The sequence below is a fragment of the Chlorocebus sabaeus genome, chromosome 25 (genome assembly GCF_047675955.1).
Source record: "Chlorocebus sabaeus isolate Y175 chromosome 25, mChlSab1.0.hap1, whole genome shotgun sequence".
NCBI classification, from domain to species: Eukaryota; Metazoa; Chordata; class Mammalia; order Primates; family Cercopithecidae; genus Chlorocebus; species Chlorocebus sabaeus.
The window spans coordinates 62,506,073-62,650,251 of record NC_132928.1 but is presented as its reverse complement, the minus strand read 5'-3'; the positions used below and the strand labels follow the sequence as shown (position 1 = coordinate 62,650,251).

At 42.5% G+C, this 144,179-nt stretch overlaps 3 protein-coding genes, 1 non-coding gene and 1 pseudogene across 4 annotated transcripts in view; 4 read left to right on the top strand and 1 right to left on the bottom strand.

The window, feature by feature from the left end:
• MAEL (maelstrom spermatogenic transposon silencer) overlaps positions 1 to 22,790 on the top strand; it is a 33,945-nt gene extending 11,155 nt beyond the window's left edge. The window contains exons 6-12 of the mRNA XM_007989667.3: positions 4,731 to 4,855; positions 5,606 to 5,660; positions 5,785 to 5,926; positions 16,773 to 16,835; positions 18,389 to 18,521; positions 21,649 to 21,724; positions 22,244 to 22,790. Coding sequence (XP_007987858.1) covers positions 4,731 to 4,855; positions 5,606 to 5,660; positions 5,785 to 5,926; positions 16,773 to 16,835; positions 18,389 to 18,521; positions 21,649 to 21,724; positions 22,244 to 22,431 — 782 coding nt within the window. The 3' untranslated portion in view covers positions 22,432 to 22,790. The remainder of the gene's footprint in view (positions 1 to 4,730; positions 4,856 to 5,605; positions 5,661 to 5,784; positions 5,927 to 16,772; positions 16,836 to 18,388; positions 18,522 to 21,648; positions 21,725 to 22,243) is intronic.
• Positions 6,483 to 6,601, top strand: LOC119619865 (5S ribosomal RNA; annotated as a pseudogene).
• A 16,141-nt stretch (positions 22,791 to 38,931) lies between the features above and the next one.
• On the top strand, positions 38,932 to 39,032 carry LOC119619881 (small nucleolar RNA U13). Its single transcript, XR_005236322.1, has one exon. It is a non-coding gene; the product is annotated as a small nucleolar RNA U13 (small nucleolar RNA).
• Positions 39,033 to 50,286: 11,254 nt separating this feature from the next.
• On the bottom strand, positions 50,287 to 89,753 carry GPA33 (glycoprotein A33). The gene is made up of 7 exons (XM_007989666.3): positions 89,562 to 89,753; positions 73,387 to 73,541; positions 68,944 to 69,160; positions 63,613 to 63,768; positions 53,160 to 53,279; positions 52,419 to 52,551; positions 50,287 to 51,919 (listed from the first exon to the last, which is right to left on the bottom strand). The coding sequence occupies exons 1-7, from the start codon at positions 89,650 to 89,652 to the stop codon at positions 51,787 to 51,789; spliced, it is 1,005 nt and encodes a 334-aa protein (XP_007987857.3). The 5' UTR covers positions 89,653 to 89,753; the 3' UTR covers positions 50,287 to 51,786.
• A 4,846-nt stretch (positions 89,754 to 94,599) lies between these two features.
• On the top strand, positions 94,600 to 133,919 carry STYXL2 (serine/threonine/tyrosine interacting like 2). The gene is made up of 6 exons (XM_007989665.3): positions 94,600 to 95,037; positions 95,676 to 95,801; positions 118,138 to 118,232; positions 121,818 to 122,049; positions 123,748 to 123,965; positions 130,457 to 133,919. Exons 2-6 carry the CDS (start codon positions 95,692 to 95,694, stop codon positions 133,294 to 133,296), a joined length of 3,495 nt encoding a protein of 1,164 aa, XP_007987856.3. The 5' UTR covers positions 94,600 to 95,037; positions 95,676 to 95,691; the 3' UTR covers positions 133,297 to 133,919.
• Positions 133,920 to 144,179: the final 10,260 nt, after the last annotated feature.

The following is a 144,179-nucleotide window of genomic DNA, read 5'->3' as shown; positions in this document are numbered from 1 at the left end:
TTAAGTTGAAGTCAGTGCTCATTTACCATTCTGAAAATCTAGGGCTCTTAGGAAATTATGCTAAATTGACTCTGCTTGTGCTATTATAAACAGAACAACAAAACCTAGAAGACAGCATATCTGCTTATAGCATAGTTTACTGAATATTTTAAGACCACTGTTGAGATCTGCTGCTCAGAAAAAAAAGATTCCTTTCAAAATTTTACTGCTCATTGACATTAGACCTAGTCATCCAAGAGCTCTGGTGGAGATGTAAAAAGAGATTAATGTTTTCATGCCTGCTACCACAGCATTCATTCTGTAGCCCATGGATGAAGGAGTAATTTCAACTTTCAAGTCTTACTGTTTAAGAAATATGTTTCATAAGGCTATAGCTGCCATAAATGGCGATTCTTCTGATGGATCTAAGCAAAGTAAATTGAAAACCTTCTGAAAAGGATTCACCATTCTAGATGCCATTAAGAATATACATAATTCACTGGAGGAGGTCAAAATATCAACACTAAAGGCTGTTTGCAAGAAGTAGATTCCAGCCCTCATGAATGACTTTGAGCGGTTCAAGACTTCAGTGGAGGAAGTAATAGAAGAGAACTAGAATTAGAAATGGAACCTGAAAATGTGACTGAATTGCTGCAATCTCACAATAAAACTTGAATGGGTAAGGAGTTGCTTCTGATGTACGAGAAAAGAAACTAGTTGCCTGAGATGGAACCTACTAGTGAAGATGCTGTGAACACTGGTGAAATGACAAAGTACTAAGAATATTTCATAAACTTGGTAAAGTAGCAGCAGGGTTTGAAAGGATTTACTTAAATTTCAAAAGAAGTTCTGTGAGTAAAATGTTATCACATGCTACAAATTCTTCATGAAAGGAAGAGTCAATGTGGCAAACTTCATTGTTTTATTTTAAGAAATTGCCACAGCAGCTGCAGCTTTCAGCAACCATGACCCTGATAGTCAGCAGCCAGTAACATCAAGGCAGGATCTTCCACCAGCATGGGAATGTAAACTAGTACAACCACTATGGGAAAAAATATGTGAAAATTCCTTAACTAACTAAAAGTAGAACTACCATTTGAAAATTCTAACAGTCTCACTACTGGATGTCTACCCAGAGGAAAAGAAGTCATATGAAAAGGATAACTTGCACACACATGTTTATAACAGCACAATTTGCAATTGCAAAAATGTGGAACCAGCCCAAATACCCATCAATCAACAAGTGGATAAAGAAACTGTAGTATATATGTGTGTGTATATATGATGGAATAGTACTCAGCCATAAAAAGGAATGAGTTGATGGCATTCGCAGCAACCTGGATGGGATTGGAGACTATTCTAAGTGAAGCGACTCAGGAATGGAAAACCAAACATATGTTCTCACTCATAAATGGGAGCTAAGCTATAAGGATGCAAAGGCATAAGAATGATACAAGGGACTTTGGGGACTTCGGGGCAGAAGGGTGGGAAGGGGGTGAGGGATAAAAGACTACAAATTGAGTTCAGTGTATAGTATTCGGGTGATGGGTCCACCAAAATCTCACAAATCGCCACTAAAGAACTTACTCATATAACCAAATACCACCTATTCCCCAAAAACCTATGGAAGTAAAAACATTTTTTAAAAAAGATCTTTAACCAGCAAAAAGACTGTAAGTCACTGAAGACTCAGATGATCGTATTTTTAGCAATAAAATATTTTCATATTAAGATATGTTCATTTTTAAAACAATGCTACTGCACACTTAACAGTATAGTCATAACTTTAGAGTGCAGTAAACAATAATTTATATGCACTGGGAAACCAAAATATTAGCATGACACTTTATTTCAGTACTCACTTTATTATGGCAGTCTGGAACTGAACCTACAGCATCTCCAAGATATGCTTATATTCCCTATTTGGCTAGGGAGATAGCAGTTGCACATTTTAGTGAATGCTTTTTCTGCATGTCATATGATTTTTGTCTTTTGTTCATGTGGCCATTTATTTATTTTTTGGGACAGTCTCACTCCATCATCCAACCTAGAGTACAGTGGCATGGTCTCAGCTCACTATAGCCTCTGCCTCCCAGGCTCAAGTGATTCTTGTGCCTCAGCCTCTTGAGTAGCTGGAATTATAGGTGCACATCACCATGCCCAGTTAATTTTTGTAATTTTATTAGAGACAAGGTTTTGCCATGTTGGCCAGGCCAGTCTCAAACTCCTGATCTCAAGTGGTCCACCCACCTTAGCCTCCCAAAGTGCTGAGATTATAGGCGTGAGCCACTGCGCCAGCCTCGTGTGGTAATTTATTAGTGTTAAACCAATCTTGTCTTCCAGGAACAAACCCAGCGTGGTCACTATTTATCTTACATATAATATACTGAGTTTGGTTTGTTACTATTTTGTTTTAGGACTTTTCCATTTATGTTAAAGACTGAGATTAACTTTATCTAATTTTATTATCAAGGTTATTTTGCCATTATAAAATGGGCTTGGGAATAGATTTTAAGATTTTGGATTTGATGCTTTTTTATGGCTCTACAGAGATTACTAATATTGCCTTTAATTTCTGTAAACATAATGAGCCTAGTTATTTTAAAGGGTTATGTTAGATAATCCTCTTATAGGGATCTTCTTTTTGGAGTTGATTTTATAGTCTGTTGGTTATGGTGATGTTCAATCAAGCTAACAGAATCTCTTCATATGTCTAGTTATTTTCAAGTGCTAAACAGTGTATATGAAATCTCGTTATTTCTCTCCAAAGAAAATTTATGATTGTGTCTGTCAGAAAGCTGGAGTCAATAGCATCTCAGATTACCTTAATCCATTTTCAGGGATTGAAGGTTTTAAATTGGGTTTCAGACATCACAAAAGTCAATTTGTAGTTGGCCTTTACTAGAAAAGGGGGAAGGATGAACAGGTAATCACCAAAGGATTATTAGTAAAATTTACAGTTGACTTCACAGCATAAAAATGGAAGCCAGAAGACAATGGACTATTTTTTAATTTTAATTATAATTTTTTAAGTAAGTAATATTGCAATAAAATATTTAGTTCTTACCAGCTCTGAGTTCATTGGAAACTCTGTTCTGTTTCTCAGCCTTTAAATGTCCTCTTCCAGAATTGGTAACTGGCCCTGGGAAGAAACAAACCCAACTGCCAGATTCAACTCTCCAAGATTTCTTCCTTTCCAAGATTTTGGGCCCATGATTCATGATTCCTCACCACATTTTTGTCTCTGCAGGTCTTCGAAGAAGGTGTTTTATTTGTTCAGCTTTTCCCTAATCTATCATTAGAAGTTGAACAACTCCTGCATTTCTTTGGGGGAGAGTAAGGGGAAATGGAGTTCTTGCTCATTCACTCAGGCTGGAGTGCAGTGCTATGAACATAACTCACTGCAGCCTCAAACTCCTAGCTCAATTGATCCAGTCTCAGCTTCCCGAGTAGCTGGGGCTGCAGGTGCATACCACCACACCTGGCTTCCTGAATCTATCTATCTCTCTCTCTCTCTGTGTATATATATATTTAACAGTTTTGTGCTAAAATTTGTAATTTGGTCTCCTCAGACATAATTAAATAAAATCTGTCCATTCAAAATCTGGAGTACCTGTGGGTGTCTTTCTGTCAACTATATATTCATTCTCATTCGTGTTTTATTGTGTACCTGATTGTTCATGGAGTATTTGGTGGAAGTAATGATTTCAGAGTAATTTGAGACTTACAATAATGTTAACTTCCTCTGGAAAGGGTTTGTGTTTGCTTTTTTAAGACACCTGCGGGCCTAGAAGGCCAGGCCCAGAAGCTGTTAAAAGCACTCTATTCAGTCATTCAGCTTCCTCTTCCGGAACTGGCAACTGATCCAGAGGAAAAACTTCCCTAAAGCTAATCTCACTTCTCTGAGTTTATGTATTCTCTAATCTTATTTTTTTTTTTTTTTTTTTTTTGAGACAAAGTCTGACTCTGTCGCCCAGGCTAGAGTGCAGTGGCGCGATCTCGGCTCACTGCAACCTCCACCTCCCGGGTTCACACCATTCTCCTGCCTCAGCCTCTCGAGTAGCTGGGACTACAGGTGCCCGCCACCACGCCTAGCTAATTTTTTGTATTTTTAGTAGAAATGGGGTTTCACCATGTTCGCCAGGATGGTCTCGATCTCCTGACCTTGTGATCTGCCCGCTTCAGCCTCCCAAAGTGCTGGGATTACAGGCGTGAGCCACCGCGCCCGGCATATTCTCTAATCTTAACCCATTAATTCCTTAATGCTCTGTGTGATCTTAATATCCTCACACTTTTTTATTTTCTGTGGGAAAGTTGGTCTAAATTACTTGGTCTTTTTTTTCCTGTGAAGTGGACGTCATCGTATAACTTTTTTATAAAGCAATCATTACTATTAGGTTTTCCAGCCTTATTAGTAAAAAATTTATGAAAGGCAGCATGGGAGTAGTAAAACACTGCAGGCCTGGTTACTGAACAAACCTGGGTTTAAGTCATGACTCAATTGTTTACCAGTTATTAACTTACTAATTTTTCAGTTGTTTCTCATACATGCACACACACACACACATATCACATCATAGAATGGCTGTAAGACTGTGGGTTAAAATATGTAAAATCCTTACCAAAATGGCCTTGTACAGGTACTTAACTTTGTGTTACCCACTATCCTCTTATTGTACCCCTACTTCCATACCTACGCCATAATATTTGTCTTGCTCAAAATTTGAACTTCTCCTTTTTATTTCCCTCAGGTGATTCTAGTCACAAGATTCCTATTTCAAATTTTGAACATGGGCATAACCAAGCAACTGTGTTACAAAACCTTTATAGATTTATTCATCCCAACCCAGGGAACTGGCCACCTATCTACTGCAAGGTAATTTCAGGTTAAGAAGTACTTTTAAGATATCAATTTATAATACCAAAAGATCCGTAAAACAAAGAATTTTTGCCTGTATATTTTTGTCTGTGTGTCTTAAACACATTCATTTTGAATTGTTTTGAATGTAATTAGGTGTAGTGCCTATTTTTAAAATGTCTCCAATTTTGGAGGGATTTTGAAGACTACAAAAGCTAAACATATTTCTATTTTGGTAGAGTTCATGTTCTCTGAGTTCTTCTTTCTGAAATATCTGCAATATCTTTTTACCCTTAAGAATGGATACTCCATTCTGTACACCTATCTTACCAAACAAGATTACCTTTTCTTCAAAACTGTCTTTGTAGCAATCCCTTCTTTCTTTGTAATGTTTAAAGAGATGATATTCTTCGAGGCTTGGAGTTGAAAAGTGGGCTTTAACCTTGCTACTTAGTATAACCATGAGGTGATTATCTGATCTTTTTCTGAACATTGGTTTCTTCATTTGCATACTCTAGGTCTCACTTGCTTCTCATAAAGTATCTTAACATTTCTGTATAAATATGACTAATAATAGCTGTAGTCTTTTCTAATATATGTCAATTTTTTATAGTTTTCATTTTGTTGGCACAAACTCTTCAGTCTTTCTCCTGTGCCCCCACCTCCCAACCCCCACATTTTGAAAGTACAGCATTATAAGTCATTCAAAGTAGGAGAAGATACAAGTAGCGTTTTGTTTTGTTTTGTTTTGTTTTTTGCTTTCTCTAGTCTGATGATAGAACAAGAGTCAACTGGTGTTTGAAGCATATGGCAAAGGCATCGGGTAAGTAAAACTCTGGGTTGCTGCAGAAGTGCGTTATAATTAATATCTGTGTTTGTTTCTACTTTGATATCTTCCGAGTATCTAAATTTACTAATTGTATGTGTTTTTCTATTTACTATGGAAGAAATCAGGCAAGATCTACAACTTCTCACTGTAGAGGACCTTGTAGTGGGGATCTACCAACAAAAATTTCTCAAGGAGCCCTCTAAGACTTGGATTCGAAGCCTCCTAGATGTGGCCATGTGGGATTATTCTAGCAACACAAGGTATTGCTAGCATTTTTGTTTGAGTCATTTTGACTTCTTTTCTAAACTGGGAAAATATGGTAGGACTTTTTTACCTTTTTATGCAATATTTTCCCATGAAAGCTTGGAATCATTGTATTTCCTTGAATATAAGATTTCATTGATAGTAAGATACATTGTTACTTGTGTATCACTAAAAACAAACCTGCCAAATGAACTGTTCTTTCTTATCACTTAGAATTTCTATACTGATGAAAGAATGTCCTTAGATTTATTTAGAGAGATTTTTATTACATAGAACTCTTGTACTTACATGTAAAAGAATATATAAGTGAAATCAATTGGCAAAAGTATTTTTTATTTTGAGATAATTTTACACTTACAGAAAAGTTGCAAAACTATTACAAAGTTTACTATTCTGTTTCCTTAATTGCTAACATTTTAATACATTTTCTTTATAATTTTGTTTCTAAATATACATACACTTTTTCAAAATAACTTCAGGGCAAGTTGCTGTCATTATGCCTCTTTATACCGAAATACTTCAATATGTGTTTCCTAAGAATAAGAATGTTTAGTCTACAGCCATAGCACCCTGAACACGCCTGATCTTGTCTGATCTCACAAGCTAAGCAGGGATTGGCCTGGTTAGTAGTTAGATGAGAGACTGCCTGGGAATACCGGGTGCTGTAGGCTTTTACTGTGTGTGTGTGCGCGCACGCATGTGTATATAGAACATTTATATTACCATAGTGTAATGATCAAAATCACGATATTGAATATAGGATGCAATACTATTATCTAATCTGAAGACCATATTAATATTGTATTAGTTGTTCCATTATGTCTTTTATAGCCAAACAAATTCTAGAGTCCAGTCCAAGACCACATGTTGCACTTAGTTATTTATCTCTTTAATCTGGGAAGTTATTTATCTCTTTAATCTGGGACAGTTCCTCAGTCTTACTTTGACTTTCATGATCTGGATATTTTTGAGTACAGGCCAGTTATTTTATAGAATGTTTCTCACTTTTAGTTGATCGGTATTTCCTCATGGTTAAATTGAGATTATGCATTTTTGGCAGGAATACCACAGAAGGGATTATGTGACTGCTCAGTGTGTCATATCTGGAGGCATGTGATGTCAGTTTATCCCATTACTGATGATGATAACTTTGATCACTTGTTTAAGATAGTACCTGTCAATATTTCTCTCTTGGAAAGTTACTGTTTTTTTACTATATAATTTTTTTTTTTTTTTTTGAGACAGAGTCTTGCTCTGTCAACCCAGCCTGGAGTGCAGTAGCGTAATCTCAGCTCACTGCACCCTCCACCTCCCAGGTTCAAGCAATTCTCATGCCTCAGCCTCTCCAGTAGCTGGGATTACAGGCACCCACCACCACGCCCAGCTAATTTTTGTATTTTTAGTAGAGAAGCGGTTTCACCATGTTGGCCAGGCTAGTCTTGAACTCCTGACCTCATGTGATCCACCCGCCTCAGCCTCCCAGAGTGCTGGGATTACATGCATGAGCCACCGCTCCTGGCTTTTTACCATATAATTAATAAATATTTTGTGGGGAAATACTTAAATTGGGTAGATATTCTCTTCCTCAAACTTTCATATACAAATTTTAGTATCAAGTGCTGACTTTTGCCTGAGTCAGTTATTACTATCATTGTGAAAGGTGATTTTTCTTATTTGATTGTTCCTTCTACATTTATTGGTTGGCATTCCACTGTAAAACAAAAAAAAGTTTCTCCTTTTTACCCATTTTTTTTTTTTTTCATGTATATGAGCATGGACTCATGGATTCTTATTCAATACATTTTAATCTATTATTGTAATTTATTTTTACGATCAAATTGTTCCATATATGGCCAGCGGGAGTACCTTCAAGCAGGGGTTTGTGTGTCCTTTTGACATTGCTTCATTGCTTTCTATCTAACAGTGCTTCTTTGCTTTCTATTTGGCACAATGTGTTACAGGCTTATCTTGTACTTTCTCTGTTCCAGCCCTGGATTAGCCATTTCTCCCAAGAATCTCTGGTTTCTTTTAGTGGAGCATAATAGTTAGGAGATAGAATCTGGGTGGTAGGTGTGCTCATTTCTTACTAAAGTGTCATTGATTCTATATCCCCTTAGTAGAGAGCTAGGAAATATATGTTTGTGTGTGTGTGTACACACTCTCCATACATATCTGTTTGTAGCTAGGTCTGTCAGTCTTTTTATCCATCTCTGTCTTGCCATGAGTTCACACTTAACCTGTTATTTCAATCCAATACCATAGAGTTCTCTAGCTTTTTTACTTTTTAAAAAATTTCCTTTCTCTAAGAATGAGAACCCTGGCTGTCAGTATTTTTTAGAATTATATGGTACCATTATTTTTTTAAAAAGACATACAACTGTTTAGAGTTTGTTTATCATTGTTTATAGTCTGAAAGTATATAGTCAAAATACTTTGTTCAGAAGTTATTTAGGTTCTTTTTTCCCCTTTCAGTACAAATGACTCTTTTGGAATATATTAATAGTTAAGTTCATTTGCTTGTTTGTATTCCATGTTCATATTCCATTTTTGCTAATTTAGCTTTTGAATGTCTGATGCATTTCCATTTTGTAAACAAAAATAATATTCAAGAGAACTTTATTCTAGTTTCATTAAAAAAAAAAGCTTGTGAGGATTGCATTGAATTTATAAATTAACTTGGGCATAACTGAAATATTTATAGTATTGAGTTGTTTCCAAAGATTGGGACATCTTTCCATAGTTCAAATCTACTTTTGTGTCTTTCAAATATGTTTTAAAATTTTTCTCACACAGATTGTGCATCTCTGGGACTGGCGCATTTTTGTAGGAGCAGTTCCTTGATAACTTTTTCTGCTTTTCTATGGAAATTGGTTTTATTAGGCTTTCTAATTTTAATGAGGTAAATTTTGGTAATCTGTGTGTTTCTAGAAAATGGTACATGTTATATAGCTTTTCCAAGTTATTTGTGTAAAGATCTGCAAGGAAGTGTGGTCTCTTAAAATTTTTTTAAATTTCATCTGTTTCAGTGGTTATCTTGTCATTGTATATTTGTGCACTCTCATTTTTTTGTAAGCAAGTCTGTTGTCTACAATAGGATTTTAATTTATTAGACCTGTTTTTCTATTCTCTTCCTAATTAATTTTTGCTGTTATTCTCTTTGTATGTTGTTGTTTTTCTAGTTTTGGGGGCTGGAAATGTAATTTATTTATCTTTTGCCTGATTTTTTAATGTGTTTAGTAGAGTGAAGTTTCTCTTAATCATTGTTTTCAATGAATTACATAGATTATTGCATGCCATATATTCATTGCCATTTTAAATAAATTATGTCATTTTAACTCTCAACTACCATCTTTTTAAAACAAGGCTTTTACATGTCCAAGTGAAAAGGACTTTCTGCATTTTGTTTCTTTTAGTAAATTCCAGTGCTTTTACATTGTGATCAGAAAGCGTTTATAATATTTTTACTTTATGGAAGTTACTGGTATTAGGGTTTTTTTTGCTGACTTAATATTATAATCAATTTTTGTGACTGTTCTCTTGGCATATGAGAATATGCTTTCTTTTCAGGATATAGCATTTGAGATCCACACACATACATCATCTACATTGATTGTATTGTTTAGATTTTCTTTAGTTGTATTTTATATTTTCATTAGTTATATTTTATCCAGTTGATGTATCTTGTGTTGAGAGTAATCTCCTGTTATTACTGTGTTTCTGTCTGTGTTTCATTGCATTTCCTGTAGTTGTAAGCTGCCTGCTGTGATATTTGATGCCTTAAAAGTTAAAGTTTGCTGAACCTTGATACAGTAAATTGATCAGGGGCTCATGGAAGAGTATTCCCTGTGTTCTTGAACGTTTAAAACTTTTTCTAATGGTTTACACCCTATTTCCTTGAATTTCTAGAAAATGCAACTTCATTTTATGGCTTTGTGTGTTCCTTTTGTGAAATTTGGTCAATTAATTCTCTTGGCCTTAGTTATTTTGGCCTTAGTTATGTGATCTTTTTGACTGGAGTTAGTTGATCGTTTTGCCTGGAGACGACCTTAGTCTTTTTTCATTTTTAAAGTCTAATACTGTTGCTAGGATATTTCTCTGAGTTTATATGCAGGTCCATTTTCTGAGACATTTGGTGAGCCCCTTCAATATGCAGAATCAGGTTCTATTTCTGGAGATTTTTTTTTAGATCATAGTTTAATATTAGTTTTGTTCCACTGCTTAATGTTTCTTCTTAAAAGGAGTCCAATATATATGTATGTTTGATCTTCTTTGCCTTTCAGTCACTTTTTCTGACACTTTTTACTTTGTTTATTCTCATGATAGTTTCTGCTTTCTTCAGTTTCTCTTATTAACTTTACAAATGAATCTGTTCAACCTTGGGCAGTTGGTAATTTAGTTCTTTTCTGTAATGTTTTTGTCTTTTTTTCCCCTCTATTTCCTGAGTTAATTTCTTCTTTTTTGTTTATTTCTGTTTCTAGTTTTGAAGTTTCTCATTCAAGGTGTGTTTTTATATTCTCATATTCTTTTTCAGGATATTTAATTTAACATGGAATGGTAATTGATATGGTTTGACTCTTATGTCCCCACCCAAATCTCATATGGTTTGGCTCTGTGTCCCCACCCAAATTTCACCTCAAATCGTAATCCCTGTAACCCTCACGTTTCAAGGGTGGGACCAGGTTGAGGTATCTGGATCATGGGGGCAGTTCCCGCATGCTGTCCTCATGAGATCTGATGGATTTAATAAGCATCTGGCATTTCCCCTGTTTGCATTCATTTCATCCTGCTACCTTGTGAAGAAGGTGGCTGCTTCTCCTTTGCCTTTCCCATGATTGTAAATTTCCTGAGGCCTCCCCACCAATGCAAAACTGTGAGTCACTTAAACCTCTTTCCTTTATAAATTACCCGGTCTCAAATATTACTTCATAGCAGTGTGAGAACAGACTAACACAGTAATGTTACGTTTTTCCCTTCCTTCATATTTTTTTGGGGGGTGGAGGTATGAGAAATTATCAGCTAAAGTGTTTTGAGTCTCCTTTTCTGTTTTCTTTTATTTTTCTTTTCTTTTTTTTTTTTTTTTTAAGAGAGTCTCACTCTGTCACCCCGGCAGGAATGCAGTGACACAATCATAGCTCACTGCAGCCTGGTACTCCTAGAGTCAAGCAATCCTCATGCCTCAGTCTCCTGAGTAGCTGGTACTACAGGCATGTGCTACCATACCTACCTAGTTATTTTTCATTTGTCATGGAGACAGAGTCTTGCTGTGTTGCCCAGGCCGGTGTCGAACTTCTGGCCTCAAGCGATCTTCCTGCCTCAGCCTTCCAAATTGCTGGAATTACAGGTGCAAGCCATCATGCCTGGCTATCTTCTTCTTCTTATAGCTTGTTTTGTTCCTATAATAGCTTTCTGTAGATGAAGATACATTGCTCCTTTGCATTTCTTGGACAAGGCTGATAATTTATGGGGAGGTTTGATTGAGAGTCTTTGTTCCAGGAACCTTCCTCTCTGTCAATGTGACAAAGTACAGGTTCTTTAATGAATGTTTTCAGGGTGGTGGGAGTGTGGTTGTAGGTTCTTAGAATTTTATTTCCTGCATGATCTTAAATTTCCCCGTTTGCTTTTTTTTTCTCCACCTAATTTCTAAAGGGCCCTTCCCCCTTCCTCTCTCACTTAGCGCGGCACTTGCCTATAGTCAGTGCTCTGATCTACTAGGACTGTTTGAATATTTACATAAAGAATGGGCTTCCTCATTGTAAAAATGATTTTAATTTAATCTTAGGCTCTCCATTTTCTTTCTTCCCCACAGTTTTTTCTGGACTCTACTCCATATAAAGATTGGGGTAGGAGACTGAGAAATTGCTCCATTGGAAATTACAGTTTTCATTTTTCTATTTATAGACAACTGAGTTTTGTAGCATTCTTCTAGTTATGCTGCAGGTGGAGATTTTGTTTTCCCCATGTTTGTTGTTGTTCTTGTTAATCTGTAAAGCTTATGAATGATGTGTTAAGATATTTGGATTTATGTACCATTACCTCAGTTACAGGCTGAAGTATTTCAGAAATTTCACATTGAGTCATTCATTTTCCATGTTTTTATACATTATTGTCCTCTGTGCCATTAAAAGTGTTGGCGATACAGCATTTCTTAAAAAAGAACTCCACTGTTGTCTCTGGACTTTTGTTCTAAGCATACCCTTTCTGCAAGTTTTGATGCCAGTTCTTTCTTGATCTTTTCAGAAGGGGTCAAAAGAAAGTTTTCAGGGACAAACTAATATGTCCTCAAATAATCTTTAAATGGTTTATTGACTAAAATGTTGAAGGATTGCAAATGTCTGGTTACCATCAAGATTAATAATTAAATTTGTACATGGTTAGGCAATGGCAACTATTTCTAGACTGTCAAATGTACATTGTGCAATACCTTCAATTGTAAAATGCATTCTAATTTGGGTTAAAATGTGAAGAAAATGTGTATTATAATTGAAGAAATACAGTATTGAGTTCAGCAGAGTAGCTATACTCTGCAACAAGATTAGAGTAGCTCTAGTTTAAAACATTTGAGGTCCATGCTGTGGGATTTTGTTAAAGGTAAAACTCTTACACAGTACTGTAGGCACTTTACTAAACTTCTTTGGACAGGATAGATCTACTTTTTATTGAGCTTCACAACATAATAAGATTCAAATGTATGATATTTTACAAGGGAGTTTGGATTGTAGTGTACAATAGAAACTGTTAAGAGTCTGTTAATATAAGCAAATGAAACCTATTCCAACCACTGCTCTTTAACGCTTACTAAAAGACCTTAAAGTTGGTAATAAATTTGTGGTAAATGTTTTGTCTAGTTCTAACAGAAATGGGTAGGTTTTGTATTGGTGAAACTGAGTGCAATTAGACAAATTGAATTTTAGAATCTTAAGCAGTCTGTTAATAACATGCATTTTAGAGGCTAGAATATTTATAACTTTTATAGATCCCCTATTCTCCTGATGCTTCTTGTCATAATTATTCTTGGACTAATTCACTGTCTATGACTTGCTGACTAAAACATGGTAGCCTTTATTTCATCAACAAATATTTATTGAGCACCTCCTCTGTGCCAGGAGATGATCCTAAAGTGAGCAAAATTAATGTGGTCCCTGCCATCAAGAAGCTAACAGTTAAGTAGGAAAGAAACATACAGTACATAATAAAGAAAATTGTGATTTTAGCTTGTGGTAAGTGCTAAGAAGAAAATCAACAGGACACTCTAACAGAGAAGAATGTATAGGAAAGTAGACCACTTTATAGAATGGTCAAGAAGACTCTGAGGTTGTGACATTAGAACTGAGAACCGAAGTGGGAAAAGGATGCAGCCATGGAAAAAATGGTAAGAAGAGCACCCTGGACAGAGATGGAAAAACCTTGAGGTAAAGGCTTGGTGTTTACTAGAAATTGTTAGACAGTCAGTGTGACTGTGGAGTAATGAGTAAAGAGGAGAATGCACACAAGATGAGGTTGAAGCAATCGGCGGGCGGGGAGGGGGTCATAAACCATTAGAAAAATTTTAAACACGCAAGAACACAGGGAGAGATGGAGAGGAATAGGTCGATTTAGAATAGGTTAAAGTCAGTAGACTTTGCTGATGGACTGGACCCAGAAAGAGAAAACGGAAAAAAATAATGAAAGATGACACCCAGGTTTCTAGTGTGTACTACTGTATAGATGGGGAGGAGTGGAGCAAGGTTACAATGTTCTGAGGTCCTGGTGAGGCATCACATCCAGAGATAGCAGGCAAGCAACTGTCATCCTGCTAGAGCTCAGTGAAGCAGTTTGGGTAGTGTCAGCATTCTTTTCACTATGTGCTGGGCACTGAAGATACAGTACAGGAAGACAAGTCTTCTGCTTTGATGGACCTCACAGCATGTACATGAGATCACCTCAGCAAACAGCAGAAAGAGAACTCGGCACAAGCCCTGATGAGCTCTGACAAGTTAAAATGTGGGCAGAGGCTTTTCGAAGTCTCAGTACCTCTCAGCCTGTAAGTGTTGCTATGTTACACAAATCATAGCCATCATCAGTGTTGATGAGGGTTGAAGAGATGAGAAAAACTGGGATTTTGGATTCTGGATGTAATAATTTCATAAATCCATGTGAAGTATTTGGTCTTCTTTACCACTCTATAAAGTACTCTGCCTTTCTACACAATCTTATATATCCTATTAGGGCTATTAGTTTGCTTTTGTTCCCGGGATTATCTCATTCTTCTGGATTGTGAGTTGTGGTCTCCCTGTTTTGTTCTTTTTCATGTTGCAGGCTTTTCTTGAATGCCTGATTATCCTTGATTGTGTTCATATTTAGATATGAGGCTACAAAGCTGAGTGTTCCATACTGTTCAGTGGGGATTGTTAACTGATGAGGCTTTCCTGTAAGGAAAGCAGACAAGAGAGATGTTTAGTTGGAGGCAAAATCCTAAATGCTAGAATATGAAAGGCTTTGCTTTAGGGTACCAGCAGCCATTCTTGCTGCCTGGTTTTCCAAGAACAGTTTACTTTTTTGCATGGGGGGTCAGGGAAGTAGACTATTCTTTTTACAGAAGTTCAGCCTCGTAGCTTCCCTTTCTGTTCTGTGAGTAGAGACATGCTCACAAGTCCAGAGCCTCTTCAGAGTTCTGATAGGCAGACCTTCTTCTGCTGTTAGCCTCTTGAGCACTGAAGACTGTGACTTCTTTCCAGCTTCATCAGTTACCATTTATTTTGTTTATTTGCCTAAGATTTGTTAAAATATTTTCTATGGAGGCCTCTTCCTGCCTTTTTCTTTTATTGTGGACAGCTACCATTTTTATCCTTTGACTGTCATCTTCACAGGGTCTTGGGACCAAGAAGAGATAAATTTGTGCATGTGTTTAATTCACCGTCTTGAACCAGAAACCCCAGCAACAGTAGTATTAAGAAATGCAGTTTTATACTTTATCACTTTAAAATAGTTTTTCTTAGTCCAATTTAATGAGCTTTTGATACTTAGCAGGATTGGAACTGCTCTTGTACATAAGGCACTTGTATGGGAAAATTTCTGTGGGAAAGAGTGACACAGTCATCCTTGGCCTCAGAATCTCCTGTCCAATAAGACTCTAGTGTGAAGATATTAGCCATGTATGGTAAATTCTGGTAGAATTTCAAGAGTTTCAAAAAGTTACGAAAAATCATATGCAGAAGAAGTCACTTAAGTGTTGTAAGAGTTTAAAAACTATTAAATACTATATGGAATAAATGTTTTATTTGTTTCTTTTGTGAAGATAGAATTTCTTAGAGCAGAGATTTGGGTTGAAAGGGGGACCTTTCCAATAAAAAATGGCCTGAATGGTGACTCAGAGAAATGAAAGCCTGCTGGGTGCAGTGGCTCACGCCTATAATCCCAGCACTATGAGAGGCCAAGGTAGGTGGATCACCTGAGGTCAGCAGTTCGAGACCAGCCTGGCTAACATGGTGAAACCTTGTCTCTACTAAAAATACAAAAATTAGCCAGGCATGGTGGCACATGCTTATAATCCCAGATGCTCAGGAGGCTGAGGCATGAGAATCACTTGAACCTGGGAGGTGGAGGTTGCAGTGAGCACAGATTGTGCCTCATATCTAAATATGAACACAATCAAGGATAATCAGGCATTCAAGAAAAGCCTGCAACATGAAAAAGAACAAAATGGGGAGACCACAACTCACAATCCAGAAGAATGAGATAATCCTGGGAACAAAAGCAAACTAATAGCTCTAACAGGATACAGAAGATTGTGTAGAAAGGCAGAGTATTTTATAGAGTACTGTGCCCAGCCAGTTTAGGGTTTTTTTGTTTTCTTAATTTTTATCTTTTGCCGGTACATAGTATGTGTATATATGTACATAGTTTGTGTATTGTTTTAACCTAAGGCTTCATGTTACAGTTTTGTGAACTACCACATTTATTGGATCACTTTTCTTTGGAAAAACAGTGGGAAAATCTTAATTTTATGTTTAAGTAGTCTTCCATTCATCCATGCATGAAATAACTTTCATCCAGTGCAAATAATGGACTTTTTATACTTTTACTGTTTAAAATGTTCATAATTTTAAATGAAGACTTTTGTTAAGTTTAGGCAAGCTTTGTATTGTACAAGTAGAGCTGCTCTGAGTCTTAATAGACTGTGTACTCATTGGAAAGATACAGAAGTTTATAGCAGCTCTTGTCATGAAAGTGTGCTATTTTAGTGTTTGTAACCTTGTATTGATTTACACAAATTATTTCCATCATTTCCTCACCAGCGTCACCTCCTGAGATCTCCATTGAAACACCACCTTCTCAGTGTTAACCTTTCATTGACACTTTATCTGAAATGTTGCTCCTCCCGAATAGTTTATATCACCTTTTTATTTTTTCTCCTTAGAACTTTCCCAGTTTTCTAATTTACTATGTATTATGCTTGCATATCTTTCTTGATCTGTCTTTCCCACTGGAAAGTAAGTTTTGTGTGGACAGTAGTTTCTGTTTTTTCAATACTGTGTTTCTAGTGCCTACCACAAGGCCTAGCAAATAGTGTACATTGAATAAATGTTTGTTGAATGAGTGCATGTCACTGTTGTGCCAGAAGCGCTCATTTTATTTCAAGGTAAAATTTGACTGTGTGGTTATGTGTAGGTTATGTAGTATCACGAATTTGTATCAGAGAAGGTAGCATTAAAATCTGTTTTTTAAAAATCTTTGTGTTAAATTTGAAGTTTTAATCTTTAAGTAACCTCATTTTTAAAAAGATTTCAGATAGAAATCTGGCATATAAAAACCTTTAAGCAGTGCTACTTCAGTTAGAATATTAAAGTCCTTTTTTTTGTACAGGTGCAAGTGGCATGAGGAAAATGATATTCTCTTCTGTGCTTTAGCTGTTTGCAAGAAGATTGCGTAAGTTGGGGAAAGGAGTTTCTTCATAATACTGTATTCTGATTAAATTATTCTGTGTTGTTTTGCTTGCTATTGCTTTGGCAGTCAGGGTAACTCTGTTTCCACAATGTTCTTTTAAAATAAAGGGGGTCAAATCAAAACTCCAGTGAGATATTATCTCACCCTGGTTTAAAATGGCTTATATCCAAAAGACAGGCAATAATAAATCCTGGTGAGGATGTGGAGAAAAGGGAACACTCATACACTGTTGGTGGGATGTAAGTTAATACAACCACTATGGGGAATAGTTTGGAGGTTCTCCAGAAAACTAAAAATAAAGCTACCATATGATCCAGCACTTCTTCTGCTGGGTATATCCCCCAAAGAAAGGAAACACATTGAAGAAATATCTACACTCCCATGTTTGTTGCAGCATTGTTTACAGTAGCCAAGATTTGGAAGCAACCTAAGTATCCATCAGCAGATGAATGGATAAAGCAAATGTGGTAAATGTGGTATATATACACAATAGAGTACTATTCAGCCATAAAAAAGAATGAAATTCAGTCATTTGCAATAGCATAGATGGAACTAGATGTCATTATGTTAAGTGAAATAAGCCAGGCACAGGAAAATAATCATCGCATGTGCTCACTTATTTGTGGAATCTAAACATCAAAACAATTGAACTCATGGAAATAGAGAGTAGAAGGAATGATTACCAGAAGCTAGGAAGGGTACTACAGGGGTGAGGGGGAAGTGAAGATTGTTAATTGGTACAAAAAAATAGTTTGAATGAATGAATAAGGCCTAGTATTTGATAGCACAACAGAGTGACTGTAGTCAATAATAATTTAATTGTACATTTGAAAATAACTAAAAGAGAGTCATTGGCTTGTTTATAATACAAAGGATAAATACTTGAAGGGATGGATATGCCATCTTCCATGATGTGATTACTACACATTGCATGCTTGTATCAAAACATGTGGTCCATAAATATATGCACCTACTATGTACTCACAAAAAATAAAAATAAAGGTGGTTTTGTACATCATATTACATTTATTTTCTGTTCATGTCACCTCTCCTAGCAATATGGGTGAACCTTCAGAACCACTTCCTTATTGGGGTACTCTAACACATAGGTCTTTTGTTCTCGTTTTGTAGTGAAAGTACCTGGAGCCCCAGATAATCTGGGTGCTCTGGTAGCCCAGTGGGTGATATTAGTTCAGAGGATAGATTAGTGTTTATGGTTGTTGTCTTATTTCTGCCACTTCCCTCTCCTTGCCTTAAACATTTGGGAATCGTAGTAATCTTTACCTTCATTGCCATGCCCTTAAAATGAACCTAAAATTTTATCTGGTAATCAAAAGATTGCTTACCAGTAATAACCTGTTTTATTATTTGTATTGCTGTTTATTTATATGTCTTCTCTGAATCGCCAAATTTATTTTTTTCCCAGTTTATAACAGTATCTCAGATGCTTTCTTTTTGTTAGAGATTTTAAAATACAAATACTTTTAGGTGAATTAAATGAGATTCTGATAGTGAGATTTTTATTTCTTTTAAAGGTACTGCATCAGTAATTCTCTGGCCACTCTCTTTGGAATCCAGCTCACAGAGGCTCATGTACCACTACAAGATTATGAGGCCAGCAATAGTGTGACGCCCAAAATGGTTGTATTGGATGCAGGGCGTTACCAGGTAAGAACCTGACTTTAAGAGCTGCTGGTCTCTTTAGCTGTTCTACTCAATGTGATTCTGGCCAACAGCTGTAAAAGATCAAGCCTTTGTTTGGTTCTTTCCCTCCCCTTAAACATTATTTTGAAGTCCTTCATGGAATGTCAAACAGTTCCTAATCCAGTTGCATCTAGTAAAATTCTTTTTTTTGTGGTGTATTTCCTACCAATTTAACAAAGTTTTAAGAAAGTTAAAACCAGTATTTAGTCGTTATATAAAACATTTCCAAAGATGTATTCCAAAAATTAAATATCTGAATGTAAGTAATATAAATATTCTGAACATCTACTTCAAAAATGTTTAAGACCTGATTTAGGATTTGATTAAAAGCTATCTAACTTTTCTACCACCTTCCTTCCCTCTCTGCTGTTTACTTATTAGTAGGCCTCTAAACCACTAAATACATAGCAGTTAAGAGTATGGGCTATAGGGTCAGAATTCCTGAATTTTATTTTAGGTTCTGCTACATACAAGCTTTGTGACTTTATGCACAATACTTGAACTTTCTGTACTAATTTTTTATTTATTGAACAAGAACAATAATGGGGGCTAGTATTTGTTAGGATTAAATGCAGCAATATATGACAGTGCCAAGGCCTCCCTGCCTTAAGCTTAATAGATATGAAATAAATATTATTATTTTACAATAAACATTTAGTGAAAAGGAAACTCAAAGGCAGGAACTACTGATAAAAACAACTAGAGTCATCCTAGTTAATTATGCTGAACAAAAGAAGCAGTCTCCAAAATTACGTACTTTAGAATATACTGTATGATTCCATTCATACGACATTTTTTTGAAGACAAAACTATAACAAGAACAAATTAGTGGTTCCCAGTTGATAGGGGTGGGAACAGGGTGTCTGTCTGTAAAGGGATTGAGCATGAGAGAGGTTTTTGAGGTGATAGAATGGCTCTGCATCCTGATTGTGGTGTTTACACAAGTCTGTACATAATGTTAAACTTCATAGATGTGTACACCAAAAAAAAGTTTTACTGTGTGATAATTTAAAAATAAAAATGAAGGACTTCAGATCTCTCCGTATGTACTCTGGGCAAGACCCTTCTCTACCCTCCCTTTAAACCTTTTACCCAGTGGTTCTCAACTCCATTTCATGTCCTCCGTGGGACACCTAACAATGCTTGGGGGCATTTTTGGTTGTCACATCTGGGGAGGGGTTGCCCCTGGCATTTAGTGGATAAAGGCCAGGAATGCTGTTAGCACTCTATCTATACAGGACAGCCTTCCACAACAAAGCATTTTCCAGCCTAAAATGTCATTAGTGCCCAGGTTGAGAAACCCTACCTTAGTTTCATCACCGCCATCTGTGTTCACATCATCAGAATTAATCTCAATAATGTGACTTTTCATTGTTTACATCAGTTACTATAGGAAGCCTAGGAGTCTTAAGATTCTTTCTCATCTCCCAGACTCATCTTATTTGGCTGGTCCTATTTCCCAGCCCTCCCCAACTCCTAAGAAACCTTTCTGTCAGTTTTCTCAGCCTTAGTTATCAGCAGAATTTCAGATATCTTCAGTCTCTTTGGGGGAAAGTCTATTTTACCTTCTTGGTTGTAACTAAAACTTGACCCTCCTCTAAAGACACTGCTTCTCTATTAGCCTTTTCAAATGGTGATATCTTTTTCTTCTTCATGTGTCATGGGCCTATATTTGAAGTAGTTGTCCTTGATTGTGGCTTCCAGACTTCTTTATACGGTCTCCCCAAAATTCCTAGGCATTGAAATTCCTGCCATCCCAGATGTAGTACCTTTTTGGAGTCAGTAGACTCCAAATGGCCCCTGTTTGGAGTCAGTAGACTCCTGAGTTGGTTCCCCTCATTCTTAGAGCAACACCGATCCAGAAAACTGGTTTTTCCATCAGAATTATTTATTTCAATTTCCCTACACATAGTCCTTCCAGCTGCCTAACCTCTCAGTTCGATTTCCTCTCCTTCAATAATCCTTCTACCAAACAATCATATCCTGGACCCCAGTGGTACCTCCTTCATAATCTCAATTTCAAACATCCCCCTCTCAGACTACCACCATCTTCTAGTACCTCAGTGCCAACAGTTATTTAGTCTCTACTGGGATATACAATTCATTTATGCCTCCACTGTTTTGCACTCCCTTACAGGGCCACTTCATTGCACAACTCCAGGGCACCATTCACGCTAGTAATGCTGTAGCCTCATGTCTCCTCCTTTGCCACCTTTGTCTCTACCCTTTACCTTCTTCCTTCCCAACTCAGATTCCTTGGCCTATCTTTTCCACTGCCTTGCATGCACTGTCAACTCCATTGGCCCTCTTTTTTTCATCATACTTGACAGATACTAACCCTGATTACATCTAACTCTTCACCTACTCTCCTCGTATGCCTGTGAAGCTAAATGCACCTGGAAAGGAACTACCATGCTGACCGATCTTACTATTCATCACCACCAACTTCAAGGGGCCTTTAATGTTGCCTGACAGATACCCATTTCTCTAGTCTGACTGATTTCCTACTCTCCTAGACAGTTATTTCTCACCACCTTTTTCCTTTAGATTTCATCATTTCTTCCCTTACCTTTGCTCTAGCTGATGCCTTTGCCTCCTACTTCTCTGAGAAAATAGAAACAATTGGGAGAGATTTTCTACATATTCCTATGACTCATCTACCTGCATCTACCATATCCTCTGCTTTACTCCTATTTTAATGAATGAATTTTCTGTGTTCCTATCTAAAACCAATCTGGCTATGTGTATGTTAGATTTCCTTCCCTTACCGTAAACTCAAGGACATGGCTTCAGTAATTTTCCCCTCCTGTATCATCAGTGATTCACTCTGTTCTAATTCATTATCAGCAAACGTGCTATAATCTCACTTTAAAAAAAAAAAAAAGCAAAACCTTTTTTACCCTGAAATTCCTAATCTCCCTCCAAAGTCTATCCTATTTTCTCCCCCTCTTTGCAGCAAAAATTGATCAGACACTGGAAAAGTATTTGAGTGTTAGTTTGCATTTTTAGAGAGTAATTTGAAATTGAAGACAGACCATCCAATAATTGATAAGAAATATTTTTCCCCCTGGTATTTTCCTGCTACTTACAGAAGCTGAGGGTCGGGAGTTCAGGATTCTCTCATTTCAACTCTGCTAATCAGGAACAAAGATCAAACACACCCATTGGTAAGCACCTTATATTTTACAAAAATGTACCTAAAGGATGTTAGAGCCTATTACTAAGATCCCAGGGTGTGGTATTTAAACAGTGATAACTAAATTAGCTTTACGATATAAGGCACTTGTTGAATTGAGGGTTTTATTTGGCATTAGCACCTTAAACAGTTTAGCTATGTACATTTTTGGGTCACTTGGATACATTGTAACTTCTCAGAATTTGTTAGGGCATTTAAAAGAAAACTTGTTTTTCTTGTAGTGGCAATAGCTTTATAGTTTTGATTTTAATGATATCTTTTGTGGGGTGAGACACTTTAAAAGCTCGTGACATGAAATTTCAAGTGGTACCTAAAGAATTTCATTTAAAAGTTTCCTGGGCTAAAAACAAAAACATTTTTCTATTGTTGACCCATTGAATTATGGCTTAGTGAAAGGCCTACAGTAGGATGAATCAGTTAATCAAGTCATCTCTTTGTAATAAAATTATAAAATTGCTATATTTCTTTTCTCATATTTTCAATATCCCAGGTGACTACCCATCTAGGGCGAAAATTTCTGGCCAAAACAGCAGTGTTCGGGGAAGAGGGATTACCCGCTTACTAGAGAGCATCTCCAATTCCTCCAGCAATATCCACAAATTCTCCAACTGTGACACTTCACTTTCATCTTACATGTCCCAAAAAGATGGATACAAATCTTTCTCTTCCTTATCTTAATGATGGTACTCTTTTCAATTTCTGAAAACAATAACAGGCCCAAGTTCCTTCTTACTACAGTCATATTAAACAGATCACATCAATGATAAATGTCACTACTATAAAAACTACTTAATTTGTAAGGAAATTGTTTCATAGCTTTAAAAAAATTGTGGTTGGAGAGCATCTTGGCATTTGTACTTTTTTTCTTGAGGGATTGTTCTGCTTCCTGGCTGTATGATGGGTATATCATTAAAGTTTTGAGTCCTATACGAACAAAACTGACATTTTTAGAGTTGTACTTTTGGGAATGTTATAGATTGATAATTATTTCCCCTGATAATAAAGGTATTGAATGTCTGTTATGAAAGGTTCTAAAATAGTGTTAATCTGTTTCTTCGTGTCATGAAATGGGACTCTTGCACTACAGACCTGCAAATAACTAAGAAAATTCTTTAACAAACACAGAGTTTTGCTACCTTAAAAAGTTTTTGAAATATACTTACTTTGGCAAAAGGAGTCACTTGAAAGATGAGAAGGCAAAATTAGAAAGGTTATGTAATATACCCTAAATCACATCACATGGCTAGATATTGAATGAATTTCTCATCCGTTGGATTGCAAAGCAAGCAGGTATTATATCGAGTCAGGTGTTCACTCTGTGACTGATTTAAACTGGCTTATATTCTCAACCTGGGGTAATATATAACCTAGGATGAGTAAAATAGGTGTGGTAACCCCTTTTGCTTGAAACCACAAGCCAAGACCACACATGACGTTGTCAGAGGCAACAATTTGATTTGAGTCTGTCTGACCCCAAACTCTGGTCCCTCTGATTACAGAGAATGACTGTCCTGGGCCTCTGGTTTTGTAACCCATATTTTCCTTTACTAACTGTTGAATACCTGCCTTATGGATGTTTTATATGTGTCATCTTAATTAAACCCTTATTACCACTCTGAAGGAGGCAATACATTTTAGAGACCAAAAAATGCTCAGGTCACATAGCTCCTAACTGAAGGAACTGTTGTTATTCCAAGTCAGTCTGACTCCAAAGACGGTGTTCCTTTTTTTTTTTAATTGGCCGACCTTTTGTATAGATCATGTTCCTAATACACTATATTGTCCTCCATCTCGCATTCATCTGTTTCTGATACCAGATTTGGAAAAAGAACAATTCATAGACTAAATTTATGTATTATACTTTCTAGTAGTATATTTTTCTTTAAAAACTTCATATCCAAGCTTTAAAACCATTGTGTCTTTCTTAAAAATCAACTTAGACCAGGGGTGGTGGCTCATACCTTTAATCCCACCAGTTTGGGAGGCTGAGGCAGCAGGATCACTTGAGGACAGGAGTTTGAGACCAGCTGAGGCATAATAGCACAACCACAGCTATACAACAAGTTAAAAAGTTAGCCAGGCATGGTGGTGCATGCCTGTAGTCCTAGCTACTAGGGAGGCTGAGGTAGGAGGATCACTTTAGCCCAGGAGTTTAAGGCTGCATTGAGCTGTGATCATGCCACTGCACTCCAGCCTGGGTAACAGGGCAAGACCCTGCCTCTAAAAAACTAATAATAATAACTTTGAAAAACTCAGCTTATTAATAATTGGGTGGAGAAGATGAGGAAGGCTTAAAATATTCAGACTTATGACTTCAGATGCCTAAGTCTTGTTCTCTGTCACCTGAATTCAGTCCTCTGAATTGTTTAAGTTAATTTTTTAATTTAAACAATAGTATTGGTTATACTTTTGAGGTATATGTCAAATAAATGAAAACAATTCAATAGGCCCCAGGGATTTATTTTAAGAGAATAGCTGGTCTTTCTCTTCAAAGAAATTCAAAATCCCCAAACTACATTTTTAGTAAAATTCAAACCCTGTCTCCTCTTTAAAAAAAAAAAAAATCTTTGGCATTGAATTTGAAGTATTAATTACCCTTCAGGAAGACTAGGTGAGTGATTGGTATGCTCATGGATATCCTGGTTGACAGTGATTTCTGCCCTCTCTAACTCCAGTAGTATTTCGTTTGTATTATCTTACAACATTTAACTGTTTTTAATTACAGCTATTTTGGTTCATGATATTATCTCTTTTTCTCAATTGCAAACTTTGTGGTGCCCATATTTCTATATGAGAGGGTGTTCACTACATGTTAGAATCAATAGTTGCCAATTTGAGTAATGGCAAAAGGATGTCAGAATTTCAAAGCCACTTCATAAGGTAAAGTACTACATGGGAAAGGGAACCAACTTTATTGTAGACTCCATTCCCTTTATTTTCCTCAAAATTAAGTGGTTAGTTTCATTTGTTCAGTGAAAATGTTTTGAGAGTCTGTTAAATGCTGAGTTAAAAATACTAAGATGAATAAAGATGTGGCTCCTGATCTCAAGGGACTCACAGTTTAATGGGGGAAGTAAACAATTACAGTGCGTTAATAAAAGTGGTCTTAAGTATGAGGAGAGATGTATGTAAATCATTGGAACAGAATTGAATCTATTCCAGAAATAAACTCGTATATCTGTGCCAAGACCATTCAATGGAGGGAAGAATAGTCTTTAAAACAAATAGTTCTAGGGCAACTGGATATCCACATGCAAAATAATGAACTTAGATAGGCTATGGTTTGAATGATGATGTCCCTTCAAAATTCATGTTGAAACTTAATCCCCAGTGCTACAGTTTTAAGAGATGTAGTCTTTTGGAGGTCTTTGAGCAGAGCCTTCATGAATGGGATCAGCACCCTTGTAAAAAGGCTCGAGGTTGAAGGAAGCACACTCTTGTTCTCCTGTCCCTTCCACCATGTGGGGACACAGTGTTCCCTACAGAGGATGCAGCAACAAGGTGCCATCTTGGAAGCAGAGAGCAGCCCTCACCAGATATCAATTCTGCCACCACCTTCATCTTGAATTTTCCAGTCTCTAGAACCAAGGGAAATAAATTTCAGTTCTTTATAAATTATTCAGTCTGAGGTATTTTGTTATAGCAGTACAAATGGACTAAGACAGGACCCTACCTAACACAAAAATTAGTTCAAAATGGATTAAAGACCTAATGTAAGAGCTAAAATTATACAACTGTTAGAGGAAGAAAATACAAGTGTAAATCTTCATGACCTTAGATGAGGCAACAGTCTCTTAATAGGACACCAACAGAACAAACAAGAAAAAAAAATTTGGAATATATAGAAACTAAGACCTAAAAAGCAGCCTTGTGCATTAAAAGACACTATCAAGAAAGTGAAAAAGACAACACACAGAATGGGAAAAAGTATTTACAAATCATTTATCTGATAAAGGTCTAGTTTACAGAGTAATAAAGAACTCTTAACAATAAAAAAAGACAACCCAGTTTCTAAATGGGCAAAAGATTTGAATAAATATTTCCAGTATCTGTTCCAAAGAAGAAATACAAATGGCCCATAAGCATACAAAAAGATGTGCAATATCATTAGTCATTAGCATATGCGTATCAAAACAAAAGAAACTGCTTCACACTCACTAGGATGACTATCATCAAGAAAAGGAAAATAAGTGTTGGTAAGGATGTAAAGAAATTGGAACCCTCATACACTGCTGGTGGGAATGTAAATGGTACAGCTGCTATGGAAAACAATTTAGCAATTCCTAAAAAAGTTCAATACAGAGTGACCATATGATCCAGCAATTCCATTTCTGTGCATGTTTCTACAGAAACTTGCACATAAATGTTCATAGCAGCATTACTTGTAATAGCCTCAAAATGGATACAACCCAAATAGCCACAAACTGATAAATAAGTAAACAAGAAGTGGTATATCTACACAATGGAATATTATTCAGCCATGCAAAAGAATGAAATGTCATTTGCAGCAACATGAATGGAACTGGAGGCCATTAAATGAAATAAGCCAAGCACAGACAAATGCTGCATGTTCTCACTCATGTGGAAGCTAAAAAAGCAGATCTGATGAAGATAGTAGATTGGTGGTTACCATAGGCCAGGAAGGGGAAGGGCGTGGGGGACATGAAGGAGCAAAAGGAATAGAAATGTATTATTACCACTGAACTGTACACTTAAAAATGGTAAAGATGGTAAATTGTATATGTCTATTTTACCTCAGTAAAAAATATAGATGGGTAGGAAGATGAATAAAGTATCAAGATGACTAGATCAATGGATTGGAGGTAGGACTGAAGGATAGATAGAGATGTTGTGGTACCAGGGGGAGTGAGCTAGAAAGACAGGAGGTGGTAGAGAGTGCAATGCATGAAATTAAGATTATAGAAGGTCACAGTTACTGATAATGAGATAATCTGGGTATTGTTTTATGAATGAGTTCCTGAGGGAGGTAGAGAACAAGATCATTGGAGGAGAGGCATTTAAGGAACTGAGAAGTCAGCAGTGAAACTGAATAGAGAATCCAGAAATAAACCCAAATACTTACATCCAACTGATCTTTGACAAAGCAAACAAAAACGTAAAGTGGGAAAAGGAGACCCTATTCAACAAATGGTGCTGGGATAATTGGCAAACCACATGTTGGGGAATGAAACTGGATCCTCATCTCTCACATTTTACAAAAATCAACTCAAAATGGATCAAGGACTTAAATCTAAGACCTGAAACTCTAAAAATTCTAGAAGAGTACATTGGAAAAACCCTTCTAGATACTGGCTTAGGCAAGGATTTCATGACCAAGAACTCAAAAGCAAATGCAATAAAAACAAAGATAAATAGCTGGGACTTAAACTAAAGAGCTTTCGCATGGCAAAAGGAACAGTCAGCAGAGTAAACACAGAGTGGGAGAAAATCTTCACAATCTATACATATGACAAAGGACTAATTTCCAGAATCTACAACAAACTCAAATTAGCAAGAAAAAAAAAATCCCATCAAAAAGTGGTCTAAGGACATGAATAGACAATTCTCAAAAGAAGATATACAAATGGCCAACAAATGTATGAAAAAATGCTCAGCATCACTAATGATCAGGGAAATACAAATCAAAACCATAATGGCCATAATCAAAAAATAAAAATAGATGTTGGTGTGGATGCAGTGAACAGGGAACACTTTTACACTGCTGGTGGGAATGTAAACTAGTACAACCACTATGGAAAACAGTGTGTAGGAGAAAACAGGATTTAATTCCTACAGATTAAAATCAAGCAATAAGCTCATTAAACAAAGCCTTAAAAAAGGTGACACACTGTGAGAGTAGATAATCATCAAATAACAGTTACCCACTCAAGACCTGCAGATACTGAAATTGTCAGACGTAGAAAATAAAAGAGCTATGCATGAAATGTTTACATAAAAGACTCATTCACAAAGAAGAGCAAACAGGTGTATTTGAAGAACAAGAAACAAAAGGAATTTCCAGAATTAAAACAAATTAGAATTTGAAGTGAAAAAACCCACGATGGCAAGTTAATCACAGCTGAAAAGAAAATTACTGTGATGGAAGATAGTTCTGAAGAAATGTAGAAAAAAGAGACAATGGAATGGAAAATAAGAAAGAGATGTTAAGAGATATGAAGAAAAAAGATGAGGTTTAAGAATAGAGAGATGGATGAGACACTATATTTAAAGAGATAATGGCTGAAAATTGTAAGAAATAATGAAAAACACGAATCCTCAAGATAAATATTAAAACCTATCCCAAAGATATTGAAGGGAAAATCCATTAACACCAGAGTAGACTTCGAAAGCAGCCACAGAACAACATTGCCTACAAACGGACAATGACAGAAAACTCTAGCAGCAGTAAAGTCAGTCAGGAGATGTGAAATAATATCTCCAAAATGTTGAGAGAAAATAATTATCAAACTAGAATTGGGTACCCAGTAAACTATCTTTGAAAAAAGAGGATCAAATAAATACATTTATAGATTTAAAAATCTGTTGCCACCAATTGAACTAATAATAAAGGACTTCTGAAATTATCCTAGAAGGACAGTGCATGATGAGATAGCAAGGATATAAAACAGCAAACATGCAAATCTAGACAAATACAAATATTGTTTTATAAAAATTGTAATTATTAGTATATTTTTTAACTTGTGAGGTTATAAAGGATGGGACTAAAATACTTGCTCTATAATAACATGTAAGTCTGAAGGAGAGTTAAATGAAATGAAGGTATTCTAAGTTATTAGAATGGTTTATTAAGAGATTAATATATTATTTTACGCTCGATATTATTTAGTCAAATAGGTGTGGCAAAATTTCAGAGGTAGCCATTAAGAGAATATAAATAAAGTAAATAATTCCAAAGCAATAGACAACATTTGGAATAAGGAAAAATGCAATCAACAACAATAAAATTAACTCATACCTCTGGAGGCAAGGGAAAAAGAAAAACATGGGGTTGGGGAACAAGGAAAATAGTATAAAGTAAAATGGTAAAATCTAATGCAACATATCAATGCTAGCAATAAATATAAATGGACTAAACTCACCAGTTAAAAGTTTGCCATTCTGAGTTTTTAAAACTCCAGTAATATGCTGCTTATAGGATTTACACCTGAAGCAAATTGCTACGGAAAGATGAAAAAAGGATAGGCTGGGCGCAGTGGCTCATGCCTGTAATCCCAACACTTTGGGAGTCCGAGGCTGGAGGATCACGAGGTCAGGAGTTTGAGACCAGCCTGGCCAACATAGTGAAACTCGTCTCTACTAAAAATACAAAAAAATGAGCCAGGCGTAGCAGTGGGTGCCTATAATCCCAGCTACTTAGGAGGCTGAGACAAGGAGAATCACTTGAACCGGGGAGGCAGAGGTTGCAGTGAGCCGAGATAGCGCCACTGCACTCCATCCTGGGCGACAGTGCAAGAGTCAGTCTTAAAAAAAAAAAAAAAAGAAAAGAAAAAAGAAAAAGAATAAAAAATATATATACTGAACCTAAAGTAAAAGTTTAAAAATAGATAGAGAAATACCAATCCTGTCATAATTATATTAATACCAAATAAGAGTGTTTAGTATAAGAATCATTGCATTAACCAGGAAAAATAAAATACTCAACATTTTTATATTTCCTGGTTAATTCAATGATCTTTTCCTTTTATACACCTATTATAATAATTTCAACAAATGCAAAATGAAAACTAATAGAATATAAGGAAAAACAGACAAATCCATCATCATGCCAAAAGATTTAAACACAAGTCTATTATTGATAAGTCAAGCATACCAAAACCCAGTAAATATATGGAATATTTGAAATTTTAAACTAACAAATTTGATCTAATGGACAATTTGTCAATCACATTCATTTCAAACAGACATGGAACTTTTTCAAAAACTGATAATGGACCAAACCTTAAATTAAATCTCAATACATTTCAAGAAATTGACATACAGTCATGTTCTTTCTCCACTATTCATCTATCAATATAAATTTTTTATTTAAAACCTGTACATCTGAAAGAAATAATGGATGCTAAAACCTTCTTGTGACTAAATGATAGTAAAAATTCTTCATAACAACTGCATAATAATCAAACACTACATATTAGAATATAGAAATATTGAGAAGACACTTATATTACAAGTAAAGAAGGGCTGAAAAGTCAACAATTAAATACCAACTTAAGAAGTTAGAATAAGCCCATTAAATATAGAAGGAGAGTGATAATAAAAAGAAAACATCAATGAAATAGAAAAGACATAATAGGTTCAACAAAGCCCAAGTTGACTTTTTGAAAAATATTAAAATAGATAAAACTCTGATGAGATAAACCAAGCAAAAAGAGGGAAGGCACAAACAACATTATGTTCCAAAAGGAGACATTAAGTTCAGACCAGCAGGGGTTAAGGACATAAAATAATAATATGAACTTTCCATACCAATAAATTTGGGAACTTGGATGAATCGGAAACAAATTCCCAGAAAAATACAATTCACTGGAAGTGTCTCAGGAAGAAAGAAATCCTATATTATATTTCCTGAAACAGAGAAATTGAAACAACAGTTTAAAGTATTCTAAATAATAAAATGCCAAAGCCACACAGTTTAACAGCTGAATTCTAAACTTTCAAGGAATATAGTCTTTCCATATATTAAAAAAGTCATGTCCAAGTTGAGTTTCTTCAGGAGAGCAAGATGATTTAGCATCCAAAAATCTATAAATGTTATTTACCATATTAATAGATTCAAGAAAGAAAAGTGATGCTCACCTGTAGTCCCAGCTACTCAGGAGGATTGCTTGAGTCCAGGAGTCTGAGTCCAGTCTGGGCAACATAGTAAGACCCTGTCTCTTTAATTAATAATAAAGAGAAATTTTATGAGAGACTTTTTGGTGACTTGGGCAGTACAATATTGAAATATAGAGTTTTCCTTCTCTCAAGTTAGGGTATCTTAATCTTTAAGACAGTTTGTACTAGTTGATTTGGAAAGAGCTAGAGTTAAAGAGTTGCCTGAGACTTTTCCCGTTTTAGAAAATAAAGGTGGAAGAGTTCTGTGTGCTTTCCCAGTAAATCAGATGTCTTTATCAGCTGCTGAGCTGAAACTCGGTGTCCTTACTTAGCTTTAAAAATAAAAAGGAAAAGAAAAAAAGAAAGAAACTTTCAATCCAGTCCTAGTTGGATGCCACCTTGGGGTTTTATTCACCCACCACATCACAGTTTGAGGAACTGGAAAAGTTCATTTCACTCTTTGAGATGACAGACAAGGATGGCAATTTAAATACATTTGGCTTTCCAGGAGCTAAGAATCAAATCTGCCAGCAGAGTCCAAAGAGCATCCACCATTTGCACTAGACTTTACTAAAAATAACATGCATTTTCTGTCTCCCGCTGGCACACAATGGTGTTAAGCACAGCTACTTTAACATTAGAACAGGTCACAAAAGAGGGTGATGAGTGTTTAAAAAGCTTTTAACTAGCAATATTAAACCCTTGACTTTTGCCAGATGCTAGCAGCACGCTTATGGAACTTTACAAATTTTCTGGCACCTGTTTTTTAACCAAAAAACTTGTTGGAGGCTAAAGCACTGCTGAACATGACCTGAACTTGGAGACTGGGGCATTCATTCCAGTTCCACTGAAGTATATTTAAACAGAATACAAACTCACACTTGTACCTAAATTTCCACCAGCCCTGACTTTCTAGCCAAGCCTGGAATACAATCTCATCTCTGCCTCTCTTAGGACACTAAACACTTTCCATTTTCTAATAAGAAGTGTATGCATATTTTGTCTCCCCAACTTGAAAAAAAAAGACATCCTTTTAAATTAATATCACTATTACTATTTGTAATTAGCATTGCATGTATGTAGCTCAAATTCAAAAGTTGCCAGGGATACACAGTAACCCCTAGGGATGACACCATTGTCCCCATGTACTTAATTCCTTTCCCCAGGAAATCAATATGGCCAGTTGTTGAGCATTTTTCCAAAGTATTATACACCTACAGAACTATAACAATCAAGCATACGGTCATATATTCTTTATTCTCTCTTTGAAAAAAATGGAAATGGTTATGTGAGATGTTGGGGGATATCTCTCCTTCTACCCATCTTAGGTTCATGGCCGAGACCCTGTAACAAAAACAGATTAGCAAGAGAAAAGCATACACATTTATAAGTTCTATATGACATAGGAGCCTTGATAAGGAAATAAAGACTCGAATAAACAATTAAACCTGAGTGTTTTTATCGTAGATTTGATAAAGAATGGATAGTCATGGAGAAATATGATAGGATGAATTGGTATGGTCTAATGGTAATGCACTGAGAGAAACTTAGTGAGGCCTGCCTGTTCATATGCTTTTTGGCATCTCTTGATCCTCAGAGATAAGAATGTTCCTTTCCTTTTCCTCCAGATACAGGAAGGGCACCTCTCACATGAGGGTCTTATGACTTACTTCAGGGGAAGGTGAGGTTGACAAGTTATGTCACCACTCTTCCTCGTTGTTGCTGTCATCTACTCCACCAGATCACTCCCACTCCTTCTTTGATTATTTTAGCTCTGAGCTCTGTCACACTCTCCAATACTACTTCTGCCTTAGTTCTTGGAGAGTTCAGTCTTCATGAGATGATCATCTCACGGATCAGATGTCTTGGTTCTTTGACATCCTCTCCACAGGAATTTGCCCTTCACCCTGCTTCTACTGTCCACTTTCTTAGACATATACCAATAACACAACTCCATACTTTCCATTTCAACATTATACTCTCTGCTCACCACCTCCATTGTTTAGCTCATACATTCTGTCACCCCAAGTTAAACAATTCTCCTATTTTTGAACTTGTAGGTTTAATAGGACCTACAACCCATTAATTTCATCATATTTTTTCCTGTGTCATACAATGCTTTTGTTCACACTTTGATCCTTACCATGTTCGAAGTCCACAATCAAGTGTTATGATCACTCCCTGGTATACATTCCCACTTCCCTTACTAAACAATTGTGTGGCACAATCTGAAGCCTTGCTAAACACAACTCTCTGCCTACTTCACACCAACACCTACACATCTGAATAATGCTGAAGAAAAGCACACTGCCATGCTACCTGGTCTCACTGTGAATTCATGACCACCACCCTCAAGGAGACCCTTAACACTACTGCATTTGCCTCATCCACTATCTCTCCAGTCATGCTTTTCTTTTCCTATTCCACTCACTTGCTAACTCTTCTTTTTTAGATGACTCTTTCATACCTTCTCTTCTTTCCTTAAAATGCCAACATCTCCTTCCCATCCTCACTTTTAGCTTCACACTTCACTGAGGAAGAATTATTCAGAAGAGAACTTCTATAAGCTCTGACCACCACATGCTGTGCCCCCTACTCCACCCCCAACCCTGCCTGTTAGAATGAATAACTTGTTGGTGCTCCTCTTAAGGCCAATAACTCTCCCCTTCTCTAAATCTTATCCTAGACTCAGAGTGTTGAACCAGCAGTTCTCCCCTTTGGCATCACTAATGGTTCCCTCCCAATTGGATCATTCCCATCACTGTGCAATTAGATCTCTCATTAAAAATAAAAATAACCCTTGAGCCCCTCTCTGTCTACTGCTTCATTATTGGCTCCCTTTTAGAGCAAAGCTTCTCAAAAGAATTATCTTTTCTTCCTGTCCTCAATTTCTCTCCTCCCATTGTCTCTTGAACTCAATCAGGCATTTGTCCATGTCACTCAACTGTAATTACTCTTATCAAAGCCACCAGTGACTTCCACATTGCTAAATCAAATGTCCAAGTCTCAGTCCTCAACTTAATTGACCTATAAGCAATATTTTGTAGACAGAGTTGAAACAGTTTCTTCATGTGGCTTCTAGCACCACACATCCTCTTGGTTCGCTCTTGCCTTATTGGTTGCTCCTCAGTCTTAGCTGCTCTTTCATTATCTCCCTTCCTCAAAATTTTATAGTTTCCCAGAGCTCAGCTTCCAGATATCCGAATTTCAGACTTCTTGCTGCCAGAACTGTGAAAGAATAAATTTCTACTGTTTTAAGCCACACATTGATGGCAATTTATTTGGTGACTCCAGGAAATTAATGCATACTTCAATAAAATTGCTTAAAAACAAACAAACCTGTACTGGTTCTTCATCTTAAGTCATGTCAAAGTTCAGAGTCAAAGTCCTTTCTGTAGCCACTAAGACCCTGCACTATCTCCCTGACCTTGCTTCCCACACTCACCTCTGCTCCCTCTGCTGCAGCCACACTGTCCTCCTGGCTCTTCCTTAAATACTCCAAGCACACTTCTGCCTCAAAGCCTTTGCCCTAGGTGGTCCATCTGTCCAGAATGCTCTTCCTGTAGATATCTGCATACCTCTCTCCTCACCTTCCTCAGGTGTTGACCCAAATGTCACCTTCTCAATGAGGTCTTGACCCCTTCTTCAAAATAGCAGTTATCCATATTCTGTAGCCCCCTGGCCTGATTTATTATTCACCATTGTAGTTATAAGCATTGGACATACTTTGTTTTACTCATTCATTTTATTTAGGATTACCTTTTCCCACCATGGGGAAAAGAAATTTTTCTTTCTCTTTGTTCACTGCTTTTTTTTTTAATTTGGACAAATTTATGGCATACATGTGAAATTTTATTACATATATATAATGTGTAGTGATCAAGTCAAGGTATTTAGGGTGTCCATCACCTGAGTATAATACATTTTGATTAACTATAGTCTCCCTACTCTGCTATCAAACATTAAATTTATTATTTCCATATAACTGTACACTTGTGTGCTTTAGCCCACTTCTCTTCAACCTTCCCCTACCCCCAACTCACCCTTTCTGTTATCTTTCTCTTCTCTGTCTCCACATAATCAAATATTTTAGCTCCCACATTTAAGTGAGAATATGTGATATTTGTCTTTTTGTATCTGGTTTATTTCACTTAAGGTAATGACTTCCAGTTCCATCAGTGTTGCTGTACATGACACGCTTTCATTCTTTTTGAAGGCCAAATAGTACTCCATCATGTATGTATACCACATTTTCTTTATCCATTCATCTGTTGATGAACACTTAGGTTGATACCATATCTTTGCTATTGTAAATAGTGCTGCAATAAACATGTGAGTGCAGGTATCTCTTTGATATACTGATTTATTTTCCTTTGGGTAGGTACCCAGTAGTGGGATTGCTAGGTTAATCTATTTTTAGTTTTCTGAGAAATCTCCATGCTGTTTTCCATAGTGGCCATACTAATTTACATTCCCACCAACAATGTATAAGAGTTCCCTTTTATCCACATACTCAGCAGCATCCATTATTTTTTGTCATTTTAATAGCAGCCATTATAAAAAGGGGTTTGGGGTATGATGACATCTCATTGTGGTTTTGATTTGCATTTCTCTGATAGTGCTGTTGAACATTTTTTCATATACCTGTTGAGCATTTGTATGCCTTATTCTGAGAAATATCTATTCACATTCTTTGCTCGCTTTTTAATGGAGTTGTTTTTTCTGTTGAGTTGTTTGAGTTCCTTGTATGTTCTGGATATTAGTACCCTGTCAGATGAATTGTTTGCAAATATTTTCTTCCATTCAACCCCCTTCACTCTGTTTATTATTTATTTTGCTAGGCAGAAAGTTTTCAGTTTAATTAGGTCCCATTTGTCTATTTTTGGTTTTGTTGCCTGTGCTTTTGAGGTCTTAGTCATAAATTCCTTACCTAGACCAATGTCCTAGAGTTTACTCTAGGTTTTCTTCTAGTATTTTTATAGTTTCAGGTCTTATGTTTAAGTCTTTAATCCATTTTGAATTGATTTTTGTATATGGTGAGAGCTAGGAGTCCAGTTTCATTCTTCTGCATGTAGCAAATTTTACCAGCACCATTTATTGAAGAGAGTATCCTTTCTCCAGTGTAAGTTCTTGTTGGTTTTGTAAAAGGTCAGTTGGCTGTAAATATGTGGCTTTATTTCTCAGTTCTCCATTCTGTTCCATTTTTCTATGTGTCTATTTTTATACCAATACCATGCTGTTTTGGTTACTATAGTTGTTCACTGCTATTTTTACATTGCCTGGAACAGAGTAGATAATGAATAAATATGTGTGGAAGGAAAGAAAGAAGGAAGGAAGGGAGGGAGGGAGGGAAGAAGGAAGGAAGGAAGGAAGGGAGGGAGGGAGGGAGGGAGGGAGGGAGGGAGGGAAGAAGGAAGGAAGGAAGGAAGGAAGGAAGGAAGGAAGGAAGGAAGGAAGGAAGGAAGGAAGGAAGGAAGGAAGGAAGGAAGGAAGGGAGGGAAGAAGGAAGGAAGGAAGGAAGGAAGGAAGGGAGATTACCTATTACTCTTTTTTTCAATCAAAATGCTGGGGCCATCTTGTTATTTGATACAGGGCTTTTGTTTTTATTGTTGTTTTTGTTAGTTTAACTTTTTATTATAGAAAATTTCAAACATAAAAAAGTAGAGAAAACATATAAAGAATCTAGTGTACTTCTCACCCTGATTAAACAGCTATCAATACAAGTATGGCAATTTTTTTTTCACCTATACCCCCACCCATTCCCTATACCTCCCACCAGATTATTTTGAAGCAAATTTCAAACATATTACTTTAATTTATAAGGATTTCAATCTGTGCCTCTGAAAGATAAGGACTAAAAAGAGCAAAAACAAACCCAAAAAAATCAGGCAATCTCAGTACACACCTAAAATCAATTTATAATAATGCCTGAATATTATTCAGTAGTCAGTCTTCACGTTTTCTCACTTGTCTTAGAAATGATTTTGGTTTTGCTTTTTGTTTTACACTTTGATAGTTTGGTTTGAGATGCAAATAAGTATCATATATTCTAATTTATTGATATGTCTTTTTTATTCTGTAGGTTCCCCCTTTATTTTCTGCAAACTTAAACATTTTTGTGATAAAACAAACTCTGTAGTTTTCCATAGTTATACTGTAGTTTCCCGTAGTCTGGATTTTGCTGGCTGCATGGCTGCCCTAATAGATCATTTAACATGTTTTCCTCTGGCCTGTATCATTTATGAACTGGCAATTACATTTACATACTTGGTCACATTTTTCCCCCACCTCAGGCCTTCACAGGTGGTGTTTGTACTTCTAATAGGAGGGACAGTCTCTGTTGTTTTCTTTTTTGGGGGTGATGATCATTGCCCAAATCCACTACTTCAGTAGATTTTGAAACGTAACGATACTATAATTCTATCCCATTCTTTTTCTTTTTCTTTTCAGTGGAAATGCTTTTGCAAAGAGAAGCCCCTCTACCTCCACACCATATCAAATATCTGGTTTTTCTAATCATTTAAGAAAGAGAGGACAAATATTTTATTTACCCATTTTTAAATTAATAATGTGGGTTACTCCTAGCATCTCCAAAGGGGACCAATGAGTTGTTGTGGTTATTTTAGTATCATTATAAAAATGGATATGTGGTTTTTAAAGTTTTTACTGTAATAATTATCTTTATTATCATTGCTCAAGTTATCCTGTCTTTTGGCCAGTGGAAACTTATTTAGATTGACGTCTGAGTCCTAGTGACACAATTCTAATAATCTTTGATAACTTCCTTATTCTCTGATACTTTTCCTTTTTAATAGCCATTCTAACTGGGGTACAATGATAACTCATTGTGGTTTTGATCTATACTTCTCTGATTGTTAGTAATGTTGGACATTTTCTTCATGTACCTGTTGGCTATTTGTATGTTTTCTTTTGAGAAATGTCTGTTCACATCCTTTGCTCACAAATAACTTAATGAAGTTATTTGTTTTTTTCCTGTTGAGTTGTTTGAGTTGAATATATTGTAGGCTCACCTTGTACATTTCCTTCCTTAGACCTGGATTCAGCCATTTCTCCAAAAAGACCTATTTTTGTTTGTCAGCAATGGTATTTACCACAATCTGTGTACTAGTGGTGTCTTGCTATCAGTTTGCAGCAAAGGATTAACTCAGCAAGCATGGGTTGCCCAAACCCTGTACATTCCAAAGAAAGTTTGGCCCTTGACTAACTCCTGGGAGATAACTTCGAAGGCCTTGGGATATCTTTCCTGATAAGAATGTCTGTTTCTACAGGACCTTGGGCCATACCGGGCAGTCTATGCTATTAATGTGATTTTTGATAGATGCCTTGGGCCATGCAGTATCTGTTGACCTTTGGAAATTCATGCCCACATTACTAACTCCAGATTTAAAAAAAAAAAAAAAGTCTTCTGTAGTTAGCACTACCTTGTATGTGCTGCTACACATCATTGCTGGGAAAAATTAAGGCTGTCCAACTCCACTGGGATGGGAAAAATTGAAGCTTGTATCTTGTCTTTCTTGCAATCTACCCTATGTGCCTTTTTCCATTGCTGATTTTAATCTGTATCTTTTCATTGTAATGGACTGTAACCATGAGTACAACAGATTTGCTGAGTTCCGCCAGTTTTTCTAGAGAATCGCTGAACCTGAGTTTGGTCTTGGGGATCCCTGACTACAGTCGGAAACTCTGTCTGGATTTCTTCAGTAGGCAGAACTAGAAAATATGTTTTTAAGATCAAACATGTCATGATTTCATACAGATATTCCAAATGAAATACAGGTCTACAGGTTCTGACTTAAACTCACCAATCTGTATCTCCTTTCAACCACACCAAAAATGTATAGTTCTCAATGAAACCAAACAATCACTTTTCTTTAACCTACAACACGGCAGTCTCAAAATAGCAATACCAACTCTACCACCACCAATATGACTACTGAGAACAGTTCAAGGTTTTGTTTTCGTGTCTGTTGTTGTTTTTGTCCTTAGGCTTGATCTCAATGGGAATACATGGCCAAATTGCTGTTTTAAAGTCATTTGAAGGCTGGGCATTGTGGCTCATTCCTGTAATCCAAGTACTTCGGGAGGCCAAGGCAGGAAGATCATTTGAGACCAGGAGTTCGAGACCAGCCTGGGCAATATAGTGAGACATTGTGTCTACAAAAAGTTAAAAATTTAGTTGAGCGTGGTGGCACATACCTGTGGTTTAAGCTATTTGGAAGGCCGAGGTAGAAGGATTGCTTGAGCCCAGAAGGGGGAGTCTGCAGTGAGCCAAGATCAGAGATGTAGTCTCAAAAAAAAAAAAAAAAAAAAAATCATTTGAGGTTGCTTTTGTAGCTTAAGTGTGATGATTGAGTTCGCATGTGCATGTGCGAGATGTGCCCCCTTGAACCTTGTTACAACATGGCCACATTACCCATCTGACATGAAAAAATATAAAATAAAGTCATTTGAGTTCATTTCTCTTTGTTTCATAATGTTGTTTACTGGCTACACAAATATAATCACTTATTTTATTTTTGCTTTGGGGGATTATGTTTTTATTTAATTTTGTTTTATAATTTTAAAAATTTATGTTTCTAAAGACAAATATTTGGAATATTCAAAGATAAAATATATTCCTCCCTCTCCTCTTCTATACAGCTATTTAAAAATATTTTTTATTCCCTTATTGGTTTTTATAATGTAAGCAAATGCATACCTACAGAGATAGGTAGATAGGTTCTACTCTTTCTTTCATATGTAAATGGTAGCTTACTACACATATTTTTCTTCACTTTGCTTTTTTCATTTAACAATATACCCTAGAGATCACTTACTGTATAGAGATAATCCCCATTTTACACTGCAGTGTATCATTTTGTGCCTGAAGCATTGTTTATTTAACTATTGTGCTATCGATTCTGATTGTCGCCAGTCTTTTGTTATTACAAATAATGCTGTAACAGTACCTTATACATACACAGTGTCATATTTTTGCTATTGTGGCTTTGGGATAGTGTTCTAAAATCTAGATTTTTAAAAGATAAATTTCAGTATGATTGCTGAGTCAAATGGTAGATGCACATATAATTTTGCTAAATTTCCTCCTATTCCCCTCCATCGTGATGATGCCATTTTTTATTCCTACCAGCAATGTAGAAGAGTGTTTGTTTCACCCTAGCCTCACCAATAAAGTATGTGGTCCAAATGTTGGATTTTTGCCAATCGTACTGGTGGGAAATGGTATCTTTGTGTAGCTTCAATTTACACGTATAAGTGAATGATGTTGAGCATCTTTTCCCAGGGTTAAGTGTAATTCTCACTTCTTTTCCTGTGCATTGTCTGTTCATATCTCTGATGAGGCTTTTCCTCATGTTTCAAGTTATTATATTTTTGTTAACGAACACAGCCTTAAATTCTAGCAAGATCTGAATTGCCAAAGAGACCTCAGGTCCTATGGAAACTCAGTTGGAGGGTGGGTATGGGGACCATGGAGTATCACAGACACGTAGTTAGCACATGGATAAAAACACAAAGATTTTCAAATATTAATTATAGTTTTGAAATTTAAAAAATATTGGATTTCTTGGATGTTTAAGTTTATTTTATTAATTCATTAATTCAAGTAATATTTGTTGAACACACACTATGTCCAAGCACTGTTTTAGGCACTGGAGATACAAGAGTGAACATATTTTCCTTCCTCAGAAAGTAATGGAAAAAGAAATGACATTATTCTCCTGATTCAGGCTGAAAGATCATCTCTAAAAGAATAGACTATTCTTTCATATGATTTTCCCCATATTCCCATTTGCCATATTCATAAATTGCAGGTCAACCCCACTGATAAGTCAAAAGCAGAGGTAAAAATGCTAGTTTCTTCCATACAGATGACTGTTGGTGCTAGAAGAGGATCTTGAACCGCTTCCTGACTCATTCTCTTATCAATAAGAGGGAAAAAACTCCAGAGACCTTGCCACTGTTCAAAGTCACACAAAGCCAGAGCACCTGGTTTTCAGGTCTTCCTCGATTACTTCCATAGCATCAAACTGATAGAGAAGTTAAGGGAGCAGAAATAACATAAATGCAACCCTGCCCTTTGGTCCTGTCTGGTCTGGAGAACAACCCTTATTAATGGGACCTTGGGCGATATTTGATAGTGGCATTGTTTCTCTGCTCTGCTTAACTGTTCCCCTGCCAAGCTACAGAGCTCTCCCCTGTCATGGAGTGGGTTCAAAGGAACTGCAGGATGTTTTGTTTCATAAAAAAAGACAATGAAAGCCAGTTAGAGAAAAATCGGAACAAGAAGATGAAAGTAACATGCTGGGAGAGGAGGAAGGCTGCCCTGAGCTGATAAACCATATAGATTGTTCCTGAAGGGAGAGACTAAGGCTTATGGTATGAAGAATTGTACTTAAGCAACTAACATTTTTATTTAAGGGTTCTCAGTCTCTTTCTGGGGGGAAAAAAAACCTGTAAGACAGTTCAGAACTAAAATAGTTAGACCTAAGTTTGGGCTCTATCTTTGTCACTAACCAGCTGCGTGATCTCCCGAGCCTTGGTTTCCTCATCTGTAAACTGAGATGAATAATGCCTGGCTGATAATGTGGCTGTGAAGATTAAAATGGGTCATAACTTTGAATATGCTTTATAAAATTCAATTCTTCTTTCATTTCCTCAGCTGATTGTTCATGTTCCTCTAATACACTGTCCCCACCCTGGACAACCTCTAGCTGGTATACGCACACCACAAGATACTGAGACACGGAGACTGACTAGTTGTGAGGCTGATGTGTCTAGAAAGCTGCTCACTAAGTATTCCCGCAGAGTGTCTGAAGCCTCTTCCTGGATGCCTGGTGAGACGAGACACTTTGAATCCACCTTGCAAAGCTCCTGCTCCAAGACATCTGCAGCCTGTGCTCTGTCGAGCGATATGAAATAATTGCCCATTGGCACAATAAGCCCATCTCCTCTCCGGGCAGCACAAAAGAAAGCTCAAAAGCATCTCCGGTTTTGATTGCCAAGTGGGGGAGGCAGTGAAAGTAGACTAAATTATGCGTCCAGGTGCCTCTCTACAGAAATCCACTTCCGCCTCGCTGCTGCTCTGAAGGCGCGCAGTGGGTGTTGACGTCACCTTCGGCCACAGGAGCTTGAAGAGGCTGGGCCCTGGCTCCCTGGGGGGTCTGCTGGTGGATCAGGGCGTGCTCTCAGACTGAAAGTGCTGGAAGGCTCGCTTACTTTCGCCATAGACCACACTGACAGGGGTCTGCCAAGGCTGCTGGGAATGTGGGAAGTGAACTTTAGGTGGAGACAGAAAAGCTTCTCTCTCCGTGGGTAGCCTTTTTTTTTTTTTTTTTTTTTTTTTAGTTCAGGAGAGGAAAAAAAAAAAAACATAGAAGCCTGCCAAACCAAATAAACTATGCTCAATTAAGTCTTTCAACTGTGCAGTTCCTCTTGTTGATTTTATGAGGAAAAGGGCAGAATAGAAACATGATGGGCTTGTTTAAAATACTTTAAAAGGGAAGAACCTATATTCTCCTGCTTCCCAGCCCGTCCTCTCTCGGGCTCTCTTCCAGCCTCGCTGCAGGCCTTTCACTGTCATCTCCTCCATCTGTTATAAAGCTGTCCTCAGAACCCGTCCTCGGCTGCTTTCTCACCGCACACCCTCACCCAGGGCATGTCCTCCATGTCATGCCCCTCATCCAGGCCTGTGACTCCCAAGGAGCTGAATCAGCCAAAACTCTCCCCTCCCCAACCCCCAGCTCCAGGCGCTTATACCTCACTCCCCACAGCTGTTTTTATTATTCGTATTCACTGCTACTCAATCCCGTCTTGTTTTCAAGAGGACTTAAGGTGGATTCCACAAATACATAAAAGATGAGAACTAAATAAAGGCAAAGTCACTGTGAAGATAAAATGAGGGCAAAAAAGGAGAGATGAAATCATGGACAAAGTTAGTTCACCAACTCCATTTGGAAAAAATTCTAAACAGTTCCTTGACATATATAAGTTTGACTCTGAACTTCCTAGCAATCATTGCAATAAGCAAAGCACAAGTTGTATATAATTCATGGTGTCCTTAACACAATGTGTCTATAGCAGACTTGCTTATGAGTAGCAAAAACTTAAGACCTAATGGGAATAGAAAAAAAAAAAAAAAAAGAGGCCGGGTGCGGTGCGGTGGCTCATGCCTGTAATCCCAGCACTTTGGGAGGCCAAGGCAGTCAGATCACCTGAGATCAGGAGTTCGAGACCAAGCTGGCCAACATGGCGAAACCTCGTCTCTACTGAAAATACAAAAATTAGCTGGGCATGGTGGCAGATGCCTGTAATCCCAGCTACTTGGGAGGCTGAGGCAGGAGAATCACTTGAACCCAGGAGGCGGAGGCTTCAGTGAGCCAAGATCATGAAAAAAAAAAACAAAATAAAAAAAAAACTGAGCAGCAAAGATCTTCCTAGTAAGCAGACCTGAGACAAAATTGCCTGGTGGATTTTCATCAACAAGTAATTTACAATGTAGTGAGCAGTGTCGACAATACTCTAACAATAAATACAAAAATTAGAGACCTAATATTGCTTCTAACAATTTCCTACAATGATGCCCAGTGGAATAACGCTAAAGTAGTTATGTAAAAGAATTTCAGAGGGACTCAAGGTGATTCCAACCGAAGATGCAGATCCGATGGCTTGGCTTGAGACAAGGACAAAGTAAAGAATATTCTATACTTTGTACAGCTCTCCGTAAGTATTATTTCTTTTATTGGAAGTTTTGAAATGTATCAATCAGCAGTAAGTCCAAACTTATAATCTCTTGAAATTTCTGAGGTGCAAATATTCTTTGGATTTAAGTGCAAATATTCTTAAATTTAAGCCAGCCAAGAAGGGTGGAGTGGGGTTAGAGTGACATCCTTTTATGAAGGTTGAAATGCTTAATTTAGACACTTGCCCATGCAGAGGCCACTTCCCTGGTTTTGCATAAAGCTGGCTTGAAGGGCTACCAATGGGCAGAAAACAAGGCTTGCTCCAAACCAGGAATATATAAGCAGATGAGGCTACGTCTCTATGCCTCAGAACAATGCTGCAACAGAAAGGAGAATGGTGAGGAGGAAGACTCATAGAAGAGATGCTAAAGGGATAAGATCTTCAAAACTGGCCACTAGTTGACTTGAAAAGAAAGTGGAGTCTAGGAGGACTCTCAGGTTGGGAAAAACTTTCATTCAGGGGCTCTTTTATTTTCATTGTATTGCTCTGAGCAAATCATTCCCTGTCTAGTTACTGCTGGTAAAGAGAAGAGGGGCTGCTGCAGCCCAGCTCTACAGGAATCAGCTGCAAGCTTCAAAGAGGTGCCTCGCCAGAGAAGATAACAAGAGAGGGACTCCCTCCAGCCCACACTTGAGGCCAAGTGACTGCAATCAGGAGCTAAGGCTTCTGAAGAGGGACAGTGCCTGAAACTGAGGTATAAACAGGCTCCCAGGGTCAGGGTCTCCCTGACGTGGGGAAGCCTGGAGGCTGTCCACCCTGAGGGCCTGGGCAAGTGCTTGTGGTCCCTATGCTTCATCCCCTTCATCACCTGCTTGTAGTTCAGCTATAATGGACAGGTCCACACATGATGCCTCTGCACCTACTCAAGTGCACGCTACACTCTCCTTTATTCCCTCAGGAGATTTCTACCAACCTATGGGAAGGGCAGCTGGAAAGTGTGGGGGAGGTGACAGCCCCAGAAACATCCCTTAGCCAGTAGATACCTATGGGATGGAAGCGGTAGATAAATGCCCCAGCTGCTCCTCCCTTCAGTGCTACAATCCTGAGGCACATTCTTCAGTTTCTCAGAGGGCCCCTAGGAGAATGAGCTCTAGTTGCCCAGGAAGCAGAAGTGACGGAACAAGGAAAGTGGGATAGAAAATAAATCAACAAAATCTGTGTTATGGAGTGGGCTATTGCTATGGGATCATCTCCTGAGTAAGACAGGCATCGTGATCTGAGGCTCTGCTTTCACAGAAACCTAAACTAAGCCAGCCTCTCTCCCAGAATTAGTGAGCTAGAAGATTGGGTCAGGGAACACTCCCCAAAAGGCATTAGGAAGGAATACAGTAATGGAAAATACAAAAGAAGAGGTAAGAGATCTGGCTGCTAGAAGTAGATATGTCACTATTCAAATAATAAAAAGGAGGAGTTCCAGGAGTGGACAAGAAAATTTTTGTAATATTTCAAGTTAGTTTGTCTCTCTTGAATTTTATTGAGTAGGTATCAATTGCCTTCTCACAATTTCTTATCTTCAATTTCTCCTGCCTTAAAGCTAAGGAAGTAGAGGGGAGACGAGTTCAATGGGTCAGGCATGTTGCCCTTGAGTCACTGCCCTTGGCATCTGGTGATCAAAGCCACTTAGACCTCAGTTTGAGTTGGTCACCTCTCTGCTCTACAGCTAAGACACAATGGCTGTTGGCCTTCATATACCTCAACTCATTGGCTTATCTTCCCAGACATTTGAACAGCAGCTTCTAATCATCATGGGCAATGACTTTCCAAGAGAGTAAGGTTGAAGATCTGGATGGGCACTCTCCTCATAAAGGGAAGAGGAGCAACTGTGGAGCTGTGTTGTTCCTGGCAAGGCAGAGGGGACAATCTTGGCTGTCTAGGATCAGAAGGACCTTTAGGCCCTGCCATACCAATCAGGGTCAGAAACGCCAAAATGAGTCTGGAAATTACAGCATTCACTTTGGTGGCTCCTTAGACTAGCCCAACATCACTTTCCTCTCTCCTACTTTCTCTTTGTGCCAGTACATGATTGTTCCTCTGCCACTCTGGGTGAATCTCCCATCCCATAAAAATGACAATGACTTTAGGAGTAATGCTGAGACCTAAGTGGAGGATTTTCCCATCATTTTTCTTTTTGTCTTTATTTTTTGTTGGGCAAGACAGGGAGGGCAGGTTTTGCTGAGAGAGATCAGAGACCTGCTTTCACTGACTTTCTATACGAGCTACAGCAGCTACCTTTCAGCCAGACAGATCTTCTCCAGCCTCTCAGTGGAACCTATATCAAGTCCCGTTTTCCTGAGAGAAAAACTAAATCATAACTAATAATTTGTTAAAGTGTATACTCTCTACATATATATGTCAGAGATACTTTTAAATGTATTATTACTAATCCAATATAAAATTTAATTGGAATGTTTTAAAATATTTTATTAACTCAAAACAGGGAGGGAAAGGGGAATTGTAACTGCAAAAACTCAAAACAAAACATGGAACAACAAACAGCAAAATGGTAGACTTTTAAAAACCATATCAATAATTAAGAATAAATGACCTAAATCCTTCCATTTAAAAGGCAGAGATTGTCAGAATGGATTTTTAAAACAAAGATCCACTTTAAATATCATAACAGAGATAGGTTGAATATAAAATAATGAAAAAAATCCCATAAAGACAATAGGCATAAAAACGTTGTCACATTAATTTACCAGAGATCAATAGGATTATTTTTCTATTGACAAAAGCCAATTCAGTAGGAAGACATGGCTATTTTAAATGTGTATGCCTAATAACAGAACTTCAAAATAGATTAATCAGAACTGATAGAAATTTAAAAACCAATATCATTTATAATAGTATCAAAAATATAAAACTTTTAAATTTAACAAAATACTTGCAAAACTTTTACAGCGGAAGCTAAAACATACGTCTGAGAGAAATGAAAGAGACCTAATTAATAGAAAAGATATGTCATTTTCATAAATTTGAATACTCAATATTAAGATGTCAATTTTCCCCAACTTGATCTATTGATTGAATGCAATCCCAATCAAAATCGTATGCATATATTTTATAAATGTAAAAGCTGATTCTTAAATTTATGTGGAAAAGCAAAGGATCTAGGCTCGCCAAAACAATCTTAAATAATCAAGAGGACTCTACAATGAAAAATGAAAAATGCACTCATCAAGACAGTGCAGTATTGGCAAAAAGATAGACAAGTGGATCAATGGATAGTTTTTTAATTGTGGTGAGTAGGTCTCTGTAGAAATGAGTGCCCACATTAAGGCTGACTGACTGTGATACTTGGTGCTAACAGATTTAGCGCCAAGATTTAACATCACTTGTATTTTCACAAGGGTTGTTAATGTTTTGAAAGTGATCTGGTTACAAAGGCCCATTGGTTTTCAAAGTTCCATTGGTTTTATGTGGTCTTCCTCTAATCCTAACTTTCCTGTATGTCCTATTAGTTTTAGCATGTGAATTTGAAGAATGCAAGTTTTTCAGAAATGCATATATATTGTTATACCTGAGATGCCTGTATTATAAGTAACAACTGCCATATACAAATTTTACAAATTTAAAACAAAAAAACCTTAACTCTGTCTCCACTCCCACATGTCCCCCATTCCATCATCCTGTTCATACACGGGATCAAGAGAAAATGTTTTCAAGTAGAAAGAGCAAGGTCTTCAGAATCAGACAGAATTGAGTCTGATCTTCACTCCATTACCTACTAGTAATACTGCCTCCAATGAGTTTCTGCTTCTGAGCCTCAGTTTCCTCATCTGTAAAATGGAGAGGGTATGTGGAACTTAGGAAGAGGCAACTGTGACAGAAGCCAATAGCCAGTTTTTTTCTTCCTGAGCACATATAATAAGGTCACAAGTTTGCATTTCCTTGCCTTCCCTGCACAATGTGGGGCCTTGTGACTAGTGCTGGCCAATGGCATGTGTGCACAATCAGGGTGGTCACTTCTGGATCAAGTCTGAGGAAGCATTTGCACCTTTGCTCTGCTCTCCTTCCTCTCTGCTGGCTGGTTGCAGACAATTTCCAGGCCCTTGAGGATAGAAGACCCACTAATGTAAACAGTTGGAGATAAACAGAAGACTGGGCCCCTGAGTCTGTCTCAAAAGCTGTTACCTGTGTGAGAAAGAAACTTCTATTGTATTTGAGCCATTATAGCTTTTTAGTCCACTTTTATAGCAGTTTAGCTCATCTTAATTGAAACAAAAAATTTACTCAACAACATGGAAATCAGGGAATTTAAGATTGTCTCTTAGAGATAAATTTTAAAATCCTAGATCCGAGCAGAAATATTCAGTATCCCCTCAAGAGGAAAGACCGGTTCCCAGACCTAACAGAGTTATTTGGAGCTGGAGGAAAGTTTGAGCAAATATAAAGGTAGCATATGCATGAGAAAAAAGGTTGTAGGAAGGGATGACACGGTGAGCTGAGGAAGTGCAGACAAAGGACCATCACAGACAGAAACCAGGCGGGGTCTTCCTGGAAACCTACCTGAGGAGAGGCAGTCTCGGTGAGCAAACTCAATAGCCAAGCGTCCCCAGAGAGGCCCTCCCCATTGGACCAGACTTACCAATAGGATCACTTCTGCCAATGCCCCAGGCCTCAAGCCAGAATATCCAGGGATGGGGCCAACACCAGAGAATCTTTCAGAATTTCCACAGGGGATATGACACCTACTTACACAGACTGCCATCAAGGATGAGAGCTCCTTGATGGTAGCTGACTTCTCTTGTTCTGATTCTATGCCCAGTAAGCAACTGAGGGCATAGCGCCCACGGAGTGAGATGGCCTGGGTCAGGTGGACAGAAAGGCCGGTCTACTTGACAGCTATAAATAGCAAATTGACATTCTGTGTTGATCCAAATTGCTTAAATTCACTGTGTCTCAGCTTCCTCATCTGTAAAATGGGAATAATAATAGCACTTATCTCATAGTGTGAAGATTATGAGATGTTCTATGGAAAAGGCCTAGAACAGTGTCTGGCCCAGAGCAAGTGCTGCTGCTATGAGCATGGTACATCAGGCACTGTGAGCTTGGTTAATGTGGCTCTGCATTTGAGAGCTGAGGTCCTATCACTGTGTCATAAAAGCAGCTTCAGAACAAGACTTTTTGGGAGGGAGAGCATTAGGACAAATATCTAATGCATGTGGGGCTTAAAACCTAGATAACGGGTTGAGAGGTGCACCGTGGCACATGTAGACCTATGTAACAAACCTGCACGTCCTGCACATGTATCCCAGAACTTAAATAAATAAATAAATAAATAAATAAATAAATAACAAGACCCTGAAGAGTGGCTACTTTACCAAGCTGTATATTAGTTCGTGGGTTCCTCTCTGGGCAGCCAGAGTCCCTCCTTAGGTGATAACATGAACACCTAATGCCCAAGTATTTGAAATTGCGAGTGGGGATTATACGAAAAAAACCGTCTCAAGTGCCCAATAAGGGTTTAGTACACAGTCTTCCTTCAATTAATGGGTAGCCTTTGTCTGTCTTCTAAAACACCACAAAGTCTTTGAACCAGCAGCTGGAAACCATAATTTGGGAAGAGATGCCTGACATTCTAAGGAGACGGTGTTGCTGGAGTAATTTTGATTGTATAAGAACCTACCACAGTCTAATTCCCAGAGTCTGTGGACTGAAATAAATTCAGCAGGAAACTGTAGTCTTACTGAGTGATAATGTGATTTGACATTCCAGTAACAGAAACCTGCATCGGAGGACAGAAGAAATGTCAGCACCAGCCCTTTTCCACCTGTAAAACTCCTCATTTTTCTTCAAGATGCAGCCCAAATGCAACCGCCTCTCTGAAGCTTTCCTGAACTCCCTTAGGCTGAGTTACTCAGGCCCTCCTCTGTGTTCCTGTAGCCCCTTCTCTCGCTCAAATCATTATGTTTCTATGTCTGTGACCTCTGTTAGATTTTAGCTCCTCCTGAATAATAGTGTCTTAGTGACTTTTATATACTCTGCAACCAGCACACTGCTTGGCATGAAGTAGATGCTCACAAAATATTTGTCGTTGAATTAATGCAGTGGGTCTCGATTTCCCTCCTTTTCTTCCCTAAGCCTGGAGCTAAGGCAGGTGAACCTTCAGAGTCCTTTGAGGGGCAGAGAGAAGTCAAGTCAAACCTGGGGGAAGATGGCCGCCTCCACTTCTGTGGCTCCCTCAAGAACATGCTTGTGGAACCTTGCACTGTGAGGATTGGAAGTCACCTCAGAGTATCTAGAGAGCTAGGAGATATCCTTGGGCAAGATACTGTGATACCAAATGTTATTCATTTAACAAACCTTTGTCAAGGGTCAACACATGCCAGGCCATAAGGCAGCTACAGTTCCTGTCCTCACAAATCTTACAGGGCGAGGCAGAGACAGAACTGTATACAGGTGTAATAGGCACACAGTACTGCGTGACAAGTGCTGAGACAGGAGGGAGCACAGGCAAGGACACCAAGGAACAGACCTTGAATGTCTCTCAGGAGAGTCAATGTCAAAGCCAAGAGCCGACAGTGGAGCCAAATTACTTTGGAGGAGGAAGCGTCACAGTTCTCTGTGACAGAACAAGAGGACTACCCCGCCCCTTTCTCAGAAGGGGCATCATAGGGAGCAGCACTGGCTAGAGCATCTCCTCCATCTTCCATCAAGCATGTGGACTGACGCCCAGGCCTCCTGGGGTCCTAACACTGCAGGCTGCTGGAATATACACCTCCACTAGCAGGCAGGAATCTGTCCTATTCCCAGCAGCCACTAGAGGCACTGCCTGACCCTACTGCGGCCACGAGCAGAGGGACCCCAGGATTCTCAACTCCGTTACCTTGTCTCGCCTCCCCTAGGAAGCAGAAGAGTGCTATGGTGAGTAGAGATGACCCATGAGACCCAAGCTTTATCTTACTGCAAACAAAATCTACATTAAAAAAGAAATAAGAATTTCCACCCACATTTTATTATTACTGAAAGCATTTGGAATGAAGCAAAGGATTTAACAATATATATAAAAATATACATTTTTTTTAAAAAATCGCAAGTAGACAATAGATTTATGGAATTATTTTTCTGATCATCCAGAAAAGACAGCGATAGTAAACTGCAGCTGGGCAAGACCAGCCACTGGACCATGAGACCTAAGCAGCCCTAACGCTGCCTGAGCTCTCAAGAGTAGAAGAAATGCTCGACAAACAGAGGGAGGCTGTGGGAGGGCATCAGGACAGCCCCACCAGAAAACCAGAGCCCGAATGGGCTAGGCAGGGCCAGGGCTGAGGTATCAGGACGCAGGAACAACCAGGAACCCATGTGGTTTGAGGGGACATGTCAATTATTCTGGCTTGGAGAGGAATTACCAAGACACAAGAACTCAGACCATCTGCAAGCAAGCTCCCTTGTGTGTGTTCACTTTAAATCAATTCATATTTAACTCACTGAATGAATATGTGGGTTTGGGTGGGAGTCATCCTTGTGTCTAAAATCATCTCAGGGAGACCAAAGAAGGGAAGGCCCAACCGATCAAAGCAGTTTCCCCAATTAAGCTTAAGTGCCCACTAGGATGGGCGCCGGCTGCTGGGGCTTCAGGGAAAGCAAAAGCCATGAGGCCCAGGCCCTGCCTCAAGGAACTGGCACTCTAATGCAGCGAGAGGCACTCGCTCAGAGGATGTGTCTTGTGGCCCATGATTGGATGTGGGACAAAGTAACAGGATTGTTTCCACATATGTGGACAATTAGGATAGGGTTAGAGAAATCCTTGTGATCTGAGATGGGCCTGGAGGGACAGGTAGGATATTGACAGGCAGAGATGGAAAGTGTGTGGGCAAAATCTCCCCAGGGCCTGTGCAGCAGGAGTGGGAGGTGGCCTTCCCAGGAGGGTTTGGAACATACTGACAGCTACGGGAAGTGAGGCAGGAAAGGGAGTGGGAGCTGGAGGCCAGGCCAACACAGGGCCCCAAGCATACTCACTTATTCTTTCATTCATTCAACAAAAATGTGTGGAGTGCACACCCTCTGCCCGGTGCCCCTCCAGGTGCTGGGCACACAGGTGAACAGGGCAGCCCCCACCACCCGAGGCTGGCATTGCCTTCCTGGAGAGTTCTGAGCGGGAGCGTCCCATGCTCAGTGCTGTGCTTCCAGGAGCTCCTGCCAACTACAAGGGAAGTGGAGGCTGCAGCCTGGTCTCGAATGAGGGCCAGGCCCTGCACCAGGTGTCACAGCCGGGAGGGGTTACTTCACAGGACAGCGAGGTCAGCAGGGTCAGTCACAGGGACCCCCTACCAGGCCAGCCATGTTCTCCACAGCTGACACTGGGGAAGAAATGTCCCCATCAATGTCTGGGATGGAGGGACAGTAGAACAGGGCTTAGAGAGGAGAAGGGAGGCCCGGAAGCAGGAGAATGAACCCCTAACCCTTCCTCCGCCGCCCTCTGCTGCCGGCTCGTCACTGGCCGAGGTCATCTGGGGATTCACGCCCCGTGCTCCTCTGCTCTTCTTGCCTGTCGTCATCCTCCTCCTCCTCCTCTCTGGAAAGTTCTCTCAGCTGCTCTGGCGGCTCCTCATAGGCTGCCCGATTCCTGCAGGGCAGCAGGGGACAGAGGGGAAGGATTTGCTCTCAGGTGGACCCGCAAGGGAGCTGATCCTCATGAGCAGCCTCCAGACCTCTTCCCCACGCACCAGCTGCAGAGGACACTGGGCTGAAAGGCTGGGCTGAGAGTAAAGGTGCCACACACTTGTTCCATGCATGAGCTGAGGGGGTTACAGGAACAGGCTGGCTCTACCAGCCCAGGAGGAACTGGCCCCGTGACAGGGGCTCCAGGCCACACTTGGCTCTAGTCATGCCGCAGGAAGCCCTGCCCTGAGCTCCCAGACTGGAAAACCACAGGCCTGGGAGGCAGGTCCTGGGGCTGCAATGCACATTTTATGGGTTGGGCAGGTCATTGTTTTGTCAGCACAAAATGGGGGTGATATACTGCACAAAATGGGGGCTGCAAGTAGAAGAGGCTGTGAGGAATTGGGATGCATATTTCCAGTCTCCCCAGACCCTTCCAACAGGCTACCAGCCCAGACACTCACGGCCTTGCATCCTCCTTGTCTTCGGTGTTGTCCTTCCCCTGGCAGCAGCAGCAGTAGATGATGATGCCAATGATAATGAGGGCTGCAACCACGCCCACCGCGATGCCCACATACAGGGCCACGTTCATGGAGGCTGCAAGAGGACAGAGCAGCTGCACTAGCTAAGCTTCTAAGCTAGCTCCGGGCCTCCTCCCAGCCAGGGGAGCAGCAGCTGCCGGCTTCTGGTAACACTCCATGAAAGGCATGGTCTTGGAGGAATGTGACCAGCTATGGCCCAGGAATACTTTTCAGGATGGAGGTGCAGACAGAGACATATAGACCACTTCACATCTTAACACTCTCCGGGCTACCCTGGCTCTGCAAAAGTCCTCAGGTGTCAGCCCAGCCAGCTCGTTAAGCTAGACGTGGTGTCTCACCCCAGAAGGACGTGGTCCAGACTCTGCGGCAGCTGCCCTGGGTACTTCCTCCATGCCCACTGAGTGACTTCTAGGCAGGTGGGACTGACGAAGCCTCTCAGTTCTAGAAGTCAGTCCTAGGTTCCACTTCCAAACACCAGTGGAACTGGACTGGCGTCAGAGTGAGAGGTGCCTGGCACAGAGTCCATCCTGCCTAGGTCACCACAGCTACCCTGCAGGTGCGTGGCCCTAGAGAGGCTCCCCTATTCCCCCTCACAGTGGTCTCTGGACCACCACCAGTTATCCTGTGGCCTTTGTCAGCCCTCCCTCCCCAAACTGCTCTTACGAGATCTGACGGCCACTGTGATGTTGCAGAATTGGATCCCCGCCTCATTGCTGGAGGTACAGATGTAGTAACCTGATGTGTCTGTGGAGATATTCTTCAGGGGGACAGGCTGGCCTGAGGCTGCAGGGGAAGAAGAGTCAGGGTGAAGAGAGACACCACAGTGGAGTGGAGATAGCCAGGAACGAGAGGTCTGGAGTCTTAGGGAGGCACAAACTCTGCCACTGAGCTTCTCCAGGCCAGACCCCCCTCTCCACCTCCAGGGCTGCAGGATGATTAAACCAGGCAGGGCCCACAATGTGAAGTGCTTAGAATTCACTCAGGCACCCTGGGTTTGACACCTGGCTCTGCCACTTATTAATTTGTCTTTAGCAAGTAACTCAGCTTCATTCAACCTCCATTTCCTCAACTAAAATCAGAAACAATAGTACCTGCCTCACAGGGTACTTGCGAGCATAAAATGAGGTACTAATAATAAATATAAGCCCACAACAGAATACCGAATATGTAGTAAGTGCTCAGGAAACATAATACACATTAGGTATTGCATGAAAATGCTTTCTAATCAGAAGATATTATTACTTTTATGATCTTCAGAAACCAAATCTCTTAGTTTAGACTCATATGAAAGAAGCCTTTGGAAATCAAAAGCTCTGATCTCTGGATTTCTGCCATAAGAGAAGTGTGTGGGGTGTGTGTGTATGTTATGTAGTGTGTGTTGTGTGTCAGTGTGTGTGTGGTGTGTCAGTGGTGTGCAGTGTGTGTGTGCTTTGCTCTATGAGAGTAGTGTATGTACGGTATGTGGTGTGTGTGAAATATGTGTAGTGTGTGTGTACACTCTGTGTGTGGTAGGAGTATGTGTGTGTTGTGTGTATGTGGCATAAGGAGTGTGTGAGATGGGGGTGTGATGTGTGGTGTGTATAGTGTGTGTGATGGGAGTGTGATGTGTGGTGTGTGTGTATAGTGTGTGTGATGGGAGTGTGATGTGTGGTGTGTGTGTATAGTGTGTGTGATGGAAGTGTGATGTGTGGTGTGTGTGTATAGTGTGTGTGATGGGAGTGTGATGTGTGGTGTGTATAGTGTGTGTGATGGAAGTGTGATGTGTGGCGTGTATAGTGTGTGTAATGGGAGTGTGATGTGTGGTGTGTGTATAGTGTGTGTGATGGGAGTGTGATGTGTGGTGTGTATAGTGTGTGTGATGGGGGTGTGATGTGTGGTGTGTGTGGTGTGTGATGGGAGTGTGATGTGTGGTGTGTATAGCGTGTGTGATGGGAGTGTGATGTGTGGTGTGTGTATAGTGTGTGTGATGGGAGTGTGATGTGTGGTGTGTATAGTGTGTGTGATGGGAGTGTGATGTGTGGTGTGTGTATAGTGTGTGTGATGGGAGTGTGATGTGTGGTGTGTGTATAGTGTGTGTGATGGGAGTGTGATGTGTGGTGTGTGTATAGTGTGTGTGATGGGAGTGTGATGTGTGGTGTGTGTGTATAGTGTGTGATGGAAGTGTGATGTGTGGTGTGTGTATAGTGTGTGTGATGGGAGTGTGATGTGTGGTGTGTGTATAGTGTGTGTGATGGGAGTGTGATGTGTGGTGTGTGTATAGTGTGTGTGATGGGAGTGTGATGTGTGGTGTGTGTGTATAGTGTGTGTGATGGGAGTGTGATGTGTGGTGTGTGTATAGTGTGTGTGATGGGAGTGTGATGTGTGGTGTGTATAGTGTGTGTGATGGGAGTGTGATGTGTGGTGTGTGTGTATAGTGTGTGTGATGGGAGTGTGATGTGTGGCGTGTATAGTGTGTGTGATGGGAGTGTGATGTGTGGTGTGTGTATAGTGTGTGTGATGGGGGTGTGATGTGTGGTGTGTGTGGTGTGTGATGGGAGTGTGATGTGTGGTGTGTATAGCGTGTGTGATGGGAGTGTGATGTGTGGTGTGTGTATAGTGTGTGTGATGGGAGTGTGATGTGTGGTGTGTATAGTGTGTGTGATGGGAGTGTGATGTGTGGTGTGTGTATAGTGTGTGTGATGGGAGTGTGATGTGTGGTGTGTGTATAGTGTGTGTGATGGGAGTGTGATGTGTGGTGTGTGTATAGTGTGTGTGATGGGAGTGTGATGTGTGGTGTGTGTATAGTGTGTGTGATGGGAGTGTGATGTGTGGTGTGTGTATAGTGTGTGCGATGGGAGTGTGATGTGTGGTGTGTGTGTATAGTGTGTGTGATGGAAGTGTGATGTGTGGTGTGTGTGTATAGTGTGTGTGATGGGAGTGTGATGTGTGGTGTGTGTATAGTGTGTGTGATGGGAGTGTGATGTGTGGTGTGTGTGTATAGTGTGTGTGATGGAAGTGTGATGTGTGGTGTGTGTATAGTGTGTGTGATGGGAGTGTGATGTGTGGTGTGTATAGTGTGTGTGATGGGAGTGTGATGTGTGGTGTGTGTGATGGGAGTGTGATGTGTGGCGTGTATAGTGTGTGTGATGGGAGTGTGATGTGTGGTGTGTATAGTGTGTGTGGTGGGAGTGTGATGTGTGGTGTGTGTATGTGGCATAAGGAGTGTGTGTGGTATGAGATGTGCATGTGGTGAGTAGGTGATGTATGGTGTGCTGTGCACTATGAGAGTGGTGTGTGTGTGTAGTGTGTGGTGTATGTATAAGGAGTGTGTGCTGTGTGTGTGTAGTGTGTGTCGTGTGTGTTTCTGGGGTGTGTGTGGTAGAGGGGTGGTGAATGTTGTGTGTGGTATGTGAATATGTGTAGAGCGTGGGAGGTATATGTGTGGTGTGGGGACACTGAGTGTGTGTGGTGTGTGTAGTGTGTAGTGTGTCGCGTGTGTGATGTGTGTGGTGTGTGTAGTGTGTGTGGTACGGTGAGTGTGTGATGTGTCTGGTGTGTGATGTGTCTGGTGTGTGGTGTGTGTGTGGTATGTGTAGTGTGTAGTATGTGGTGTGTGTGATGTGTGTGGTGTGCGTATGGTGTGTGTGTGTGGTGTATGGTGTTCTGGGGTGTCTGGGTAGTATATGTGTGTGGTATGGGGGGCAGTGTGTGTGTTGTGTATAGTGTATGGTATGTGAGGGGTGTGTGTATGGTGTGTGTAGCATGTGTGATGCATGTGGTGTGTGTGATGAGTGTGTGATATGTATGGTGTATGTGTGGTGTGTGTGGTGAGTGTGATGTGTGTGGTGCGTGTAGTGTGTATGGTGCATATGGTATGTGTTGTGTGTGGTGTGTGGCATGTGTAGTGTGTGTGGTGTATGTGATGTGGTGTGTATGTGGCAGCATGTGTAATGTGTGTGGTGAGTGTGTGATGTGTGTGGTGTGTGATGTGTGTGTGGTTTGTGATGTGTGTGTGGTGTGTAATGTGTTGGTGTGGTGTGTGTGGTGTGTTTAGTGTGTGTGGTGTGTAATGTGTGTGGTGTGTGATGTGTGTAGTGTGTGGTGGCGTGTGTAGTGTGTGTGGTGTGTGGTGTGTTTAGTGTGTGTGGTGTGTATAGTGTGTGTGGTGTGTGATGTGTGTGTGTGTGGTGTGTGTAGTGTGTGTGGTGTGTGATGTGTGTTTGTGGTGTGTGATGTGTGTGGTGTGTGGTGTGTGATGTGTGTGTGGTGTGTATAGTGTGTGTGGTGTGTGACGTGTGTGGCGTGTGGTGTGTGTAGTGTGTGGTGTGTGATGTGTGTGTGGTGTGTGTAGTGTGTGTGGTGTGTGATGTGTTGGTGTGGTGTGTGTGTGGTATGTTTAGTGTGTGTGGTGTGTGATGTGTTGGTGTGTGTGTGGTGTGTTTAGTGTGTGTGGTGTGTAATGTGTGTGGTGTGTGTGTGGCGTGTATAGTGTGTGTGGTGTGTGATGTGTGTAGTGTGTGGTGGCGTGTATAGTGTGTGTGGTGTGTGATGTGTGTGGTGTGTGGTGTGTGTGTGGTGTGTGATGTGTGTAGTGTGTGTGTGGTGTGTGTAGTGTGGTGTGTGATGTGTGTGGTGTGTGGTGTGTGTAGTGTGTGTAGTGTGTGATGTGTGATGTGTGTGGTGTGTGTAGTGTGTGTGGTGTGTGATGTGTTGGTGTGGTGTGTGTGGTGTGTTTAGTGTGTGTGGTGTGTAATGTGTGTGGTGTGTGTGGCATGTATAGTATGTGTGGTGTGTGATGTGTGTAGTGTGTGGTGGCGTGTGTAGTGTGTGTGGTGTGTGGTGAGTGTGTGATGTGTGGTATGTGGTGTGTGTGATGTGTGTGGTGTGTGTGGTGAGTGTGTGATGTGTGGTGTGTGCTGCATGTGTGGTATGGGGGGTGCTGAATGTGTGTGCTGTTGGGGTGGGACAAAGGCAGACTGTCTAGACTTTTCCTCTGCATCTGCTGCCACTTGAGCAAGCCGTTTAACTTCTTTGAGCTCCAGGCTTCTGGAAAGTGGGAGTGAAAACACCTGATCTCCGGAATCCAACAGAATGGACCAGAATGTCTCATGGAAGACCTTTCCCTCAATCTATCATCCTATGAATTTCTTCATCTTGAGAGCAAGAGCTTTGTGCTTGGGCATATGTATATGTCCTGCCATCCAAGATGCTTTGTTGTAACTGCTATTTTGTGAGGAGTTGGAGACCTGCATCCTCTGATTTTGCTACAGAGCCAGGCTTGCCTGGTCCCTACTGCCACCAGCTGGTTACACGCCATTCCTAGGAGACGCTCTAAATTGTAAATACGATCCTGTCACTGCTCTGTTCAGACATTTCAGGGGCTGTCCGTAATCCTCAGTAACAAGTCCAAGCTTCAGGTCACAGATCTGGCCCTGCCAATCATAACAACTTTGTCTCTTGCCACTTGGTGCTAGGGGCGAAACCAGGGGAGCAGCCTTCTCTCCTCCCCATCGTCACTTTCTTGCAAGATTGCATCTCAAGATTTTCCTTCTCCAGATGTGCTGCTCAGTACACATCCTCAAATGTGATGTCTTCTATCCTTCCAGCAACCCTCAATATTTCAATCTCTAATTCATGGAGTTAACTGGAGGCTTAAAGAAGTTAAGTGAACTGCTCAAGGTCACAAAATTAAGAAATGATAAAACAGGAACAAAAATCCTGTTTCAGGTCTAGAACTCCCTGGAGCCATTGATAATTTTCTTTTAAAATTTTGTGGCCTGGCACAGTGGCTCACGCCTGTAATCCCAGCACTTTGGGAGGCCGAGGTGGGCAGATCACTTGAGGTCAGGAGTTCGGGACCAGCCTGGCCAACAGAGTGAAACCCCGTCTCTACTAAAAATATAAAAATTAGCCAGGCATGGTGGTGCGCGCCTCTAGTCCCAGCTACTTGGGAGGCTGAGGCAAAAGAATCGCTTGAAGCTGGGAGGTGGAGGTTACAGCGAGCTGAGATCACACCACTGCACTCCAGCCTGGGCAACAAAGCAAGATTCCATCTCAAAAAAATAAAAAATAAAATAAAATAAAATTTTGTATTATAAAAGCAATGTATGCTCCTTATAATAATTTATAAATGATATAAAACTATTATTTCAATTCAGTTCAATACAGAACATCTTTAGCTGCTGATCACAGCTATAAACGAGATGAAGAGGGTCCCTGTCCTCTTGGTGTTTCCAGGTTCCCAAAGAAGACAGACATGAAACGATGGTGGTTACAGTTCAAGATGGAGGTACCATCTGAGCTTATGGCAAGGGGTTTTAATCTCATCCAAAGGGCCAAGGAAAGCCTCTTTAAAGAAGAGAGAACACATAAAAATCATTCATAATTCCATCACCTAGAAATAACACTTTGATTTGGTGCTATTTTCTTTCAGTCTTTTCTCTTGTACTTTCTTCAAATTCTTCCCCTGAACCCCAGGACACACTCTCTGGATCTCATTCTTCATAAAACGTGCCCCCTTCTATCCTAGAATTCCACGCCTCAGTATGTTTTCTGGAACATTGTTTACATGTGATATTAATATGCGGCATGAGGGGTCCCTAAAAAAGCAATAGGAATCACTGAGTTAGGGCTAAGTAAGCTTTCTAAGGGCAGCACTTTCAGAGTTCCTACAATGCTGTTGAGCACTGGGAACCTCTGACAGTGGGGTGTGGTATTCATGCTCTCCATTTTCTTAATAAATTGGATTTGTTATTTTTAAGAGGCATCTTGAAGGAATACACTTTAGGAAATGCTCTATGGTCCTGGGCATGCTTAGGAGGTCTAGAGCTCGTAACAGATTCCCACCACTTTAGAGGGTGAAGCTCAGACTCTGGGTTTAGTGTAGGCAGCACATTGCACAGTCAGGACCTTTTTAGTCGTCAGACTCCAGGTTTGAGCTCTAGGCCTTGTTGAGGGTGGGGAACATGGGGTTTCCTAGTCCACTGAGTCAGCGCTATCCTCCCCCAGTTCCCTGATGCAAACGGTGTGCATTAGAAGCTGCTGGGATGAACCAGTGCAGGTCTTGTGTCACTGGACCTTCTTTGATTCTGAGTTGGGGCTCCCAAGCCCCTTTTCCTTCGGAACGGGACTAGTAGTTTCCGAAATCCGGAGAAAACTAATGTTTCCGCTGCAGTGGCGACACCTTGTGGTCAGAAAGGGGAATGCACAGGACGGTCACACGCTTCCCACCTTCCTCTGCTCCAGCTGTGGTGAGATTCCCCTTAAGAGAACCTCCGGTCTCACCAAGACGCTAATGTCACGTTGACAAGATCTAACGTTTCTGCATCCCCCCCAACCCCTACCCAATCCCGTAGCTTGTCGGCAAGCCCCTGCTGCCACCTCTGTCTCACACAGGGCCCTCACGATCCTCCCGGGACTGGTCCCCACCCTTCGCAACCTCCTCCCCTTAAGCGCTCCAGGCCCCAGAACTACCCCCTCCCCCACTTCCTTGATATCCAAATTCCTGTTTCTTCAGCACATGAAACTCAGCTTCCTGGGACACAGCTTACAAAGTCTGTTCAGAGCTATCACACGTGGGATCTCCTCTCATCCTCTTCACAGCTTTTGGGGAATCCCAGTGTTTTTCAAAGGGCAGTACTAAGGGTCAAAGAGGCTGTGAGTGACTCACAGCTCCAAAGTGGAGAAGTCAGGACTCAAATCCTTGTTTCCTGATTCTTGATTCCCTGTTCTTTTCACTGCTAGCTTGTTTCCACTGAGGGTTTAGTCAAAAGAACCAATCTCTAATGTTGGAAATTGTCTTCAGATGTAGGAGGGCAGAGGTACCCTCCTCTGCAAATCATCCATAGTGGACTGAAATGTTTTAAAAGCCAGAAATAATTTGGGCTGACCCACAGAGGAAGAAGAATTAGCAGATTCTCTTTTTTTAAATTTATTTTTGTTTGTTTGTTTGTTTGTTTTGTTTTTTTAAGACAAGATCTTGCTCTAGTGCCCAGGCTGCAGTGGTACCATCACAGGTCACTGCAACCTCTGCCTTCCAGGCCCGAGGATCTTCCCACCTCAGCCTCCCAGGTAGCTGGGACTACAGGCATACACCACCATGCCAGGCTAATTTTTGTATTTTTGTATTTTTGGTAGAGACAGGGTTTCATGTTGCCCAGGCTGGTCTCGAACTCCTGTACTCAAGCGATCCACCCACCTCAGCTTCTCAAAGTGCTGGGATTACAGGCATGAGCCACTGCACCTGGCCAGAATTGGCAGATTCTCCAAGGCTCTGCGAAGCGGGATGGAAGCAAAGGCTTCGAGAACTCTGCCCTCACCCCACAATGTCTCCAGACGCAAGGGCGTGTTGTTACGGACATTAACTATATTCTTTTCTGTCACCCCCAGGTCCCCAGTCTGACTCAGCAAATCTTAACTAGAGACAGGATAAAGCTTTCACAAATTAAAGCTTTCACAAATTAAAGAAGCAATTCTCTTTTCACCTCCTTTCCTGTCCTCAGGATTCTCCCCTTTGGATAATGAAAGAGCTAAGTTTTGGCTTCTAACAATCAGAGGAGTCTCCCAGTGGAGGCAGGAGAGAACTGCAGCTGCGGTGTCCCTTTGTGAGGCTCCTCAGAAGGTACCTGTGGCTTACAGGGCAAAGACTAACCTCCCTAGCGTGACGCACAGGCTCTTCGTGATTTCTCGTCACTGTGTTTCTTAACGAGACTATCTCCCACCATTCCTACACTACACATGCACTCTGCCCCTCAGCTGCACCAGACAGTCATGATTCCTTCCTTTTCTCCCTGCCAAGCCTCCTCATCCTTGAGGACCCAACTCAGACAACAGCTAATAATACTTAGCATTAAATGAGTGCTTACTACCTACCAGACACTGGTCTCAGTGCTTTATATCTACTTTCATTTAAACTTCACGACCCTATGAAGTAAACACTAGCATTGTGCCCATTTCACGGACATAGAACCTAAGGCACAAAGAAGCTGAGTCACTTGCCACGGTCATACAGCTAACAAGTGTCCGAGCCAGGAGTCAAGCGCATGGCATGCTCTTAACCACTGTCGACTCCAATACCCACTCCTTGGAGAACCCTTCTTTGATCTTATGCATCTTCTGTGTTACATCACCACTGGGTATAAAGCTATTATAGCATTTGCCACCTGTAACCTTCAGCTTTGGGTGCTCCTATACACACTTTGCTGGAAAGAAGATCAGACACTACCAGTGTCCACAGCAGACCTACCATGACCATGACTGGAGTCACTAGGCTATTCACAGACCAGAGAGAGGAGGCCACGGAGCCCCGGGAGAGCTGCCAGGTGGTTTCAACAAAAATTCCAGACATACTTCATAAAACGTTGCCAACCGGAAATACATAAACACAACTGGAAGCTTGTTGAAAATCTATGTTACACTGACCTATTTTAAGTTAGGTCAAGTGGATTCTACTAACTTTTTTAAGAAGTCGATTTGCCCCCAAACGAGTGATAAAACTCATCCTGGATTGAGTGCACCCCCAGTGTGTGCATTCGTCCGGCTGGGCTTATCCAGGACACCAGATATTCTTCCCCCGGTCCTCACCGCCACCCCTGGGCACCTCATCTTCTCAGAAGAGCTGTGTGCCCCGCTGGCTTTGCTTTCCACCTCTGGCCTCCTTTTCCACCTACACTCAACTGAAAGACCTCCCAGAAGCTAAAACTGCTTGACACCTTTCAGGCCTTGTCTTTCTTTTTAAAAAATATTTTATTTTATTTTATTTCATTTTATTTTGAGACAGGGTCTTGCTCTGTCATCAAGGCTGGAGTGCAGTGGTGCGATTATGGCTCACTGCAGCCTGGACCTCCAGGGCTCAAGCAATCCTCCCACCTCAGCCTTCTGAGTAGCTGGGACTAAAGAGTGAGTCTTGCCACGCCCAGTTAATTTTTAAAAAATGTTTTGTAGAGACAGGAGTCTCACCATGTTGCCCAGGCTGGTCTTGAACTCCTAGCCTCATGTGATCCTCCTGCCTCAGCTTCCCAAAGTGCTGGGATTACAGGGATGAGCCACTGCACCCAGCACCCAGCAAGCCTTGTCCTTCCTGATCCTCAGGAGCAGGGGTGGGCACTAGGCGCCCTGGGACTCCACCAGGGTATTTCCACACCATTGGTTCCGGATGTGGAGAGGACGGTAGGATTTTTATATAGCTCTTTTTTTTTTTTTTTCCAGTTAGTTTCCTGACTGAAAGGTCAAATACCAAGCTGCCCAGTACAAAACTGGTCTCCTGGCAACTACAGCTGAATCCACCATCGCCTCCCCTAAGGACCCTTACAGCAATATGGGGCTGTAGTTGGGTGAAGCCATAAAAGGGTGGTGTGTTTGGGGCAGTGGGGGTCCGTGACCGCTGAGATGGACCCGCCTGGATAAGGAATGGGAAAGTTAAATTTCCCACCTTTGGGTGGAGCTGCTGAGTTAGACGTGGGGTCTCAAATGTATACTTCAGGACACAATCAAATGAAAATCCTACCCATGCTTTCACACAGAGTGCATATCAGGGCACGTTCATCCAAGAGAACTGAGGAATGCGGAACAAAGAAAACAAGTTAACATTTACCACGGCTTCCGCTACGTGCTTTACATGAATCATTTTTGTTTCTTGCCAGAACCTATGAGGTAGGTATTATTATAAGAAACCAGTGTTGGCTGGGCGCAGTGGCTCACACCTGTAATCTCAGCACTTTGGGAGGCTGAGGCGGGTGGATCACCTGAGGTCAGGAGTTCGAGGCCAGCCTGGCCAACATGATGAAATCCCGTCTCTACTAAAAAAATACAAAAAATTAGCCAGGCATAGTGGTGGGCACCTGTAATCCTAGCTACTTGGGAGGCTAAGGCAGGAGAATCACTTGAACCTGGGAGGAGGAGGTTGCAGTGAGCCAAGATCATGCCAACTGCACTCCAGCCTTGGCGACCGGGCGAGACTCCGTCTAAAAACAAGAAACCAGTGCTTAGAGAAGTGGGGATATGGGGATAGGGGTGGGGTAGGGAAGCAAGCGGCCTTCAGGGGGATCTGACTGGTCAACCTGAGTTGCAGCCCCTAGCCAATCAGCTGCACGTGCTGCACCTTGACATGGGTAGCCCACCTTCCCTACTGCCCTCTTACCTGGCTGGGCCAGGGGCTGCTCCTGATTCAGGATGTTGTACCTCTTCCAGCTGTACTGAGGGGTTGGTGAGCCCTCCTTTGATTGGCAGGTCAGCTGGATGTCGTTCCCAATTATGGTCTCTCCCTCGATGCCGCATTCTGGTTTGGAGGGTGGCACTATGTAGACGAGAGACCAAAGAGAAGGCATGAGGCAGGTGGGGCTTGGTGACAGCCACCATCCCCGCCCCCCACCCCTGCCCACGCACACATACTGCCTTGTTTGTTCACAGGCAGAAAATTCCGTAGTTGAGTAGTGAGATGGAACGCTGTAAAACCAGTTTACCCCAATATGCCCTCAGTGGTCTGTCACCATCACTGAGGAGTGGTACATATGCTGGGAAGCATCGTGGGCCTGCAGTAGCTTTCCAAGGCATGGTTTCATGTGTGCTCTAGTTTACAGTCCTGGGATTTTCAAGATAGCAGAACATGGCTGTTAGAAAGATGGGGATGTTCCAGCTGGGCGAGGTGACTCACGCCTGTAATACCAGAACTTTGGGAGGCCGAGGTAGGTGGATCACCGGAGGTCAGGAGTTCGAGACCAGCCTGGTGAACATGGTGAAAACCCATCTCTACTAAAAATACAAAAAATTAGCTGGCCATGGTGGCACGCACCTATAATCCCAGTTACTCAGGAGGCTGAAGCAGGAGAATTGCTTGAATCTGGGAGGTGGAGGTTGCAGTGAGCCAAGATCACGCCATAGCACTCCAGCTTGGATAACAAGAGCAAAATTCCATCTCAAAAAAAAAAAAAAAAAAAGAAAGAAAAGTAAAGAAAAGAAAAAAGATACAGAAAGAAAGAAAGATGGGGACATTGAAGCCCAGAGAGGACACTTGCTCATGGGTCCTGGCAAAGCTGGGACTAGAACCCAGCTCTTCTAACTCCAGATCCTGTGCACTCTCCACCAGCCTATATGAGCTCCTTCTGCAACTGATTCATCTGTGCCATTTTGGGAAAATCCTCAATTCCCCTCGACCTCAGTGTTCCATTCCATAAAATTAGTGGACAACAAACCTGTTCTGTACTGGGCCAGGTGGCAATATTTTAGGCCTTGCAGACTACATATTGTCCTTGTTGCTGCTACTTTTTCTCTTTAAATAGTATGTTAGAAATGTAAAAACAGTCTGTGGGCTGGATTTGGTCCTAGTTTGTCTACCCCTGGACTAAGTGATCTCTGAAGCCTTCCACTCTAACTTCTTAGTAATGTTCTCTCTGGGTTTGGCACCATCCTCCTCCTGTGCTTTGCTGATAATGTGCAGTTGCCATGAGCACGGGATGACGGGAGGACCCACAGGCAGCAGTAAAGTTGTGCGCAGGGTGAAGGACGAGGACTGAGGGAACTCGAGCAGGCAGAGGGCGCAGAGATAGGAGAGGGAAGCCCATAGACTGGAGGTTACCCAGAACGGCAGCCACCCTCATCTCACAACCCCAACCCGATTCCCTGGATTTCTGGGAAGCTTAACCCTGCGCCTTTCACTCAGCATTGTCAAGATACCATTTTGGAGCTGGGTTCATTCTACAAACCTCACTGAGTGCCTACCGTGTGTCTGACAGTGCTGGGCACTTGGCGGACACAGTGAGTGGGTCAAGGAATCTAGTGGGGTCAAAAGACAAGTAGCTGAACAATGACCAGGCAGGAGGCAAGGCTGCTGGGGTGGATAAGGCCTAAACACAGTCCCAATCCCAAGATCAGCTGTGGCCTAAAGGAAGCAAGACAGTAAACAAGACCAGTGGTGGAGGTGGGAGTGGTGGTCGGAGAAAGAGGTGATGGTACTCCAGGCAGAGCGAACAGCATGTGCAAAGGCTCAGAGGCAAGAAGCAGCATGAAGCACGCTTGAGACTTCAGGTCGTGTCCTTGGAGGTGAGAAGGGGAGGATACGCAGTGGAGAGGGTTGCTCCTGGAATCCCAAGGTGGCAAGCCTGTCCCCTCTGCGTCTTTCTTTTCACACCCCCTTGGATGGCTTGCTTGCCCGATGAACAGTGCTGCTCATTCTATAATCCAGGTGCATGGTCTCTGAGCATCAGGAGTGCATTCTGATCTCAGCCCCACCCGGCAGCTGCTGAGAGAAACCCACACACACCACTCCCCTCTAGCCCAGCCGCCACAGTATTTCCTCTTGGAAACAGCCAGGCTGTTGCTGGGTGTGCCCAACATCTTCTGCTGCCATAGTGAGGGCTGGCCAGGTGTGGGGCGAGCATGAGGGAAATTAGAGACCCTCCCTGATTGTCGCTTTCCCTTGAATGGTTCCTAAACATAATGGTCCAAAGTTCAAGGCCAGGCCTCACTTATCCTGGACCAGACCCTGGGACTGGAGCAGTGTAGGGAGGGGGAGGCTGCGGCCTAAGGACCACTCTTACCAGCAGCCAACAAGCAGGTCCCCGGGGAACAAGAGAAGGTGAACACCACTTCCCAGAGGACCCCTAGGATGGGCTTGCTGAGCCAAGCTTTCTCTCTTGAGCTTTTCAGAGGTACGGGAGTATCCCTCGCCACGCATCCAAACCATTCAGCCTTTTCCCAGGAATGCCTTGAACAGGAAGCAAAGGCTTATTCCACAACTGGAGAGCGGGCAAAACACCAGTCCCACCTGAGGAGTCCCAGGTGTCCCCAAAGTCATACCAAGTGTGCATGACTGACAGTAGAGCCTTTCTACAACCAGTTTTCGTTGGGATAAAAGACAAAAAGGGAAGAAAAGTAACTGAGGCCTACTGGCATCTACAGAGCACTCAAAGGCATCTGAATGCATCCAAAAACTGTTACGGCTTTGCTGAAACCACCATTTGCTGAGGGAAAACTGCTGAAAGCAAATCCTTAATTCTCTCCAGAGGCAGAGGTACAGACAATGGCAAAGAAGTGACCAGCCACTCCCAAAGAGATCAGCCTTAAGGTGGAATGTGTCAGTTCTCAGCCCCTAAACTCTCTGGCCTCACCCGGGAACCCCTGCTCTCACCCTGTCCAGATCCCTCACTAAGGTCTCTCTCCTCAGCCTTCCACCATGGAAAACAGGTAGGACCTCCGATCAAACAGATCTTTAACAGATCAAATCGTCGTTCCACACATGTGGGGACCGTGAGACTCCGGGGCCTCGGTGCAGTCTCAGTCTTACCTCCCCAGCAGACTGCAGATGTTACCTGAATATTTACTAGAGGAGCAGTGATAGGGAGAGACGGGAAAGGGAACCAGTCGGGTGCCGAGGCCTCTCCGAGGCCTGCGACTCCCGCTACAGACATCAGGGGGCGCCAGAGGCCGGGGAGACCGCTGATCTCGCTCCGCGGCACCGGGTCCCGGGCCCCAGAGCCCCAGTTTTCCCAGCTGAGACCGAGACTGAGACCACGCGTGCTGCCTCGAGGCGCGGGCTGAGGGGCTGCCCGGCTGGGAGCTTCCTGCTCACCTCGGTTTACTGAGGTCATCCAGCCCGAGTGGGCCGGATGCCTTAAAATAGCCTAGCTGCAAAGCCATTAGGAAAGAAAACGTGTGTGTGTGCGTTTATATATGTTTTTATATATGTATGTTTATATGTATATAATTTAAACTTGTTTATTAGAGTGCATTAAAAAATGGGCTGTCTCTTCTCTGGGTTTCTTGTTTGCTTGCTTGCTCGCTTGTTTGATTTGAGGCCGGTCTCTGTCAGCCAGGTGGGAGAGCAGCGGCTGGATCACGGCTCATCCTCCACGTCAATTTTTTTTATTTTTTTTGTAGAGAGGAGGTCTGGCTATGTTGCTCAGGCGGGTCTCTGCCTTGGCCTCCTAAAGTGCTGGGATTACAGGCGTGAGCCACCGCACCCAACCCTTCTTCTGTTTTAAAAAAGTAAAACATTGGTTTCACGGAGTTCCATAATCTCAGGTTAAATTTGTATCCTTCTGGCTCTGGTTGGGAGGCAGGGGATCAGCATTTACATAATGCTATGTGGAGGATTTCGGGGAAGTGTGCATTAATACTTCCATTGCCCAAAGGAAATGAGAGCTCTTTAAGAGACCCCTAACATACATATGTACATGTGTGTATTGGGGGTGTCTATTGTAGTATTGTTCATACAAACAAAAAAAATGTTAACGGCCTGAATATTCATCAGTATGGAACACTTGAATAAATCATGGTACCTCCATGTGATGGAATGTATGCTGTTAATCAGTAGATCTGCATGTGCCCGTCTGGATAAATGTGCATGAAACATGGCTAGAAAGAAAAAACGCAGTGATCTTTATAATACGATTCCATTTTTTTAAAGGAAAGAAAGGAAAAGAAAAAAGTACGCAAGAATGTGTGTGTGTTGAAAGGACATGAGGAAAATACGGAATACCTACCTGTGCTGCCATTGGCTACCTCTCTAGGGGGTGGGGTGGAAGGAGACCTTAGTTATTCTTTATACAATGCTAGTTTGCACGGTTGTATAGTTTGACTCACTATAATGCTTTCAAAATGTCAGGCAACCACCTTATGGCAATTAAAATATCTTAATTATTAATTAAACTAAATTTTAAAATAAATTTAATTTAAATTAAACATATTAATTAAAAATAAAATGCAATCAAGTATGTAAAGGAAGAAGGAAAAAAGATCTTTGTTTTGGTTTAAAGCATTGTGACCTCTCAGCAGTGGTGCCATTTCTTATATTGGATATAGACTAAGTGCTCATTAAATAACAGTTATTTTCCAATAACAATTTGACTTTGAGTCAGTTGCTTCCTTTCTCTGGGCCTCATCTACAAAATGAGGATGTTAAAGTAGATGATCTTTCAGATCCTTCCCAAACTATAAATTCCAATAATAAGTCATTCCTATGAAAAGAATGTTATCTTGGGACACATTTCAAAGGGAGTAGAACCTGATTGATGGAGTATGTGTTGAGGGATGGGGGTGAGCAGATGGTGGCATGAAGAATTTCTGCTGGGTAGCCAAAGTTATGACAGGGAAAGATACAAGAGAATCATGATGTGCACCCAATTAAGGCACAAAGAGTCTTTGCAATAGGATTTAAGATTTTCCTTTATCTTTGTAATAAGTATGGCATGAAAAAGAGGAGTTGGTGTGGGGGAAAGGCCACCAACAGAGCAAGGGACCACTCCAAATCAGCCTTCTCTGTCCTCAAGAACTGTTGGCCACTGGCGGAGAACTCAGAATAGTGTTTAGTGGCAAAGGAAGGAACGGTCCCTCTGCCGGAGACAACCTGGACGAGGGGAGGAGTCTGAGCTCCTTGTTGCTGCCTCTGGCTTTGTCTCATCACCAGGGCTCTTCTCCCTGTGCTGCCACCAGCCCACCCTCTTCCTGCAACTGCTGAAAGACTGGAGACACTCACGGAGGACCAAGAGGCGGACGCGTGACTTGGTGGTGCCTTCCAGGTCTGACATCAGGGAGACGGAGCACTCGTAGGTGCCGTTATCAGCCATGGTCAGCTGATCAATGGTGATGGAAGCATCGGACTCCTCAGCATTGCTGGATATGTTCACACGATTCTTATAAAGCTCACCATAGATGTAGTCTTTGTTTGAAAACTTCCAGATGACCACCCTTTCCTGGGAGAGAGAAGAAATGGCACTAGGTCTTCACCCAAAGGCCCTTCCCTGGTGCTTCCAGCCTGCCCTGACCACCCCCATCCCCCAGTTTCCAGAACCCAGAAGCACAGACATGTCAACCCCTCAGAACACAGAGCTCACATACATGCTACTAATTTGTGAATTTCTTTTGTTATATATATATTTTTAATTTATTTTTAAAATGAAAATATTGAAAGAAGTTAGGCAGTTCATACCGCAGTACACATGTGGGTAAATGGGTCCATCTGGGATCCCAGCGCTTTCACTTCTTGTAATCTCCAGCATCTTTCTTATCCATTCCATTTTCTCCATAGCCTATCTTCATTCATTCAGTCTACCAGTATTTACTGAGCACTTCCACGTACCAGGCGTCTTGCTGGGCAGCCAGCCTTGGCTGCCAAACCCACTTTATTTACTTGACTCTTGCCTTTGGAATGTACTAATTGATTGATTAACTCATCATTTATCAAATTGTATGTGGTAATGGCTAAAATCACAGACTTTCAAGCCAGACTGCTTCAGTTCAAATCCCCATTCTACCATGTACTAATTGGATGACCTTGAGCCAAATGCTTGACCTGTGATTCTGTTAACTCTCCTACAAAATGGAGATGATGACAATAACACCTGCCTCACAGGACTGTAGTGAGAATTAAAGTAGTAGTATACACAAAGCAGACAGGGCATTGCGTGACATGTTAAGTTTCTAGAAGTGCTAGCCATTACTATAACTGAGCATCTGCTAGGTGTCTGACATTCAAAGATGATAATTCGCGAATTCGGCACTCAAAGAGTAATGGAGGTGATAGGCAACCAAACGTTACAACATCTTATGATTATCTCTAGGACCCCAGAAGAAAGTATCACTTCCAGACTGGGAAGTCAGGGGAGGCTTCCTCAGAGAGGTGACAGTTGCCTTGAATCCTACAAACAACTAAGAATTTAGCCAGGCAAAGGGCTGGGGTATTGGGAGAGTAAGTGTTGGAGTAGGGTTGGGCATTTCAGGCAAAGGAAGAACCACAGAGAAAGAACTAGATGTGGGAAGCAACATATCAACCCCAGTCGTTCACTATGAATGGAAGTAGGTGTGTGAGTGAGGGACTGGTGAGAGGGTGAGCTTGGGCAGGTAGCAATAAAGATTATAGCTGCTATTTATTGAGTGTATGCTATGTGCTAGGTACTAGTCTATGCACTTGGTGTATATTATCTCATGGAATCTTCACAACACCCGCGAAGTAGGTATATGATTATATTCATTTTACAAATGAGGAAGCCAAGGCACCAAGAAGTTAAATGCCTCCCCCAAGTTCACATGTTTAAGTAAATGACAGGGCTGAGGTTTAAACCGGGCATTCTGGCTCCAGAGCCTGAAGTCCAGAGATTCTACAATGCCAGGTGTCAGACACCATGTATATCAGACTAAACAGTTTGCATTTACCTTGAAGCACTAGAGAGACACGTATTTAGGAAGTCAGCTCTCACCACGGGATGGAAAGTGACTTGGAAGGAGAAAAGGGACCATTTAAGAAATCAGTTTAACAATTCAGGTAAAAAATGATGGGTCCTCAGCTAAGGTTGCGGCAATGCAGATGGAAAGAATAAAATGAATTTGAGGAGTATGAAAGGGGGGGCACCAGTGAGACCATGAAACCAGGAGAGGATCTGATGGACAAGGTTAGGGAACGGCAGACCTCCAGGGTGAGAGTTTTTTGGCTTGGATATTTGGTGATGTCATTTCCAAGAGAGGAAACACAAAGGAAGGGAATGTTTTATGAATAAACGATGTGTTCTTTTTACATGTGGGGTGTCTGGAGTGTCGGTGGGAGATCCATCTAGGTGGAGGAGTCAGTAAGAGCCAGATGGGTCAGTTTAGTGCAAATGGGGATGAAGATTTGGGAGCCAATGACATGTTGATGTTCACTGAAACATGGGCTAGATGAAGCCACCCGGGATAAATAAGTAGAGAAATGGCAAGTCTCCAAGTTACTTCATTCAAAGGGTCAAGGAGAGGTCAGAGAGCTAAGAGGAAAAGCCAAGACAAGACTGCCAGAAAGTCAAGACGAGAAGACTCCAAGGTTGGAAAGTGGCTGCCGGTGTGAAATGGTAATGAGAGATGAAATAAGATGACCGAATGAAGTGTACTGAATTGAGCAAAAAAAGAGGTTGCTGTTGATTTCTGTAGAGCGTTAGGTATAGAAGCGAGACCATGATGGACAGAGAGAATGTGGAGACCCGACGTCAAGTCTGACGTCCTTGCATGCAGTGCGCTTTGTGCAAATTAGAATAAGGGGCTCTACAACCTGTGCTGGGATACGTGGCTTAGCTAACGAAGCACATACCCTTGTGCAGGGTGCAGTCTGCCCAACCACAGGCAACAGACCTGGTTGAGGCAGATAGCTCTTTCAGGAAGCTTAGCTGAGAAGCGAGGGAGAAACAAGATGGGAGATGCAAAGGTGTCTCAGGCTGTGGATCAGTCCATGGATACTGGTCTTTCCCAGCTCTCCTCTTTTCTGACCCTGACTGGCTCTGACCAGGACCCTCTGCCCACTAACGCTCCTCCCATCATAGATATCCTAAGGCTCCCTCCCTGGATCTCCGCCAGGCTAGAAGACCTGCTAGGACCTGTCACAATAATCTCCTTGAGGGGCTGTATTTAAACCCTTTCTCTGTACTCCTGCAGGGTCTCAAGGCAATTGCCTGAAATCCTTTTGGAAGTAAGTGACCCAGCAGTCAATAAAATAACTTTAGTATCTACCTTAACACCCAGAAAACTGTCAGGCAGAGCCCTCATGTCTGGCTTGCTAAACACGTGTGATGGCAAGAGAAGGTGCCCTTTTGCTCCTACAAGCTAAAGGCAGCAGCTCTCCTCTCTGGGATTTTACCCTGGGACTCTGGGTGCAGTCGGGACAGGTGGCTGTGGCCCATCACGGTCCCTTGATGCATCTCACCTAGACTTGCTCTCTTTCCCCATCCGTCCTGCTGCTCGAGGCCTTGAGTGTCCCAGGCCACCCCTTCTTTCCTGTTAGGGAAAGAGCTAAGTCTTTCCACTCTAAGGTTGGGGACCTAATGCTTATCTCTGCCAGGCACGTTTGCATTTTAAAAGGAGACATCACTTTTAAACTTATGAATAGATGCTCTACTTCTTTTAATTAAAGAAATGTTAATTTGACGATGAATGAGATGCTTTTTCACTTCTCAGACTGGCAAATAGCAAACAGTTTGAGAATGCTCTGTGTTGGAGAAATAGGTGTCCTCACTGTTGGTGGTGAAAATAAAGATTGGGAGACATGTAATGAGAACAATTTGTTGTTATTTATCAAAATGTTTAATTCACATACCCTTTGACCCAGAGTTTTAATAATTTATTATATATATGTATATATAAAGAGAGGTACATATAAGGGTATTTATATTTATGCAGCATTATTTGTAGCAGCAAAATATAAGAAACCAAATGTCCATTCATGGTACATATAGTACCTTCATAAATTGAAGTGCCTTATGCAATGTTGAAAAATTAGATAGATAAATATACTCATATACACAAAGAGCCCAAGATGTATTCAGAGTCAAATGCAAAATAGTATGTGTGTAGTACATGTAAATATACATATTCATATATGCAAATGCATCTATTAAAACATATATCCATGCTTGTATATGCCCTGCCTGGGGGTGGAGGAGAGTGGAGGATAGAGGATGAGGGTGTGGGAACAGGGTGGGTGAGACAGGAGAAGCAGGGATGGGACTGAGCCTTATCAATGCACACTTTTTATGAGGTTTTGATTTTCAAATCATGAGATTATATTATCTATTTAAAAATAGAAATAGAAAATAAAACAAAACTCCTCCACACTTCCCAAAAGAATCCAAACAGGAAAATAAAGCGCATAAAATAAAATTTGGCCTTAGAGCAAGGGCTATGCTAATCAAAAGGAGTGACTGACTCACATGATCCAATTTAGGTCATTTGAGATTGGCCACCAGAAAGGTATTTTAGGGGCAGGTGACATTTTCAAAATAAAGGTGACATATTCTGGCCCTCCATGAGTCCAACATTCACTGCTCCCTCCTCGCCCACCCCAGCCTGCGTGCCAGTGTTTATTCTATCATTTATGGAAAGACTGCATAGTGCTTGCCTTCTAAGAGGTCCTGGTCAGGTGATAATTATTCCCACGATGCCTGAACTTGTAAAGCATCCTTACCGTATGAGTGAAGAGAAGTTTATCCCATTGAATAAGTCCCTCTCGACTGGAGGTGGAAGTGTGGTAGGTGCAGGGCAGGGTGACACTCTTTCCATGCAAAGCCCGAAGAACATTCTGCGAAGTTTCCACAGAGATGGCATTGACGGTCACCCTGACTGGAAAGAAAGTAGGCAGTGGAAGAGAAAAGCAAAGGACACGGACAGACATACCCACTCACTGCCCACTGGACCACTGAGGGAATGCCCAGGGCTGTCCTTGCGCCTCCAGCCACAGCTACAGCCACCTTGGCCACCTTGGCCCTGGCAACCAGCTTCTCCTCCAAGACTGCGATGAGGACAAACACATGTGCCTTGGTCCACCTAACTCCACCCCACAGCATCATGAATTGCCTGGCCCTGAACCTCAGCCTTACCTCTTACCAGCTGTGTCAACTTGTCTGAGCCTCAGTTTTCTCATCAATAAAACAGGAGCTCTAACACTTATTTCCTTGAGTTATTGGGGAAATTAATGGAGATACTATGTGTAAGTATTTTTATTAGTCCCTGGCACATAGAAAACTCTCAATAAACATTACCTGCCATCATTTAGGTTGTGATGATGATGTATTCTCTTATTTAACAAGTATTTATGGAACATTTTTATGTGGTAAAGAATTTTATGAATAAGATTATATCAAGGTAAAGAGATGGACCTTATTCTCATAGGAGTTTATTTCATGTAAGTTTATTGGAGCAAAGTAAGGAAAAAGAATGTGGCCACACTAGCATCTTTTGTCACACATACTCTTGCCATATGATGTTGCCTCTCTTCCCTCAGGAGGTGGGGTCTGTGTTCCTTTTCTTCGAGCGCGGGTGTGCCTGTGACTCTAGTGTAAGGGATGCTATGTGGCTCTGAGGCCAACTCATAAGAGGCCATTCACTTCACCTGGTCCCTTGCGATGCTCACCCTGGAAAACCATCAACATTCTGAAGGAAGGTAAGCAGCCACATGGAAAGACAAGTGTCGGTGTTTGGGACACCAACCGAGGTCCTTTGGGACAGCCAACTTCAACTCCCAGACATGGGAGTGAGCAAACCCAGCCACCCAGCTGTTGGAACTGATGCCAAGGGGTGCAGAGCTGAGCTGCCCTGCAGATCCCTGCCCAAATTGAAGACTCAAGAGTAAAATAAAAATTGTTATTGTTTTAAGCTCTGAGTTTCAGGGTGGTTTGTTATACAGAATAGATGCTTGGCACAGAGAGCCATCTGGATCCCAGTGGTGAGAACTTTCCAGGCAGAGGCTAACCAAGGGTCAGGCAGGGAGAGAGGAGTCAGCTTAGTCCACGCACAAGGAACAGCAAGGGAGCTGGTGTAGTGGTAGGGAAGTGAGTGAGGAGGAGAGATGAAGTGGAAAAATTGCGGGGGGTGGCGGATCTCAGATTGCATAGAGCAATGTAGGCCTTATTTAGGACTTTGTATTTTGCTCTGAATGAAGTGAAAATGCCCTGGAGAGATTTAGGCAGAGGAAATACATTTGACGTACACATTTTTTTTTTTTGAGACAGAGTCTCGCCCTGTTGACCAGGCTGGAGTGCAGTGATACGATCTTGAATTGCCTCCTCCTGCCAGGTTCAAGTGATTCTCCTGCCTCAGCCTCCTGAGTAGCTGGGATTACAGGCATGCACCACCATACTCGGCTAATTTTGTATTTTTCATAGAGATGAGTTTTTGCCATGTTGGCTAGGCTGGTCTTGAACTTCTGACCTCAGGTGATCCGCCCACCTCAGCCTCCCAAAGTGCTGGGATTGCAGGCATGAGCCACCATGCCTGGCCTGACATACATTTTTAAAAGATCATTCTGGCTGATGTGGTGTGAACAGATCGGAGAGGAGTGAGGAACAAGAATGGAAGCAGGGAAATCATGCAAGAGTTGACTTCAATAGTCCAGATGAGGGCTAACGTCTTAGACACAGGTGAAGGTGGTGGAGGTGGTGAGACGTGATCCAAATTAGAATATATTTAGAAGGTAGGGCCAATGGGATTTGACTGCAGGCTAGATTTGGCGTGTTAGAGGAAAACAGGAGTCAGGAATAGATAGAAGGATTTGGTCTGAGCAACTGGAAGAATGGAATTGTCATTTACTGAAATGACAACACTTAGGGAAGGAAGAAGTTTCAGGGGGCAGATCAGGAGTTTGTTTGAGGACTTGCAAAGTTTGAGATGCTCCTTAGGCACCCTGGTGGAGGTGGCAGTGAGGCAATTATGTAAACCTGGAGTGTCATAGAGGCACATAATGGAGATACAACTTTGGGAGTCACCGGCTCTCCATCATTTAAGGTCAGAGGAGGTTGAGGATCATCAAGGAAGTGCATGAAGATAGGAAACACATGTGGGACTGAACCCTGGGACACTCCTGTGCTTCATGATGGAGGAAATTAGGAAGAATCAATAAGGGAGAAATAGGAAAATCTGGCTAGGGAGATAGGAAGAGAACCAAGAGCAGAAGTTTCTTGAAAGCAAAGGAGGTCAGCTACTCAAATGCTGCTGACATGTTCAACCAGGAGCTGAGGGCAGAGAGATGGTCATTGGCTGTGGCCACACAGTGGTGACCTTGGCATGAGCGGATGCAGTGGAGTGGTGGGGATGGAGCCTGAAAGGAGTGAGTTCAAGAGCTGATGGGACAAGAGGAAACAGACAGTGTTTGCTGGAAAGCGGAGAGAGCACGGAGACTGTAGCAGCTAAAGGAGGCTATAGGGTCAAGAGGAGTTTACGCCCTTTTTTCCAAAATATGTGTATGATGATTTTAAAAATACATTTACACTGTTTGTTGATGATCAGAATGAGCCAAGAGACAATGGGGACAGAAATGATGTCCTTGTAGGGCAAATGGGGCTGGGGGTATGGTGCTATGGGAGGACAGACCTTAGAAGGGATCCCAGGCTGTCCACCCACTGTAACAGGATGTGGCTAAAGATGCAAGTGGGCTGGTAGATTTGGTGGCAGAAGAGTGAGCAAGTTCTTTCTGAGTGTTCCCGTGATGATGGTGCAGCATAAAGAAGGAAAATGTCGTGCTGAAGACCCCCCCAGCTGGAAGACTCCACTATCCAGTCAAATTCCAACTGGATGAACACACTTCTCTTTCAAAATGCAAATCGCTCGGGGGGAACAGTGAAGCATTTGGGTTGTTCATACTTCAGTACGCAGTATTTCATAAGGTGAAAGTCAGCCACCTTCCCGGAATGTGCACTGTGCAGTGAGGGCCATGTGAGCTCCTGGGGTGAGTTTATATGTCAGGGAGTATTGGATATTGGGAGTGAGAGAGACAGGAAGATGTCAAAAAACAGGTTTCCCTCTGGCATTTGCATATTTTCCTCATGGTGACGCCAGTGCCAGAAGCCCCTGAAAATTTGTTCAAATGCTGGCTTCCTAAGTCACTGATGTTGTTCCAGAAGGTCATTCCAAAGTGGCCAGGACTTATCAAATGACCCTCCATGTGACTGGTGGTCTTTCCACCACCTTCATCTATCAGAAAACAGTCGCTGGCTGGGCACGGTGGCTGGTGCCTGTAATCCCAGCACTTTGCGAGGCCGAGGTGGATGGATAATCTGAGGTCAGGAGTTCAAGACCAGGCTGGCCAACATGGTAAAACCCTGCCTCTACTAAAAATACAAAAAATTAGCCGACTGTGGTGGTGCACACCTGTAGTCCCAGCTACTCGGGAGGCTGAGACAGGAGAATCACTTGAACCTGGGAGGTGGAGGCTGCAGTGAGCTGAGATTGTACCGGTGCACTCCAACCTGGGTGACAGAGCAAGACTCCATTTCCAAAAAAGAAAAAAGAAAGAAAGAAAAGAAAAGAAAACACATTCATCATCATTGCTAACAAGTCACCCTTCATCAAAAGGTTATTTGCTTGAATGGAGCCCTCCATTGCCACTTGCCCAGCTCCCAGCTATGGCAGACAGTCTAGATATCATTCCTCATATGCCTGGTGTAGTCATGATAACTGCCACCTCACCTCTTCTGTCCTTGTCTGGACCAAGGCATTTTCCCTGGAGCCTTGTCCTCAGGGTGACCACTCTCAAGCCTCTCCATGACCTTTACACTGATTCTGTTTTTGTCTATCACCCCAGCCACAGACTACACATTAAGGGACTTCTGCCACTGGCAGAACCTAAATGACCCATGCACCGTTGGTCCCCCAAACTCAAGCACATTCTATCTGATAGTAACAATTCTCACTCTCGAATCAAAGAGAACCAACCCACTAAGTCATTCCTTTAGACAATGGAGTGTCTAATTACCTGCTCACTCAAGATTAAAGGGATGTTAAGTCAACCATCAATGGATGAAAAATGAGTCACTCTATTGAGTGTTCTCAATTACTGTTAATCTCATGTTATATCAATTACATCTCAATGGTACAGGCACCATACAGGTATTTTACAGATAGTCTCTCATTTATTTTCATACTCTCCTTAATGATAGACATTTGTATTTTCCCTATTTTACTGGTGACATAATTGAGGTTCCAGCAGGTTAAACCCTTTGCTCTATCTAGATGTGACAGCTAGCAAATGGCAGAGCTGCTGGCAAGTCCTCAAACAGAGGCAGCCCTAGTGAGGGTATAGGGCTGCTGCTCAACAGTCAGGGAAAAGTGCTCATTGTTGCCTGCAGGGACCGGGGGATGGTGTTTTCCTTGGCTGTCAACAGAATCTATTTCCTATTTTGTTCCTTGACCACATCACACCCCTCAATCTTGTCACAGAAACTCTTCTGCTTTCTTCAGTCAACCAACAAGTATTTAATATGTGCCTAGCACATAAAACCAGCCCCCTGCTCTACTCAGGGAGATAAGATAGATGCCCACAAAGTCATCTTCTTACTCTGGCAAAGTTAATGGACACAGACTACCTTCACACATACACTTAGATCCTCTTAACCAAATGCTAAGTACAGTATTTGCTCATAGAAGAGAATTCAATGTGACCTTTATATAGGAAAAGAACTAGGGCTGGCAACCGCATAGAAACAACACCCGCTATTCTCTAGCACCTCACAGTTCTCAGGAGCCTCACATCCTTGTGAGAGGCGAGACTCCGCCAAATGGAATGGTCGAATTGGCTGTATTCAGATTCTCTGAACATCCCCTTCCCAGGAGGGCAATACACTCCCATCAACCACTCCTACCACTTATTCTTTCTGTCTCCCAGCTCTCCCTTTCTTCTGGTTCAGAAACATCCCTTCGATACTTTAATCCCGGAGCGTGTACCGCTGTGTATCATGCAACTTCTCCATGGCCATTTCAGGAGGCAGCGTGGCATAGAATTTGAATGCACAGGTTCTAGAACGAGAATGCCTCCATTGGAACCCTGGTTCCTTTCTTTACTACACGTATAACCATGAGCAGTTTCCTTAAGCTGTCTGTGCCACAGAGTTTTCCTTTGAGAAATGGGTTGTGTGAGAATTAAGTGACATGAAATGGGTACTTTGTTTAGAATAGTTCCTAACTCATAATCAATAAATGATGGTTACTATTACATATATTTTTCATATTGAGCCACTTCTGCTTCCTTATCTCATACTCTGTTGTGGAGGTGCATCCTTGGTAGAAGTTAATCACAAGAGGCAGCACTCACCGTCACCATGGGTGAGCTGTCAAAAAGGAATAGTAATTGCTAATGATTAAAACTAAAGAATAGATCAATTTTAGAGATCATTATAACAGAGAGTTAAAATCCATTTTATGTTATTAGGCCCGTGAAGGAAGAAAGAGAAATGAATGAATAAGAAAGAGCTCATAAAGAAAAAAACCAGCCGGGTGTGGTGGCTCACTCCTGTAATCCCAGCACTTTGGGAGGCCAAGGCGGGCGAATTGCCTGAGCTCAGGAATTGGAGACTAGCCTGAGCAACAAGGTGAAACCCCATCTCTACTAAACTACAAAAATTAGCCAGGTGTGTCAGCGTGCGCCTGTAGTTCTTACTCAGGAGACTGAGGGAGGAGAATTGCTTGAACCCAGGAGGTGGAGGTTGCAGTGAGCCAAGATCGTGCCACTGCACTGCAGCCTGGGCGACAGAGCGAGACTCCATCTCCAAAATAATAATAATAATAATAATAATCTTGCACAAATATGGAGCACTCTTTCGATGTTATTTGTAAACCTGAGAAGGGTCTTAAAAAGCTCATCCCATGGCCTGAGGCACATTTAACATTTTCCATAATTTGAGACGAGAGTTATTCTGTGTTTAAAAACTTTATGCCGACAGCCATCTTGGGAATCCTTCATAGCTAGCCTAAATCCTTTCCACCCATTCAGTCAATATCCTCTTGTTCTGACATTACTGGCAATGAAGACATCTGGCTGGACTTTTTAATAATTTCCCATTGTAGGTTTAGAGGCTTCTGATGTTTGCAATCACCAGCTTTTTCACTTCCATCTGGAATAAATCCAGTTTCTTTTACTTCTTTCCACAGGCTTTATGCCTATTAGTGCTGCATCCCTCATTTTCTCTTCTGGAGGTCTTTGCATCCCTACTCAGTGAATGAGACCAAAGCACCAGGTAGGACATCTAAGCTGGGATGAGGAAGTTGAGAAGTGAAGCTCATTTTTAGAGTCTTCCAGCTCCCTCGATTTCTACTTCCTTGTCTAGGTCAGCATTCAGTATCACGTCTCCAGTTGCCCAGAGCCCACCCTCCTCCCAGTAGTTGTGGCTCTCCCATCCAGTCACACCCTTTGCCCTGTGCCTGTCATGCTGTGGACATTTTCTTTCTTCCATCCTCTCTCCCTTATTCTTCTTGTCAAGGCTGAGCTCTTCTGATGGTCAAGAAGAGCATCCATCGGATAAGCTAATTTTCTGTAAGGTGTTACTAACTAATTATGTATCAATGTGTTAACCTCCAGGGGTATACAAGTTAGAAGTGCAAGTGCCTTTACTTGCAAGGAAGGAATCATAACAATCTCTTGCATGATAGCACATGCATTGTCCTAAAGAAGATACCTCAACCTTCCCAAGAAGAATTGATAACTCTGTCCTTTGTGTCATCTACTACCCATGGCTTCCTGCCTCCTAGTGCTTCTCTCTCATAAAACTTTATCATACAATACAGCAGCATGGCCAAGAGCACAAATGCTGGAGCCAAACTATCCAGGTTGGCATCCTCTTTCTTACTTTTCCTAACTGTGTAACTTTACACAACCGAATTAGCTTCTCTGGACTTCAGTTTCCTCAACTGTAAAGTGAGCATCATCATATTATCTAACTCCAGGTTTTGAGAGGGTTGAATGACTTCACATAAGGTGCATATCCTTTACCCTGGGACATAAAGGACTCTACAGGCAATCTAGGTTGTCGTGTGTCTCTCCTCCACTGCCCTGTGTTTTCTCCATCTTCATATCCCCAGAGCTCAGCAAAGTGCCTAATATGTAAAAGGTCTCAATATGTGCTTTCTGACAGCAAATGAATGAGTTATAGAGAATTTAAGCTTACAGGATGGGTAGGATTTAAAACCAGAGAAACTTAGTGGAAGAACGTATTCAATGAATTGCTGGAAACTGACCAAAAGTAAAATAAAGGACCAAAGGAGCCCCAGAGATGGGAAGTGGAGCCTGCAAGATACCCCAGCTGGAAATGGGAGAGGTCATTTCCCCTCCCTAAGGGGGTCGGTATGGAGAGCCAGCTTGAGGTCTCGATGATTGCTTGTAAAAATTTAAGGTTTATTAAGAAGGTAATAAACGATCTCTTGAGAACTAAATGGAAAGTAATACATTGGAGGCTAATGAAATGCTTGATGGAACTGGCGGCTTGAGGCATACATAGCACATTATGTGAGCCCTTGGGAAACTGGCATTAATGCCTCCACTTAGGAAAATCCATTTGCTCAGAGAAACCACGTTCTTAGGGAGGAGATTCTGGAGGCCAGAAAGGACCCAGCCAGCCCCAGGACCAAGTACCATGCTCTGGTGTTGAGAAAGTGCTGGTCTCTAGGGAGAAGAAGGCAGTTCGCACACACAGGTTGATTTGTCCTTCCTTTATAGGCAGGGGGAATAGCCCCTGCAGGCTCTCAAACTGGCCCCCGAGAGAGGAGAGACTGAGAGGCTGGGAGGGAGGTGGTTTAGGACTCAATAAATGTTGAACCGTTCATTCAACATGATTCTTTAGGCATCTATAAATTCAAATCAATCCAATAAAATTCTCCCAATGTCCTAGTTTAGTGCAAGGCACCGGGAAAATGACCAGAGGTGTGTTCACACCCCATCTTGGAAGCCCACCAGGACCACCCCAGCCCTTCCTGCTGGCTAGCTTTCCCGAGCCACTTCCGGCAGATGTGTCCCAGGCACATGTAGTTCTCATGTTGATATGGGCTGTGCATCAGGCTCCTTCACTCAACAGATGGCAGGCTCCTTGGAGCAGGGTCTGAGTCTCAGACTTCTCTTATATCCACCACTCGCCGGCTCGACCCACAACGTGTCTACACTGAGCTGGGTCCTAATAAGGCCTTGTTGATTGAGTGGTCTGTGGCACAATCCCTGCTCAGGAAGCAGTCAGAGGTTGCTATCAGCCAGCATCCTAATAGAGCCTAATTAAGTGTTAAAGTGCAAGTGTTAAGAGAATGAGGTGTGTAGGGGGAGAGGGGAGGAGCTGAGTTAAAACCGGGAAAAGAGATTTAATGGGAAGGCTTATCAAGGAGGTAGAACTTGACATAGCTCCCAAGGGATTCAATTCACAGTGCAGGACTGCATATATAAGGGAATAAAGCAGGATGCAAAACTGTACATAAACAGTGTCCCAATCCCACACAATCACAGACAGAGAGAGAGCGAATATTTCTAGAAGAAAATATACCAAAATACAGTATTAATAGCAGTTATCTGTGGCTTCTGAGATCATGGACCAATCTGAGATTTCTTCTATGTGTACTTTCATTTCCCAAATGCTCTGCAACAAACATACAGCCCTCTTTTAACAATAAAGCCAACTAGGAGGTGAAGTAGTAGAGACAGTGAGGGCAGCCTATTTTGTCAGGAGCTCGCCTAACACTGGATGATGAGAAAGCTAAGACCAGAGGGGCACACAGGATCCTGAGCAGATTTCTTTAGCCCCTCTGGGATTGAAGATGGAGAGACAGGGGTGGGTTTGTAGGTTATAGGGAAGGTGCTCCCAGCAAGGAAGAGACTGAAAGTGCAGGAGACACCAGATGGAGCAAGACCTTAGCCTGGGAGGGGACCTGAGAGGTGGGGAAGGGCCAGGACACAGGTGGAAGGCCAGCTTTGCTCACAGGAAGTGTCACCTGTTCCCCAAGTGCAGACAGATATGTCGGTGGGCAGGTGCAGGGCGGGAGCTCTAGCCAATGGATAAACATTTTATGCTCCTCTCCCAGTGAACTTTGTGATGGCCTTAATGGGAAGCGTCTGTCTGTCGCCATGTTCTGCCCATGCCTGGTGTTTATGGCATCCCTGACTCAGCAGGGCAGAAAAGGAGGAAGCAGCCCAAAGGTCACTGGGTAGGAGAGGAGAGGGAGACACCTCAGGGAGGAGGCGGGTTCCAAGCTTGACGGTTGGTGCCCCAGGCAGAAAGGAGAAAGGGTGATCTGGGAACAGAGACAAGCCCCACAGAGCAAGCAAAGAGAAGACGATGGAGGGCACAACCTGAGTGCTGCCAACCTGGGGTGGCTTGAGGGGCAACTGAACTTCCCCGCAAGTCCACTATGTCCTACACCAGCTGTTGGGATACTGAAACTTCCACCATTGACAGAAGGCACAGAAGCTCCTGCTAAAATGCAGGTGATGTCTGAGAGGCAGGGAAGACACACTAAGTGACTTTCTCTAAGTCACCTTAACCTGTGGATTAATCCATCTCCCTAACTAGCTAACGCCTCTTATCTATGAAACCCAGGAAAGGAAAGTGAGGCAGGACCATTCTGAGAGAAGCAAGTAAGATTAGGAACGCGGAGCTTGGAGACAAGCAGGGGCAGCCTGGTGGAGGAAGAAAAGCAGGAAAGGCAGGATAGGAAGTGGTGAAGCCAGCCAGCCTGTTGCCGGGGGCGATTCAGAAGGGTCTGCACTCATTCATTAACACCTATCCAGCAAATGGCTGCTGGGAGCCCGTGTCCTGGGCACTATGCCAGACTCCGAGAATACAACGTGGGGCAGTGACAGATGCAGTTCGTGCTCTCACACGTTCACTGTTCCAGGGAAGTCAGATGGTAATAAATAAATAATCATAGAAAGAAATATAAAACCACCATAGTAACAAGTGTCATGCATTTGATGGGAGGATATAACAGAGAGGGTACCCTGAGGAAGGGCCTTTTGAGCTGAGATTGAATCATAAGCAGGAGTGAACCATGAGAAAATAGGAAAAGAGGTGTGAGGGAAGGGCATCGTGCAGAGGTCAGGGGGTGGCAGAAGGCGAGGCATGTTTCAGAAACTAACACAAGCCAGTGTGTAGCTATGGCACCAGGGAGGTTTCTTGGGGGTACATGATTCCCCATATGATATCCTTTAGCCTCCCACTATCAATCCAAGTAAACTTGTCCAAATACAAAACAAATAAAAACAGCTTCCTTGTCTCATCCAAGTAGTTGAGGACAAATCCTGCTATGCGCCCTTTCAGCCAGATTTCCTGCCCCCATCAAGACCCTCCTACAAGCAACTCAAATCACACCATACGTGGCCAGTGCAGCCAGAAATGTGGGCTGGGCCTGGCCCTTATCGGCCATGACAACGATCTGAGTCTTTATCCTAACAGTCATGGGAAGTTACAGAAGGGCTTTAAGCAGAGGTAGTGACATGGTCATGATTTTATTTTACAAGATCATTCTGGCTCCAGGGTGGAGAGCAGTTAGCAGAAGGGCAAACAGACTCAGGAGGCAAGCGAGGCAGCTGTGGGAGTAGCTTAGGCGAGGCAGTGTAGAGCGTGAGGTGACAGAGGAAATGGAGAAAAACGGGCAGACTGAAGAAATGCTGGAGAGCTAAAATCATCACACAAAGTGATGATCTGAATTTGTAGGTGGGGGACAAAGAGATCAAGGGTGATGTGGCAGTTTTAAAATGTGGTACCCAAATTCTTTTAAACTGTTCTCGTGAAAAGGTGTTCTTATTCTCTCCCTTGAGTTGGGTTCTGTGACTGCTTCTCAACAGAATATGGCAGAAGCGATGCTGGGTCAGTTTCTGGGCTTTGCCTTAAGAAACCAGCAGCTTTAACTTCTTGTCTCTTTAGATGTTTACTCTTGAAATCCAGCCATCACGTTACGAGGAGGCACAAGCTCGTCTGTGGAGAGGCCACTGGAGAGAGGAACTAGACTATATACCCGTTTGTTAGCCAGTGAGTGCATCATCTTGGAAGTGGGTCTTCCAATGCTGGTTAAGCCAACCCAGCTGATACTGCATAAAGCAAAGACAAGCTGTCCCTGCCAAGCACCACCCAAATTGCTAATTTAAGAGCAAAATAAATGATTATTATTATTTTAAGTCACTAAATGTTGGAGTGATTTATTACACAGCAACAGAAAATGTAACAGATAACTGCTAGGTTTCTGGTTTTCCTTCCTGAATGGACAGTTTGTCATTTATTGAGAGAGGTTTGGGGACCTAGGTTTGGGGACAAAGATCGTGAGTTTTGTTTTCAGTTTGAGAGTTTGCAGTGTTCCACAAATCTAGGTTGAGAAGTCACGTGGGCTGTGGGACTAGTGAGACAATAGCTCAGGAGAGATGCTGGGTTTGAAGACAGAAATTTATAAGTCAGCTGGGAATGGGTGGCAACTAAAGCTTTGGAAGTGGAGGTGGATGTAGAGTGACAAAAGGAGAGCCTGGGGGACTCTGACATTTCATGGCAGGGCAGAGGAGAATGAGGCTGCTAAGGAGACATGGAAAGATCAAGTCCAGAGATGCAGGAGGAGAACAAGGAGAGGAAGTCTCATGGGAACCAACAGAATAGAGTGTTTCAGGAACGAGGCAGAGATTAGCCAGGTCAAACACTGCCAGGATTACAAGTACATACTGGGCCAGGCACACTTTCCCCAGGCTTCCTGGTGACCAGCATCACAATAGGCAGCATGGTTGTATTACCAAAAAGCCCTGAGAAGGGACTCTGCTGGGCAAAGGCAAGATGAGGATCACACCTGTGCCTATGAACCAATTCTTCCCTATGGCCTTGCTTCTCAGATTCTGTGGTACCTGGACCAGGAGTATCATCCTCTGGGAGCTCATTAGAAATGCAGAATGTCAGGTCCTACCCTGGACATACTGAAGCATCTGATTTTAACAAGATCCTTAGATGACTTGTATGCACACTAATGTGGGAGAATGCATACAATTGAGCCTCCTAAATTGAGGGAATTGGACAGTAACTCAGAGAAGCAGCCAGATGATGCAAAACAGAGCTGAAAGTCACATGCAGTGTATTAGAGGCAACTGTTCATTAAACCGACTTTTCCTCAAGTTCCAGTTTGTGTCTCTACACCTAGACTGCACATCAGAATCACCTGGGTAACTTTTCAACAACCAGAGAGAAACCCAGACCCTGCCCCTCTGGATCCTGACTCAGAAGGTATGGGGGAGACTGGGCATCTGTATTTTCACTTCCCAGGTGACTCTGATGGGCAACTAAGGTTGAAAGCCACTGGCCTAAACTATTATTCTTCCTCTTTTGAACACCTACCCCTCTTAAATGGACCATTCATTACATCCTTTCTCCATTGAGGCTGGGACTGAGACTAGAGTAGGACATTTTAATCCTGATTGCATCTCTGACAGGCAGGCACCTTTCTCCCAGGTTAAAGTTCTCCTGAGTTTTTCTCATTTAACTTAGAAAAACAAGGAAGCTTTCTCTCATTCTAGGAAGGTGGGGTGTGTAAGTAAGTGTGTGTGAGAGAGAGATTGGGTCTTCAAAAGTTTCACTGTCTCTGAGCAGAGCTGTTCAGTGACTTTTTTCTCTTGGAGCTTTCCTCTTTATGTATCCCTTTTCATGCAGCTGTACATGGCAGCACATCAAATCTTTCATGAAGTCTGGTGGCTGAAAAAAAATCCTGAAATGGAAGTGCCTTGATTTTGTGCACACATTGGAGCATTTTCTCTAACAGCCTTGTGGAGGGGGCAGCACATGGCGGCTTTTTGGGTAATAATTTAGGGTTCGTCCACACTGACCTCTGACTCCCTTTCTTGGCATGTGTCTACCATCTCAGAGCTCTCAGATGATTGGTCACCAAAGTCTACTAATTTTCTGTAACTTACATTTCTCCACAGTAATAACAATAACTGCACTCATAACTGGCATTTATTGAGTGGTTATTATGTGTCAGGTACTGTTCTAAGATTTTTACATGTGCAAACTCATTTAGTACCTATAATAGCCCTGTTGGGGCACAGTGTGAATTTTACACCCTCTCCATTTCAGACTAGAAGACTATGCAAGAAGACTTTAGCAAGGTGAAGTCATTTGCCCACACCATACTCAGTTAAGAGGCAATGGGGTCAGCCCCCTTTGATCTCTTAGAATGGCAGTGGAGTGTCAGGAGGGACGCGTGGAGCATTTCCCAGGCATGGAGGTCTGTTTTGTCACTGACTCTGTTTAGAATTGTCAGCACATGGTAATCATAAAAAGCAGATCATCAGTGGCTCATGTCTGTAATCCCAGCACTTTGGGAGGTAGAGGCAGGCAGATAGCGAGGTCAGGAGTTCAAGACCAGTTTGGCCAGCGTAGTGAAACCCTGTCTCCACTAAAAATACAAAAAATTAGCCACACATGGTGGTGCAAGCCTGTAAGCCCAGCTACTCAGGAGACTGAGGCAGGAGAATTTCTTGATCCTGGGAGGCGGAGGTTACAGTGAGCTGAGATCACACCACCACTGCACTCCAGCCTGGGCAACAGAGCAAGACTCTGTCTCACAGAAAAAAAAAAAAAAAAGCTGACCAACTCTTAGTCGGTTTTAAACTCTCTAGTTTAAAAGCACCGCCTTACGTTTGTGTCCCCTGCATGGGACCCTAAGAATAGCTTCTGCTTCCTCAACACCACTTGAGTCCTGGGACCCGTTCATCAGCGCAGTGCTTCCCTGCCCAGGTCTTAGCAAAATCAATTCCTGGGAAAGGTCAGATGGGAAGAGAAAGAAGAGAGAAGCCCAGTAGGTCCTCTGGAACCCAACTCAAACTCCACCTCCTCCAGGAAGCCTTTCCTAATGTCCCTGCTCCTAGCTGGGTCTCCCCTACCTGCGCAAAGGAGGAGGTGGTGTCCTCTCATGACGCATGGTGGGGAGGACTGCCTGGTTGCTTTTGTTCAACCTTTGAAGGTCTTCCTTGCTCACCTGCAGTGACAATGACTATTTCACTATTTGGTAAACTCTGTCTATATGCCTCGAGTTGACCCCCAAGCCTGGCTTTTCCTGCCCCACTGCTCTGGTCCCTTCTTCCTCTTAATGTAGGATATGGAGGAAGAAACGGTGGTGGGCAAATGATTCTCGGCTGGGCAGGCTGTGGGGATGTATGGGGCGGAGGTAGAAGACACTCCATCAGTGTGTCTGAAAACATGCCCAAGACTTGTTCTGCTGGGTGCGTTCCCCAGGGGCCACCTGCCTTCTCATAGGAAGAAGCAAACTGTCCTGTTCCAGGCAATTCAGAGTTAAGGCCACTTTTCCCTCCAAGCTGGGTGAGCATTTCGTTTTAAGATCTTTTTTCTAAGCCAAATTTTCTTCTTTTTATTCATGCATGGGTTGCAGCCAGACTACAAGTGTGGGGCTATGTGTTGGGAGTTGGGGTGGTGCAGGTGTGGAGCAGCTTCTGGCTTACCAGGAGAAGATGGGAGAATCACTGGCCTAGTCAGGAAGGAAGGGTGTTTCCTTCAGCCTCCCTCCCTCAGGCCCTGAAGCATCCTCCTTGCCTGAATCTGATGGCTGAGATAGGCCCAATTATCACTAATCATTCCAGACTCCTCACTTCCATGGCGCCTGCACAAACTATGTGCTCAGTAAAGAGTTGTTCGGATAAAGGAATGAGCCAACCAGTCCATCTTGGTGGATGATGAGGGGCTTTCTGCCTTCAGTCCGATGGACTTGAGCCAGCCTGAGCTAACGATCTTACCCAGATCTTCCTCCAAACCATGTGATCCAGCCCTTCCCCAGCAGCAGGCTGCCCTTCCCTCAAGAGCCCCAACACCAGGTGTTGAGAGATGAGCGTATCTAGGACCTGGGAGAACCAAGATGAGCTGTAGGCCACGTGGTCCTGAGCTTTCCTGTGTATGCTAAAAAGTGAGCTCTAAACCAGTCTCCTGGTTTCCACTTCCCGAGGCTTAGTGCTCCTGAGATTCCTGGTATAACTCTTCTCCTCCCCATTGCTGCTGGATCCTGGAAGCCCTCAACAGTGTCTGAATTGCAAGGTGATGGCCAAATACACTAAACCAAAGACATTCCTAAACTTTCCCAAACCCTGCATCTCTCAACTTCCCTCTCTCCATTCTATTTCCTTCTGATGCCCAGCAAAATAGTTGGAACCTTAATGCCAAGACTTCCATTCTAACCCTTAGACACTCCATAGGTCCCCACACAACACTGTGCTATTAAGCACTTGATTTGGATTCAACCATATACTCATGAATGTTTGATTTTATTCTGGGAGGTTTCCCTCCCAGAGGGAAATGCTCCGAGTTCCAGAGTTTTCAATGACCAGGGTCCCAGAAGGGGCAAGGAGCTTTGGCCTTTGGAAAAGACCCTTCTAGATTGTTGTTTGTTTTCAGGGTTTGAATCTTCTCTTGCTCTGCGAATGATACTGGATAAGTTGCATTGTCTCTTCTGCCTCAGTTTCCCATCTTTTTCTCTGGTTTTAACACAAACGTTAATATACTAGATAATGAACATATCTAGATCCACACACCCTGGATTTTCTAGGACAACTCGGATTTCAAATACTTTGTCCCCACTGTCAAATTCTGTGTCTGATCCTATAATCTAATTTGGGATAAGAAAATATGGTCTTGAGAATACTTTGAATTCTTCGTTTCAGCAATGGGCTAGAATGTTATTTACTAATATGCAAATAAAAGCCATTCTGATTCCGGGCACTGGCCCGGAATGTGTAATTCTGCCCAGCAGGAACACCGCTGTGTTGCTGGAAGCCCTTCCTGGGAAGGCTCTGGGAGAGCCTCTCCTTCAGCCCTAGGTCCCCATGTCTCACCCACCCCTGGGCGCTGGACAGAAAAGGGGCCTACTCACCTGCACAGAGCGTCCACAGCACAGGCCACATCTTCCCCACCATGGTCTTGCTTCTTCTCTGCCCTAAACCTAGCCTGTCACTGGCAGCCATCTGACAGGTCTGAGCTGTCTGGTTAAGGCAGCCTCTGGCCTGGCCCAACTGGAGGTCCCTGCAGTTTTCCTTCCCACCCACCTCTGCCCAGCCTCAGCTGGATTGGCAGGTGAGTTCCTCAACTAGATTGGCAGGTGAGCTGGGGCTGGGCTCATGCGTCACCTATTCCAAAGGTCCCATGCGGAGTCTTCCCTACTTCCCTCGAGTTCCCCTTAAACCAGCCACCTCCCCTGCCTTCTCCCTACTTAGCAGGTGTACAAAGTCCTAGACTGCTCACAAAGGGGTAGGCTTTATAACTGACAGGAAATAAACAATAAAAAGAGAAATACCCTCAGAGGTAGGGTTCCAAGCTAGTAAAAGAAAGGTGTTGCCCATATTTGCTGAAACACTTCAAAACACAATGTGATCTGTTTCTTTACTTCTCTCCTCTTCTACAACCTCCACCCCACAGTGCGCTAGAGATATAGTCATGAAGAAAACAGGAAATCTCTCCCCTCAGAGTTTATATTCTGATTGGGAAAGTAGCAAGTTCATAAGTGAAAGAAGATCATCTTGGGGACGTGTGACCAACTCCTCTCAGTTTTCCTAGGACTGTCCCAGTTTTCAAACCAAAAGGAACCCCCTCAGTCCCGAGCAAATTGGGATGATGGTCACCCTACTGAAAGAATGATCAGTGGTGTGGGACTATAATTCTCCAGGAGCAGCGGCTGTTGCTGGTTTCTTCCAGAGATATTCTAGATATATGACAGAATAAGCACAAATGATAGTGTGCCATATACATTGTTCTGCAATGATTTATTCATTTTTCATTTAATGAAAGGTTTTAGAAAACTTTTTGTATTGGTATGTATAAAACCACCATTATCTATTTAAAATGGGGATATTTCACTGTATATGCGTGACATGATTTATTTAACCAAACTACTTTTAAGATTGTTTTTCCCCATCTTTCACAATTAAGAAAAGATTGCAACCAATATCTGTTATGTGTACGATATTTCACACGTGTTGTGATTATACATGTAAGATAAATTCTTAAAAGTAAAATTTCTGAAATGACTCACTGAAAGGTTATATGTATTTGTAATTTTTATAGATTTTGCTAAACTAGCTACCAAGAGAATTTTGCAGACTATGCTCCTACTAGCAGCATATGAGGATGACTATCTCCCCACACACTCACTAACACAGCTACCAAATGTTTATGACACAGTTATCAAACTTTCTGCTCATCGCCAATCTAAATGAACATGATATCCCAGTGTGTCCGGAATTGGTGGATTCTTGGTTTCACTGACTTCAAGAATGAAGCCTCAGACCCTCGAAGGGAGTGTTACAGTTCTTAAAGATGGAGTTTGTTTCTTCAGATGTTTAGATGTGCCCGGGGTTTCTTCCTTCTCATGGGTTCACGGTCTCTTCCTTCTCATGGGTTTGTGGCTTCGCTGCCTTTGGAAGGAAGCTGCAGACCTTTGCAGTGAGTGTTATAGTTCTTAAAGCCAGCGCATCTGGAGTTGTCTGTTCCTTCTGGTGGGTTCGAGGCCTCACTGGCTTCAGGAGTGAAGCTGTAGACTTTCGCGGTTAGTGTTACAGTTCATAAAAGCGGCATAGACCCAAACAGTGAATAGCAGCTACATTTATTGCCAAGAGTGAAAGAACAACCTTCCCACACCTGAAGCGGACCCCACCAGGATGCCCGGCTGGCTCGAACAGCCTGCTTCTATTCCCTTATCTGACCCCACCCACATCCTGCTGATTGGTCCATTTTACAGAAAATTGATTGGTCCGTTTTAGAGAGAGCTGATTGGTCCATTTTACAGAGAGCTGATTGGTCCATTTTGACAGAGTGCTGATTGGTACATTTACAATCCTTTAGCTAGACACAAAAATTCTCCAAGGCCCCACTAGATTAGCTAGACACAGAGCACTGATTGGTGCGTTTACAAACTTTGAGCTAGACAGAGTGCTGATTGGTGCATTTACAATCCTTTAGATGCAGAAGTTTTCCAAGTCCCCACTAGATTAGCTAGACACAGAGCACTGATTGCTGTGTTTACAAACCGTGAGCTAGACACAGAGTGCTGATTGTTGCATATACAATCCTCCAGCTAGACATAAAAGTTCTTTAAGTCCCCACCCAACTCAGGAGCCCAGCTGGCTTTGCCTAGTGGATCCCATGCGGGGCCCACAGACGGAGCTTGCCGGCCAGTCCCGTCCCACAGACGGCACTCCTCAGCCACTGGGCGGTTGATGGGATTAGGCACCCTGGAGCAGGCAATGGCGCCCATCAGGGAGGCTCGGGCCATGCAGGAGCCCACGGTGGGGGCGGGGGGAGGGCTCTGGTATGGCGGGCTGCAGGTCCCGAGCCCTGCAGCTTGGAGAAGCGGCTGAGGCCCTGCGAGAATTCCAGCGGGCGCTGGGGGGCCAGCAGTGCTGGGGGACCCTGCGCACCCTCGCTAAGCTCCTCACTGCCCAGGGCCTGCAGCGCTGCCTGGCCACTCCCAGTGCCGGCCGCTGAGCCTGTGCCCACTGGGAACTCGCGCTGGCCTGCGAGTGCTGTGCGCGCATCCCCAGTTCTCACTGGGGCCTCTCCAAAGAGAGGGAGCCGGCTCAGGTCTCAACCAACCCAGAGAGGGTCTCCCAGAGTGCAGTGGCAGGCTGAAGGGCTCCTCAAGCACGGCCAGAGTGGATGCCAAGGCTAAGGAGGCGCCGAGACTGATCGAGGGCTACTAGCACATTGTCGCCTCTCACCATGTATATATAATTTACTTTTAAAAATTATTGGTGAAATTAGGCCAGGTGCGGTGGCTCACACCTGTAATCCCAGCACTTTGGGAGGCTGAGGTGGGCAGATCACAAGGTCTGGAGATAGAGACCATCCTGGCTAACACGGTGAAACTCCGCCTCTACTAAAACTACAAAAAATTAGCCGGGCATGGTGGCGGGAGCCTGTAATCCCAGCTACTTGGGAGACTGAGGCAGGAGAATGGTGAACCCAGGAGGCAGAGCTTGCAGTGAGTCAAGATGGTGCCACTGCACTCCAGCCTGGGCGACAGAGCAAAACCCCATCTCAAAAAAAAAAAAAAAAAAAAATTTATTAGTGAAATTGAAAATATTTTAATATAGTTGTGCATCATATATATATATTGAGACTAGGTAGCTCATTTGCCCATATTTCTTTTTTTAATAAATTTTAAAAAATATATAGAGAGTCTTGCTACGTTTACCAGGCTGGTCTGGAATTCCTGGGCTCAAGCAATCCTGCCTCAGCCTCCCAAAGTGCTGGGATTACAGACATGAGCCACCACATCCAGTCGTTTGGCCATATTTCTATTGAGTTGTTGATCTTTAGCTTGTTGACTTCTAGCAGCCCTTTGTACATTAGGGAAAGGAACTTTTGGATGTGATAAGCATTGCAAATATTTCCCCTAGCATTTCTTTGTGTTATGAATTCATAATATCCTACATGAATTATTGTTATCAATCCTTTTGACTGCTAGGTTTGGTTGACATACAAAATTTGTCGTTTTCTGTTTATTACATTTCATTCAGGCACCTTGTTAAATTCTCTTATTATATGTAATAATTGTTCAGCCCCAACATTTTATAATATCTTTGCCAAATTATTCTTCCTAACACACAGCCCTGATGCTATTACTTGTCTGCTCGGGTCCTATCACTGACTCTGCAGAACCTAACAAATTGGCTTTTAAGGTATTCTAGCATTTGTTCTCAAACACAGTCTACCTTCCAGAATTTGTAATTTATGCTCTGACTAAGGTAGACATCTTTTCATACCCAGAACTCATACTTCCTTACCCCCAAAACTTTGTCGATGCCACCCCCTCGGTAATTCCCTTCCCCTACTATATCTGCTGTTATAATCTTACTTGTCCTTTAGAAGCCAGCTCATTTATCACCACTGCTTCTATGAAGTCTTTCCTGATTTCTTCAGTCAGAAGGGCTCTTTCTCACCTTTGAACTCACACAGCACTCTGAATCTCTTTTAGGACACTACATTCTGTCTTATGCTTGAGTTATTTTTGGTCTGTGCCTCATTCCTCCTAATAAACAGTGAGCTCATTCATTCAGCCATTCCGAATGATACTATATACCAGGCATCGTTCCACCTAACTAGGAAGAAAGACAACTTTAAGCTACATGTCTTACCAACTTTGGTCAAGTACAGTGCCATATGTAGTAGGTAATCAATGAATATCTGTAAGTGGGTAAATGGATGGATGGATAAATTAATGAAAAGATGACTATAGTATGTGTGGGATGAGAGGTGTGGGCTATTTGGCTTTGCTTTGATCATAGTGATGGTAGAGGGGGTAGTGGGGTAAGATAGCTTATTTGACATTTATGAAGCTCACAGAATTCTTATGTCACCAGGGTTGCCAATCCATCATCACCTCGGGGTGTGAGTAGAGGGGAGGAAACATGGAGGGTGAGGACAACTGTTCAGTTGACCATCCAGAGACATGTCTATTAAAAGAAATGTAGGTGGGGAACGGTGGCTCACACCTGTAATCCCAGCACTTTGGAAGGCCAAGGTGGATGGATCACTTCAGCCCAGGGGTTGGAGACCAGCCTGGGCAACATAGTGAGACCCCATCTCTACAAAAAATTTAAAAATTATCTGAGTGTGGAGGCATGTGCCTGTACTCCCAGCTACTCAGGAGGCTGAGGTGGGAAGATCACCTGACCCTGAGAGGTTGAGGCTACAGTGAGCTGTGATGGCTCCACTGCACTCTCACCAGGGCAACAGAGTGAGACCCTGTCTAAAAATAAAGAAAAAGAAATGTAATCCTTGTTGCAAGCAATGACTACTCTTTAATTGTACCACAGTACTCTCCCAATATCTACCTGTTGAGGAACCTTTCCATTCTAATCTGGTCTTTTATTTAGGCCTCTGAGGTTGACACGCGGCTGTGGTAAGTTTTTTATTCTTCTGTATCTTTGGATTTAGACTCTCTTCTGGAAGAACTTTGAATAGGCGGTCCCAGGCAAGAGGGTTTGAAGAGAGAGCCCAGAGAAAAGCTGTTTTTTAGGTTCTCCATCTACCATGCACAAACGTCTTCCAATTCTGCTGCTAAATATCAGTGTTTGGAGAATCAGCCAGGAGGGAAAGAGTTAAGTGAGGACTGCTTTGGGGCCTGGGTCTGGAGCCTGCATTCCTTCCTCCCAGAGATCTGCCAGCCTATGGGGCCAGAGGCTAAATTTAGAGGGTGGCTAAGGTTTCCTGTTAACAGCTGTCCTGCCCCTAGGAGAAGAAGCCCTGGAGAGAGGAGGTGGTTGGTTCCTGTCTCACTGGCCGAACTTCAGCTTCGGTCATTTCATCTGGGTCCCTCAGCCCTTGGTGGGGAACACCCAGGCAGGTTAGAGGTGAGTGTGCTTCTCCCCTCGTCAGTCCTGGTGAGCCCAGGACTTATAATACAAGGGGCAGCGGCTTTGTCCTGAGTGTCAGGGGACAGCCATGATGGCTGGGACCAGCTGCTGGTATACTTCATGTTCCTTAGTAGGCTCCAGGATGACGCCTGAGCCAATGGCCCTGCCTCCTGTGGCCTTGGTTAGAGTCAGCGAAGGCCAGCTGCGTCTTCCCCAGCAGAGACAAGGGGTGCACATGGGCGTAGGTGAGGGGTGTGTGTATATGCACACCCTATAATTTCAACTGAAAAATCTTGCTGGTCCGGGGAAGTCATTGTTCTTCAACTTCTTGGGCTGAGTTCAGGTAACCTGCTAGCTCCTCTGCCTGCTCCCTTGCTGGCATCTGTGGAAGGAGCCACACTGGCACCTCAATATTGTTACTTCAAGGTGGTCTCCCAATATGGTGGGGTGCACTTCTTGGTGTCCTGGTAACAGTGGCTGGGCCAGGTCTGACTGGGTTTTCCTTGCCGGTCCTTTGCCCACTGGGACCTTCCTATTCCTAGTTCCACTGAGATGACATCACCGACACACCTTATCCCCCGACAAAACCTCTGGAACCTAATTCCCTAACTGCCTTTTTCTTGCCAAACTTTCAGAGGTTGGCAGGTTGTCATGGCGACCAGCAAGGACCCAGAGGAGGAGCAGGTAGTCCCAAGTGAGGAGGACGAAGCCAACGTGAGGGCGGTGCAGGCCCACTACCTCCGGAGCCCCTCCCCTAGCCAGTAAGTGACCACTCATCTCCCACCCTCACAGCCATAGCTGGGAGGGGCTGGGGACAGGTTGGGCCATTGGCTCCAGGGAGCCTGCAGCCATCACCTCAGTTCACTCAATTAATATTGAGTACCTGTATGTGTCCTACTTTCTGGAGGAGGTAAATATGCAAATAGACTGATTGCAATGTGGCAGGTGTGTGCTAGATATTAATATGTCCAGGATCTAGTATGTGGTGGACTAGACACTAGGGAAGGGAACAACTGGACTTGGAAGGTCATAGGAGGCTTGGCTGGAAGAGATGATGATGGACCCAAACCTCAAAGGATGAGTAGGAATTTGGCAGTGCTTGATTCACTAGGACTGGGATATGGGGATGACATGCCATAGACTATAAGAAAAGGGATCAGGAGAGGAGAAGCCCATGAAAGCATTCCCTAGCACTAAAATAGCTTTTTATCCGTAATCAAGCTGTGTCTTTAAACTGGGAGATGTGCATTCCTGGGGCAAGTGGCAAGATGCCAAGGGGCATGAGGCATCTTCCTGGAGAGTCCTCTTTTTACCACAAGTAATTTGAAACTTCTTTTACATTAAAATCTTCGACGTTATGTTATCATGTAGAATGAAAAAAATGTTCTTAACGTTTTAAGACAAACCACGAGACATTAAAGAAATATCGTGCTTAATTGCCTGCTGAAACAATACTGTGTGTGCCTGTCCATTTTCTTTTGTCATAAATCGTAACAGGAGACCTGACTTTTAATTATATCTCTGTCACCAAAATGGCATGAAGAATAACTTAAATGATTAACCCTTTAGTTGGAAACAACTAACTAAAACATGTGAAATTAACTTCCCCTCTAAGAATTTATCATTCTGCTTGACATCACTTTTCTTCGATTCTCTTGGGGTCTTGCTGGCTCCTCCCTCCTGTGGTTCAAAAGGCTTCCCCAGTAGAGTAAGACGGGAACAAGGGCAGGTGCTCAGCACTCATGGGCCAGCACACTTAGCCCAAATGGAGCTTAGAGACTTCTCCTTTAAAATTCAGCATTATGTTGGGAGTCCAAGGCGGGAGGATCACAAGGTCAGGAGATTGAGCCCAAAGCCTGGCCAATATAGTGAAACCCCATCTCTACTAAAAATACAAAACTTAGAGAGGTGTGGTGGTAGGTGCCTGTAATCTCAGCTACTCAGGAGGCTGAGGCAGGAGTATCACCTGACCCCGGGAGGCAGAGGTTTCAGTGAGCCGAGATCGTGCCATGGAACTTCAGCCTGGGTGACAGAGCGAGACTCATCTCAAAAAAAAAAAGAAAGAAAGAAAAGAAAAGAAAATTCAGCATTATGGTCTCACTTAGGAAAACTGCCAGGATTGAGAGATTTAACATATGTTCTCCTCTCTTGTATACCCCCCAATAAGGCAGAGGTCGCTTCGTGTGTGGTTGGGATAGGTGACAGTTTCATGTATTGCTAAGGGTAATGTTAGCTATTATATCTAAAGGACATTTCTTTCTTGCTCAAACAAGTTCCAAAACAGGTACCTGAGCAGTGATTCAAGAACTAAGACTCCTTCTATCTTGAGGGTTCACCCGTTAAACGTGGCTTCTAAAGTCACAATGCTCATCAGTATCCACATAAAATGGAGATGAGCATGGAGAATTTCCCAGGAGGTTTTATGGTCCAGACCTGAAAATGGCCACTTCATTTTCACTCATATTCCATTGTCTAGAACTCAGCAAGGCCATGCTTTCTTGCAAGGAAGGATGGGAAATAAGGTCCATGAGCCCAAGAAAATGAGGAAATGAGTGTGTTGATAGTAGCAGTCTCAGTCACAATGTACTCCTCTAGTCAGTCAATCCATGTTACCTTTTTTCCCCACCTATAGAACATGTTTACTGCCTCCCAAGTGAGACAACTCAAAATCCCACTCACCAACTGCTGCATACATAGTTCCAGGCTAGGTTCTCCAATGGGTGTGCATTCTCTTCCTCAGGCCTGAATGCAACACCTTATGGTCAGATCAGGATAACTGCCAAAAACAGCTACCATTCTATAAAAGGAGGAAGAGGAAACACTGCAGTCATATAAATAATGAACATGTTGACCCAGGATGTGAGGAAACCTCCTACATTTGACCTTGATTTGTTTCTCTGAGAGGAATACCCTTGTCTGTTGTACTCTTTGACCTCTAGCTCTGCCTTCCTAGCTGTCTTGCTTGTCCATTATCCTCCATAGCCACGTTGAAGACATGTCTTCCTTGAAGGCTGTATAGCTTTTGCAGACTGTGTCCTGTTTATGAACATTTGGTGACTCAGGGGCTGTTTTAAGGCTTATGCCGCCCAAAAGCTTTTGGAAATTCCTGGTTTCTTTGAAAATACTACCCTTTCAATAACTCAATAGGTTTATGATCTGTGTAGATTAGACAGCTCCATGTGTTACTAACCACACTCAAAATTATTTCCTAGATACAGTTTTCAATCCTGATTCATTCATTTGCCTTTTTGTCTCAGTTTAATGTTAGTTATCTTGGGAGGTTGTCTGAAACTGTAAATGTGGGTGGGGAGTCCAGGATGCATGTTGTAATTTGTAGTGTAATTGTTAGAAAGTTTTGCAATAGAATGTATAGCTGACAAGCTAATGAAGGGAAGATAAAATAATAAAATATAATCATTCCAAAAGAAGAAAAGAAAGTAGAGAAAAAGAATACAGAAAAAGAACAACTTTTTCCATAAGAAACTATAGGTTAAAAAAAAAAGAAAGAAAAAGAAAAAGAAATAAGAAAATAGTAGGATAAATAGATTTAAGCTCAAATATATGAATAACTACATTAAATTTAAATAGACTAAATACTCCAACTAAAAGACAAAGATTGTCAGACTCAATTTTTTCAAAAGGCTACATAGTGTTTATCAGAGATACACCTTAAAAATAAGGATATAGGCTTGTCATGGTAGCTCATGCCTGTAATTCTAGCACTTTGGGAGGCTGAAGTAGGATGATTACTTGAGGCCAGGAGTTTGAGACCAGACTAGGCAACATAGTGAGACCCTGTCTCTGCAAACTTTTTTTTTTTTTTGAGACAGAGTCTCACTCTGTCGCCAGGCTAGAGTGCAGTGGTGCGATCTTGGCTCACTGCAACCTCTGCCTCCAGGGTTCAAGTGAGTCTACTGCCTCAGCCTCCAAAGTAACTGGGACTACAGGCACACACCACCCCACCCAGCTAATTTTTGTATTTTTAGTAGAGACGGGGTTTCACCATGTTGGTCAGGATGGTCTCAATCTCTTGACCTCGTGATCCATCCGCCTCAGCTCCCAAAGTGCTGAGATTACAGGTGTGAGCCACCGCGCCTGCCCAAGCATTTTTTAAAAAATTAGCCAGGCATGGTTGCCCATGCCTGTAGCCTCAGCTACTCAGGAAGCTGAGGCAACAGGATTGCTTGAGCCCGGGAATTCAAGGTTGCAGTGAATTATAACCATGCCACTGCATTCCAGCCTGGGTGACAAAGTGAGGCCCTGTCTCAAAAAATAAAATAAAACAAAATAAAATAAGGATATACAAAAGTTAACAAAGAATAAAAGAAACTATACTACACTGTTCCAGTTACTACTGCTCATAACTTCAAATTTTAGTGGCATAAAATACCATTTTATTATGTTCATAATCAGGAGCCTAGATGAGGCACAGTGGGGTTAGCCTGTCTTTGCTCAAGGATGTCCAAGGCCTCAGCTAGAAAGATTTGAAGACTGAAGATGACTTAAGGCTGAGGTGACTCACAGAGGCATCTTCACATTTAGCAGTTTATGTTGAAATTTACCTGGGCTTTTGGCCAGAAAACCTAAGATGGTCCTTCCATGTGGGCTACTTTGGGCTTTCTCTAAGCATGGTAGCTAAATTCCAAGAGTTGCATCCAAGAGAATAAGATAGATGTGTATTAATTTTCATGAGCTAGCCTCAGGAGTTACATAGCACCACTTCTCCTGTATTCTGCTGTCACAAATGTCCATGGAGTTTCAAGGGGAGGCACCACAGACTTCATCACTCCATCAGAGAAGTATCAAGGTGATATCGTAAAGTAAGCAAAAACAAGCCAGTGAAGCAGATTTTAAAGTAATTATTACTAGATACAAAGAGACAAAAAGAGACATTTCATAATGATCAAAGGTTCAATTCACCAGAAAGATTAAATAATTTTCAATTTCTATGTTTAATAACACAGCCTCAAAATATATAAGGCAAAAAACTGACAGAACTGAATGAAAAATTAAAAGCCACAATCTCCCTCAACTCTATGTATATTTTTAAAAACTATCTCAGTAACTTATAAAATTTTTAAAAATCAAAAGAATAATTTTTAATAAGAATATAAAAAAATTATCAAGAGTAGTTGGACCAAGCAATAAACAAAATTAACCTAATTAGCATTTACAGAACATGCACCCAACAACTACAGGATATATATTCTTGTCATGTACACATGAAGCATTTACCAAAATAGATCATATACTGGGCCATACATATATCAACAAATGTTTAGTGATTGAAATAATGTAGAACATGTTATCTGAACACAAAAGAATAAAGGTAGCGATCAGTTAAAAAATTAAAAAATAGAGATTCAAATTAAAAGCACAATTCAATACTACTACATACTCACCAGAATATCTCAAAGTAAAGACCAACAATAGCAAATATGAAGATGTGAAGCAATCAAAACTCCCATTCGTTGCTGGTGAGAGTGTAAATTAGTACAACCTTTTGGAACTATTTTGCAGTATTTACTAAAGCTAAACATATGGTTGTCCTCTGATCCAGCAGGCTCGCTCTTGATAAACACTTACCAAAAACAACTACATATGTGCACCAGAAGATAAATACTATAATGTTTAGCAACTAATAGTCATTAAGAATATAAGATGTATAAACAACATGATGAACTGTCCAATTAGCAGTAGGCTAGATAAATAAAGTCTGGCATATATATTTATTTTAAAAACTGCCTCTCTTGGCCTGTTTTCTGTTGCTATAACAGAATACCTGAGACTGGGTAATGTACAAAGAATAGAGGTTTATTTGGCTCATAGCTCTGGAGGCTGGAAAGTCCAACATCAAGTGGCCACATTTGGCAAGGGCCTCATGCTGGCTCATAACATGGCAGATGGCATCACATGGCATGAGTGCATGTGAGAGAGGAGAGCAGGCATGTGCAAAAGAGACCAAATGCAAGAGGCAGCCTCACTTTAGAACAACCCCCTCTCCTGGTAACTAACCCAGTCACCTAAGAGCAAGAACTCACTCCCGTGAGAAAAGCATTCATCTCTCTTAACAACCTAATCAGCTCTTAAAACACTGCCTTCCAATGCCACCCCAATGGAGACCAAGCCTCAACATGAGTTTTGGTGAAGACAAACCATAGCATTGCCCTAGGGAATATGTATTTTATTAACTGCCTATCACTTTGGAGTGATTGAGCTTCTCAGATTGTTGACTGAGGAAGGCAAATAATAAATATGACACAAAGGGGAAGGGGTGAAGGGAGTCACCGAAACGGGAAATAAGAAGCAGGGAAGACTAATTCTGCTGGTTTCCCAATTTTACACCACCTTAGCCTACCACAAGACAAAAGCATTGAAGCAAAGGCATTCAGTTCTTAGCCCTTCCAGCAGCCAGTCTCCCTTACTGAGCAAAAACAGGCTCAACCTGAAAGACCCACTTTCCTGTGCAATGGACTGAACTTCCTTAAAACATGGCCCTGCATCCAGAGCAAATGTCATCTGGATTTGCAGTGACTGCTGCTGAATCCTATTGGCTTTAATGCCCTTCTAGGTTTGTGTCCACTACTCAGCAATTGATTTCTAGAAACTTACCCCAAATCATCTAGCCCTTTTCAGAAATTTTCAAGGAAGGCAAACATGTGGTGACATGGTGACATTTCATAGTCTATCTCTCCCCACAATGTCCTCATAAAATCTGAACTCTAAACTATTACAATTGCACAGGCTTTGGAGCTATCATCCAATCAATCCAGCTTTACTACACAGAACCACACCTAAACCAGTTCAGATGAATGAATCTACAGTGCTTTTTAAAAATGAAAACAGAACCTCAGACTTGGAGAAAATATTTGTAAATTACGTATCTGATAAAGAACTTCTATCTAGAATGTATTTTTTAAAACTTCCACAACCTACTAATAAGGAAACAAACAACTCAATTAAAAAGCAGACAAATGATTTGAATACATAGTCACCAAAAAAGATACGTGGATAGCAAATAAGCTCATGAAAAAATGCTCAAAATCCTTAATCATTAGGGACACAAATTAAAACCACAATGAGTTACCATTACATAACTATTAAAATATCTGAAATTAAAAAGATTGACCATACCAAATGTTGGTGGAAAATGTGGAGTACTTGGGACAATCTTATACTGCTGGTGGGAATGTAAAATAGTCCAGCCATTTTACAGTTTTTTAGTTTCTTATAAAATTAAACATACATCTACCTAAACATGCACACCTATATCTACATGATCCTGTCATTCTACTCCTAGGTATATACTCAAGAAAAATGAAAGCCTATGTCTCCCGGGCTCAGTGGCTCATGTCTGTAATCCCAGCACTTTAGGAGGCTGAGGCAAGTGGATCACCTGAGGTCAGGAGTTTGAGGCCAGCCTGGCCAACAGAGTGAAACCCCATCTTAACTAAAAATACAATAATTAGCTGGATGTGGTGGGTGGGCACCTGTAAGCCCAGCAACTTAGGCTGAGGCAAAAGAATCGCTTGACCAGAGAGGTGGAGGTTGCAGTGAACCAAGACTGCACCACTGCACTTCAGCCTAGGCAAAAGAGTAAGAGTCTGTCTCAAAACGAAACAAAACAAAACCCTATGCCTATGCAAAGACTTGTACATGAATGTTCATAGCAGGTTTATTTGTAGTAGCCAAAAAACTAAAAACACCCTAGATGTCCATTGACAAGTGAATGGATAAACACATTGTGTTACATTTATACATAGAAATACTATACAGCAATGAAATGAAATGAGCTATTGATTCATACAACAACACGGATGAATCTCAAAGTAATTGCACTGCTTGAAAGTCAGACAAAGAAAGGGTACACACTATATTATTCCATTTATATAAAATTCTAGAAAATGCATATACATCTCTATAGTGGCAGAAAGCAGTTTAATGGTTGCCTGGGGGGCATAGGGCAGGGAGGGGGTGAGAGGGAGAGCTTAAAAAGGGACACAAGGGATGATGTGATCTTGAGTGTAGTGATCGCTTCACAGATGTATACATACATCAAATCTTACCAGTTTATATATTTTAAATTTGTGCATTTTGGTATATCAATAATAAAGCTGTTTCTTTAAAAGTATATATATATATATAAAATTAATAAAACCCTCTTTTAGGAGGCAGTATGGTACTGTGGAAAGAAATTAAGTGGTGTAGTGGAGACCAAAATTGAGGTCAGATCTGCCCTCCTACTTATAAACCCTTGAAAGCTTGCTTAAATTATGTAATCAAAAAAAATCAGAATACCAGTTTTACCCAGTAGTAGAGAATAAATAAAATAACATATATAAAGGTATACTAGATATTTGATAAATGGTGGTTCTCTTCCTTTTTCCTTCCAGAGAAAGATATCTGACAACAAAATTTTTTCAGTAGCTCATCATGTCAAGAAATTTTTATTTAGCCAGAGTCCCACACACACTGGTTAAGACATCATGCTTCTCTAATTCTGCCATGAGCAAATCCTGTATCACTTACTGATAGATAGTAAGAGTATCACTTACTGATATTTGTCCCCGTCCTGAATAGTCCTCCTTGTTCTTGATAAGTGCCTGAAATTCCATCTTTCTGGTTTTATGACTTCAAGTAAAGGTTTGAGTCTTTAAGTTAAATTTCAAGTCTTTAAGTTAAATTATGCACCAAGTCAGCAAATACCTCACCAACGGACTCTTAGTCCTTGTACTAGTTTCCTAGGGCTGCCACAGCAAATTACTGCAAACTGGGCAGCTTAGAAACAAGATAAATTTATTTTCTCACATTTTGGAAGCCAGAAGTCTGAAATCAAGGTGGTGACCGAGCCACACAGCCTCCGAAGACTCTAAGGAAGACTCCTTCCTTGTCTCTTGCTCGTTTCTGTTGGCTACGGGCATTTCTTGCATTGTGGCAGCATGATTCCAGTCTTCAAAAGGCCTTCTGCTCTGTATTCTCTTCTCTTCTAAGGACACTTGCCACTGGCTTTAGAGTCAATCTTAATTTAAGGTTATCTCATCTCAAAAACTTTAACTTAATTATGCCTGCAATGATCCTTTTTCCAAAAAAGATTACAGTCCCAGGTTTTGGAAGATATACCATTTTGGAGGGCCATCATTTAACTCACTACAGCCCTATATCCAGCCCCTAGCAAACATAATTGTACTCTTTCCTGTGGAACTAGAACAGAGTCTTGCAAAACTTCACCCAATGCTCCAAACAGTCACTAGCAACCAGCCAAAATTAGCAGGGATGTAGCCTGCTTGCTGTCCTGGCAGGGAGCCTTAACATTTCAAGTCTCATCTGTAAATCTCATGCTAGGGTGAATTAAGAACCTGAGAAAGGGGTGTAGGCAATGAATGGGGTACCAAATCTTCATTTTTGCCTGAGTTAGGCACTAACTTCAAACAGCTTAAATTCAAACCTAGCCACTATGAGTCACTCTCTGGAAGAAAATGGGCGGTTAGAGATTCATCCATCTCATAGCTAGGCAAATTTCCCTAAGTGATTCATGAGTTAACACTAAAATTTAAAACCTCCTGTCTGTGGGGCAGCTTGGTGGGGACCTCTCCCTTACCTATAGCCTCTGCCAGACCTTCGCAGTCACCTAAATAAATACAGCCTAAGAAGTAAGTGTGCTTGTAATGCAAACCAACCTCTGCCCTGTCTCTTCCTTCTTAGCTATTATCATCAGTTTTCTCTTCCTTTCCAACTAAAGGAGTAAAGACATTTTTATCATTCTCTTGTTCTTGATTTGAAGAATGATTTTCGACTTTATATCTTTCCAAGTCAAAATCCATTTCTTGCTTTGGCTTTTAGAGCTGAACTTTTCAAGACTTCGCAGTTTTTTAGAACTGCTTGGTAAGGGTTGATCAGGCTTCCTCTCACGGTGGCACTGGTTCCCTTGACCTTCAGTGAATTTCCTTAACTGTGTTCTCCTTTCCCTTCCTGTGGCGAGCAAGCATCTGTGATGTGTGGGGTAGGAGATACGGGCATGAAGTGTAATTTCTCAGTGTTTTCATTGTGTTTCTTTGGGAAATGGCTCCTTCTGTCCATCCTTTCTCCTTTACATGTCTTTTTCAGTAAAAAATTTCTCCACCTTGGCTCTTTCACTAAGCCTGTTGGAAGCAGCTTTCTAAAAATCGATTTTCTTTAGTTTACTGACTTCTTTTCTTCCTTAGAGCCTGAATTTTGCCTGTGTGTGGTCATTTTCTCTGAAGTCACTGAACACTTACAGAAACCTTGTCCTTTTTTGCAAAAGCCAAATCAAGAAATACGGCTCCTCCTGGGCCTCTACCTCTATTTCATTTCCACGGGACTCCTTGACAGGAAGTGATCAGCTACAGGGAAGTCTGGACTGAAGGACCCCAGTTCCACTGCATTCCATGTCTGGACATCAGGCAACTAGTTTAAAGCAATGGCTTTCAAATTTTGCTGACTGCAATCTGCAGTATGACAATACCATTTACAGCTCAACTCAGAGATATATACATGTATATATAAATTTTAAAAAGTTCACAAAACTACACTTATCCTTACAATGGGTGGTGCTATTCCCTTTCTTTCCCCTCCCTCCCTTTCTTCCTCTTTTCCTTCCTTCCCTCCCTCCCTTCCTTCCTTCTTTCCTTCCTTCCTTCCTTTTTCTGTTTCCTTTTTTTCTTTCTGTCCCAGATGCTGAGCACAACCCATTGAATTGATTTTATGATACACAGATTGGTCAGTCTGCAATTTTGAAAAATGCAGGTCTAAAGCAAGCTGCACCACTCTCCTGCTCTTAGTTAGGAAGTCCATCAAACTCCCCTTTATTGTTCCTCTTTCAATTCAGCCTCAAGGCTTTTTAGCAGCTGCTTCCTGATCCTATGATGAGGTATGTATTGATCCTAGATCCTTTCTTTCCCCGCCTGTCTTTCTTGAACAGCCAGCCCTCACTGCTTTCTAATCAGGGTGTGAGTGTCATCTCACTCCATCTCAGGTATGCCGGTTGGGACACAGACATAGTCATAAATCAAAACCTCTAGGGCCGCCATCTCACTGACCTTGCAAATATAAACAGGGCCAGTTGTTCAGGTCTCTCCCTCCTTCTTCTTTTCTATTTCTGCAGTCCTCCTTCTCTGTGGAAAACAAGCACCCGTTTCAGGTATTGCCCCCACACCTTTCTTTATTAGACTTAATAAACTGTGTCTATGGCAAACAGTTTTATGACTATTAGGTTTACATCTCCCCTCATAGCGGCTGACTCCTAAAAGCATTTGTAATCTACATCCTACATTCCACACTGGGTAATACGGAGCAGAGTTTAAAGTTGCTCACATTTTAGCATCAGCAGCCAAAGACAGAAACATCGTGGGGCTGGGGAGGAAATCTGTTCTGAATCCCCTCTCTTTTCTCAATTACAAAGCTGCCAGCTTCTCAAGAGCGTACCGGGTAGGCTCTTCACGTATGATTTCTCAGGCTTGCCGCCTCATTAGCCGAACTTCAATCTTTACCACCCATAAAAAGGAAAGATGTTTCACAGTGATTTCTCTTTTCAAATTTTCCCCTATCAAACCCACAGTCTCAGAGTGTAGGTATATTTAGGACGGATTCTTGGTTCTCAGTATTTGTTATTTAAAACCAAATGCTCACAATTTAAAGTCAGCGTTGTTTAGGGAAAATGGCAGGATGGAGGGCTCCCGGATGGATAATCCCAGGCTAGGATCCTGGCAGTCCCACCTGCTGAGTTCCTTGCAAGGCCTTTCTGCACACCTGACAGGTGAGGGCGCCTCCTATGTCTGCTTTTAGTGTGTGTCAGTTGCTTGGAATACTGATTACAATGTGAGAAAGCCTCTTTGGGGCGCAAAGGAACAAAGAAAACTGACCAAGTAGAAGAAACGTGCTGTGCAAGGAAGAAGCCCTTGTAATCCCTACAGTAATACAATAATTCTCAGCATGGATCTGTTTGGTTTGGTTTTGCCCCAAACCTCATTTTACATAATACTGACCCTTAATAAATGAAATGATTAATGTTTTGTTAATAGGAGTATAAGTAGTGTTAATTACTGAAAAATAATAAAACTCCCTTAATAAATATTGTTGAAATGGAAAATATGACTGCTCACATTTATATAAAATCTGGGGCTTTGATTCTAGTTTTATGAAATATTGATATATGAAAGCTAGCTGTCCTGAACGCCTGGAGCTCAGAATGTCCACCAGGTCTGGTATAGAGGCAGGGTTTGCTCTACCATATTGGCATTATTTTGTTGTTGCTTCCCATCTACAAAATATTTGGCTCAGTCACGGATATTTATTAGGTTGTGTATCACTATTGGGGAGAAGAGTGCCTACACATTTGCTTAAAACTTGCTTCTTGGCCCTTGGAATAGCACTGTTCCTGTGATCTACTGGGGCTTAACAAATTATCCCAAAACTTAATGACTAAAGACAATAATTTTATTTTGCTCCCCTTTTTGTGGGTCAGGAATTTGGACAGGACTTGACTGGGCAGTTTATCTGTTTCATATGGCATCAGCTGGAGTGGCCTGATGGACTGCAAGGTCCATTTCTAAGAGGATCATTCACATGGTTGGCTGTTGGCTGGGAGCTCAGCAGGGACTGTTGACTAAGTGGCCTTTCTAGTTGGTGTTCTGGGGGTAGTCAGACTTCTTATAAGGCAGCTCAGGAGTTCCCAGAGAGACTGCCAAGACCCAGAGAAGGGAAGCTTCCCTCAAGACATAGGCTCAAAAACTGACCAGTTATCACTTCTACCATATTCTATTGGTCAGAGCAGTCACAGAGACTACCCAGATTCTAGGGCAGTAGGCATAGACCCCACCTCTCTATGCAAGGAGTACCACAGATCTGGGGTGACCATTACTCTACCATAAGAAAAAATTGCTAATGACTAACATAGGCCTCAGATATTATATACATTTTGGCCTCTAAAGGGCAGAAAGTAGGCATGGAGAGGACACAGCCAAGATCCTGCTTTTGCTTTGAGGCTTGCTACTGGTGTCCCAGTAAAATGATGAGCATGTAGCGAACACTTGATAGACCTTATTGCTGATTGTTGTAACTGCCACATTCCCTTAAGTATAGTACTGTTGAAGACAAATTCAGTTAGTGAGTCAGAATTTATCTATTAAACATTCAATGTTTGCCAGACATTCTCCTAGGTGCTAGGAACACAATGGTCAACAAAATACCCAGTCATGGTCCTTGCCCTCATAGAGGGTATGATCTAGTATAGGAGACCAATATTTATCAAATGATTTCATAAATAAGTGTAAAATTGCATCTGATAGAAGTGCCATAAAAACAGATGTATGGTGCAAGATCAAGGAAGACTTCCCTAAAGAAGGGATGATTGAACTAAAATCTGAAAAATGGGGGAAGCAGGAGAGGACTAACCATCAGGCTGCAGAAATTGACTTCTACAAAGTCCGTAGGCAGAAAGGAACTTGGCAAGAATGACAGCCAAAAGGAGACCAGTGTACTGGAAAGGGTGAGCCAAAGAGAACTCAGTGCCAGTTGAGGTTGAAGAGGAGGAAGGGGCCAGAGACCATAGGGCCTTGGAAATCATCAGGTTTGATCCCCTAGGTGGTAAGTGGACACCTGACCCAACCTTACCATAGTCCATCCATTCATCCAGACATCCAGCTCTTCATCCATCTGCCCATCTGTCTGTACAGCCACTCGGTCAGTCATCAAACCCTGACTGATCACCTTCCATCTGCTAGAGACACAGGTAAATAAGACCACCTAATCCACCTAATCTGTACCTTTATAGAGCTCACTGCCACCCCAACTAGGTGTTTAAGTCTTTACTATCTTCACCAAGTAATGAGATTCCAAAGATCTCTCTAGTTTTAACACCCAAAGATAATATCCCACGAACTTTACCCTTAATCCACCCCCACTGTCCAGTAATGCTTATTTGAAAATGCATCTTTTGGTCACAGAAAGTACTTGGTGCTAGAATGGAAATGAGCCAACACAACTGCTATCGTAAAACTCTATTATCTTCACCAAGCAATGAGATCTCTAAAGACCTCTCTAGTTTTAACATCCAAGATAATTTGGAATTGAATTAAATTGAGTCAATTAGAGTTATGGGGGAAAAGAAAGGCAGATAGGAGGCAGGACTAACTTGCAGCTCCCACTTGGATGAACAGAACAGCATGTAGAGACTCACATCATGAACCTTTGCTCCAAGAACTACCACAGGAACATACTAGGAAAACTGAAACGATTTACACACCCTTTCAAAGAAGCAGCTTGCTGCTGCAAACATCGTGAGATAGCCAAAACACTGTGAATGCCCAAAGAGGGAAAAGGGGAAAGTCTGCCTCCAAACACACATCCTCACTGAAGAACCTGAAAACCCAGATCACAGGAGAAGGATTTAACCATTCCTAGAGGTGAAATGAATTTAGAGAGCTGAGAAACATATAAAAGTAGAAACAGCAGCAGGAAGAGCCCTGTAAGCACTCCCAGTCCCCAGGGAAGCCATTTTTGACTTTATCTCACAGGGGTCCTTGGGGAGGGCAGCCAGGGGTATTGGGGAAGGACCACAGGGAAAACGAAACTTCCAGCTGAACTTTGTAATAATTTTAACAAGTGTAAATTGTCCAGGGCAGAATGGGGATGGGGGAATGGCAAACAGGAAGTGCAAACAAGAGCACAGAAGCCACCACAGGGGAGTAGTGGCCAGGCCTAAAATCTCTGCTTGCTTTTTCCTTAGGGAGGTTTGTAGCCTGGGGCAAGATCTCATCCCTGCTTACTGGCTGCCTAAATATAAACTCAGTGTTGTTGGTAGGGCATAGTGAAAATGAGACTGGCCTTGCTGGCTGTGTGGGAACTGGGTGAGGTGCCCACTGCCAGCTTTACCCCCACTTCCCTGGCAACCTGTATGATGCAGCAGAGGCAACCACAATCCCCCTGGGAACATAACTCCATTGGCCTAAGAACCACACCCCAACAGCAGCCACAACAAGCCCTGTCCGAGGAGAGTCTGAGCTCAGACACACCTAACCCTACCCCCACTCTATGGTCTTTCTCTACATGCCCTGGTAGCCAAAGACAAAAGACATAATCTCTTGGAAGCTCTATGGCCTCACCCATCACCTGAGAAACCTGAATATTTATCCAGGAGACCTTAGGACAAGTTTGTTTCCCCCTGCAGCTGTTGCTTTCCTGAAGGTGCCACCTCCTGGCTGGCAACCAGCTCAAGCCATTACAACAACTTATAAAAGAACAATGCTGCTCCAAGAAAGGAGAAAACAACAGCTAATTCTACCACCTGTAACATCCCGGCTAACCAGAGGTCCTGAGTCTGTTCACATGACAACTTTACTGCTAACATAACCAGCATTTGAGAAAACCAGTGCACCAAACAAAACTATAACCAAGGACCCTCACAGAGTCCATTTCACTCCCCTGCTACCTCCACTGGAGCAGGTACTGGTATCCATGACTGAGAGACCAGAAGGCGGATCACATCACAGGATTCTTTGTAGACACTCCCCAGTATAAGCCTGAAGCCCTGGTAGCTCCACTGGGTGGCTAGACCTAGAAGAGCAATAACAGTCACTGCAGTCCAGCTCTCAGGAAGCCCCATCTCTAGTGGAAGGAGGAAAGCACCACATCAAGAGAACATCACATGAGATAAAAGAATCTGAATAGTAGCCCTTGAGCCCCAGGTCTTTCCTCTGACATAGTCCAGCCAAATGAGAAGGAACCAGAAAAACAATTCTGGCGATATGACAAAGCAAGGTTCTTTAACACCCCCAAAAGATCACATTAGCTCACCAGCAATGAATCTAAACCAAGAAGAAATCTCTGTATTGCCAGAAAAAGAATTCAGAGGGTCGATTATTAAGCAACTCAAGGAGGCACCAGAGAAAGGTGAAAATCAACTTAAAGAAATTTTAAAAATAATACAGGATATGAACAAAACAAACTCCAGAAAAAATAGATAGCATCAATAAAAAAAATCACAACTGTTGGAAATGAAAGACACACCTAGGGAAATACAAAATACACTGGAATATTTCAACAATAGAATCAAACAAGTAGAAGAAAGACCTTAAGAGCTCAAAGACAAGGTGAGAGAATTAACAATAGTGATGCCATTTTTCTACCTTGGTGATTGTGTTTTCTGCCTTGGTGACAGTGTTCCCAGAAGCAAAGCAAATGTCACCCTCATCCATACCTTTAGCAGAGCATAACAACCCTGATCACAACAAAGTCTGACTGGCCCTTACCACATCCTTCCCTGGCCCCTTACAGTTCCAACCTCCCAGCACTTCCCCAACCCCTCTCCTGCAGAAACTTTATTATAAAAACCTCAGCTTTAAGCTATCAGGGTCTCAACCAGACTCCTGACTGAGACACCTTGCAGGCTTATTCCTGTGAATAAACCTGTTTGGCCATTGAGTTGCTTTCTCTCCATTGCTCTCTTCCTTTATATTTTCCTAACACAAGGTTTTCAAATTAACCCAATCCAACAAAGACAAAGAAAAAAGAATTTTTGAAAGATGAACAAAGCCTCTAAGAAGTTTAGAGTTATGTTAAATGACCAAACCTGAGAATAATTGGTGTTCCTGAGGAAGAAGAGAAATCTAAAAGTTTGGAAAACTTATTTGAGGGAATAATCAAGGAGAACTTCCCTGGCCTTGCTAGAGATCTAGACATTCAAAATCAAGAAGCTCAAAGAACACCCAGGAAATTCATTTCAAAAAGATTATCATCTAGGTATATAGTCATCCAGTTATGTGAAGTCAAGACAAAGGAAAGAATATTAAGAGCTGTGAGGCAAAAGCATCAAATAAATTATAAAGGAAAATCTATGAGAGTAACAGCAGATTTCTCAGCTGAAACACTACAGTCTAGAATGGATTGGGTTCCTATCTTTAACGTCCTTAAATAAAACAATTATCAGCCAAGAATTTTGTATCCAGCAAAACTAAGCTTCATAAATGAAGGAGAGATAGTATTTTTCAGACAAACAAATGCTGAGAGAATTTGCCACTACCAAGCCAGCACTACAAGAACTATTAAAAGGGGTTCTAAATCTTGAAACAAAACCTCAAAATACACCCAAATGAACTTATTTAAAACATAAATCTCACAAGGCCTATAACACAATAACACAATAAAAAAAAAAGGTATTCGGGCAATAATCAGCATGTTGAATAGAATAGTATCTCACATCTCAATAGGAAAGTTGAATGTAACTGGCCTAAATGCTCCACTTAAAAGAGACAGAATGGCCGAATGGATAAGAATTCACCAACCAAGTATCTTCTGTCTTCAGGAGACTCATGTAACACATAAGGACTCACATAAACTTAAGGCAAAGGAGTGGAAAAAGATATTCCATGCAACTGGACACCAAAAGCAAGCAGCAATAGCTATTCTTATACCAGACAAAACAGACTTTAAAACAACAACAGTTGGAAAAGACAAAGAGGGACATTATATAATGATAAAATAACTAGTCCAACAGAAAAATATCACAATCCTAAATATATATGCACCTGACACTGGCACTCCCAAATCTATAAAACAATTACTAATAGACCTAAGAAATGAGATAGACTGCAACACAATAATAGTGGGGAACTTCAGTACTCCACTGACAGCACTAGACAGATCATGAAGACAGAAAGTCAACAAAGAAACAATGGACTTAAACTATACCCTAGATCAAATGGACTTACATATTTTCAGAACATTCTACCCACCAACTGCAGAATATACATTTTATTCATCAACACAGGGAACGTTCGCCAAGATAGACCGTATGATAGGCCACAAAACAAGTATCAACAAATTTAAGAAAATTGAAATTATATCAAGTACTTTCTCAGACCACAGTAGAATGAAGTTGGAAATCAACTCCAAAAGGAACCCTCAAAACCATGCAAATACATGGAAATTAAATAATCTGTTCCTGAATGATCGTTGGGTCAACAATGAAATCAAGATGGAAATTTAAAAATTACTTGAAGTGAATGATAATAGTAACACAACTTATCAAAACCTCTAGGATACAGCAAAAGCAGGGCTAAGAGGATAGTTCATAGCAATGAATGCCTTCATCAAAAAGTCTGAATGAGTACAAATAGACAATCAAAGGTCACACCTTAAGGAACTAGAGAAACAAGACAAACCAAATCCAAACCCAGCAGAAGAAAAGAAATAACAAAGACCAGAGCAGAACTAAATGAAATTGAAACCAACCAACAAACAAAAATACAAAACATAAATGAAACAAAAAACTGGTTATTTGAAAAGAGAAACCAAAATTGATAGATCATTAGTGAGATTAACCAAGAAAAGAAGAGAGAAGGGCCAAATAAACTCAATTAGAATGAAACAGGAGATATTACAACCGATACCACAGAAATACAAAAGATTGTTCAAGGCTACTATGAACACCTTTACATGTATAAACTACAAAACCTAGAGAAGATGGATAAATTCCTGGAAATACAAAGCCCTCCTAGATTAAACTAGGAAGAGATAGAAACTCTGAAACAGACCAATAACAAGCAGCGAGATTAAATTGGTAATAAAAACATTGCACATACACACATAAAAAGTCCAGGCCCAAATGGGTTCACAGCTAAATTCTATCAAACATTCAAAGAAGAATTGGTACTAATCTTATTGAAAGCATCCCAAAAGATAGAGGGAATCCTCCCTATATCATTCTATGAAGCCAGTATCACTCTAATATCAAAACCAGGAAAGGACATAACAAAAAAAGAAAACTACAGACCAACATCCCTGATGAACATAGAGGCAAAAATCTTCAACAAAATACTATCCAACTGAATCCAACAGCATATTAAAAAGATAATCCACCATGATCAAGTGACTTTTATGCCAGGGATGCAGGGATGGTTTAATATCTGCAAGTCAATAAATGTGATACACCACATAAACAGAATTAAAAACAAAAATCACATGATCATCTCAATAAATGCAGAAAAAGCATTTAACAAAATTCAGCATTGCTTTATGCTTAAAACCCTCAGAAAATTGGCATAGAAGGGACATACCTTAAGGTAATAAAAGTCATCTATGACAAACTCACAGTCAACATTATACTAAGCAAAGAAAAGTTGAAAGCATCCCCCCTGAGAACTGGAACAAGACAAAGATGCCCACTTTCACCTCTTCCATTCAACATAGTACTGGAAGTCCCAGTCAGAGCAATCAGACAAGAGAAAGAAATAAGGGAATGCAAATCTGTAATGAAGAAGTCAAACTGTCACTGTTCACTGATGATATGCTCATATACCTAGAAAAACCTAAAGACTCATCCAAAAAGCTCCTACATCTGATAAATGAATTCGGTAAAGTTTCAGGATACAAAATCAATGTACACAAATCAGTAGCACTGCTATACGCCAACAGTGAACAAGCTGAGAATCAAATCAAGAATTCAACCCTTTTTAAAATAGCTGCCAAAAAAAAAAAATGCTTAGGAAGATGCCTAACCAAGAAGGTGAAAGACCTCTACAAGGAAAGTTACAAAACACTGTTGAAAGAAATCATAGATGACACAAACCAATGGAAACACATCCCATGCGCATGAATGGGTAGAATCAATATTGTGAAAAATGAGCATACTGCCAAAACCAATCTACAAATTCAGTGAAATTCCCATCAAAATACCATCACCATTCTTCACAGAACTGGACAAAAAATTCTAAAATTAATATGGAACCAAAAAAGAGCCTACACAGCCAGAGCAAGACTAAGCAAAAAGAACAAATCTGGAGGAATCACATTACCTGACTTCAAACTATATTATAAGACTATACTCACCAAAACAGCATGGTACTGGTATAAAAATAGGCACATAGACCAGTGGAACAGAATAGAGAACCCAGAAATAAAGTCAAATACTTACAGCCAACTGACCTTCAACACAGCAAACAAAAACATAAAGTGGGGAAAGGACACCATACTCAACAAATGGTGCTGGGATAGTTGGTAAGCTACATGTAGAAGAATGAAACTGGATCCTAATCTCTCACCTTATACAAAAATTAATTCAAGATGGATCAAAGACTTACATCTAAGACCTGAAACCATAAAAATTCTAGAAGATTATATCAGAAAAACCCTTCTAGGCATTGGCTTAGGCAAAGACTTCATGACCAATAACCCAAAAGCAAATGCAACAAAAACAAAGATAAATAAATGGGACTTAATTAAACTAAAAAGCTTCTGCACAGCAAAAGAAATAATCAGCAGAGTAAACAGACAACCCACAGAGTGGGAGAAAATCTTTGCAAACCATGCATCCAATGAAGGGCTAATATCCAGATTTTACAAGGAACTCAAACAAATCAGCAAGGAAAAAAAAAAAAAAAACAATTCTGTCAAAAAGTGGGTTAAGGACATGAATAGACAATTCTCAAAAGAAGATACACTATGGTTAACAACAAACATATTTTAAAATGCTCAACATCACTAATTATCGGGGAAATGCAAATCAAACCACAACATGATACCACCTGACTCCAGCAAGAATGGCCATAATTTAAAAATCAAAAGATAGTAGATGTTGGCATGGATGTGGTATAAAGGGAACACTTTACACTGCTTGTGGGAATGTAAACTAGTACAACCACTATTGAAAACAGTAGGAAGGTTCCTTAAGAACTAAAGTAGATCTCCCATTTGGTAGCAATCCCACTCCTGACTATATACCCAGAGGAAAAGAAGTCATTATGTGAAAAAGACTTGTTTATATGCGTATGTTTATAGCAGCACAATTCGCTTGTGAAAACATGGAACCAGCCCAAATGCCCATCAATCAACAAGTGGATAAAGAACATGTGGTGCATATATATACACACACATACACACACATACATACATACACATATACACACATATATATACACACACACATATACATATATATGCTATGAAATAATAGCCAAAAAAAGGTCTAAAATAATGGCATTTGCAGCAACCTGGATAGAATTGGAGGCCATTATTGTAAGTGAAGTAATTCAGGAATGGAAAACCAAACATTGTATGTTTTCACTTATAAGTAGGGACTAAGGTATGAGGAGGCAAAGGCATAAGAATGATACAAAGGACTTTGGGGACTTGGGGGAAGGATGGGAGGGGGTAAGGGATAGAAAATTACACATTGGATACAGTGTACACTGCTCTGGTGATGGGTGCACCAAACTCTCAGAAATCACCACTAAAGAACATGTCCATGTAACCAGACACCACCTGTTCCCCAAAAACCTATTGAAATATAAAAAAATGAGTTGATTAGCAGAACAATTATTTTGTAATAACCATCCACAAATTGTTGTCCAATTTCAGGAGAATGCTGTGCCCAGTGTCAACCAGGCCATGGAGAAGGAAATAACCTTGCCAGGAGAAAGGAGTAGCCTGTGAATCTACTCAGAATATGGCCAGACCTGCCCATGCAGCCTCTAGTGAACAAAGCTCACCCTTAATCCACTCCCACTCCCCAGACATGCATATTTGAAAATGCATTTTTGGTCACAGGAGTACTTGGTGCTGGAATAGGAATGAGCCGGCACAACTGCTATCAGAAAACTCTCAGATACTATGGATGATGATGCCACATCATGCTGTCCTTGAGGTGGCGTAGGCAGTTCTGGCCATGTCCTGGGTGGAGTCCCAGGCTACTTCTTTCTCCTGGCAAGAGCATTGGCCTTGACACTGAGCACACCATTCTCCCTAGGGTGGACTCATGTTGTGGATGCACGAGGGAATTGTTCTGCTAATCAATTCAACTTAATTCAATCTCAACTTGTCTCAGCTCAAGTCAGCTTTGTTCAGCTCATCTGGATTCTGCTCAACTCAACTTTACTCAGCGTAATTCATCCAAGCATCTAGGCTTCCAATAAGCATTTCTTACCTGTAAAAGTCTGCACTGAGTCTGGGAATCCAGCTGGGGTTGCTTCCACTAACCAATCCACCTCCCTGTTCTAACCTAAATGGTATCTGTGTATTGTGTACAGAACACTGGACCTACAGCAGGACTGCCCTATGTTCTCAACTTAGCCCTGCCATTTACTTACTGCCTTGGACAATTTATTAATCTTTCTGAGCCACAGTTTTCTCATCGGTAATGCAGGAATAAAAATAATACCTCATTTGTGGAGGGTTTGTCAGAATTAAATTCATAGAACGCACTCACAAATGGTATCCATTAAATCCTCCCTCTCTAGACCTAAAGGAAAGACTAAGCAGACAAAAGAAAATGACCCAAAGCTCATCTGAACACCTCGAAAACAGGACAACTCACTAGAAAGGTGTTTACTAGTGAACTACGGTGTGGTCCCATCCCCACCACCATAGTGCAGTCCCAAGTCTTGTCTCTGCTCTAGACTCTCCATGTTCCTCAAGGTCTCTTTTGACAACTGCACTGAATTACTTTTGGGAAATTGCCTTGACATTTACCCAAGTTACTTTCTTTGCATCCCTGGGCTCAGCCTGACTCTTGATTTCATGTGCTCAGAATCGGTACCTGTGCATTTGAGTTCATCTTTGGCATTTCACTTGGTGCTATGCCAGTCCTTCATCATTAGCCCATTCCCTGACAAACTGGGAGAAGGAATGGAGAACAGAGGGAACAGAAAGAGTGGTGGCAACCTATTCAGTCCAGCAGTCCAGCAGAAGACTGGCAGAGGCACAATTAAGGACATCCTATAGATTGATAGCAGAGGAAAAGGAGACAAAGTTTTTTAAATGAGCAGCAAGACATCCAAGAAAGTGAAGCCACATCAGGGTGGGTTCCCCCAAGCACAGACATACACTCTTGCCTCCCCAACATAGACCACCATGTCATTAAACATCACACAGCATCAGTGCCAACTGTGATCTGAAAACAGGTGGGCATCTGAGTCACAGGATGCCCAGTGTTCTGTATTCTTGGGTCCTTAAACTTAGGAAGGCTTTGCCTTGATCATTCGTTGTTTCCTACTTGTTGCTAAAATCAGAACCAGGTTTCTCATCTAAAAGAATGCCTTTAATTCAGATGCTGCAGGCTTATCTCACATGAATATCCTCTTCCCTTAGGTGTTCGATGGTCTCAGATGCAGAAACAGAAAGCATTTTCATGGAACCCATTCACCTCTCCTCAGCCATTGCAGCCAAACAGATCATCAATGAAGGTAATGCAATCAAAAGCTGGGTGGAAGCAAAGTCCAGTGGTCATCTGGAGACCCTTAGAGGGGGGCCATTGGAAGATGTCAATGTGCCTCTCAGGTGCTGCCCATTACGTTAGGAAGAGCAGATCTGCAGAAGGTAGTTTTGCCAACTCCACCTCCTCAACTTTGATAGGAAGGGAGTGGAAATAATTATGCATCAGTGTGAACAGGGACAACTAGAGAGTCAGCACCAATCTATTCCTAGGGCCTCCTGCTCAATTTTTGGTTATGTCAGGGGTCCTGAGGTGGCTTGTGGCAGAGGCACAGACCTGAGAGCCCAAGAAATGGCCAGAAGCATCCAGAGCGTTCTCTTCCAAGGGAGCCCAGACTTAGACCTGCACTTCCACCAGTGCTTAAAGATGCTTCAAACTGAAGGGTGCATGGGAAGGAGGGAAAGGCTTGGGTGGGGAGCACCCAATATTAAATATGTTAATATTTACACAGTAAAATTTTGAAGCAGACAACATATTATTATATTTCATTCAAAGATACTTATCTAGATTAAATGAATTTTTTTTTCTAATCAATTTCAGGTAAATAATCTTTTGCAATTTTTTTCTTCCCCTTTCTTCTCCCTTCTCCCTGGGTAGCCTCACAACTCTGGTGAGATGGGGTGGAGTGGGATAAGGTACACACTGATGAAGCAAGGCCCAGCTGGCCTTTGGACTTAATCTTGCAACCACCACTGGTGGCCACAATCCTTTCCTTGGTCTTTCATTATGAGAATCACATGCTACTCTTTGTCCATTCTTACTCTGGTCCTTTCTTTGTCCCCTGACCCATTTGGGTCTCCACCAGGATCTCTAGAGGACATCTGGACCTCTTGCACACTTCACATAGAACCAGAAATTTGACTTGCTGTTACTGACTGTTCTGGGCATTCTAGGAGGCCGCATCTTCTCAAAGACCCATCTGCTATGGGGGATTTTGTTTTTCTTTTTCTTCCATACCTAGGGTCTCTGTTATCTTGCTCCAAGATATCTTATCCCAAGATATCTTGCTCCAAGATATCTTGTCCCCAAACCCAGGCAGTGTCTTCACCCTGGTCCAGTTCTCTCTGAATTGCTCCCAGCACCACCGTAGCTCTGGAAAGTCTTTTCTTCCTCTTTTGTGGTTGGAAGTTTCCCTAACCTTCCATTCTGCATCATCTCTGCTTTGTGCTTCATTCTATGGATCATTTTCCAGGCTTTGGTTCTTGATAAGTAAAAGTTCAGCTTTAGGAATTGTGGGGAGAAAAAAAATAAAAAACTTTTTCTCTCTTTGAAAGCTTCACTTTCAAGTCTATAGAATGCTATGGACATTCAGTCTAGTTTGAAACCAAAAGATGTGCAATGCCTTTTTTTATCCTGGCTCTTTATTCTTCCCTTCTCTGGGGGCATCAAATCTAAGTTTCATTAGCCTTAGTGGCTGAAGGGCTGTAGGGGGAGAAAAAACAATATATTAGAGAGAAAGGAAAATGTATCAGGTGATATTTCAAAACACCGCCATGCTCACTAGTGATCACAGGGGTAAAAATGTGTGTTGAAAACCTTCCGCTTTCATGAAAGTCTGCATATGCCACACATCCGAGAGTGTAGGGGAGAAATGTGTGGGCTTTACTCTCTGCTGAAGAAATGTCAGGTAATAGAAAGAAATTGATGCAGGGAGGGAGGTACACTCTACAGAGGCTGAAGTGTGAACCAGAGACCTAGGGAAAGCAGGAGTTGCCATCAGGGGTGAAGGGCTGGGACATTTGTTTTTAAATTGAAAAGAAAAGAAATGGAAACAACACCTGCTAGATAAATAGCCGAGGAAGACAATACTGTGTATTTTAATGAGGTGTCAGGAGTCCCATTTTTTATATGTAGTAAGGGAAAGACATCTAAGTAGACAAGGGAAGGAGAGGGAGCTGCATTTGTTATGAAAGACCCCAGGAGAGCCAGGGGAGAAAACTGCATGGTGGAGAAAATAGGAACACTTCATCTATTTTTAAACAAAATAGAGCTCTGGGATTGCAGGAGTTTTCCTCTTTCTGCGTTTGAAATGAAGATCAGAGAACGTTTAGAGCTGAGCCCTGATGTAGGGACGTGGGGGTCCCTCAGGGGGGTTAGAGGAGGGAAAAGAGGAGGGAAATGAAATCCTGAGCCTCAGGCAGAACCCAAGGCTCCCAGGATTTGCAGTCCATGAGCAACAAGCCCTGCTTACAGACTCCTGAAAGGAGCAGATTCCATGAAGGGCTGGGCCAAGTGTACCTTCCAAATGTGGCTGGACTCTCTCTGCAGCCCCCACCCAGAGACTGCCCATCAGGGAAAGAGTTGGTGCCAGCAAGAGGCTATGGGGAACACAGAGGACACATCTTTCCAGCTTCTTTTCTCTCTCTCTCCCTATTCAGTATTTTTGGCTACCACATGAGAGGAATGATTTTGTTATTTCTTATTTTTGTCTAACTTAAAGAAAGAAAACATCTTACATTTCCCCAAATTTGATAAACTGTGAGCAAATATATTAGTAGAAGAAGATAAAGATTCACCCCAGATGTGAGTGAGTTGGGATTTGAGTTCATTTGGAGTTTGAACTTTTCGGACCTGTTGTCAGAAAGGCCCTGAGTCATGTTTTGAGATTAGAATGAGAGCTCATGGCCAATCTTTGCCACCTATCTGTGGGCTGGGAGGCTGAGAATCATAGGTCCTTACATTCTAGTAGGGGGAAGGAGACAATACAAGAAATAAATCAGTAAATTAGATGTATATTAGAAGGTAATATCGCATAAATCACTGCTGAAAGTTTTACTTTTCCCAGGGTTATTTGCAATCCATATGTAAAAGAGTCAAACTAACAGAGTGAGTTATACTATGAATGAACGCCATTCACTCATTTGGTAAATACTCCTACCTTTTTTTTTTTTTTTGAGACAGAGTCGTTTGTTCTTTTTGACCAGGCTGGAATGCAATGGCGTGCTCTCAGCTCACTGCAACCTTCACTTCCCAGGTTCAAGTGATTCTCCTGCCTCAGCCTCCCAAGTAGCTGGGATTACAGGCGCTCACCACCACACTTGGCTAATTTTGTATTTTTTGTAGAGACAGTGTTTCACCATGTTGGCCAGGTTGGTCTCGAACTCCTGACCTCAGGTCATCCGCCCATCTTGGCCTCCCAAAGTGCTGGGGTTACAGACGTGAGCCACTGCGCCTGGCCGGTAAATACTTCTGAGCATCCACTTTGTACTGGGCACTGTGGGAGTTATTAAGTATGAATCAAAGTACACCTAGTACTTAAGGAACTTGGTCTAAAAAATTATTGACCAGCTTCTGAGAAGCATGGGAGGGAGTAAAAGAAATTGGATCCCCTTTACCCACATCTATACAGTCCTCTTGCTGACCCTGATTACAAGTGTCTGGGCTAGTGCAGCAGGTACCCTGGGCCCAGTTAAAATCCTTCCTGGGAGATCCTGCTGGCATTCAGTTCACGGCCAAAATCTTGGCAGCAAACTGGCCAAGAGCATGTTCCCCCCAGGAACAAGGAAGGCCACGATATTCCTAACTCTCTGATGAGAATGCTGCCTGTCTCCTCTAGAACTCAAGCCACGGGGGCTCAGAGCAGATGCAGAGTGTCCAGGCATGCTGGAGTCTGCTGAACAGCTGCTGGTGGAGGACCTGTACAACCGCGTCAGGGAGAAGATGGACGACACCAGCCTCTATAATACGCCCTGCGTCCTGGACCTACAGCGGGCCCTGGTTCAGGATCGCCAAGAGGCTCCCTGGAATGAGGTGGATGAGGTCTGGCCCAATGTCTTCATAGCTGAGAAGTGAGTCTGACTGCTCTTCATGACCCTTTGTCCTACCCCTCTGGTTAGTGCCTGAGACAGACGAAACTCCCCCAACTTTCACCAAAGGCACCCATAGGTCCATCCAGCACAATGAGGCTGCCTAGCCACTTACCCTGCCCCAGCCCAGAGAAAGGCCCCTTCATTCACCTGCATTCAGAGGTCTCCAGGCAAGATGCCGCCATGACTGCTTATCCTTTGCCCTCTTGCCAGGACTCTCTTGTCCCTCAAGAAGGCCTTCTCTGGGCCTCCTTTCCTGCCACAGAGTCTTGCCAACTTCACCATCTCATGACATCTGTAGCTACCACAGAACCGGACACTAGGAGCCATTGACAATAATATTGACATGCCTATGTAATTACCAACGTAGGAAAATGTTCACAGTACAGTAAGAAAGAATTACATTACAAGAGAAGACATGTAAGTAAGTGTGCTGCTAATTGAGCAATAGATGTGCGTGTATGTTCGTGCGTGTTTTTGTATAGACAACAGTTAGAAGGAAATGTGAGAAAATGGTCACAATGTTTCTCTCTGGGAGGTGTTTTTACAAGCAGTTTTTATTTTCTCTTTAGATTTCCTTTGACTTGTACGGGTTTCCTAAAGTAGACATTGTTTTTATAATCCAAAAACTATTATTTTCTAAAAGTTTATCAGGGGCTTCCAGAACAAAAACAACTCACTCACATCCTATTTCTTTAGGATGCCAGTGCAAAATTGCTACCACTAGGTTAATTAGTGAAACAAATATTTTGCTGATTCATCAAATACTCAATGAGATGTTTTCCCAATGTAATTATCTGGATATCCAGAAGCAAAGGAGGAAATTTGGCCTCAGGGGAGGGAATAGGGAAAACAGCATTGGACAGTGGGTCTCATCTTCACCAAGGAGTCATCGGTTGCCTAGAACTTGATCCTCAGTGCTGGGCACCAAGTGCTACGTGATCTTTAAATAGATCTTCAGATCCAGGAGCATTCATCTCATGGTCACTAAGAACCCAGCCATCGCCAGGTATCCTCAGCTAAAAGCTTTTGGTCCTTCTCGGACAACCTGTCCTCAGGGCCTCTTCAAATGAAGCTGCACTTACACAGCTACAGCAAAAAGAGCTCTGAACTAGAAATCTAAAACCCTAGTTCTTGTTGTCTTTTACTCCTTTCACAATCCTGGGAAGTTATAAGAGCTCTCAGATTGAGTTTTATGATCTTCAAATGGGAGTAAAACTAGTGTCCCTGTCTACTTCTTAAATTTATTGTTAGGATAACATGAACTAATGCATGTGAAAGGATTTTGACAGTTATAAGCATGCCATACCAATGTAGAATACACTTAATTTTATTATTTGTGCCTGCCACTTTTGTGCCTTGATGAATGTCCATTCCCAAGGCATGGGGTTTTAAACTACAAATCTCTGGATCATTCAAATGTTTCCTTTCACGTCACTTTGTTGGCCTCTTCATCTCGTCCTTCCTTGCCTAACTCCCTGTCTTTTCTCCCTTTTGCTGAGGCCAAGTCATCGACTCTTTCTATAATGGTATTTGCAGTGATCCCCAGACAACCAGGGCAGAAAAGGAGGTACTTGCCCAGCTGCGGCCCCAGACCGGCTGAGGCAGGCTCGCCATGGCAGTGGTGACACACCTTTCTAGTTCCGACTCTGGCAAACAGGTCCCTGCCTCTTCCCCCAGGAGTGTGGCTGTGAACAAGGGGAGGCTGAAGAGGCTGGGAATCACCCACATTCTGAATGCTGCGCATGGCACTGGCGTTTACACTGGCCCCGAATTCTACACTGGCCTGGAGATCCAGTACCTGGGTGTGGAGGTGGATGACTTTCCTGAGGTGGACATTTCCCAGCATTTCCGGAAGGCGGCTGAGTTCCTTGATGAGGCGCTGCTCACTTACAGAGGTGAGAGGGGTCTACCTGCTCCAGGCTGCTGGAATTCCACAGGGGGAAGAGCAACGTGGGGAATGTTAAGAAAACCTGATTAGTTGGCGTGTCTGGAGGGTATCTGTCTTAAGAATGCCGTTTTCTCTAAGAAAAGGAGAAAAGACAGGATAATCATTCATCCAGTAAGTAATTACTGAGTGCCTAGCATGTACCAAGTACCATTCTAGGCACTGTGGTGAAAGATACAGGCAACGCTTCCAGCCTTTGACTCTTACACTGTAAAAGGGGACAGAAAATGAAAAAAAGAGAGAAAAATGTCAGATGGTGATAAGCGTGAGGCAGAGACTAGCTAGGACAACGTGCTAGAGCGACCGACTAGCTCCTTGGAGAGCATGGTGGAGGAGGCCTTCTGACAATGGGACATTTAAGCCAAGTGACAAAGAGCTAGCCATGGGAAAACTGGAAGAAGAGCATTCCTGCGGAAGAGAACTAGTAGTGCAAAGATCCAAAGGTGGAAAGCTTGGTGTGTTCAGGAATCAAAGGCCAGTGTGGATGAGCATGGTGGATGAAGATTGGAGTGGCAGGGCCTCCCCCCACCAACAAACAGGAAGCTAAAAGCCAGGGTAAGAAATTGGAGCAGCACCTTGATCTGATTTATGTTTTAGAAAACTCCCTCCCTCCACCTTGAAGAACAGACCGAGTTGGAAAAGTAGAGAGTAGTGCTTTATATGCTTTCATAGAGAGGGGCTGCTATTGCTATATCCAAGTGAAAGGCGACATGAGACTAGTCTGCAGAGGTCACAGACCTCAGGGAGGAGGGGTAGAGCCCATGCAGTGGGGCCGACAGCCTGACTGGGAAGAGTTCAGAATTCGGTGTCCAGAAACCTGGGTTTGAGTCCAGGATTTGCTACACTGTATATACAATGTGACCTTGGGCCATTTCCTTTAGCCCTGGGAACTGCAGTTTCCTTCTATAGAGAACAAAGACAAAAATATCAAATCCTAAAGTTGCTGTGAGGAATAACGTTTTAAAAATGCATATAAAGTAACTCCCTTGGGACAACACTTGGCACAATAAATGCTTTAAAAATTATAGCCATTGCTATAATAATATTGTTAATAATTTCCTGGAAAGGGCATTTCCTGTCACCACCAATGGCCAGGTTAGGTAACTTCAAATGGAAAATACAAGCACATATATTTTCTTTTCTTATTATTTTTACTTTTTATTTTCAGAGACAGGATGCAGCTCTGTTGCCCAGGCTGCTGGAGTGCTCACTATAGCCCTGACCTCCTGGGCTCAAGCGATCTTCCCACCTTGGCCTCCCAAAGTGCTGAGATTACAGGCGTGAGCCACCATGTCTGGCCAAATACACATATTTGATATGTGTGTGTGTATGTGTGTGTGTAAATTATATATATATAGAGAGAGAGACAGAGAGAGGTATGTATGTGTATGTATACACACGTATACACATATACATACATACACACACACATATAAACAGTTTTCAGTTTTCTCCTCTTTTCAATGCTTAAAAACTCCTTTTTTTTTTTTTTTTTTTTTTTGAGGCGGAGTCTCACTCTTGTTGCCCGGTCTGGAGTGCAATGGTGCCATCTACGGCTCACTGCAACCTCCGTCTCCTGGGTTCAAGCGAGTCTTCTGCCTTAGCATCCCGAGTAGCTGGGATTACAGACGCCCGCTACCACGCCCAGCTAATTTTTGTATTTGTAGTAGAGACGGGATTTCGCCATGTTGGCCAGAGTGGTCTTGAACTCCCAACCTCAGGTGATCCGCCCGCCTCGGCCTCCAAAAGTGCTGGGATTACAATAAGCCACCACGCCCGGCCAAAAAAACTCCTTCTTTTTAAAATGTAGGACGTTTGACCAATGTGGGATTGAAAGGGTCTGTCGGTCGTCTGCAGCCTAGGGAGTGTGTCCCACCTCGCTCGCTGGCCCTGGCGCGCACCGGCCGACCTCGAGGCGGAGCTCCAGCATGTGGACACGGCCACGAGCCGGCGGTCCCCAGCAGCATCCCAGGGCGGATGAGACAGATCCCAGAATGTGGAACGCAACCCAGAAGCGATAGCCAGCGTTGGGGATAGAGGGAGGAAGAACGCGCCCAAACGTGGAGGTGGAGTCGGTGCCAGGAGCCGCGCGGGCTCAGCAGGAAGTTTCCTGTCGCGGGTGCAACCCAGGCGCGGCCTTCCCGGCAGCATACCCAAGGCGGGCTGGGTCGTGCTGGCCAGGAGCCAGCGTGTCAGCGACACCCGGCCCAAGAGCGTAGGTCTGAGCGCGGGGTATCCAGATCCCTTGCAGGGGCCAGTGTGCCCTGCGGGCATCTCCTCCCTATTCAGCCTCACTCTCCCTGCCAGGCAGTGAAAGGACCTTACTGTTGCTGTGCTTGTTGCTTTTGTGGGTCGTTCCTACTCCACGGCAGAGAGGTGGTGGCATCCCTATAATTAATCCCTGAGCCTTAGGTCCTGTGGTTTCCTCTACTCTAGGATGCTTGGGAGTCAGTTCTCCAGGAGAACAGCCAAAGAAACACCTGGCGCCGGCGTTTTACCGGATAATCACAAAGAGCCTATAAGGGGGTATTGTTATTTACATTGTACACACTGGGAAGTTGAGACCCACGGAAGATTAAGTGGTGACTTTGTATGGTGCACGGTGTAATAATCAAGATTCTCTTTGTTGCTAGTGGGTGGAAACCATCTCAAACTCCTTTACAAGCAGCAAAGGCATTAATTCTGAAGATGCAGGAAAGAAGCCAAAGACAGGAGCCTGGCACGCCGGGCAAGCCTGGAACAAGGACTGGACAATCTCAGGACTCTTGGTTTCTGTCTTCTTTCTCTCTCTACTTCAGATAGCAAATGGCCATCCACAGGCCTGACATCAAACTAGCTAATTTCCTGCCTCAGTCCCATTTCTAAATTTCCTGGAGAATTTGTCAGATACTGATCCTTTTGTGTACCCTGAGTTCCATCAACAGTGGCAAGTGGGGTGGCTTCTGGGCAAATACAGGTGTGGAGAGGGGTACGTTCTGAGGAAAGGGGGAATTTTGAATTGGGAGAGTATAGCACAATTGCCTGCCATATAAAGGCATACTGAGAGTGTAGAGAATTCAAATCCAGTCTTGCTCAAGTCTGATGCTCTTCCCCAGTAGCTGTACTCTTCAAAAAAAGAAAAAAAAATTTTTTTAAAGCCCTTTTTTTGAGACAGAGTCTCACTCTGTCACCCAGGATGGAGTGCAGTAATGTGATCTTGGCTCACTACCTCCGCCTCCCAGATTCAAGTGATTCTCATGCCTCAGCCTCCTGATCAGCTGCAATTGCAGGCACACGCCACTACTGCTCAGCTAATTTTTGTATTTTTGGTATTGACAAGGTTTCACCATATTGGCCGGGCCAGTCTCAAACTCCTGACTTCAAGTGATCCACCACCTCGGCCGCCCACGGTGCTGGGATTATAGGTGTGAGCTGCCGTGCCCAGCTTGTACTTTTCAAATTTTAAAAACAGGGACCCTCTTCACAATCAGCCCTGCTGGTAATCAAAATGGTAACTCTGCAAATTAGAAAAACACTACCTTCCTCAAACCATTTTACTGTTGGAAAATTTTCACCATAACCCAAGTATATTTTGATATTTTGATTTCGATGTGAAGAGTCCACCTACAGTTGTGCAGAGAAGAATCTATACAGCATCAGCCTACCTCTAACAGAGAAGACAGAAAATCCTGTTGCTGTTCTGGGTGAAGTGGGTAAAGATCCCTGAGTCTCACCCACTCAGCCTCTCTCTTGTCCTTCTGGCTGCCCTTGAGGCTCCTCAGAGGAGTCCCACTGTGCTAGGAACACAGCAGGAAAAACGTGGCCCCCCAACCTGGTCTCCACCAGACTGAGTCTAAGTAGTATTTGATGCCCCTGTAAAGAAGACTGGCTGGTCGTGTCCTGAAGGGTCCTGAAGTAAGCTGGTCTGGTGATTCCACCTCCAAAGAAAACCAGTGAGACTTTGAGACTAGTCACAGTGTATGGTAGCCTGGTCAGATGGTGAAGGGGAGGTCCTTGTAAGGGACAGCTAAGCCCTGAGCTGAGGGTGAAAGGAGAAAAAAGACAAGTGCTTCCGTAGATGCTCCTTATAAGGCTTTTGCTTGTTTTTGTTTGTTTGTTTGTTTGTTTTGTTTTGTTTTGGAGACAGAGTCTCACTCTGTTGCCCAGGCTGGAGTGGAGTCGTGCGATCTCAGCTCACTGCAGCCTTTGCCTCCTGGGTTTAAGTGATACTCCTGCCTCAGCCTCCCGAATAGCTGGAATTACAGGCACCCACCACCACGCCCAGCTAATTTTTGTACTTTTAATAGAGGCAGGGTTTTGCCATGTTGGCCAGGCTGGTCTTGAACTCCTGGCCTCAAGTGATCCACCCACCTCAGCCTCCCAAAGTGCTGGGATTACAGATGTGAGCCACCGCACCCTTGTTTGTTTCTTTTTGAGACAGGGTCTCATTCTGTTGCCTGAGCTGGAATGCAGTGGGACAATCACCACTCACTGCAGTCTCAACCTCCTGGGCTCATGTGATCCTCCCACCTCAGCCTCCCAAGTAGCTGAGACTACAGGCGCTTGCCATGGTTTTTTGTTTTTGTTTTTCAGAGATGAGGTTTCGCTATGTTGCCAGGCCGGTCTCAAACTCCTGGCCTCAAGCGATCCTCCAACTTGTCCTCCCAAAGTGCTGGGATTACACACATGAGCCACCACACCCTGGCCTGTGGCTTTGACTCTGCTGATTTACCTCCCTCTAGTGGCTGCTGGCTCTTGGCAGTAACACCTTTCATCATTACTGAGCCTCAAGTCCCCTGAATTTTCTGTCTCTGACCTCCTGTGTGACAAAGACATGACCTTAACTGCTGCAAAGATATAATAATAAGTCATCTCCCATCTCATATTGTTAGAGAGAATTTTTAACTGATTTAGCAAACATCCCCAAAGACTGTTGGCGAGTTAGATTGATGAGAGCAGGGAGGAAGGTCTCCAGTGGTCCCAGTCTGCATTTTAAACAGCTATTATGATGAAGGCATAGGAGGCATATTTGTCACGTTCATGAAGGATGCAAAGCCGAAAGGGAGGCTAGAAGCAGGTAACTGATCTGTTGAATGGTAGAGTCAAGACTTGCAAAAGCTCCTATAGGCTATAAAAACAGACGCCCACCAAAAGATGTTAGTAGGAATTTGTGAAATTATCCTTAAGTTTAAAAATGACTGCACATTAAAAGGAACATGACTTAATTGCAATTTTTAAAAAATGTTTTACAAGTTTCAGTTGATGGATGTAAAAGATAACTTGAGTTCACTGTGTGGCATATCTACCCATATTGCAAGCTTATATGGCATCAGTAAAGCCCCAATGACCGAAACAAGGGTGGGGAAGGGCCCACTCTACTCTGTGTGAGTGAGTCTGTCCAAACCTGAAATATCTTGCTCCATCCTGAATACAAACTCCTAAAAAAAAAAAAAAAAAGAAAGAAAAAAGAAAAAGAAAAAAAAATCCTGATTATTCAAGTTTTGACCTGGAAGAAAGTAGCTAGAATAGTAAAAGAACATGAGAAGATGTTCAAATAATGTTTGAAGGACTCAAAATAGCCAGGAAAAGATTTTATATATATATAAAATATATATATATGGAAGAATATGATATATGGAAGAATATGATATATTATATATATGATATATATATGGAAGAATATGATATATATGAATATGAATATGATATATGGATATGATATGAATATGATATATAGAAGAATATGATATATATGGAAGAATATGATAGCAATTTTCTTAAGGATTTTTGTATAAAAGCCCTGTTTCATACAATGTATTCATTGTTGACTTTATAATGTCAGAGCAGGAATATTAGATGCTTGTTACAGAAATTTATACTTTTCCCTAACATATGAAAGAAATTTTGAAGCACTAGAGTGATCCAAAAATGCAGTGAGTTGTGTCTGTGTGTCCATGTGAGCTAATGAACTCCCCGTCATTGGAAGCACTCATCAGTGGCTGGATGACAGGTATGACAGGTGATCCAGCATCAGGGATGTTGTAAAGGGAATTCTCAAGTTTAGGACGTGACTTTTGATGCTTCCCAACACCGAGATTCTATTTCTCTGTGATTCATTTATCTTAGCCTCTCATTCCTTTTCTGCTTTATCACCCTTCCCCCTATTCTTCTATTTCTCCTCCCTCCGATGCTCAGTTTGTGAGAAGAAAGTAGAAATGCACTCCAGTGTTTCTAATACAGGGCCAGTGGGGACTGTGGTGTCATACAGATGTGGTGACCCCATCTGTAATATGGGGTCAGTGATGCTGAGCCCTCCTGTGTCTTCAGCCGCCACGAACTTCAGAGGCAAAGTAAACACCTTAAGTGCAGCACATTAAAACCGCACTTATCAAAGAAAACAAACAAGAACACTACAAGGAAGCCACTGTCATTACATCATTTTCTCTTGTGTTTTCTTTTCAGGGAAAGTCCTGGTCAGCAGCGAAATGGGCATCAGCCGGTCAGCAGTTCTAGTGGTCGCCTACCTGATGATCTTCCACAATATGGCCATCCTGGAGGCGTTGATGACTGTGCGTAAGAAGCGGGCCATCTACCCCAACGACGGCTTCCTGAAGCAGCTGCGGGAGCTCAACGAGAAGCTGATGGAGGAGAGAGAAGAGGACTACGGCAGGGAGGGGGAATCAGCTGAGGCTGAGGAGGGCGAGGGCATGGGGAGCACGCTCGGGGCCAGAGTGCACGCCCTGACGGTGGAGGAGGAGGACGACAGCGCCAGCCACCTGAGTGGCTCCTCCCTGGGGAAGGCCAGCCAGGCCTCCAAGCCCCTCACCCTCATTGACAACGAGGAGGAGAAGAAACTGTACGAGGAGTGGAAGAAGGGGCAGGGCCTCCCCTCGGGCAAGGTCCCCCAGGGTGGAGGTGGCCGGCGCTCAGCCTCCTCTGGCCAGGGTGGGGAGCAGCTCGAGGACGAGGACGAGGACGAGGACGTGGAGAGAATCATCCAGGAGTGGCAGAGCCGAAACGAGAGGTACCAAGCAGAAGGGCACCGGAGGTGGGGAAGGGAGGAGGAAGAGGAGGAGGAGAGCGACGCTGGCTCCTCCGTAGGGAGGCGGCGGCGCACCCTGAGCGAGAGCAGCGCCTGGGAGAGCGTGAGCAGCCACGACATCTGGGTCCTGAAGCAGCAGCTGGAGCTGAACCGGCCAGACCACAGCGGGAGGCGCCGCTCAGACTCGATGTCCTCGGATAGCACCTGGGACGCATGGAACGAGAGGCTGCTGGAGATTGAGAAGGAGGCTTCCCGGAGGTACCATGCCAAGAGCAAGAGAGAGGAGGCGGCAGACAGGAGCTCAGAGGCAGGGAGCAGGGTGCGGGAGGATGACGAGGAGAGCTTGGGCTCTGAGGCCAGCTCCTTCTACAACTTCTGCAGCAGGAACAAGAACAAGCTCACTGCCCTGGAAAGATGGAAGATCAAGAGAATCCAGTTTGGATTTCACAAGAGAGACTTGGAAGCAGGAGACAGCAGCAGTGAGCCCGGTGCAGAGGAGGCAGTGGGGGAGAAGAAGAACCCCTCCGACGTCAGCCTGACAGCCTACCAGGCCTGGAAGCTGAAACACCAGAAGAAGGTGGGCAGTGAGAACAGGGAGGAGGTGGTGGAGCTCAGCAAGGGGGAGGACTCGGCCTTGGCTAAGAAGAGGCAACGGAGGCTGGAGCTGCTGGAGAGAAGCCGGCAGACGCTGGAGGAGAGCCAGTCTATGGCAAGCTGGGAGGCGGACAGCTCCACGGCCAGCGGGAGCATTCCCCTGTCTGCGTTCTGGTCTGCAGCCCCCTCAGTCAGTGCTGATGGGGACACGGCGTCAGTACTGAGCACCCAGAGCCACCGCTCCCACCTGTCTCAGGCTGCAAGCAACATAGCGGGGTGTTCAACCTCCAATCCCATCACACCCCTGCCTAACCTGCCAGTGGGGCCTGGAGACACCATTTCCATTGCCAGTATCCAGAACTGGATTGCCAGTGTAGTCAGCGAGACCCTTGCTCAGAAGCAAAATGAAATGCTGCTGTTGTCCCGCTCCCCGTCTGTTGCAAGCATGAAGGCAGTACCAGCGGCCAGTTGCCTGGGGGATGACCAAGTCTCCATGCTCAGTGGACAGAGCAGCTCCTCCTTGGGTGGCTGCCTGTTGCCTCAAAGCCAGGCAAGACTCAGCTCTGACATGCAGTCTGTGCTGTCCTGCAACACCACACTGAGCTCGCCCGCTGAAAGTTCCAGGAGCAAAGTGAGGGGGACTAGCAAGCCCATCTACAGCCTCTTTGCTGACAATGTGGACCTAAAGGAACTTGGCCGGAAGGAAAAGGAGATGCAGATGGAGCTTAGGGAGAAGATGTCTGAGTACAAAATGGAAAAGCTGGCCTCAGACAACAAACGCAGCTCCCTCTTCAAGAAGAAGAAGGTCAAGGAAGATGAGGATGATGGTGTGGGTGATGGAGATGAGGACACTGACAGTGCCATAGGGAGCTTCCGATATTCTTCCCGCAGTAATTCCCAGAAACCTGAAACAGACACATCCTCCTCCCTGGCTATCTGTGATCACTATGCAAGTGGCAGCAGAGTTGGCAAAGAAATGGATAGCAGTATTAATAAGTGGCTCAGTGGCCTCAGGACAGAGGAAAAACCTCCTTTCCAAAGTGACCGGTCTGGAAGTTCCAGGGGGAAGTACACCAGATCGTCCCTGCTCAGGGAGACAGAGTCTAAATCCTCCAGTTACAAGTTTTCCAAATCCCAGTCAGAGGAACAGGACACCTCCTCCTACCACGAGGCAAATGGCAACTCTATAAGAAGCACTTCACGGTTCTCGTCTTCCTCCACCAGGGAGGGCAGAGAGATGCACAAGTTCTCCAGGTCCACGTACAGCGAGACCTCAAGTTCCCGAGAGGGGAGCAGCCCAGAGCCCTACTTCTTCCGCCGGACCCCAGAGCCCTCAGAAAGGGAAGAGTCCCCGGAGTCACAGCACCCAAATTGGGCCAGGTCCAGGGACTGGGAAGATGTGGAAGAGTCATCTAAGTCAGACTTCTCTGAATTTGGAGCCAAGAGGAAATTCACCCAGAGCTTTATGAGGTCTGAAGAAGAGGGAGAGAAAGAGAGGACGGAAAACAGAGAAGAAGGGAGGTTTGCATCTGGACGGCAGTCCCAGTATCGAAGAAGCACTGACAGAGAGGAAGAAGAAGAAATGGACGATGAAGCCATCATTGCTGCTTGGAGACGTCGGCAAGAAGAAACCAGGACCAAGCTGCAGAGAAGGAGGGAGGACTGAGCTGGGGAAAAGCTGAGAACACTGAAATAAACCACTCACCTTAGCATAGGGCTCAGGGCACACATTGCCACCACCCATCAGGGGATGAGGATACAGAGAGGATCTTCCAGAGGGGCAGAGCCAGAATGAGAGGTACCAAGCATTAGGGCAGCAAAGGTGGAGTAGGGAGGAGACAAGGACGGGGAGAACCATCAATATGAGGTCCGAATGCTGGACCAACTGACACCATTTTCTGTTGCCCAGCACCCTCTAAGCTTTGGTGTTTCACTTAGTGTATTTGATAGTGTTCATCACAGACTAGAGAGGTGAGCTTGGAAAAGCACTGTAGTTTGTCAGAGACTCCAGTTTACATCCAGAAAGGCCATGAACATAGGACACGCTTCTATATGTAGAGGTTTCACATGAAACCCAGAAAGTCTATCCTATGGCAAGTCTGACCTCTCCTGGCAATGCTCAGTTCTGATTTTTTTTTTTTTTCAATGTTTTGAGTCTCCAATAAAAATGGTGTGTTGGCAAATAGTTCTTTATTCTGGTCATATTTAGCTCTTTGGATATTAGAAGAAAACCACTTTAAAAGACACAAATGTGTTAACCTGAGCCAGTCTTATCTTGTTTCACAAAAGCTGGGCCTCCAGACAATGCCATCATCATCTCATTATAAAAAGTAACAAACAATTATTTAGCCTATGGTACAATACAGTAGGAGACTACACTAGGAAAACCCTTGAGAGTAACAGAGGGAACTAGAGAAAGAGAGAATTAGTTTTATTGTGGCGAGAATGGCAAGATGTAAAGTAGAGAGAAGGCCTCTCTGGAAGGCAGAAAAACAAAAACAGAGCATGGGGAGAGAAGAAAATAAACCCAGTACAAGGAAATGAAAACATGTTTTTATAAAATCTAGTAATCACCTTCGCTTCTTATTCCTAGGAGGATCACTGGGTAATGCAGTGGATAGTACACTTGATTCTTCCCTGCGCTCTGAGTGGGCTAAGTTGGTGAGAATCTTTTACCTTTTGTTCCCAAGGCATGTCTTTCCCTAAAACACAGGTTGAGTTGCCAAATCAGGGAGACGCTTTGAGCACTTTACAACAGTGATTGATGGACTGGTTTCTACAGTTCTGTTCAAGCTGCGGCACCTTGAAGGATTTGAAAACAACTATGTACTATGCAGGGGTCTGAGATGTCTTGATCAATCAAAAAATCCAATTCAGGAGACACAAATGGTGATGAAATGATTAATGAGAGGGAAGAAGAGTAAGGGCTAATCCACCAATGAGACAAATAGTAAGTGTTAATTATGTGATCACTTTTTCTAAAAATGGAGTTTCATGGGCCATGGAGATTACGTAACCTTCCTATGTAGATTAGTTCAGCATCACATATTTCAAAGAGCACAAAGATAAATATATCAAGGCAAACAGAAGCTGACTTGAACACAAACTCACAATGCCACATAGCTGCTGTTAAAGCAACTGAATTAATTTGCTTGCCTTCCCTCTATCACTTTAGCCCACCGTTCAGTTGCTAGTGGTACTTCTCTCTCCTTCACTGATTGAGGACTTGAGAAAAAAAATACTGCTCAGTCTTTGCCCATTTGCCCCTTTTTCTTCTTTTGTTTGTCTTTAATCAGTCTCAGCCCCTAGTTTCCAGTGCTGGACGGGTCATTCCCACCACAGAAAATGGTGTTATTAACCTGGCATGGTGCTGCATGCCTGTGGTCCTAGCTACTTGGGAGACTGAGATAGGAGGATCACTTGAGCCCACGAGTTTGAGTCCAGCCCAGGCAACATAGCAGATCCCTCATCTCTTTTTTAAAAAGCATTATTCTAATACACTCCACAGCAAGAAGGCTGTTGTGGTCCATTTTACTTTCTGGGAGAGCTCTCATTTCACTCCTATAGAGAAGTTGCTGATATAGGCACAATTAACTGGACATCTACTCTGGAAGGTTGACCTTCTGGAGAGAAGAATGGGAATATTCTTTGATGGGTCCCTTGTGCCCACCCATAAGGAGCCAATTAGCTCAGATCCCTACACTTGTCTTTTTGGTTTTTTTTTTTATTGTAAGTAACAAAATATATAAATTGATCTCATGTCAAAGTAGACAAGAATTAAAAAAAAAAAAACTATTCTTAGGAAATCTCAACTCATACCCCACTGAATAAATGTTGAACAAACATTTCAAGCATATTGGTTTGAAGAGTCACCCCAGTTTTTCTCCAGCCCTGGATGTGAGTCTGGGGGGCAACAGACCATGGAGACTGCCTAGTTTGCTTTTAGTTGAGCTCTTAGGCTAGAGGGTCAATAATGACCCCTGTGGCCCACATGTAGACCAGCTTGGCTCACCAGAGGAAACCAGATGTCTCAGAGTGAAGCTTTCAAGAAATGCCTTTGCTTTCTGTGTCTCCAAAGATAGCTGCCTCAAGATCCTGTACTCAGGGAGGTGTCTGCCAGAGAATTCAGAATTCCGAATTTAACTTATTGCTAGAGTTTAGGGTATATTTTGGGAAACCACATCAATAGAAAATGTATTGGATTTATCATGAACTTGAAGAAATATCTGGGCTTTGAAGTGTTAGAATCCCAAGCGTGACTTCTGAATTCTACCTTACCTAGTATGCTAGGTTGCAAGCCAGCCTTCCAGCCTCCGAATGACAATTAAAGATATCTCAGTAAAAGTCCCCACAGGAAACAGATGGCACACCCAAAGTGGTGCCTGATAAGAATTTAATGCAGGGACCATTTACAGAGGCATAGGAAGGAACGAGGGAGCCAAAAAGAAATAGTAAAGCACCCATGTACTAGGAACATTGATACCACCCTAGCACTGAAGGGACAAAGGGACAAAGCTGTTTCCAGAGCCCAGCAAGAGCCATCACCACGGAGAAAGCCACCTGACAACCTGGCAGAGGAGTAGGGGGAATAAATACCCCAGCCCCTCTCTGCTCCTGGTTTTCTGTTGAATGCTAGTAACTTCCATGGACTAAACCTAACTGGAAGCAAGTGGGTAGGACAGCATAGCAGTCTGGAGAAGGACAGTAAGTAGATCTGGAGGCAAACACAAAATTACCAGCACAGAGGTCAATATGTTTAAATGGAGAGGCCATCTCTGTAGGAGTTTTTCCATTGATGTCTGTCTTAAATGACCAGAAACACTATACAATGAACACAAAATCGACTCTCTGTTAAGAATTCATCAACAGGCCGGTTGCAGGAGCTCACACCTGTAATCCCAGCACTTTGAGAGGCCGAGGCAGGCGGATCACCTGAGGTCGGGAGTTTGAGACCAGCCTGACCAACATGGAGAAATCCTGTCTCTACTGAAAATACAAAATTAGTTGGGCATGGTGGCATATTCCTGTAATCCCAGCTACTCGGTGAGGCAAGAGAATCACGAACCCAGGAAGCAGAGGTTGCAGTGAGCCGAGGTCATGCCATTGCACTCCAGCCTGGGCAACAAGAGTGAAACTTGGTCTCAAAAAAAAAAATCATTAACAATTCAAGCAGAGTTTCAGCTACATAAAACCAACTATCAGAGTCAATGAAAATAAAAAGATGAACTGATCTGAATTACTCGAGCCCACTCCCAAGTCATGTAAACAGTTCACTAGGAGAAAGCTCCCACATTATTCAGCACAGAGAATCGTGCACTGAAAGGGACCCTACAAGATGAAAATCCTGCTCAGACTCCTGAGGTGAGGGCTGGGTAAAAGAGAGGCAGAGAGAAGAAAACATTTTTTTTTCTTCATCCAAAGGTAAGGCCCTGGAGGAAATGAGCTCTGTGGGGGCTGTGAAGAAATAAGAAATAAAGTGTATCAGGCAGCATCCCAGCAGGAAACAGAAGGCATGCCCAAATTAGGGTGATTCAAAGGGGGCATATTCACAAAGGAGTGAACATGGTACAGGGTACAGGAAACCACCAGGCACAGTTCACAGTCCAAAGCCAGGGGCCTCTCCTAGGCCTGGAGAGACAAGGGAGGAGCTGTTACTGGGCCCCTAGAGACACAGAGGGCTATGTGGAGGGGCTGTCTTAAGAGCTAAGACCTTGGGTCTAGAGAGCCAGCCTGATGTGACCCCACAGGAAAGGAAGCAGAGGACTTTAGCCCCTCTTACTCCGACCTCCATCAACCTCCCTACAGGCCAAACCCAACCAAAATCCACAGGGAAGAGAGTTGGTGTGTGCAGTCCATTCTGTCAGCCCCATGGGACCCCAGGGAGAGTGGGGAGAAGGGTGGATGTATCCAAAAGGGCAAACAGAAGATATACAACAAAGGCAAAATTTCAGGCTGGTGACATATTGTTGGTGCTGCGTTATGAAGACCCTGCTTTTAGTGTCTTGAATATTGCCAGAAGAGGAAATATTGGTTTTTCTGGACTTTTAAAACTTATTTCTTGTGTTGTTTGGGAGAATTATCAACCAACGACAGTTGAATAACTAGTAACCTGCCTTAAAGCATGCTACACAGAATTGCCCTTGTGTGAAGAATCTTGAATAAAAATCTACACTGTTCTTAGGCACACTACTCTTCGGAGTTCTGATTCAAGCCTCGTGCTTTAAAGCATCACCTATTTTGTGAACCCTGCAACAAGTCTTCCCTCAGCTCCACTTGCTCTGCAAGATGCCTGCCATCTGTCCCAGGTGCCACACAGAAACCACCTGCCCGCCACCCTCCCACACATATACACGCATGAGTGAATTTCATGTAAAACCTGTATATTAAGTCACACTGTCCCCAAAATACCTGCCAGATGTAGTGTAAACCCATCCAGCCATTTTGTCTCATAGAGGTAATTCACAATATTCTATAATTTTAATCTCATAGGTTCCAAACAGTTCAGCAGTCATTTTCAGACACTGTGATCCTTGCAGTGTCTGTAAGCAAGCTGTGCATATAGATCAGCCAATGCAGTAGCCAGGCCACACCACTGCCCGCCATTCAGTCCCCTGGATCCTGAGTGGAAGTCCCTCAGAGCAGGGAGCAGACCCACTTGGATTAGCTTCATCTGTCTCTAGGCTCCTGAAGGCAGAAGTTGGATTCACCTTTTGTGGCAACCAAGACAGTGGCCTCAAACCAATCATTCGATTCCATTTAGCTCAGCTTGATAAACATTTCTCGAATGCCAACCTTGCACTAGCACTGCACCAGGGTACTGTGCTATCAAGAGCACATGCTACATGAAGTCATGGAAGGCGGAGACAATCTCAAGTTAGAGAAAGGCCCAGTCCCTCATGAGAAATAATTTTTGAAATATTGTCTGAGTTAAAAAACCCTCAAGCTATCTGGGTCTGAACTTACTAGTGTGCCAAGTACATCAGAAGAGCATCAACCACTCATGCTTGAAACCTCACAGTCGGGTTTGACACCTTCCTTTGCCTCTTGCCTGTACCTGGGCCAGGTAATTCTGCTCATTGCATTTGCTCTCTCCATTCTGTTATCACTACCACCTCCCCAAACCAGGACTCAGAGTGAAGCCCTCAAGAAATGCCTTTGCTTTCTATGTCTCCAAAGATAGCTGCCTCGAAGCTCTTGGTGTAGCGCCTGGCACATGGTAAACATTTAATATAAGTGTTGGTTGTTTTTCAATTGGATTACAAAGTTGTGTTCTCAACTACTTTACCACATTGTGTCCAAACTAACTGACAAATATTATAGAATTGTATATAACAATGTGCAGTTACTGAATTCTACTTAATGCTATGAACTGTCTAGGCACATTAAAATCATGTCCTGTTTAATTATAATCCCACAATAATCCTGAGGGGTAGATATTCTTATCCTTCTGCCCTAAATTCCTATAATAAGAAGCAGACTGTGGCAAGCATGGATAGACATAAACAAATTGCTGTGCGATTTCAAAGGAGGGGGAGACTCATGTGGCCAATGTGGCCGGAAGAGGTTTAACAGAGGAGAAGCTCCTAGAAGAACCTTGGAGGGTGAGGGGATCTCAGCAGGGAGGAAGTAGGTTGGGGTGGGAAAGCTGAGCCAGGGGGAAAAGCCTGAGCAAGGGCACAGAAGAGTGTTCCAAATGTTGTGCGGTTCACACATGGCTGGAAGGTGAGGTGCACGAAGGGAGTAATACAGTAGGGCTGGAAAGGGTGGGGAAAGTGGTCCTTGAATGCCAAGTGAAGGAATTTAAGATTCATTTCATAGGTAATAGGAAACCATTAAAGACTTTTTAGGCAGAGGAAAAAAGAACCGAAATTGGGAAATTGGGAAATTAATTTGGTCCTAGAGTAGATGCAAAGGAGATGAGGCTGGAACTGGCTAACAAGGTTACTGCAGTAGCCAGGTGGTATATAAAGGAGACCTTGTTTCCCATGTAGCCCTCTGTGTCTTTACTATATTTTTTTGGCTCCCTTGACCCTTCCTATGCCTCTGTAAATGATCCTTGCATTAAATTCTTATCAGTCACCACTTTGGGTGTGCTGTTTCCTGTTAAACAGGAAAAAAAAATCCTCTTTAAGCATAAATTCCTTTTTAAGCATAAGATGTGCTAAATGCTGGGCTAGGCTCTGGGCATTCAGCAGAAATAAAAACAAATCAAACTTGCCCTTAAGGAGCTAACACTTTTATTAAGGGAGATGGGCAGTGAGCAAGTAATTTAGAATATTTGGTATATTATTTGTTTTTGGCCTGCCTACTTCTCTGCCTCTCCCTACTAGAATGTAAGCTCCATGGGGGGAGTTGGTATTCATTGTTGTATTCCCTGCAACTAGAAGCCAGGCCTGGTCTAAGCAGGACTTCGCGCAAACATTTGTTTTTGTTCAAGACAATAAGTGCTCAGAAGAAAATTATCGGATTAATCTGATAGATAACAATGACAGATGGGGTGTGGCATTATTTAAGACAGGGCAATCAGGGAGATCTCCAGGAGGAGGTAATATTTAAGCTAAAACCTGGAGAAGGAGAAGGAGCCAGCCAAGCAAGGACCCAGAGCCAACACTGGGAAACTGACAAGGACACTGAGGTTTAGGGAGGAGAAATCACAAATTAGCCAAGGCCATATGGCTACTCCATGTCGAAGCCAAAATTCAAATTGAGAGTCTGATTTCAGTGCCCATACACCTTACAGGGTAGGTAGCATCTGTAAAGTGCTTAGGACAATGCCTGGCACATAATAATTGCCAAGGAAGTTATCTTTTATATCCTCTACTGCATTTTAAGTTTTAAAATTATTCTTGTTTTGAAAGCATGGAAGTATTGATTAGCTAATTAATCCAGCATGGGTCATATTTAGGACCCAAAGATGCCAGTTCATTTCTGTCTAGTTTCAGAGTAATCTTTTTCCTTTTTAAAAAATTTCTCATGAGTGAGCAAGATGGTTAGGGTGTGATGAGATAGAGAATGTCACAGGATACTGGAGGTTGGAAGGAATTCCAGGCATCTTTGGGAGGTGCAAGAGTTTAGCCAGCTGCTTGGAAGAATAGCCCCTACTACAACTACACTGACTGCTGGGCCAGAGTTACTGAAAGCATCTCTCTCCAAGCCACAGGGATGCTGCGAGTGCGTTAGTACAGCCAGTGTTGACAAATGTCCATGCTCTCAAAGGCAGAGAAGAGGCTGGGGTGGGGCAGAAGGGAGGGGAAAAATAAAGCAGCTCCAAAGGCCATGATGGTAATAATTGGTCCTAGCCCTTGCTCTGTGCCATGCCAGCTACAACCAGCCTGCTGTGACCTCATTCACACAAAATGGCTAAGAGCTGTTCTGGGGGAACCAGACATTCCTCAAAGGAACACAGAGTAACTAAAACCCCTGTGGCAAGCAAAAGGGCAGACAGCAGGCGTGACTCACTGCCTTTGCAGGACATTGAGAACATGTGGCTTAAATGGATCTTTCTCTTATTAACGTTTCTCAAACAAGAATGCAATGCAAACAAGCCCTTAAACAGGAAGACGAGGCAAGTGATTTCCTGCTCCCAGCCCTGGTGGCCCCTGAGGGGGCGGAGCAAAAAAGGCCCCAGAATTGGACCACTTTTCTTTTTGGAATTCCATTTGGAAAGCTGATTGACCACCTCTCAGCCAGGCTCCATTCAACTCTGCTGAACAATACAGCAACTCTGCAAAGCAGGTATTAATACCACCTTGTTAGAGATGGGAATACTCAGAGGGGTGCTATGGCTTGAATGTTTGTGTCCCCCCAGAATTCATATGCTAAAACCTAATCCCTAATGCTGTACTAAGAGGTGGGGTCTTTAGGAGAAAATTAGGTCCTGAGGGCTCCATCTTCATGAATGGATTAGTGTCCCTACGAAAGATGCCCCAGGGATCTTGCTTTCTCTTTCTGCCATGTGAGGACACAGCAAGAAGGCTCTATCTAAAAAGCGAGAGCAAGTCTTTACTAGACACTAAATCTACTAGTGCCTTGATCTTGGACTTCCCAGCCTCTAGAACTGTGAGCAATACATTTCTATTGTTTATAAATTACACAGTCTATGGTAGTTTGTTATGTAGCATGAATAGACTAAGACAAGGGGTTAATATAATATGCCCAGAATCGCATAATAAGTAAGCAAGCAAGGATTTGAACCTAGCTATATCTGATTTTAAAGCCACTTTTTCTACCACACCATTTTGCCTTAAAAAGATCTATGCCCAGGGAGAGATTAAAACTACAGTTGCAGAGAAATCTGGAATCAGAGTACAGGGCAACTGATGGATTGGCCATTCAGAAGATACAGTCTCTGAACAAAGCCTGTGCTCCAGTTGGCCTTCCTCCATCGTCCGTGTTAGCCGTCTCACTAATAAACAGTCCTGTGCAAAAGAGTGTCAGGAAGATGACAAGCAGGGAGCCCCCAGGGACTGCTCTTAAATAGGAGCTTTACTTAAAGGACAGGATGTTCAAAGAGGTTAAGATTTCTGTGCGCTCTCTCTTCCTGACTCCCAGGAGAGAAGCTTTCATTCCAGGGAGTCACAATATTTGCGCGTCTTTCAGACAGCGTTCTCTTTTTAAAGCTGCACAGTGCAGGTAGTTATGTAGCTCTCAATTTATTACAAAGGCTGCTGGTGTGGGGAGCAGGGAGGGGAATGGCAAAGAGCTGGAGGAGGGGAGTTTCAGAAGCTTTTTCTGGGTCGAGGCAGGATCTGTTCCCAGATCTGTTTTGGTGTGTGTGTGAGAGAGATATTAGGCAAATTACTTATCCCAACAGTGTCTCTCAAACAGAAGCAAAATTGCTGCCTGTTAGATAGCAATGGGGTCAGGATGAAAGAGGACTTCAGACAAGGACAAAATTTAGACAAGTCTAAAAGTATACCTATTAATTATTGTTATTAATATATTTCAATAGGTATCTTCTAATACCTATTATTAATATAGATTTTAATAGGTATTTTCTAATAGGTATTAGAAAATTTTAATAGGTATTAAGAAATACCTATTAAAATATATTAAAGATAATAATTTGAGACCTGCCATAAAATATCTCCCTCATCAGCTTCATTTTTACTCTTTCATTCGACAAGCATTTACAGGGTACTTACCATGGGACAAGAATTGTTCTGGGTGATCGAAATGCAATATCTTCCTCTGAAGAGTTCCAACGCAAGTCTGGTGAGTTTGCTAACAAAGACAGACACTTGAAGCCCAGGGGCTACTTCAGCTTTAAATCCCAGTGTTACACTCAATCCTTTGAGTTAAAGCTTCAGCTACGGTTAAAAAGGCTGTGAATTAGGGATAACTCAGTGGCATGGATTAGCCAGGATCTCTTTGAAAAGAGAACACCCAGATGGTAAGTTTTGATGGAGGAATATCAAAAGGTCCAGGAGCCTGCAAGTTGTGTCAGAAGACTAACAACGGCAATATGGGGCTATTTGCAAATCAAGACACGGACCTCCTTTCCTCCCTATTCAGTGCAGAGGTGCAGTGAATCCCAAGATATAGCAGAGCTCACTTTCCACATACTGGCCCTCCACTACAAAAAAATTTTCTTTTTCTTAAATCCCATATGCCAGCAGTTCAGTCAAGCTCATCAATGCCTTTTATTTGATCGAGAAAATTGCAGAGTTTAGGTAATGATGTTTACTGGACACAAAGTATATTGGTTCTGATATTATTATAAACTGGATGATTTTTCAAAATTGCAACTACTATAATAAAATATTTTCACCCCCTCATAATAAACAATATGATCTAAGTACTCAAAACTCTAGCTTTGCAGGCCTGACCCTCAATGAAATCTCAGCTTTAAGAACAAGCTCTGTTGGAAATCATGCTAGATAAATGTGAATGAGCTGGCCATCAGATTCTTACAGCATCTCTACTGTCTCAGATACACCTGGCCAAGCAAGTGGGGTTTACCATGGAAGACAAACAAATAGGGACAGTTCAGTTCCGTGGAGATCATTCCAAAGTTCTCTCCCTTTAGCCTCAAAATACTATTTCATTAACCTGTGCAACTGTCTATGTAAGATGACTGTCATGGTGTGTTTGTTTCAGTGTGATAAAGAAATGATCAAGAAAATCTTTACAATAAAATGGCATCACACATTATATTTTCATTTTTTTTGTTTTTAAATATAATTATGTGCCTCTAAGTCTAATGTTTTCAGAAATTCCTCTCTGACTTGCTCTAGGACTCAGCTGCTTTTGTTGTAGCCCCAGCTTTCCCCGCTGTTTCTCCACAAATATCTCCCAGCTCGTCTCTGACAGCCTGTGTTGGAAACACCCTGTGTTACACCCTGTGTCTCCAGGACTCTCCAGGGCCTTTAAGTCAGCTGATGCCAGCACATCCCAGCTTTTGTGACTCTGCATAATCTCAGTGGTCACACAATAATGAAAGCTAAGTGTAATCATCATTGTACAGATGCAAAAACAGATTCAAAGTTAAATTACTTGCCCGAGGTCAATCAACTAAGGAAAGGCAGAGTAGGGAATCTATGCTGTACC

Bases quoted from the DNA above. Each gene is read 5' to 3' on its own strand.
- GPA33 (XM_007989666.3), bottom strand. From the start codon at position 89,652: ATGGCTGCCAGTGACAGGCTAGGTTTAGGGCAGAGAAGAAGCAAGACC. The intron at 73,542-89,561 runs GTGAGTAGGCCC...CTTTCTTTCCAG, and splicing joins GCTGTGGACGCTCTGTGCAG to TCAGGGTGACCGTCAATGCC. The intron at 52,552-53,159 runs GTAAGAGCAGTT...GTCCTCTTGCAG, and splicing joins CACAGTGGCCGTCAGATCTC to CCTCCATGAACGTGGCCCTG.
- STYXL2 (XM_007989665.3), top strand. From the start codon at position 95,692: ATGGCGACCAGCAAGGACCCAGAGGAGGAGCAGGTAGTCCCAAGTGAG. The intron at 118,233-121,817 runs GTAATGCAATCA...TGTCTCCTCTAG, and splicing joins CAAACAGATCATCAATGAAG to AACTCAAGCCACGGGGGCTC. The intron at 122,050-123,747 runs GTGAGTCTGACT...CTCTTCCCCCAG, and splicing joins AATGTCTTCATAGCTGAGAA to GAGTGTGGCTGTGAACAAGG.